We start from the raw sequence: 144,179 nt of genomic DNA on the forward strand, positions 1-144,179 counted from the left end.
TATTGCAGAAGGTAGATGACTTATATTTTACGATATCACCTCATGGATCCACCCTAAACGAGGCTCTCAACCATACTTGGAAATCTCGTTGTATATCCCTGAATATATCCCTCTCTCATTTCTCATAGTGCTTATGCAAACCTTTTAAAATTTCACCTGGTTTGTCTCATCTCCCATCAATCCTATCCCTCTAATAGTTCACGTGTTTTTGTGAGAATTATATGTAAAAAATGTAGCATGATGCTTAACACAGAGAGAATATCTAATAAAGGATAATGATTATTTTATTAAATAACCAGAAAATTCAGAAAATAAGTAACAGAAAATCCCACCACCTACAGATATTTACTGTTCAGCAGTTTTTTACAGAAACAATATTTAGCTAAAAATTATTATCTCAAAATATAAATATTGATTTATCAATAATTTCTCTAAACAGAAATATTTTTTAAAACATTAAGCAGAATTACTAATATATTTTAATATCATGTATCTTAATAAGGTTAAGTTTTATACCTGTTTGTAAACTATTATCATAAAAACTGAGGAATGAAAAAGATATTTTCCAATTTTTATTATAAAAAGGTAAACATAGACAAAAATCAAAAGAATAGTTTAATGAACACCAACATACCCATCAAGTAGATTCAAAAATTAATTTTTTTTTTTGAGATGGAGTCTCACTCTGTCGCCCAGGCTGGAGTGCAGTGGCGTGGCATAATCTCTGCTCACTGCAAGCTCCCCGTCCTGGGTTCATGCCGTTCTCCTGCCTCAGCCTCCCGAGTAGCTGGGACTACAGGTGCCCGCCACCACGCCTGGATAATTTTTTGTATTTTTTGGTAGAGACAGGGTTTCACCGTGTTAGCCAGGATGGTCTCAATCTCCTGACCTCGTGTTCTGCCTGCCTCAGCCTCCCAAAGTGCTGGGATTACAGGCCTGAGCCACTGCGCCCGGCTAAGAATTAATATTTTATAGTTGCTTTAGCTCTCTTTGTGTTTGTGTGTTTGCTGAACTTTTTTTGTTTTTGTTTTTTGAGAGATGGGGTCTTGGGTCTCCCTCTGTCACCCAGGCTGGAGTGCAGTGGTGCACTCAGCTCACTGCAACCTCAAACTCCTATGTTCAGATGATGCCCTCTCCTTAACCTCCTGAGTAGCTGGGATTACAGGAAAGCACCACCACAGCAGGCTGCAGATATTTTAAAGAAATTTTCAGATATGACACTTCTAAATATTTTAGCACATATCTCTAGAAATAAGTACATTGGTATATATAATCACTATTATCACACCAAGAGAAACGAACAATCCCTGATATCAACTTATATGTAGTTTTTTGTTGTTGGTTTTGTTTGTTTGTTTGTTTGTTTTGAGACAGAATCTCTGTCTCAAAGAGATTTGAGACAGAGACACTCTGTCGCCAGGCTGGAGTGCAGTGGTGCAATCTCGGCTCCCTGCAACCTCCGCCTCATGGGTTCAAGTGATTCTCCTGCTTCAGCCTCCTGAGCAGCTGGGACTACAGGTGTGTGCCACCATCCCCATCTAATTTTTTTTTTTTTTTTAGTAGAGATGGGGTTTCACCATGTTGGCCAGGATGGTCTTGATCTCTTGACCTCGTGATCCACCTGTTTCTGCCTCCCAAAGTGCTGAGATTACAATTGTGAGCCACTGCACTCAGCCAACTAATATATAGTTTTATAGTCTTTATTCAATTTCCTCTAATATTTCCAAACATGTTTTCTAAAGCTACTTTTATTTGAATGAGATCCCTTTAAGGTCTACATATTGCATTTTGTTTCTATATCTGTTCGGTTACTTTTATTCTATAATGGCCCTCCCATTTTTTTTTTAACCTACGACATTGACTTGAAAGATGCAGGGGTGGTGATTCCCACAACATCACTGTTCAACTCTCCCATTTGGCCTGTGCAGAAGACAGACGGACCTTGGAGAATGACAGTGGATTATTGTAAGCTTAACCAAGTGGTGACTCCAATTGTAGCTGCTGTACCAGATGTGGTTTCACTGCTTGAGCAAATTAACACATCTCCTGGTACCTGGTATGCAGCCACTGACTTGGCAAATGCCTTTTTCTCCATTCTTGTCCATAAGGCCCACCAGAAGCAATTTGCCTTCAGCTGGCAAGGCCAGCAATATGCCTTTACTGTCCTACCTCAGGGGCATATCAACTCTCCAGCTTTGTGTCATAATCTTATTTGGAGAGACCCTGATTGCTTTTTGCTTCCAGAAGATATCACACTGGTCCCTTACATTGATGACATTATGCTGATTGGATCCAGTGAGCAAGAAGTAGCAAACACACTGGACTTATTGGTGAGACATGCATGCCAGAGGATGGGAAATAAATTCAACTAAGATTCAGGGATCTTCTACTTCAGTAGAATTTCTAGCGGTCCAGTGATGTAGGGCTGTCAAGATATTCTGTCTAAGGTGAAGGATAAGTTGCTGCATTTGACCTCTCCTACAACCAAGAAAGAGCCACAATGCCTAGTAGGCCTATTTGGATTTTGGAGGCAACACATTCCTCATTTGGGTGTGTTACTCCAGTCCATTTATTGAGTGATCCAAAAGGCTGCCAGTTTTGAGTGGGGCTCAGAACAGGAGAAGGCTGTGCAATAGGTCCAGGCTGCTGTGCAGGCTGCTCTGCCACTTGGGCCATATGACCCAGTAGATTCAATTGTGCTTGAGGTGTCAGTGGCAGATAGGGATGCTGTTTGGAGCCTTTGGCAGGCCCCCATAGGTGAATCACAGTGGAGGCCTCTAGGATTTTGGAGCAAGGCCCTGACATCTTCTGTAGATAACTACTCTCCTTTGGAGAGATAACCCTTGGCCTGTTGATGGGCTTTGGTGGAAACTGAACATTTGACTCTAGGTCATCAAGTCACCATGCAACTTGAACTGCCTATTATGAACTAGCTGCTTTCTAACCCATTAGGCAAAAGTGAGTCGTGCACAGCAGCATTCCATCATCAAATGGCAGTGGTATATATATGATATACAACAGCAGGTCCTGAAGGCACAAGTAAGTTACATGAGGAAGTGGCTTACATGCCCATGGTCTCCACTCCTGCCACCCTGCCTCCTCTCCCCCATCAGGCATCAATGGCCTCATCGAGAGTTCCCTATGATCAGTTGACAGAGGAAGAGAAAGCTAGATTCACAGATGGTTCTGCACGATATGCAGGCACCAGCCAAAAGTGGACAGCTGCAGCACTGCAGCCCCTTTCTAGGATATCCCTGAAGGACAGCAGTGAAGGTAAATTTTCCCAGTGGGCAGTGCACCTGGTTGTGCACTTTACATAGAAGAAGAAATAGCCAGATGTGCAATTACATACTGATTCACTGGCTGTAGCCAATGGTTTGGCTGGATGGTCAGGGACTTGGAAGAAGCATGATTGGAAAATTGGTGACAAAGAAATTTGGAGAAGAGGTATGTGGATGGACCTCTCTGAGTGGTCAAGATTATGAAGATATTTGTATCCCACGTGAGTGCTCACCAATGGGTGACCTCAGCAGAGGAGGATTTTAATAATCAAGTGGATAGGATGACTCATTCTGTGGACACCGTTCAGCCTCTTTCCCCAGCCACTCCTGTCATCACCCAATGGGCCTATGAACAAAGTGGCCATGGTGGCAGGGATGGAGGTTATGCATGGGTTCAGCAACATGGACTTCTTCTCACCAAAGCTGACCTGACTATGGCCACTGCTGAGTGCCCAATTTGCCAGTAGCAGAGACCAACACTGAGCCCTCAATATGGCACCATTCCTTGGGGTGATCAGCCAGCTATCTGGTGGCAGGTTGATTATATTGGACCTTTTCCATCATGGAAAGAGCAGAGGTTTGTCCTCACTGGAATAGACACTTACTCTAGATTTGGGTTTTCCTATTCTGCAGGCAATGCTTCTGCCAAGACTACCGTCTGTGGACTCACAGAATGCCTTATCCACTGTCATGGTATTCCATACAGCATATTCTCTGACCAAGGCACTCACTTTATGGCTAAAAAAGTGCATCCATGGGCTCATGCTCGTGGAATTCACTGGTATTACCATATTCCCCATTATCCTGAAGCAGCTGGATAGATATAATGAAGAAATGGCCTTTTGAAGCCACAATTACAATGCCAGCTAGGTGACAATACTTTGCAAGCTGCGGCAGAGTTCTCTAGAAGGCCGAGTATGCTCTGAATCAGTATCCAATATATGGCACTGTTTCTCCCATAGCCAGGATTCATGGGTCCAGGAATCAAGGAGTGGAAGTGGCACCACTCGTCATCACCCCTAGTGAGCCACTAGCAAAATTTTTGCTTCCTGTTCTCATGACATTACATTCTGCTGTCCTAGAGGTCTTAGTTACAGAGGGAAGAATGCTGCTACCAAGAGACACAACAATAATTCCATTAAACTGGAAGTTAAGATTGCCACCTGGACACTTTGAGCTCCTCCTACCTTTAAGTCAACAGGCTAAGAAGGGAACTACAGTTTTGGCTGTGGTGATTGACCCAGACTATCAAGATGAAATCAGTCTACTACTCCATAATGGAGGTAAGGAAGAGTATGCAAGAAATGCAGGAGATCCGTTAGGATGTCTCTTAGTATTACCATACCCTGTGATTAAGGTAAATGGGAAACTATAACAGCCCAATCCAGGCAGGACTACAAATGGTCCAGACCCCTCAGGAATGAAGGTTTTGGTCACTCTAACAGGAAAAAATCCACGACTTGCTGAGATGCTTGCTGAAGGCAATGGGAATGCAGAATGGATAGTAGAAGAAGGTAGTCATCAATACCAGCTACCACTATGTGACCAGGTGCAGAGATAAGGACTGTAATTGTCATGAGTATTTCCTCCTTCTTTTGTTAAAAACATGCTTGTGCATGTATACATTTATACTAAGAAAATATGTTCATTTAATTTTATTTTCCTTTATCATGTGACATAAGATGTGTTGACTTCATATCGGCATTTAAGTATTGTTAACTTTATGTAATAGTATTTGGGTAGGGGATTGGCGCATTTCCAGTTGTACAAAGGATGGCTGTATTATGTTAGGTGTGATTATGACCTTATTATTTTCTTTATTTGAAGATTAATTTTGATCTCAGGAGATGTGTATGCATTCAAATTGACAAGGGTGGGCTTGTGGTGGTTAATACTGAATATCAACTTGAGTGGATTGAAGGATGCAAAGTGTTGATCCTGGGTGTGTCTGTGAGAGTGTTGCCAAAGGAGATTCACATTTGAGTCAGTGCACTGTGGAAGGCAGACCCACCCTTAATCTGGTGGGCACCAACTAATCAGCTTCCAGAGAATATAAAGCCAGTAGAAAAACGTTAAAAAGTGAGAACAGTCTAGCATCCCAGCCTACATTTTTCTCCCGTGCCAGATGCTTCCTGCCCTCAAATATCAGACTCCAAGTTCTTCAGTTTTGAGACTCGGACTGACTCTCCTTGCTCCTCAAGCTTGTAGACAGCCAGTATTGTGGGATCTTGTGATTGTGTAAGTTAATACTTAACAAACTTATATACATATATATATATAATATTTATATATGTATACTATTAGATATATCCAATTAGGTTCTGTCCCTCTAGAAAGCCCTGACTTATACAGTTACTTTTTTATTTACTAATTCTGATTCCCTTCATTCCTTCTTGTGAATTCCATTTACCATCTAGTGTCATGTCTTACTTCAACACAGCTTTCCACCCACTTCCAATACAGTTTCCATTCAACTCTTTTATCCTATTATTGTCAAATGTATGCATTTCTGCTAGCAACAAGTTGTCTCAGTATTTTTTTTTTTTGAGCTGGAGTCTTGCTTTCTTGCCCAGGCTGGAGTGCAGTGGCACGATCTTGGCTCACTGCAACATCTGCCTCCCAGGTTCAAGTGATTCTCCTGCCTCAGCCTCCCGAGTAGCTGGGATTACAGGTGCTTGCCTCCATGCCCAGCTAACTTTTGTATTTTTAGTAGAGACAGGGTTTCACCATGTTGATCAGGCTGGTCTCAAACTCCTGACCTCATGATCTGCCTGCCTCAGCCTCCCAAAGTGCTGGGATTACAGGTGTGAGCCACCGCACCCGGCCCTCGGTATTGTTTTAATCTTGGAATGTTCTTACTTTGACCTTTATTTTTGATAGGTATTTTTCCTAGTTATAAGATTGCTAGTTGATGTTTTCTTTTCCTTTTAGTACTTTGAATATGTCATCCCACTGCCTTCTACCTTCCATTATATCTGATGAGAATTCAGCTGTTAATGTTATTTGGTTTCCTTTGTGTATGATGAGTCATTTTTCTTACTGTTTTCAAGATTTTCTCTTTATCTTTTGGCTTTTAACATTTTGGCTACAATGTGTCTAGATGTAGATCTTTTTGTGTTTGTCATACTTGGAGTTCCTTGAGCTTCTTAGATGTATTGAGTAAGGTTTTCTTCAAATTTGGGAAATTTTCAGGCATTATATCTTTAATTTTTTTCTGTCTTTTTCTCTCTCCTCCTTCTAGTGTAGGTGTTGGTGTACTTAATGGCATCTCACATTTATTTGAGGGTCTATGCCTTTTTCTTCATTGCATTTTTCCCTCTGTTCTTCTAATTGCGTAATCTCTATCCATCTTCAATTCACTGATTATTTTTTCTGCCAGCTCAGGTCTATTTTGAGCTTCATTAAATAATTTTTCATATTGCTCATACTTTTCAATTCCAGAATTATTATTTCTGTTTTTATATTTCTATCTTATCAATATTCTTTGTTTAGATATTGTCATTATACATTTATTTAATTTTTGAGATGTGATTTACTTAGTTCTTTGAACATATTTATAATAGCTTCTTTGATGTGTTTGTCTGCTAACTCCAACGTTGAAAGCCCTTCAAAATCATTTTCCGGGTCCTGTGTTTGTTCCCTGGGTATGGGTCACACTTTTCTGTTCCCTTTCATGTCTTATAATTTTTTTTGGTTGACGATTGGACATTTGCAATAATATATTGTAGCTACTCTGGATACCGATTCCCTTGGGGTGCTGGTGTTTTTGTTGTTTGCTTTTTCATTTATTTATCAGTTATCTGGCTGAACTTAGTCTCTGAAGTCTATTTCCCTCATTGTGTATAGTCTCTGTGTCCCTGCACATTTTTTTTCTTGTTTGTATCTTTTAGAATCATGACCTAGCAGTAACCTCTGGATCAGCATAAGCCATTAATAAATGGTCAAAGACTACTTAAACCAACATGGCCAGACAGATACTTATAATTTATTATTGAATATGTATATATTTCCAAGGTTGCTATCACAGTTCAAGGAGTTTATGTGTTTGGTCCACTAGTTCTACCAGGGAATAGTAGCTTGCATTTTTTGTCTTTGATTATTAGAGTGTGAAGCCTTGGACATGCACACATTATTCCATACCAGCAGGAATGTGTGATTTTCTTTTTATGTCTAGCTTCATAGGATTTGTCACTTGGTCAGAGTAGCTTATTGTTCAGCCAGTGTTCGGTCATAGGTTGTGCTTCAGACTCTAGTATTAATGAGGCTTCTGCCCTTTTCAATGAATCTGTGTGCAGCTTGGGAAGTTTTCAATACTGCTTCACATACTGTTGTAATTGTTTCTGAGTGGAGACAGCCTAGCAGAAGCATACAGACTTCTCATCCTCCAGGGTTGACTGTGATCCCGTGGGGGCTCTTCTTAGCTGTCTTTGTAACCTGGCTCTCTCTGTTAAACTGGCTGCTGTTCCATTTTTTGCTTGTTGCCACCAGTATCGTGGAATTACGAGAGCTTCTTAATTTTTTCCAGCCAAGAACACCGTTGTTTTTGACAATGCCTTTAGGCATCGGATTCTCTTAAGTTCTATTCCAAATAAATTTAGTTTTTTCAGGTAAAGCTGAAGAACTCTTCTCTTTAATGCCTGCCTCTCCTTCCTTACAAGATTTTCCATCAGTGCACTGGATCTGTGGGTGAGGGCAGTGTCCTGCTTTTTTCCAGAATGACACTTGTTCTATAAGGTAGAGAGATGGGGGTGTGGTAGTCCCTGGTAGTCTTGGCTTGCCCTTACCATCAACAGTCTTACGAAGAAGCTGAGGAGGGCATGAAAAGGGTCCAGTATGCTCAGTTGTCTGTACCTGGATTAGAGCTTTCATCCTATTAGTAGAGGTTGAAGTGAAGAGAACACTGATTATTTTGGCCACACACGCTAGCCAGAGAACCTCTCCAACATGAGAGTGGGGCAGAGGAAAAAGAACAGATTACTTTTCCTGGGATGAAATTGTAGCTCTAGACTAGGAGCTGGGGGGGAAAAAAACACTCATCTTCTTGGCCACATCTGCTCAGAATAGAGCATCTGGAGTCATTTCTGTAAGATGCAGCTTGAAGTGGCTGGGAGGAGTGGATAGTGGCTCTCATACTACCCTCTTGCTGTTCTTGTTGAAATTTAGTAGAATTTCCTTAATATTAAATGTGTCTCCATTTGTTGTATGCTCTTAGGACAATTTCCAAATTAAAAATTTAATTAAAATTTAATTTAAAATCCAATTTAAACAATTGAGGTTTAAAAATAATTTTCTGTAGTTAAAGAGTTGTTTTATTGTGCTCCTTTTCTGCTATTCTGGAAGTGGATTAGCTCTTCACTCTTGATTTTTATAGGTTCCTTAAATATTAAGATTATTGAATCCTCAGACTTTGGGAGGCCAAGGCGGGTGGATCACCTGAGATCAGGAGTTTGAGACCAGCCTGGCCAATATGGAGAAACCCTGTCTCTACTAAAAAATGCAAAAATTTGCTGGGCGTGGTGGTGTGGGCCTGTAATCCCTGCTACTCAGGAGGCTGAGGCAGGAGAATCACTTGAACCCGGGAGGTGGAGGTTGCAGTGTGCCCTGAGATCGCCCCACTGCACTCCAGCCTGGGTGACAGAGGGAGACTCTAACAAAAACAAACAAACAAACAAACAAAAAGATTATTAGATCATGAATGTTAACGTGACATGCATTTCAAATATTTTCTTCTGATCTGTCTTTCTCATTCTCTTGATTATTATTATTTTTTGGCCGGGAAGAAGTTTCTGGTTTCTGTTTAGTTATTAAGCAATAAAATATATCAATACTTCATTGTTTCTGGAGTTTGAGTCATGGTGAAAACAAACTTTTGCCACTCTGAAGTTTTAAAGAAATTGGCCCAAGTTTTCCTCTAATACTTATATGAACTCAATCTTTTTCTTAAGTGTTAGATCCATTTCAAATTTATTATAAAGTATATTGGGAGACATGCATTGTGATTTTTTTTTGTTATATACTTTAAGTTCTAGGATACATGTGCAGAACGTGCAGGTTTGTTACATAAGTATACATGTGCCATGGTGGTTTGCTTCACCCATCAACCCGTCATCTACATTAGGTATTTCTCCTAACGCTATCCCTCCCCTAGTCTCCGAGCCCCCAACAAGCCATGGTGTGTGATGTTCCCCTCCCTGTGTCCATGTTTTCTCATTGTTCAACTCCCGCTTATGAGTGAGAACATTCAGTGTTTAGTCTTCTGTTCCTGTGTCAGTTTGCTGAGAATGATGGTTTCCAGCTTCATCCATGTCCCTGCAAAAGACATGAATTCATCCTTTTTTATGGCTGCATAGTATTCCATGGTGTATATGTGCCACATTTCTTTATCCAGTCTATCATTGATGGGCATTTGAATTGGTTTGAAGTCTTTGCTATTGTGAACAGTGCTGCAATAAACATACATGTGCATGTGTGTTTATAGTAGAATGATTTATAATCCTTTGGGTATATACCAAGTAATGGGATTGCTGGGTCAAATGGTATTTCTGGTTCTAATTCCTTGAGGAATCGCCACACTGATTTATCTTTTTCCCAGTGATTATTGAGTTGTTCTAATACCACCTATTTATTTAACATGCCATTGTTAGCATATACCCAGTTTGCTTATATCCTTGCATCAATTTCTGGGCTTCATATCCTTTTCTACTAACTTACTCTCCATTCAAGAGCCAATAATATACTATGTTAATTATAGATACTTCTTAGTATATTTTAATATAAGGCTGGATACAATAATAGGGCTGGATACTTTAATACGTTTTACTCTCTTTTTTTGGTTGGTTAGTTTGTTTGTTGCTATTCTCGTTTATTTTCTATATAAAATTTATAATGAATTTGCCTATCTCTGGAGGAAAAGTAGTCTTCATATATTTATTGAAATAATGTTAAATTTATATATTAATGCAAGAATAATTTATATCTGTATGATGTTGAGAGATTCTATTTCTAATAACATAAAATGTCTTCTCATTTACTGAAGTTCACTTTTTTTGACTATGAATTGTATCAAAGTTTTCATTGTATGAGTTTTGCATATTTCTGGTTAGGTTTATGAAGTTTATTATTTGGTAGTTAATTTTATTTTTCTGATATTACAAATCAGATTTTCTCCTCCATTATGTCTTCTAACAAAATATTCTTTGTATATATGAAGGCTGTTGGCTTTTGTATGTTAACTTCTTTTTTTCTTTTTTCTTTTTTTTTGAGACAGAGTCTGTCTCTGTCACCCAGCCTGGAGTGCAAAGGCGTCTTGGCTCACTGCAATCTCCACCTCCTACATTTAAGCAATTCTCGTGCCTCATCATCCTGAGTAGCTGGGACTACAGGCACCTGCCACCATCTTTTGAAATTTTTAGTAGTGCCGAAGTTTCGCCATGTTGGCCAGGCTGGTCTTGAACTCCTGGGCTCGAATAAGTGCTGGGATTACAGGCATGGGCCATGGCACCCAGCCTTCTATGTTAATTTTGTATCCTTTTTTTCTGGATTTTTTCATTTGTTTGTATTACATTTATTATTGATTATCTTGGGTTTTCCAGGCATATAATTACAGGCACATCTGCAATTAGAAATGACTTTACCCTTTTCTCCTTTTAAGACTTATGCTTCTAATACTATTTTAAAAGACTGAGTCTACTTCATAACATCTTTAATACATAGTTAAATAGTAGTAAAAATTGTGAGCAACATTTCCTTAGAAAAGCCTACAGTTTTTTTCCATTAGGTAAAATTCTGGATTTTAATCTGAGTTATGTACATTTTTATCACGTTAAGGAAGAGCCATTGATTTATATTTTATTTGTTTTAATCAGAAATAAGTGTTGATTTTTTCAGACTTTTTCAATAGCTTAATAGACAATTATATAATTTTTCTCAGAGATATTACATTACTATGGTCATGGAGGTTTTTAAAAATATGTATACTGTGTTTTATTTCCAAATTTTGTGCATATAACTATGACAGAAAATTACCCTTTAGGTTTTTTTTAATTGTGCAAGCTTTATTGAATTTAAATAGAAGTGTTTTACTGGCTTCCTAATAAAAATTTGAATATATTCTTTCTAATAGTTAAGGTAGCATTGAAATCATTTAGTCTTAGAAACTATTGTGAAATTTTTTCTTGAAAACTTCTGGATCTAGTGTTTTAGGGTTTTTTTTGAGGTTTTTTTTTTTTGCTTTTTTTTCTCTTCCTTTTTTCTTTCTCTTTCTGTTAATGGGGGCATATTTCTTTGGCAAATTTCTCAAATTCTTGTAAAGAAACTAAGATTTTTAATTTTCTATTTCAAGTATAATTTGGTAGGTAAAAATTTCCTGAGAATTTTTTATTTTATCTAGGTTTTCAAATTTATGTTCATAATATTTTTCAAATTCGTCTCATGATAGTTTAATAATATTTCTTATGTTTTAATGAAGTACTGAATTCATTGAAATGTGATATTTTTCTATCACTTTTTTTGTTTATTTGGTACATTTGTCCTTTCTCCCTTATTTCTTTTTATTATTTATTTATTTATGTATGTATTTTTGAGATGGAGTCTTGCTCTGTTGCCCAGGCTGGAGTGCAGTGGCGCAATCTCGGCTCACTACAGGCTCCTAGGTTCACGCCATTCTCCTGCCTCAGCCTCCCGTAGCTGGGACTACAGGCACCCGCCAACACCCCCAGCCAATTTTTTTGTATTTTTAGTAGAGACGGGGTTTCACCATGTTAGCCAGGATGGTCTCAATCTCCTGATCTCGTGATCCGCCTGCCTTGGCCTCTCAAAGTGCTGGGATTACATCTCCCTTATTTCTTAATTAAGTTAGCTGGTAGTTTTTCTATCTTGTTAAGTTTTCAAAAACATGCTCTAAAATATACTTGTTATTTTTACATATTAATTCATACTTTCATCTCCTCTTGCTATTTCCTTAACTTTACTTTCTCTCTTTTTTTTTTAAGTTAACTTTAGCTTTTTTGAATATCATGGTGAGATGTAGGGACAAGAGAACAAGATTCATCAAAAAGAGCTAAGGTTTTGGCCAGAAGTCTATCTAATTTTGATCTATCAAGTCAAATAGAAACATACGTATTAAAAGCTAAGGAAAGTATCTTTAAGTACTTGAAAAAAATTCTGTGCTCCCCAGGGAAATAGGAGTAGTACCCTCTCTTCTGCTAGATATGGCCAAAAAAGAGTGGCAAAAAAGAGTCCAACATAGAGTTTTCCAAGCAAACCTATGACTTTCTCTCAACTCCATCCTTTCCTAAGTTAGGAGCATATTTGTAGTTTTACAATTAGAGGAGAGATAAGATAGGAGGAACCTCAAATTGGCCTGCTGTTCCATCCTTCTGTATCCAGTCTCCACTAACCTCCTTGCATTGAAACTTTGCAATGTTGTAAGTTAATGGATAGATTCTTTTCTAGTTTCCGTAATTGATTTTGATAATGCGTGTATTACTCATTTCAATGAGAGCTGAGGGAAAAGCCACAGTGCCATCTTGTTTGGATACCCAACACGTATTTTTTCCATTGTGTTAGTCTCTGCCCTATAAATAATAATCCCTTTAGCAGAGGGACTGTGCTGTATGCATCCTTGTTTCCCATGTTTGATGCAGTGAATCGCTTACATTAAATGCTAAGAAATATTTTGAAAAACACAGACAGAAAAAATAAAGGAAAGACAAGTTGGGGAAGGGGGAAGAAAGAAAGAAAAGGTTTTAAAAAAGTACAAAAAAAGGTAAAGGAAAGTTGTAACTCTAAATCAAGGTTATGTATATTAAGGAAACTGCATTTGCAAAGAAACTTGAAGCTTTGGTAACCTGTGCCCATAATTGATTAGGCAAGAGTGAATTTTAAGATGCTGAAGTGAAAGGAAAATATAATAGTTCATGCCATTGCTAAAAGCATGAAAAACAGAGTTATGCATAAGAAAGATTGGTAGTTTATGATTGTTATTTAATGCCTAGAGATAGATCAAAGCCAGAGAATGAGTCAGAACTAGAAATGTACATTGATAATTTCAAATGGGTGGTCCTACTTGGGATCTAAGGCAAGATTTTTAATTGGCCTCATGCAGCTGCATCGTATTTGTTTTCAAGTATATTTATTTCCTCAGACCAAAATTAAGTTCTAATCTGAGAGGGAGGACAAAGGTATGCTGATGAAAAAAAAAATGCAATCGATACAATACAATTGTTTAGAGATAGAACATTCAGGATATGGCTATACTGTCCTATATTTCTCTCTAGTATAAATGCTACATGCATTAGGCCATTTAGATAATAATTGTAGCACCAAAGATAGAGCTTTTGTATTCTAGTGCAAGCTAAGCAGTTTCTTTTTCTTCTCTTCCACTTTAGAAGTTTGAATATCGTGGTGAGATGTAGGGTCAAGGGAACAAGATTCATCAAAAAGAACCAAGGTTTTGGCCAGAAGCTATGTAGCAGGTCCTGTAGCTGTGTCCTGTCCACAATAGGTAATAAAAGTCGAGTGGAGTAGATATTATCTTCACCGATGCCATGGAACAAGATAGAGTCACACTAACAGCCTTAACATGAGAATTACAAACCTAAAGCAGAGCACAGTCTAAAAAGTGGAGGCCAGGGAGAGTGTGGGGTCCTCAGTGAAGCGTAGCTTGGGTAGACTAGGAGAAAAGACAAGAAGCAGCCAGCTTTCTATATTAAATCTGTGAAAGGAAAACCTAAGCCTACCTAAAGATGGAGAACCCAAAAAACTAATCAGGGGGACAATATACTATGAAGTTCAGCAGAACTGTGATCTTATGCAACAGATTGTCAGCATTTCTCCTAAAAAGCATGGTGTCTTGACTAGGGCATCTGCAGATGGTGTCCAGAGTCCAGAAAGTCAAGTCATTCCAAGAGCTGCCAGAATGGGGACTTCTTGTGAACTCTGTCACTTATCAGCTGAATAGCCTTAAACAAATTATTCAACTTCTGTATGCTATAGGGCTAGTGAAAGAGCCTATTTCATAGAGTTATGCAAAGATAAACTGAAATAATATACTCAAATAACCTAGCATAATGCTTGACTTATTAAAAGTGCTTAATGAATAGAATACTATCATTATCATCACAATTATGGTTAAATTTTTGAACAAGTATGCCACTCCATGTCAGCACGTTTTAAATGCTGAGAATACTTCAGTAAATGAAATATACAAAAACACCAACATGGCAAAACTGCAATTATTTTTAATGGCAAAAATCACAATTACTTTTGCACCAGCCTAATACAAAATGTTTGCCCCCATGAAACTTACGTTCTAGTGAGGGAAAAGAAAAAAAAATAAGAAAAACAATGAAAAGTGATAACAAGAATTACTGAGAAAATGAGAGCTGGATAGTTGTCCACAGTCTGGGTGTGGTCAGTGAGTAGAGGCACCCCTTCTTTCCCATGGATCTATATGAGTATTAACATCAAGAAATGAGAGATGATGTTAAAAGGGATAAAATTCATAATGATTATTATCCTAATGGCATTGAGGTAAGCAGTGCTGGTGAGAGTCAAGGTGTTGTGGGGTGGGGAAGAGAAGATATAGGACTTTCCAGCAGTGCCCTGAGTGCAGAGGTCCTCTCTTCACTCCTCACAGTGCTACTGTGGCAGATGAGGAAAGTTCTTATTATTATAAGCCTTGGCACCGGTTACTCCTTGAACCATTTTTTAAGATTTTTGTTTCTAATTTTATTTTTGACCTTTTAAAAATTAGCCTGTATTAATCAGAGTTATCCATAGAAACAGAGTTAATAGGAGAGGTGGGGTGAGGGAGAGAGAGAGAGAAAGGAGAGAGAGAGAGAAAGAGAGATTTTTATTATAAGTAATTGGCTTATGCAATAATTATGGAAGCTGTAAGTCCCATGTTCTTCTGTCTGCAAGCTGAAGACCAAGGAAAGCTTGCGCTGTAGTTCCAGTCTGAGTCTGAAGGTCTGAGAACCAGGAAACCTGATAGTGTAAATCTAGTGCAAGTCTGAAGGTGTGAAAAACGAGGAGTGCTGATGGTATAAGTCTCATTTTGAAGGCAGGAAAGATTGATATCTTAGGTCAAAGACAGTCTGACAGAGAGAGTAAGTTATCTCTTCCTGTGACTTTTTGTTCTGTTCAGGCCCTCAACAGATTGAGCAATGTCCACCCACATCAGGGAGGGCCGTCTGCTTCACTCAGTCCACCGATTCAAATGCTCATCTCCTCTAGAAGCACTCACATATATACACCCAGAAATAATGTTGACCTAAATATCTGGATACGTGCTGACTCAGTCAAGTTGACACAAAATTAACCATCACATTCTTGGCCTACAGGCAAAATAATAGCAAAATGAAGAATCAAATGCAATACATAAATTTTGCTTTAGATACAGGAAAAAATGGGAGTATAGTTTATACTGAAAAGTCTACCTGATTCCTTCTAGATAAAGCCTTATAGTACTGTAAAATCTCACAATGTGTTCTAAATTATGAAAAATTTTGACCATCAGGTAACTGGTGAGGTTATTGGGGCCACAAAACTGTGATTGGGGAAACACCATTATATTGGCAGCAAATGAGAAGGAAGGAAGAAGAAGGGGGTGTCTCTGCCAAGTGATATAGAGTGACCTGAAGGTCTATGCTTACTGTGGGCCTCCATCTAGCCACCCCATCAGTCTTAGCTCCTTCAGAATGTCCCTCAGACTTCCATCTGATGACCCTTTTTACAATGTCAGTCTTCTGTTGATATTCAATATAATCTGAATTTCCTAGGATATCAGTATTGGCTGCAAATCTTGTTTGGATTGGAAACCTCTACGGTACCCCTCTTCCTGTTGGAACTGAGAGAAGGAAGTGTCAACAAAAGTTAAGTCAGAGGTGAGCAGAAGGGGTGAGGGTCAGACATCTGAACGTGCCAACCAGCGTGGAGTAGACATGAATGGATCAAGGTTTGATGTACTGGGAGAAAGTCCATGTAGTCAGACAATTGCTCTACCCAGTGGCTCTGGGGACAGTTAGGAGACCTAGACACTGGGAGGACAGTAGCAATCCAGAAAATGAGCTGTCCCTTACTTAGGAAGCAGTTTTTTCATAAATAAGGAGTTTGGGGCAAAGGATATGCAGTGAACATGGTAAAAAAAAAATAGCACCAACAGCTGAGTTCAGGGGCCACTCATAGGACCAAGAATGAGATGTGTTTCAGAATCATTAAAACTGACCAAAGCAAGTCTCCACGTTGTGAGTTTGAGGGATCCAAGTTACTGTTCAGGTAAAAAAGGCAAAAGTAGATGCCAAGGGATATGATTTGGCTCTGTGTCCCCACCCAAATCCCATCTTGAATTGTAATCCCCATGTGTCGAGGGCAGGACCTGTAATACCCATGTGTACAGGGAGGGAGTTGACTGGATCATGGAGGCAGCTTCCCCCATGCTGTTCTTATGATACTGAGTGAGTTCTCATGAGATCTGATGGTTTTGTAAGTGTTTGACAGTTCCTTCTTCACACGCTCTTTCTCCTGTCACCTTGTGGAGAAGACGCCTGCTTCTTCTTTGCCTTCTGCCATGATTGTAAGTTTCCTGAGGCCTCCCCAGCCATGGAGAACTGTGAATTAATTAAACCTCTTTCCTTTATAAATTAGCCAGTCTCGGATATTTCTTTAGAGCAGTGTGAAAATGGACTAACACACAAAGTCTACTTCAAGATGAGGATATGATCACAAAGCAGGAGACCAGTTACAAAAAAAGAGCTTACTACAAAAGTACCCCCAGACAGGAAGAGGTGGTGTTTCTCACTTGACTTATGAACATTCATCAAAGTCCCGCTGGCCATGGGCAGTCTGGGTTTGGGGCAGAGCTGAACCCAAATTTGGGTATTGAGTGAAAGCAGTGGAGGGAGGGTTCATGGAACCAGAAAGCAAACAAATCATATATTATACTCACCAGAGCCTCCTAATCATAAATGGTAGTCAAGAGTCTTTGCACTCTAAAGCTAAAGGATACAATGTCATTAAAACAATAACAGCAATAATAACCATAATGATAACAGAAACAACAAATATAAAACATGATGTTTTCTACATGTACCAATCTTATTTAATCCTTAAAACAACTCTGTAATAATTTTAATCCTTAAAATTATTCTTGATGAGAGACCTCTGCTTTAAAAACTTAACCGAGGTAATAGCAGTACCGAAAGCCACATTAAGTTACTTGCTTCAAATCTGCTTTGACCTCAATCTAAAATCTGTTTTCTTTCCATAAAGCTGCTATGACTCTCTGATTGTATATGCTTATGCCTGCCCTACTTACCATCCCTGAGGTTTGTAGTTTCTATGTGTGCAGGAGTTCAAAGCACATGGCTTGCACAGAGTAGATCTCAAAAAGTCTATATCATTGAATTTGCATATTTGAGCAGGAAGAAGATTGGTGTGAAGATCAGAAGGCTTTGGCTAACTTGTTAGCATATTGCTAATTCAGAATGTGTCCTTGGACAAGTCTTTTTAAAAATATTCTGTACCTCTGTTCCATTTGTTATTAGGTGGTGAAAATGCCTTCCACTTCTTATCTCACTGGAATACTACTATAAGAATAAATGAAATAAAGTGATAAGTGAATCCAATGGAATGGCCGGATTCTCTAGCCAGAGACTGAGGGAAAAATGTCAATTTAAATCATTTTACTTTTCCTTTTTCTCCATAGGAAGATATTGTAGGGATAAGTGCGTGAGCTGATATTTTAAGCATACTTAAAAATGGCTACAGTAATATAAGTAAAACAACTTAAGCATCTGGAAAGAAAAGTGCTATGTACACCTGGGGGTGATAATGAGGCTTGCAGTGATGAGGAAGAATTTTAATAACAATAAATCTGAGTGAATTTCACTCAACCTGCTTGCAGGAAATAGCAGCTCAAGGACATAAAGTTCTCCCAAAGGTTCGTATCCAGTTTTGTATCCAGTTTTGCAAATAGATTGCTCATAGCTTTCTTGATCCCATATTCTAGACAAAATGTAGATGTACCAACCCCATATCTTGCTTCTGACTCAAGAAAATGTTCATTCCAATTGTAAGAATCAAAAGAAACTTAAACTAATTCTTATGAAAGCATGTTTGCTTTTGGGAAAACTCTATCTTCTAGGTACATATATGTTCACTTTCTCTTTCTTAGCAGAATGTGAATAGTGTAGCTTTAACGCATTGAAAAAAAGTCACACTGGATTTTATCTTTTTTCTTACAGTCATGCTTGATTGCATTCCACCTAAATAAGTGCAATCCAGGCAGATGCTATAAAACCATAGTCCTGCAGTGTAGTAGATTTTATTCATGAACATACAAGTACTAAAGTCTTTGAGTATTTCTTAATAGAGTTACTAAGCAAAACTAAGGCTGGTCAAGAGCAGGATTATGGAAGCCTGACATTATGGAAACCTCAGGAAAGGGCAATCAGTGCACTGACCCAAATCTGTGGGCAGTAGAACAGAAAGGATGAGGCTTCATCTTCTATCTTATCTGGAGTCTCCATAGGAATTATTTGCTAATGAGTCTTATTTGCTGATATTGAGGTTTGCTAGCCTTTTCCAGAAGACCTGGCTTTCCTCAATGGCTATTAGTAGAAATCAATATCATCACAAAGTTATCCATGAGTTGTGGGATGCATGGTTTATCAAAAAGAAAAGCAGCTCCTTCTTCTTGAGAAAGAGTTTCCTTATCTCTGAACAAGAGCTACTGTGAGTAGTATTCTACCTCCTTGAATAGAGCTTTCGTCTGATGCACTAGCAAATGGGTAGTAATGCATATGGACTTTTGTTGTTGTTTTTTGGTTTTTGGTTTTTTTCTGTGCGTGTGTGTGTGTTTTTTTCTCGAGACGGAGGCTCGCTCTATTGCCCAGGCTGGAGTGCAGTGGCGCAATCATGGCTCACTGTAACTTCCGCCTCACGGGTTCCAGCAATTCTCCTGCCTCAGTCCCCTGAGTAGCTGGGATTACTGGTGCGTGCCACCACGCCGGGCTAATTTTTGTATTTTTAGTACAGACGAGGTTTCACCATGTTGGTCAGGCTGGTCTTGAACTACTGACCTCATGATCTACCCTCCTCGGCCTCCCAAAGTCCTGGGATTAAAGGCTTGAGCCACCGTGCCCAGCCGCATGCGGAATTTTATGCTGACTTTTTGCTGGAGCCAGGCTGGGAAAGGGGATAGAGCTAAGGAGAATAATTTTTAAACTTTACCTGGGGAATTTGTAATTTAATATAGCCTTTGTTGCTCCATCTGAAATGTGCTACTCTTTTAGGAATGTGAATGCCCAAGTATCACCTGAAAACAACTCTTAAAAGGTCTTCACCTTTCCCTGAGCTCATGTCTCTCCCTTTGTTTATCCAAATGTGCATGACCCGCAAAATATGGCACCACTGTTTCCTAACTCCTCTATTTTGATATTTGTTTCTGGAAAAGGCATGTGGTTTGCTCCAGTGATGACTAACAAGGACTTTCTTTGGTTCAAAGCACAGTGTTTTTTTTTTTCCTGCTGGTCAGAGGGAAGTGGAAATCTCATCAGTGGTCTCTAAACTCTTTTGATGATATACTCAATCAATAAAATATTTCAATCATGTATCCCTAATTGTACTATCTTATTATAAATTATATATATTTACTACTGAACCTCAGAAAGTCTACTACAAATATAACATTCAAGAAGATGCAGTAAAAAATGAAAGACAAGTATTTAAACAAAATTTTGTCCAGTTTTAACTCGTAAAACAAAATGCACAGTGTACTCATGGATTTATTATCAATGATTTATTTTAGACTTGGAGAAATCTGATTAAATATGGTAGGTGTTACTAAGCCATTTTTGTCTTTAATTTTTAATATGGATGATGAAAAGCTCCTTTTAAGGGTAAAAGTGCTAATTCTTTTATTTTGATACTTTTGTGTTGCATTTGTGGTTTATGTTTTCTGTGTATCATTTGCAGGAATTTTACTAAACAAGTTGAGATGATTAATTCCTGTGGAGTCTCCATAGGAATTATTTGCTAATGAGACTTATTTGCTGATATTGAGGTTTGCTAGCCTTTTCCAGAAGACCTGGCTTTCCTCAATAGCTATTAGTAGAAATCATAGTTTTTCTATGATTAGTAGAAATCATAGTTAAATCTAGATAATGCAATCAATAGATCAACTTATTCACCTCTGTATAAACTATGATAGCAACAACAGATAAAAACAAAGGAACTAGTTGCCACTTTTAATCCTGTCACGCTCTCTCATTAACACCTGGCCCTCTGTGTTTTAGACATGACTGAAGGGTGTGGGTTTCAACTCATACACATTCTAGAGAGTAATTTTTTTCATATTTTTAGGTAAAATAGATGTATAAATAGAAGTTTTAATTCTATTAAGTTTTCTTTCAGTACTCCAAATGATCGTCTTATGCACCTAGGCTTCCTATACCCTGCTTTAGAAATCCTTATTTAACAGAGCACATAATTATCTCTTTCTACAAGACCTGTTTGTGAAAAATTGAGCTAATTCGGTTTTTGTCAATAGGATCAATTAAAATTCTGTAAGGATGCTTATTAGCTAAAATGCCTCTGTGTCAATCCCTGACAAAACTGAAGATTCATTTTACCTGTTTAGCAAATACGTATTTTCTCAGGGCTGATTCCAATTCACTTTATTCTGTCCACGAAGCCTCGTGGGGGTCCTAGAATCAACTGTGACATTCTTCTCTCTTTTTTCTCTTGACATCACCCAGGTCAACCTGAATTCCCTATTTTGAACTCTGTGGGTAAAAGCAGATAAGAATAATAAATTTGGATGAGAGTGTATAGGACGCTATAGTGAAGGAGGAGAAGTTTCAGCAATCCCCTAAGGGAGTAAAAGACAGGATGAATCATTTTCTTCAACCTATGGCATAAAGACCTCTTCCCGCTACAGCCACAGTGCTTAAAGGAAACAGCTAAGCCATTTGATGCCTTTTATGCTTCTTCTTTTTTTAAAAAAAATACAACTTTGAATGAGCCTAGTCAGTAAAGAAAGGTCAAGTGAAACTGCTACGGCACATTTTGTTCCAGAGTCTTTTTCTCCCCCTCCATACTGAGCAAGATAAAGGACCCAGTTGTGACTGCCACACAGTGGTTCCTTAATTGAGTCTTCCATCTTCACAGAACCAGATGAGAGAGTCACTTAAAAGGAAGTAAATTCAAAACCATGTGCGGTTTCAGAACAAATTGTCCAAGCCACCTAAAAGTGGAATTCTTTGAAATCCTGCTGCTGTTTCTGCCACATCAGGTCCTTTCTAATTTCAGCCAAAGAAGTCCTGTGTTTAAAGTGAAGATCCCTGTAATGAAGTGACATTTGACTGTTCACAGTGAATTATATAGTTGCTCACATGAGGGGAGCATTCACGATTGCATTTTCTCAACTCTGTTCAAGTGAGAGGACACCGCGTGAGGGGTCTGGCAGCCTTATATATATTTCTGGGAATCACAAGGTGGCACAGAGTTAAATTTAGTCCATCCCAAGATGTCAATCCAGGTCTGATCACTGAAGACAATTAGGGGCAACTATTACAATAGTACCAGGTAATAAAGGAAATGTGGTAAGAATTGGGCCTACTATTGGGTTGGAAGTTGGGTGAACATCGGGTCTTACAGAGAAAGCCAAAGATCAAGGAGGCCTGGTATTGCCAGAGTTTCTACTGTAACAAAGATGGTAATAGGATATTTAAGGACAGGAGCTAAAAATTTAGAGCAGAATGACCTATTACACAGTAATATCTTAAGATAAAGTCATATTAAATATACACCAGGCAACAGGAAGTAACCAAGGTGATGAAGAATGAGAATCTAAATGTAATGGCTTCCACTAAGTGCTTGGAATAACTTGCTTACACTAACACATTATCATGTGATTCAAATTACCTATGCAAGTAATGAAATGGAAAGTTAAGATCTGCATATACAATCACTATGTAAGGGTAGAATGGCTATTTGGAAGGTGTAAAAGATAACTGGTATGACTGTCATAAACCTTGTATTGCAGTCCTGGCTTTATCAGGAAATAATTGAGTGACTCCAGGTAAATTTGAGCCATGATTTATTCATCACTAAAATGTGAAAGTTGATAAAGTTATATCTCCTTTCATTATAATAGTAATATGGAAGTATGGTAAAGGACTCAAACTGTAAAAAAAAAAAAGACTTAAAAGTGCATTTATATCCTTTCTCTCCTTGTCTCCATAAACTCTCAGTCCAATTTTTCAGAGAAAAAAATGTTATTAATACTTTCTTTGAAGTCTAATAAAAAATGTATGTAAATACATATTTATAAATGCTCTAAAGGCAAGTAAATCTTATTAAACGTACTATTCATATATTGTTTATTTATTTATTTGTTTATTTATTGAGACAGAGTCTTGCTCCGTCGCCCAGGCTGGAATGCAGTGGCGCCATCTTGTCTCACTGCAAACTCGCCTTCCGGAATCAAATAATTCTCCTGCCTCAGCCTCCTGAGTAGCTGGGATTACAGATGTGCACCACCATGCCCAGCTAATTTTTGTATTTTTATGTAGAGATGGGGTTTCACCATGTTGGCCAGGCTGGACTCAAACTCTTGGCCTCAAGTGATCTGCCCACCTAGGCCACCCAAAGTGCTGGGATCACAGGCATGAGCCACTGTGCCCAAGCCATATTGTCTTATTTACATTAAAATATATATTATGGGCTGAATTGTGTTTTCCCTCAAAAAATGCATATGTCAAAGTCCTAATACCCAGTATCCCAGGATGTGACTGTATTTAGAGATAGGGCCTTTAAAGAGGTAATCAAGATAAAATGATGTCATATGGTGAGCCCTATCCCGATATGACCACCTTTGCAAAGATTATGACAGTGAGAGAAACCTAACATGGCTGACTGCATCTTGCTTCTAGCCTCACAGGCTGGCTATCTTCACCAGTTACTGAGTATAAGCCAAGCTAACCACAAGGGGAATTTAGTTTGTAGATTAACTTGAAAGCAAGGATGATAATAGTCCTTCCCTAAAACAAACCCCCTCCTTGCTCAGGAATGAAAAACTAATGAAAGGCCACAAGATTAGAATGAAAAGCCACAAGATTAGGATTATGGGAGGGGCCTGAATTCTGCTAGAAGGTAAACATAGTTTCTATAATCTCTTACTGCTCAGGAGTCATGTGGCCAGAGGTCACAAGATTTGTGACTTCCTCAATTGCTTCTATAGATAGCATCACTATTGTAGAACCTAAAATTGGTCTTTTGAGACCTTTTACAGATTTTTGCATTCTGATAACCAACTGACTGCACCTGGACCCATGACTCATGACTCAGCCAGTCCCGTGGTCCCACTCAGAGGTGGACTCCCTGCACAAGGACTGTTTTCCACACCCCTATGCCTTTTTTTTTTTTTTTTGAGACTGTGTCTCACTCTGTGGCCAAGGCTGGAGTGCAGTGGCACAATCTAGGCTCACCTCCACCTCCCAGATTCAAGCTGTTCTCTTGCCTCAGCCTCCCGAGTAGCTGGGATTACAGGTGTGCACCACCACAACTGGCTAATTTTTATATTTTTAGTACAGATGAGATTTCATCATGTTGGTCAAGCTGGTCTCAAACTCCTGGCCTCAAGTGATCTGCCTGCCTCAGCCTCCCAAAATGCTGGGATTACAGGCATGAGCCACCGCTCCCAGACCCACACCCCTATGATTTCATCTCCAATCAGTCAGCAGTACCCATTCCCTAGCTCCCTGCCCATCAAATTATTCACAAAATTTCTAACCTCTGAGTTTTCAGGAAGACTGTTTTAAGTGATAACTCCAATTCTCCCACATGGCCAGCCTTGTGTTAAACTCCTTCTTTACTGCAATACCACAGTCTCAGTGAATTGGTTTTGTCTGTGCAGCAGACAGGAAGAACCTGTTGGGCTATTACATGACGTCATTGTAAGAAGAGGAGATTAGAACACTGGCTGGCACAGACAGAAGACCACATGAGACACTAGAAGAGGGCAGCCATTAAAAAGCCAAAGAGAGAGGCCATTAGAAGAAAGTAATCCTGCCAACACTTTGATCTTAGATAGCTAGTCTCCAGAGTTTGGAGAAAATAAATTTTTCTTGTTTAGCTCCCACCTAGTCTGTGGTACTTTGTTATCGCAGGCCTATCAAACTAATACAATATGTCATAGATATCTCTACAGATCAGCTCATATAGATCTACATTATATTATGACAGTTGTATAATACTCTAATTTACAGATACGATACCATTGGTTTTACACTAATCTATTAGTGAAAATTTAGGTTGTAATTTGCCTCTCATAACCAGAAGTCAAATTCTCTCTGGAGGAAGAAAACGTCACCCAGAACCTCAGCATTTTTTTAATAGATCATACAAATAAAAAGATAACAAGCATGGAAAGAGACAAGACTAAATGCCTGAAAACAAAGGTAAAAATACAGACAATAGATTACTCTTCCTGCTTGTGAAGGGGTAATTCCCACAGTATAGTCTCTCTTGTCTTAAACCACTTGAAAGTTGGAAAACAAAAGGAAAAATTTTTCAGAGACTAGATAAAAGCAAAACAAGCCAGAGTTGAAAAACAATGAAAACAACAATAAACCTTTTGATTGCCCCATTTTCTGACTGATAGCAATCTCTTGTCTGTGGTGAAGACAGAAAAACTCAGACAGAGCTAAGTGGCCTCTTTGAATAGATAAAACAGGTACTGAATTTCAAGAGGTGAAAGGGGCTAGAACTGCAGTTCAGGGTGCCAGAGAGGAAAAAGATAAGGAGAGAAAGAACTCCTGAAATCTGTAAAAGAGGCCAATTGAGTCTTTTGTTGAATGTCAGTCTTTACTTTTGGAGGTGAAAACTCCATGATGCTGTCTAATGAAAACAACAGGGAAAGAAGATTACTGGACCTTACAAACTAAACATCTTCCAAAGCTCATGCGAACTTGAGGATCTCCTGAAAGACTTCCAGTCATAGTGAAAAAAAAAACCTCTGCTGGATACATGAGGCATTCAGCAAAGACTTTAGATTGCTGACACATAAGTCACTAGACTAAGCCAAATTTAGAGGCAAGGTTTCCTTAAACCTGCCCTAAAAGAATTAAAACCAAGTCTTAAAGGATCAAGCTTATGTGTAAGTAATTTCATTGCTTACTGATTGAAGGTCAGTACTCTTTAGGAATACAAAATTCAGTAGTCAACAATGTAAAATTCGGCTGGGTGCTGTGACTCATGCCTGTAATCCCCATGCTTTGGGAGGCTGAGGTGGGTAGATCACTTGAGCCCAGGAGTTCAAGACCAGCCCAGGCAACATGGCAAAACTCATCGCTGCAAAAAAATATAAAAGATTAGCCAGGCGTGTTGGCAAGCACCTGTAGTCCCAGCTACCCAGGAGGCTGAGGTAGGGGGATCACCTGAGCCCAGGAGGTCAAGGCTACAATGGACTATGATTGTACGACTACCCTCCAGCCATAAAAAAGGTTAATAGACTTGTGAAGTAACAGATAAATTTGATTCAGGATTAGGATAAAAATTGGTCAATAGAAGAGAACAGAAGTCAAACAGAAGACAAAATTAACACATTATTGGGTCCTCCAAGAAGCAGATGCGACAATGGGATTAAAGGTAAAAAGGATTTCAACAGGGTTAAGGCTGGTGAAAGGAAATAGAGAGTGATCTGGGGAAAGCTGATAATGCAACCAAACCAGAATTCAACTCTGACCCAAGTGAAGAGAAAAGGAAGAGAAGATTGGGTGGAAAAATCCTACACTCCATGCAGTGTAAGTAAGATTTGACAAAATCACTGTTCTGTCCTTGAACCAAAGTCTCCCAACTAAGGAGTCCTTTGTCTCCCTGAAGTGGACCAGCGTTAGCAGTTCCATCACACTCAGCAATTGACAGAAAGAAGCCTATGGGAGATATGACTTTAGTGCAAATACAGTGAGAGATTTCAAAGTGCAGCAGCTTGAGTCCTCAGTCTATGATCCTCCGTGTTGGTTTCTGAGGCAGTCTCATGGCTGCAAGAGCAGACAAGGACTTTAAGACAGTCATTATAAATATACTCAAGGGTTTAAAAGAAAACAAAAATAATTAGAGGAGATATGGAAGATGCATTAAGGCACTAATGGAACTCCTAGAGCATAAAATTCAATATAGGGAAAAAATCAATGTAATGAATGTGATTAAAGGAAATTAGACACTGCCAAAGAAAATATCAGTAAACTTGAAGGTATGGCAATAGCTATCCAATATGAAACACAAAGGCAAAATAGGTAAATAAGCAGAGTCTCAGTGAACACTAGGAGCACAGAATGCAGTCAAACACATGGGGAGTTGGAGTCCCAGAAGTGAAGGGAACAGAAAAAAATTGGAAGAAATAATGGCTAAGATTTCTTTTAAGTTGTTAATATCTATACAGATTCAAAAATTCCAGTATATCGCAAGCAGGATAAACACAATCACTTCAAGAGAAACCATATTCAAATTACTGAAACTAAGAGATAAGCAGAAATTTTAAAATCAGCCCAAGAGAAAGCCTATGTTACCCACAGTGGAATAATGACGGATGAGTTGACAGAAGCTATGCAAACCAGGTAACAATGGATGATTTCTTTAAAGTGCTGAAATTAAATACTCTCAATACACAACTCTATACCTAGTGAAAGTGTATTTTAAAAATGAAGGTGAAATGAAGACTTTGATAGACAATAAGAGCTGAGGTTATTCCATGCCAGTTGGCCTGCACTACAGACCTTCTATATATAGTGTAGAAACTTGAATTTATACTAGAGTGTCTCAAACTCGGGACCGTTGGCACAAATACCAGAGCATAGAGAGTGTAGAGAAACAAATAATTCTTTGTGGAGGGGCTGTCATGTTCACTATAGGGTGCTATCACCATTTCTGGCCCCTACCCACTACATGCCAGTGGCAATTGCTCCCCCACCCTAGCCTAGCTGCAGCTACTAAAAATATCTACAGATATTCCCAAATCACCTGGGAGTCAAACTCCCACCCTTCATCATGGTAACCACTGATTTACCCATATTAATGAAGGCCAAAAGTGGTAATCTTGAAAGAGAATATGCAATATAATTTTTGCTTTCATTTAAAAATTTCACTAAAAGGTAACTAACTGTCTAAAATAAAAATATTAGTAATGTATTATAGGATATTTAATGTATATAGATGTACAATGTTTGACAACAGTACAAAGGACAGTAGAAGTATATTCTTGTAAGATTTTTACATTTTATATGAAGAGGCATGATAGTGTTTGAAGGTAAACCAAGATGTAATAAACAAACGTTTTGTAAAACTTAGAGCAAACACAGACATATTACAAAAAATATAAATAACATTACATATATGTAACATGTAAATAACAAGCCACAACTCCAAAAATAGACAATAGGAACAAGCCCACAAGTGATTTCAATATTGTATTTATCAAACATGGATTTAAAAACAACTCATGCATATATTTAAGAAAATACTTTACACGACAATGCTTTCACAAGTAAACAGGAGTATTCTATTTTTATTTTATTTTATTTTATTTTTTGAGACGGGGTCTCACTCTGCCACCCAGGCTGGAGTGCGGTGGTGCCATGACAGTTCACTGCAGCCTTGACCTCCCAGGCTCAGTCGATTCTCCCACCTCAGCCTCCTGAGTAGCTGGGACCACAGGCATGTGCCACCAAACCCAGCTAATTTTTGTATTTTGGGTAGAGATGGGGTTTAGCCATGTTGCCCAGGCTAGTCTCAAACTCTTGAGCTCAAACGATCCACCTGTCTCAGCTTCCCAAAGTGCTGGGATTATAGGCACGAGCCACTGCGCCCGGCCTCGAACTGGAGTTTTTTAAAACTGATATGTAATAGCTGAAATTTTAAAAATGCATATTGGAAAAAAGGTAGAGTGAAACGTAGACCAATATAAAATAACCAGACTGAAGCAAGAATAAAAAATATATAGAAAATATAGAATGAGCTTAAACAACATAGACATTATGCCACAAATGGAAGTAATATTATGAATACCAAGATGAATTTGAAAATTTAGATACATTGGAAAAATCCCTACAAAATGAAAACTTAACAAATGCTACAAAATAACAAAGAACATCAAAAATATCTGAACTCGATGAAAAACACTGCAGTCTCCCACATGGAAAACTTCAGGCCTAGACAGCTTCACTCCTGAATTCTTGGAAATGTTTGAAATAGTATATCTTTTAAAACTACTTAGAGATGAATATAATAAAAATGTGTGGCCGGGCACAGTGGCTTATGCCTGTAATTGCAGCACTTTGGGAGGCCAAGATGGGCAGATCACTTGAGGTCAGGAATTTGAAACCAGCCTGGCCAACATGATGAAACCCTGTCTCTACCAAAAACACACAAAAAAATAGCCAGGCATGGTGGTGGATGCCTGTAATCCCAGCTGCTTGGGAGGCTGAGGGAGGAGAATTTCTTGAACCCAAGAGGTGGAGGTTGCGTTGAGCTGAGATTGCGCCACTGCACTCCAGCCTGGGTGACAAAGTGAGACTCCATCTCAAAAAAAAAAAAAAAGTTCCACACCCTTAATATAAACATGACATAAAAATTATGCAGCAGAAAGGAAAAGACATTTAGTTATCGGAAGTCCATAAGTAGCCTCCAATGCATATAGGAAGATAATATGTGATAACAATGATATTTCAAAATATGGGAAAACAGGATAAAATTGTTTAAAAATAGCGTTGGAACAGCAGTTTAACAATAAGATAAAATAAAGCTAGATATTTAAGTTATTCATTATATAACAGTTAGTTTCATAAACGTGGGCCTTGTGCTTGACAATGTTCAAGGAAGTAGGATATTCATAATCAGGACATGCAACCTAAGCATCATACAGGGTGAAATTAATAAATCTAATGACATAATGAGTTACCATAAAACCATAAATCGTGAAGCAGATTAAAAAGAAAACAACTTTACACTGAAGTAATCCAGGTATACTTTAGGTGTTACTTTTGCATTCTCAGGTAGGATATGGATATGTCTCTGTATTTACTTTTAAGTAGGAGATTTTATGATTTATGTATTTTTAGGAAAACCTTTAAAAGTAGTAAAATATTTTGAAATTTTGCCAAAATTTAGCTGCCTATAAATGAATTTTTGTATTTTTCTTTGTTTGTTTGTTTTTGAGATGGAATCTCACTCTGCCACCCAAGCTGGAGTGCAGTGGTGTGATCTCAGCTCACTGCAACCTCAGCCTCCTAGATTCAAGCAATTCTTCTGCCTCAGCCTCCCTAGTAGCTGAGATTACAGGCACACGCCACCACACCCAGCTAATTTTTGTATTTTTAGTAGAGATGGGGTTTCCCTGTGTTGTCCAGGCTGGTCTGCAAGTGCTGACCTCAAGCGATTCACCTGCCTCGGCCTCCCAAAGTGCTGGGATTACCAGCGTGAGCCACCACGCTTGGCCCCCTATAAATGAGTTTTAAAAGTTTCCAAGTATATATCCTAATTTCTCCATTAGTAATCTAATCTCAAGGAACCTTATGCTTATTTGAAGTCATTTTGAGTTTAGGTACATACACATAGGTATGTGAATGGCTTTGTGGTCATAATGATATGCAACCTCCACTCAATGAAAGCTCAACCCTTCACAGTGCTAATGAGAGAAAGTGAGACAAGGTGTGCGAGATGCTTTTCAATGCACTCAGTAGAAAAATATATAACAAAACATTTTAGTAAAGCTCACCTGCCCTTTCTATTGAATCAAGAATGAACAAACATAAATCAAGGCTGACAAGGTTGAGTCTCTCTCCTCAGAGCTTTGAAAATAATAATATATCATCCTGTAACAATATAACATCCATTCTCCCCCATATTCTCTCTCATCTTGTTGGCAAAAGGTCCCTTTATTCAAAAACAAATCTTCATTATAACAGTTGAAAGTAATTCTCATGCCAGGAAAAGATTATCAGATTCATATTAAAGGGAAGATTGTTTTATACAAGGACTTCCCAGAAAAAAACTTAGAAATGAATTATGTTGAAGCTCCCTGTGATCCTTTAATGAAAATTCTAGTATGTAGCCAGATGTTTTATTGGGAAAGGGAATCAAGAGCAATATAGATTGTCCTGCCACTCACTGAATACTGAAGCTGAAATTAGAGTGATTCACAAATGCACATAATTGCCTGGAATATTTATCTTAAAAAAAAAAAAAAGAGGAGAAAACTCCCCCTCCTTTGCATTTTCTTTTTTCTACTATAACATAGAAACCAGACTTTTTCTTGTGAGAATTTGGGATACCTTGTTCCGGTGGCAGAAACAGCTAATGCTAGCAGTACTACTGATATCTGTTTTCCTCTTGTTCCCTACTAACTTTTTTTTTTTTTGGAGACAGAGTCTTGCTCTGTCGCCCAGACTGCAGTGGCGCGATCTCAGCTCACTGCAAGCTCCGCCTCCTGGGTTCACACCATTCTCCTGCCTCAGCCTCCCGAGTAGCTGGGACTACAGGCACCCGCCACCATGCCTGGTTAATTTTTTGTATTTTTAATAGAGACGGGGTTTCACCATGTGAGCCAAGATGATCTCCATCTCCTGACCTTGTGATCTGCCCGTCTCTTATTTACGATGGCAGTGTGTCAGCTTACAAACAAAGAAAAAATCAACATGCATACAAACAAAAAGCTAGTCTCCCTTGAAACAAGAAGTGCTCAAGTGACAAGATCATGACCTGTGAGATGTACATGGAAGTCATTCAGAGGTACTGCTACTGAAGCTCTTTACAGGAGACTAACTCAGTTGGCATGAACTCCTTTTGCACTCTCTCCCCCTCTCTCTTTGCCTGCCTTCCTTCTTTCCCTTCCTTCTTTGCTTCTTTTGTTTCCTCCCTCCCTCCGTCTTTCCTCCCTCCCTCCCTCTCTCCCTCCCTTCCTTCCTTCCTCTCTCCTACCTCCCTCCCTCTCCATTTGTCTAGGAAGGATGAATAGGATTCTAAGAGTGGATTAGCGATCTCGTGATGATGTAACAACAAGTAAAACCTAAGGATAGCAGACTAAGTGAAGGCAGATGGTTCTGGCAATGCTGAATTTCTTCTATAGACTGACAAAATTACCTACCTCTAGACTGTTTGTACATTTAGAAAAAGGTTTAAAGAATAATGTTGTAAAGAGAATAAATGTATCACTTTTAGTCAAATGCAGTTGTTAACTCTGTCATATGACTTATATATTTATCCCATTTTATCCTCACACGATTACTCTTACTCTTGTGTGGTATTGCAATGTCGTATTCATTTACCAATGTATGGAAGACTGACTTGGACTGGAGGGTTACACACTTCCCTAAGGTTTTAAGCTTCAGTGTATTGCAGAGGTAGAATTCCAGCAGACTGATCTCATTACATTGACCATGAAAGTTATTCTGTCATGTAGTCTCTGATGTCTTGTCCAACATTATGAGACGCAGAGTTTGGAACTGATCAAGTGCTGTGACTTGAGGGACTTCTGATAGCTCTCCCTCTTCCTATGATGGTATCTGCATTGAACAATTAGACATAAAGATCTCAGCCTAATAGGGTAGTGTTCTTTAGGTACCCTTTCAATACACTATTTATCCTTACGTATTTATATTTTTAATCATCCTGAACTAACAATGTCGGGAGCGTTCAAAATCTCATGGATCAAAACCCTTCTGGAATAGAAGCCAGCATACTAACCCCGTAGGTACTGATTTGTTCAGTTCAGCAACTACTATACAAGTATTTGTAATGTACATGGTTCTCTTTTCAATAAGCCATTTGTAATAGAAGCCATAGACATGTAAAAATCAATTTCAATGCAAAGTAGTAAGCTCCAGAGTGGAAGCAGGCATGGGTGCTGTGGGAGCCGAAGATTGGACTCCTAGTCTGTCAGGGCTTTTCTAGGAAAGGCCTCTGTGAAAGAGATGACTCTTATTGTTGGTGACGTACTTTGCTGTGGGATTTATGTTTTCCAAACTCCATTCTCTCATTTCCCTTCTTAAAAGTTATTTTTGTCTTGAACTGGCCTGCATAGAGATGTCCCTTCAGCCAAAGGAAACTAACTTTTCTGGAAACAAAAATTACTTGCTTTATAACCTCAAAGTGTTTTAATGAAGTCTCACTGATCCAAAATCTGAAAAAACATAACTAATGTAACTTTTTTTTTTACATTTGCTTAGATGTTAGAAGAATAAATCAATTATTTCACTATTTGGGACTTTTTTGGAAGAATTGCCTTAGACCTGGTGCAGTAAAAGCTTCCCTGCCAGTGCCAATGACAAAGGTCCAATGTGCCCCCAAAGGAAGATGTGGTCTTGGATGTCTCAGGCAGTGTGGTACAGCAATGAAACATACCAAGGCTGGCACATATAATTGGGAGAAGCACTCCACACCTGAGCTAATGAAGGAAGAAGCAGAGGAAAGAATCTGCCTATTTTGAGATGCATGAACCAATAGAATATTTTTTTTCTCATCTCTGCAACAACCCCGTGAGATAGGAACCGGTTGATAAGGAAACCTGATTAAAAGAGAAGGATGTAGGAGATTAAAAGTGTTGCAATTTTATCACATATTGATTATAAGAAATATATTTATTATTCATAGAGGAAAATGTATCACATGGTTACATGTGCTTGGAACTGTTCTGTATATTTGGTTACTAAATAGGAAATACTGTATTAGATTATTTGAAATAGTATGCCTTGGTTAATAAGTTAAATGAAAATACAGGTGAGTTACAGTGAGGGGCCTGCTTGCTCTTTTATTTGTAACAACGATAAAAGTGAAATAAAAAAAAATGGCTCAATTCCTATCCAAATCTGTAGGAAAAAAATTACAGTAAATATGATGAGGGGTTTGTGACAGATGTACAAAGTACTTTAGGAGACTAGGGAAGGCAGAGGATGATTGGAGAAGAATCAGAGAGATAATTTAACTGAAGTCTTACAGGATGTGTGGAATGTTCCTGAAGATAAGGCAATAGACATTGCAGAGAGAGAATAACATGTTTATAAAGCTAGTTTATTAGTCAGAGTTCTCCAGAGAGTTAGATAGGTAGGTAGGTAGAAGACAGATAGATGGATGAATGGATGGATGGATGGATGGATGGATAGTGATAGATGGATGCACGGATGCATGGATGGATGCATGGATGGATGGATAGATAGATACATAGATATATAGACAGTGATAGATGAACAGATGGATGGATGGATACATGGATGGATAGATAGATAGTGATAGATGGATGCATGCATGCATGGATGGATAGATAGTGATGGATGGATGGATGGATGGATGGATGGATGGATGGATGGATGGGTGGATGGGTGGATGCATGGATAGATAGTGAGGGATGGATAGATGGATAGATGGATGGATGCATGGATAGATGGATAGATAGATAGATAGATAGATAGATAGATAGATAGATAGATATAGATGGCACAGGGATGGATGGATGGATGGATGGTTGAATGGATGGATGCATGGATGGATAGATAGATAGCAATAGATGGATAGATGGATGGATGGATGGACACATGAGTGGATGGATGGAGAGATGAAGAGAGATGTTTAGATAGATAAAAGGAGATTTATTAGGGGAATTGACTCACGTGATTCTAGAGGCTGAGAAGTTCTGCGACAGGCTATCTGCAAGCTGAACATCCTGAAATACTGGTAGCATGGCTCAGTTCAGGTCCAGACGCCTTAGAACCAGAAAAGCTGGTGGTGTAATTCTCAGTCCCAGGCCAAAGGCCTTAGAACATAGGCATGCTACTGGTGTAAGTCCTGGAATCCCAAGGCTGGAGATGTGTAATTTGATGTCTAAGCACAAGATGAGGAGTAAGGACTCCAGGACAGAGAGACACCAATTTGCCTTTTGTCTGTATTTGTTCTATCTATGGCCTCCAGCTGATTAGATGGGGCCTGCCACCATTGAGAGCAGATCTTCCCTAGTTCATCCACCCAGATTCATACGCCAGTCTCCTCTGGAAACACATGCACAGACACGCCCAAAACTAATGCTTTTACAGTTCTCTAGTTATTCCTTAATTCAGTCAAATTGACATCTAAAATTGGCTGGGCATGGTGGCTCACATCTGTAATCCCAGCACTTTGGGAGGCTGAAGCGGGTGGATCACCTGAGGTCAGGAGTTTGAGACCAGCCTGGCCAATATGGTGAAACCCCATCTCTACTAAAAATACAAAAATTAGCTGGATGTGGTGGCTGACATCTGTAATCCCAGCTACACATGAGGCTGAGGCAGGAGAGTTGCTTGAACCTGGGAGGTGAACATTGCAGTGAGCTGAGATGGCACCACTGCCCTCCAGCCTGGGTGACAAGAGTGAAACTCCATCTCAAAATAATAAATAAAATAGAATAGAATAGAATAGAATAGAATAGAATAGAATAGAATAGAATAGAATAGAATAGAATAGAATAGAATAAAATAAAATAAAATAAAATATACCATTGCAACTAATGAGTGGCAGTTTTTTAATAGACAGAAGTGGGAGTATTTTTCTTGTTTGTTTTGTTCCCCCGTTTTAAAGCAGGGGAGCAGTTTAACCCGTTTATGTTTTACAAAGAAAACAATAGAGGTATTATAGAGAATAGACTGGGCTGGAAGGAGATTGCTACAAGATGGCTAGTTTTACTCTTTCTTTAAAAAAAAAATGTTATTTTTTCTTTCCACCCTCCCTTTCTTCCTCCTTTTTCAACTACCATTTGTTGAGGACTTACTATATTCTGGGAGTTGTGCTTTATTTTCTTTAAATCTCAGTGCAACCCTGTGAAGTAGATACTATTGTTTCCTCCGCTTTAGTCTTAGGAACATCGAAAATTAAGCTGAGGTTTTAGTCTCAGGAACATCGAAAATTAAGTTAAGGAAAAACACTACTAATACTCACATAGCCAGCAAATGGCTCAGATGTTTTAAATCCAAAGCAATGAAATTCTTGGCCACTACCGTTTATGACTGTCCTGACTTAATACTTAATTGCTTATTCTTTCTGCATGTATGTGTTCTCCAAATTCAATTCACTACATATACAAAATTTCTGTAATATTAATTAAAATGTGATCAATAGATAACAGTGAAGGTTGTTACATATACACGTAATAGTATTTTCAACATCATAATTATTTCAATTATTTTTAGAATTATCTGAGAGTTTAACCACTTTCCACTAAAATTAGTAGCAAATTGTTTTAATTACACCAACTGACTTCATTAGAAAAATCACTCATTCAAGACCAGGTGCAGTGGCTCATTCCTATAATCCCAGCACTTTGGGAGGCTGAGGCAGGAGGATGCTTGAGGCCAGGAGTTCAAGACGAACCTGGGCAACACAGAGAGACTCCATCTTTACAAAAAAATAAAAAATAAAAAATGAGCTGGGCGAGGGGTGCATGCTTGTAGTCCTAGCTATTTGGGAGGCTGAGGTGAGAGTATCACTCGAGCTCAGGAGTTTGAGGTTGCAGTGAGCTATGATCGTGTCACTATACTACACCTTGCGTGACAGAGTGAAATCCTGTCTAACAAAAAAAAAAAAAAAAAAAGAAAGAAAGAAAGAAAAGAAAAAGAAAAAGATTTTTTGGAAAAAATGAGGATTAGGTAGAATAATTTAAAATATGAAAATAACCTACCAGCTGTTCACTATTCAGACATATTATAAACCTATAGTGATATTAAAAATCAAGTTATTTATCCCTGCTTTAGGACATACTTAGGTAATGAGTGCGGTATCATTATGAAGGGGATTAATGCTATTATAAGATCAGCAAATGCTCTCTCTCTCTCTCTCTTTCTCTCTCTCTCTCTCTCTTCTCTCTGCCATGTGAGGACACAAGGAGAATATGGCCACCTGCAAATCAGGAAGAGAACCCTCACCAGATACCAGATCTCCTCTAGCCTATATCTTGGATTTATTAACTCCCAGAACTATGAGAAAAAAATGTTTCTAATTTAAGCCTATGGTATCATGTTATAGCAGCCTAAACTAAGACACCTTACGCCCCTCTATCGCCTGGCAACCACTAATTCTTTTACTGTTTCCATGGATTTGCCTTTTCTACAATGTCATATAGTTGAAATCATACAGTATATAGCCCTTTGGGATTGGCTTTTTTCACATAGTAATATGCATTTAAGATATCTCTATGTCTTTTCGTGGCTTGATAACTCATTTCTTTTTGGCACTGAATAACATTCCACTGTCTGGATGTACCACAGTTTATTTGTTCATTCATCTAGGGAAGAACATGTTAGTTTCTTCCAAGCTTGGGCAATTATAAATAATACTGCTATAAATATTCCTGTGCAGATTATTTTGTGTAGACATAAGTTTTCTACTCATCTGAGTGAATAGCAAAAAGTGCAATTACAGGATCATAAGAGTATGTTTACTTATATGAGAAAGTGCCAAACTCTCTTCCAAACTGACTGCAACATTGTGCACTTCCACCAGCAATGAATGAGAGTTCCTGTGGCTCCACATCCTTGTCAGCATTTGGTGTCATCAATGTTTTTGGTTTTAGCCATTCTAATAGGTGTGCGGTTTTAATTTGGAATTTTCTAGTGACATGATGTTGAACATCTTTTCATTGCTTATTTTCCATCTGTATATCTTCTTTGGTGAGGTGTCTATTCAGGTTTTTTCACATTTTTTTAATTTTTAAATTTTAGATTCGGGATACATGTGCAGGTTTGTTACATAGGTATATTGCATGATGCTGAGCTTCTGTTGATCCTATCACCCAAATAGTGAACATACCCAACAGGTCATTTTTTAAGCCTTCCCCACTCCCCCTTCCCTGCTCTTGGAGTCTCCAGTGTCTATTGTTCCCATCTTTACATTCATGTGAATACAGTGCTTAGCTCCCACTTGTACGTGAGAACATGCAGTATTTTATTTTCTGATTCTGTGTTAATTCACTTAGAATAATGGCCTCCAGCTGCCTCCATGTTGCTGCAAAGAACATGATTTCATTCTTTCATATGGCTGCATAGTATTCGACAGCGTATATGTACCATATTTTCTTTATCCATTCTACACTGATGAGCACCTAAGTTGATTCCGTGCCTTTCCCATCATGAATAGCTTTTGCAGATTCTTAAATTGTGTTCTTGTTTTCTTCTTGTTGAGTTTTAATAGGTTTTTGGGTATTTTGAATAACAGTCTTTTATCAGATATATCTTTTGTGAATATTTTCTTCTAGTCTTCGGCTTCTCTTCTCATCTTTTAGCAGTATCTTTCATAGAACAGAAGGTTTTATTTTCAATAAAGTCTAGCTTTTCAATCCTTTTTTTAAAATGAATTATGCCTTTGGCATTGTATCTAAAAAGTCATCACCATACCCAAGTCAATTGGGTTTTGTCTTTAGTTATCTTCCGTAAGTTTATAGTTTGTGTTTCACATTTAGACCTATGATGCCATTTGAGTTATTTGTGAAGAGTGTAAGGTCTGTGTCTAGATTCTATTTTTATTTTTTGCATGTAGATGTCTAGTTGTTCTAGCACCATTTGCTGAAGTGACTATCTTTTTTCCATTGTATTGCCCTTGTTCCTTTCTCAAAGATCATTTGACTGTATTTATGTGGGTCTACGTTGGGATCTCTATTCTGTTCTATTGATCTTTTTGTCTATTCTTTTGCCAATAGCATGCTGTCTTGATTACTATGTTTTTATGATAATTCTTAAAATTGAATAGTGTCAGTCTTCTAACTTTGTTCTTCTTCAATATTGTGTTGGCTATTCTGGGTCTTTTGCCTCTCTATACAAACTTCGTAATCAGTATGTAAATAACTACAAAATAATTTGCTGGGACTTTAATTGGGACTGTGTTGGCTCTCTAAACCAAATTGGGAAGAACTGATGTCTTAGCCATATTGAGTCTTCCTATCAATGAACATGAAATATCTATTTAGTTCTTATTCAGTTGCTTTCACCACAGCTTCATAGTTTCACTTATGGAGATTTTGTACATACTTTGTTAGGTTTATACCCTTTGACTGTTTGTCTCTTATGAAATTCATGTTGAAACTTAATCTCCAATGTTGCAGTATTGAAAGGTGGGGCCTTTAAGAGGTGATTGAGTGATGAGGGCTCTGCCCTCATAAATGGATTAGTGAGTTAATGGAATCATAGGTTGTCATGGGAGAGAGACTAGTGGCTGCATAAGAAGAGAGATCTCAGCTAGCACACTCATCCCCTCACTGTGGGATGACCACCTCAGTATTCTGCAGAGAGTCCCCACCAGCAAGAAGGTCCTCACCAGATGTGCCCCCTTGACAATGGATTTCCCAGTCTCCAGAACTGTGAAAATTAAATTTCATCTTATAAATTTCCCAGTTTCAGGTATTCTGTTTAAGCAATGAAAAATGGAATAAAACAGCACAGAAGTATTTCATTTTGGGGTGTGCTTATATAAGTAATACCATGTTTTAATTTCAAATTTCTTTTGTTCATTACTGGTATAGGGAAATGCAACTGACTTTTGTATATTAACCTTGTATTCTGTACTCTTTCTATTACTGCTTATTAATTGTAGGAGTTTCTTGTGTGTTCTGTTGGATTTTCTACATAGACAATCATGTCATCTGTAAACAAAGACAGTTTTATTTCTTCTTTGCATTTTGGTGGTGACTTTTAATTGTGATCCAAGTGGGAAAACAGGTGTTGAGGACTGTATCTAACAGCCAAATCTGCCTCTTAATTTGGGCAAATTATTTTTACTCTGGGGCATCCATTCTTGATCTGTGAAATGAAAAGATTAGACCACATAGACTGTAAGCCACTTTCAGCTTTAATATTCTGTATTCTATTTGTGATTCCACTGTCTTGATTTTCAGTTGTATTTCTTGAAAGTGACTTGTCCTTTGACACAGTCCTGGGAACTCCTCCTCTGTTTCTGGAGTGAGCTCCTACAGGCTTTTTGTTCTCTGAACTGTCTTGACAAGCACTTCTCCTCAGAGGGGACTGGCACACTAAGTCACCAGCTGCTATCAGAGTGATAACAGCTTGTTCTGAAGCTTGTGATTTCCAAGGCTTGTGGATTATGAAGCATCCGGTTTGAGAATACAAGGAATGGAAAGGGAGGCATTCATATGGAAATGTTCTAAACTGTATTCGATTTCCTGAAATTTTGAGTGCAGACGTGTACATGAAAAATTGACAAAAAAAAAAGGTGGTGGGGGTAATGGAGTGTGGTGACCAAGCTCTGGTTTACCCTGCTATTTGAAGATGAGCAATCCACTTAACCTATATTTCCCTGTATATAAAATGGAAACTTGTAGTAGCAGGTCATCTCATTATTTTCTAAGTAGTGAAAGGACATACTAGATAAAACATGGCTGCCCTGGGAGCAGAGATTTTCAATGTGATATATAATGGGTCTTTCTTTCAAATGTGTTTCGTTCCAGCCTAGTCTTTGAGATATCCCGGATGTGAGTTTCAGAAGGGAAATGATGTCTGTGCTACTGTGTTCAGTTCCCTCTGTCCCTAGCCTGGTCCTGTATGTGTAGCCCTGGTGGTCAAATTAGCCAAATGTGAAGAGGATGCTGGAGCTTTAAACATGTAAATATGCAATGCACATACACACATACACATACACACACACACAAACACATACATGTACTTACTCTTTAATATCAAAAAATATTAGAATTACCAAATTATTCTTAGATGTCTTTTTGAAAGTAACAAACATGGTTGGGTGGGTTTTTGGTAGTATGTATCAGGTTATTCAAAACTCTGGAGATTTAGTAGTAATGAAATCATCGTCACTGCTGTTATACAGCTTACATTCTAGTTGGGGGAGACCGACAACAAATAAATATAATGTAAATAATTTGTTGTATTATTGCATATAGCACAAGAAAAGTAGGTTAAAAATCAGGGAAAAATTAATTTTCTTTGTTTCTAAGAAATTCACTTCTTCCATTTGGAGACGTTTTCGTCCTTTGTGTTGACAACCTCTTTGCAAAAATTAAATTATTATTTTTTCATTGTTAGTTCCTCAAATATAGTAAGAAAAGAGAAAAAAGAAAAAATTCAATTAGCAACTTTAGCTTTCATAAAAATGCTTAAATAAGAATAAAAAAGTAGAGAATGAGGGAGTAATATTTTAGACACCATGATCATAGAAATCTTTCTGGTCAGGGGACATTTGAGCAGAGACATCACTGAAAGGAGGAAGTGATCTGTATGGATATAGATAGCTGAAGGGAAACCATAGGAAAATAGAACAGAAAGTGAAAAAACAGACATATTCAAGAAACTACAAAAATTCCTGTGTGACTGGGACAAAGAGAGTGAGATTGTGTGGCAGATAATGAAGTTAAAATATAGTGAAGAGCCAGATGTTAGAGGGCGATGTCGACTGCGGTAAGAGGGTTAGATGTTATGCTGAGTTAAATGGGAGTCATCAGAAACCATAACGTATTATCCATTATTGTGCAATGAAATAATAGATATTCTAATTAGAAGTAAACAATGTGTCTTATTTTCAAACACTCTTCTGTTACCTAATCTACAACATTCCTCCTAAGAGTCATCAAATGCCAAAGAAATCACCCCTCTGAGATATCCCATCCAAATCTTGTCAGTTAAAACATATATATTTTTGTCTAAATATTTTTTCCCCATCTGGAAAGAGAATCTGTGGTCCTGCATTTTTTGCCATTATGTTCTAATTGTATTCACAGGACAAGGTTTCTTCCAAATGAAAGCCATTTGTATATTTTGCCTCTGATTTATCTCTAAAATAATTCATCCTGTCTTAATCTGATACAGAATTGAATTTTTCTGGTAATTTTTCTCAGGTCCATCTTTAGAGGCTTAACCCTCTACAAATTTTAGCCCTCTATAAATCTGATGACCAGTACTAAGTACATTATTTATTTATCTTCATCTCTGTTAATTGCTATGATTCACATTAGTTCAGGCAGTTAATTTTCCTACATTTGGAATAGTTTCACATGTTCTCCTTAAGTAACCTATTTTCCTTGTAGATTTTCTTCAACTTGAGGGCCCAGAGGGGAAACTAGGCGAATTGTCATAGGGCGCATCTGCTTTAACTCAGCTGTGTGCTACACATGAGCCAGAGTCCGGCAGAATAGGAGGCAATTCCTGAGAAAACCCTACAATTTCCCAGCATAGGTAACTCTTTGTATTCTTTTTTTCCTCTTTTTATTCTTTTCCTTTTCCCTTTTCTTATTCTAATTGTTTCCTTCCCCCCTTTTTTTCCCTTTTCTTTTCTTTTATTTACTTCTCACGGTGGAACAGTTAGTAATGTTCAGTAATTCCCACAACCATTTGTTAACCTTATTATTGACTAGAACCAAGTTTTACATATATAGGAAAAAAAATGAGTTAATTAGAGAACACAGTTTCCCGGGTCCTGAGAAGGAATTATAATAGCTGATATTTCCTTTTTAGACATTCTTCTTTTGGCCCGAATATTTGAGGTAACACAATGGTCCTATTGTCAGACCAAAAAGAATCATAGATTTTTACCCAATATCAAACTTTACTAATTCCCAGGGTACAGGTAATCAAGAGATACAGGCAAAGCAAAGACGTGTCTGTGACTCTCACAACAGCTCCCTGGTCTTCCCTTGCTGCATTTGGATGCACCTTATTTTTGGCAAGATCCAAGAGATTCCTGGTCCAGATAAACACATGAGGCCCCTAGTGATGTGAGTGGAACACCACTCACACAAAGGTAGCTGTTTCAGACATGCAAGCTTTCCACTTTGGTCTCAGAAAATTATAGAATTGATGTTTTCTAGAGTGTCATTCCCCATACATTCATAGATTCCAGGCTTATTTACCATAAACAATCCTAGCAGACCAGGGATATCCTGTTAAGGACAGCCCATGGATAAAGATATTTCTTAAGTAGATACTATCAGCAAGTCAAATTAGCATGTTGATAACATTTGACCAAGTTATTTCTCTCTGTTTCTTGTTTTCTCTTTCCCCAGGAGTCTCCAGGATAGGAAGGGTGGATTTTAGACTAACCGATAACTTTTTTTTTCTTTCCAGAAAAATTCAAACCCCTATTGCCGGCTTTGAAAATGGAAGAAGAATGCCCTGATTCAAGGAACGTAGTGGCCTCTAGCATTTTGCAAGGTAAGGAAATATCTTCTCCCTTAGAGCCTCCAAAAAAACTTATGCCTGCTGCATCTTGATAGTCCACTGAGACCCATTTCAGATTTCTGGACTATAGAAATTTAAGACAGTAAACTGCTGTTGTTTTACACCACTAAGTTTGTGGTAATTTTTAGAGCAGTAATAGGAAACTAATTCAAGCGTGTTCAACTGGCATTCATTCAGAGGTCACGCATGAGACTAAAACCAAGTCATATGAAGAAGAGTAGGAAAAACTGAAGGAAAACATATTTGGGGTATGAAAAGAAACAATATTTCTAAAGCCTTCATGTAGAAGAGAGAAATATTACAAGGTTCTGCTGAATTATATGGTACAGATAATAACAAAGTGTATAATATTCTGAAATGGTCAATGTAAATGTAAAAGAAATTAAATGTAGCGATACCACTGTTGGTTTCACTGGTATAGCTACACCCAGGATGAATCTTCATGACCCTTACTTCCTTTTTGTTACTTACAATCATAAGGGAAAATTCAAGATTGGCAAATAACTAGAATATCTCCTTTTGGCTGCTTTATTCTACTGTCTTACCCATGGAGTTCTGGAAACAGCCTTACTAGCACTTTATTTGAGATGTTGGTTGCTAGGATCAGTTCCCTCTAAGCAAGTCAGTTCTACGTGTTGTATACTGCACATTAATTTTTTCATGTATCAAAACCTATGTTAGCTGTTTTGGAGAATAGATGAGTTCACAGATGAGTTGAGGGTAAATTTGTGGCATGAAGACCTTGCAGTCTCACCATAGCTCACATATGCTCTGCTTCTGTCTTAATTTGTGCTGCATTCACTCCAACTTACCATATGTCTAATTCCCTGGGAGGAGTGGAAAAAAGAGGAAAAGAGCGTGGCTAAATGAGGCTTCTGTAAAATCAAAGCTCCGGGGCATTAACTGGAGACTCACATTTAGAGATATAACTATTATTTATATTGTTGCATGTATCACAAAAGAAGTGGATGGAAAAATCAAGAGAAAATAGTGTTGTTGTTTTTTTAAGAAATTGACTTCTTAAATTTGGAGACTCTTTCACCCTTTGTACTGACAGACTCCTTGCAAAAATGAAATGATTCTTTTCTTTTTCATTGTTAGTTCCTCAAATGCAATAAGGAAGAAAAGGAAAAACAAATAAAAATTTCAATTAGTAACTTTGAATTCTCAAAAGTTTGTGTGTTTTTCCCTTTTGATATATGGATACTGAAATTAAAATTGGACCTGATGAGCACCTTGATGTTAAGCAAATGTCAAGCCTGCTTATTCAGCAAAATGAAACCCCTGTCATTTTTGATTCTGAGTTCCTATAGTTGGGCTATTCTCCCAATCACTGTCTCCCATACATATTCAGGTATAGTAGAGAGACTTTTTGGCCAATTAGCATCCCGATGGTTTTGAACACTAATGACAGTGCAAATCCCTAATAATGACGAGGACTTAATCTAAGAGTATTTAAGCAACTTGCTAGAGAGAGAGCTGAGATTTCAATGTAGCGCATGTGTTTTTAATACTTGCTATTCTATATTGCCATCCTTTTTTTTGGAATAATAATTTCACATTGATATAGTTAACCTGTAAGCATTTTATATGCAGGATGCTTATTTGGCATTGAATGTGTGTGTCATGCCATGACATGGAAACAGGAAAAAAGGGCTGACTAGGAGAAGTCAGGCTCAGAAGTCTCTCAGACGGCACGCGCCACACAGGGAGTCAGTAATGATAAGAATTAGACAGCTATGGCAGGCTACTCGGGTGAGATACTGAGTCTGGGGGGTAGATGAGGTCAGGAGTTTGATGAGGGATAAGCAGGCAAGAAATTCATTCATTTAAGGGAGCAATTTGAAACAAAAGAGAAATGAAAAGGATAAAAAAAGCCAGCAGATTTCAATTGTCTAGTCAAGTGTGCTGATGGAAAGCCCAAAAGTCAGGTCACCAAGGAACCTTGAATCCTTGGGCAGGAGCTGTTCACTCCCCTTTGAGGCTTATTCGTATGAAGAACTTGAAAGTCTCTATTTGTGGTCCAAAGGAAAAACTTTATCTGATAAGTGTATATACTCCTGTATAACACAAAGGCAAATTTCATGTCCTTGTAGGGGTTTCCTGCACCAAAGAATGAGCACAAAGAGAAGCTTCAACCATAAGCCAGTCAGGATCTTTCAATGGCTACATTGCCTTCAGGGTAACTAAAATGACCATTTATTCTTATATTATTTATTCATTCATTTAATCATTCAGCAGTTATTTATTGATTTAGCCCCTTATATGCCAGGCACTGTTCCAAGTGCTGAGGATATAGCAGTAAACAACATACATACATTTCCTCTCCTGTTAGAGCTTATATTCCAGGGGTTGGGTGGAGAGATATGTAATAAAGAAAGAAATAAACATATAATATTTTAGATGGAGAGAGGCATTACTGAAGTGAATGGAGCCAGCAAATGCTTAGAGAGAAGGCTTCTTATTTTATATAAGGCAAATAGGAAAAGTTTCGCTGATAAGGTGACATTGGAGTGGAGACCCAGAGTTCATCAGAGATGAGCTCAGAAGACTTTTAAAGCATGCCAGCAGGGCAGGGAAAGATAGCTCATGTGTGTAATTCCAAAGCTTTAGGAGGCCTGGCATGGTGGCTTGTGCCTGTAGTCCCAGCTACTCTGGTAGCTGAGGTAGATCACTTGAGCTAAGGAGTTCAAGACTACAGTGAGCTATGATTGGGCCACTGCACTCTAGCCTGGGTGACAGAGTAAGGCCCTGTCGCTAAATAAATAAATGAATCAATAAATCATGTTTAGAAAGCCAACAAATTTCTTGATACTCCTTCCTTAAAGAAGTGGAGCTTAATTTCTCTCTCTTGAGCACAGGCTGGACTCAGTGGTTCACAGGATGCAGCATGTCATTTGGGGAGGTCCTGATGCCTCCTGCCTACATCTGGCAGCAGACCCCTCAGCTTGAGGCATGTCGGCTGCAACTCTGGCCAATATCTTCCTGGCAACCTCACAAGAGACCCTGAGGCTGATCCCTGCTTCCTAGAGTCTATGCTACTCCCAGATTCTTGACCTTATGAAACTGAGTGAGATAATAAATATGAGTTGTATTAAGCTGCTAATTTGGGGTAATAGATCACTAATTCGTGAGCCATGAGGATATCTGGAGTAAGAGTAATTCAGGAAGAAAAATTCCAAGTACAAACATCTCATGGAGGGAGCGTGGGGGTGTTTGAGGAACTCAGGAAATCTTTCAGAGTTGAAACAGAGGGACCTCAGGGGGAACCCAGCAGAGGGAGTTGGTGTCTAAAAGGTAGCAATGGATCAGAACAGTTAGAATTTTAGAAACCATTGTGAGTTGAGTTAAGAAAGGCAGTAAGCTGGAAAGACAGGAGGTAGTGGTCAAAGAATAAATGATTGAAACTAAAATTGTGGAGGTGTCTAGTTATTAGTCAAGGGTGCTTATGAGAGAGGGTTGGAGACAAGATCATTGGTGAGAGGTAAAAAGACAGAAAATAGAAATCAAATTTTCGGCTGTTTTTCTGAAGATTTCCATTTGTTTTCTCTCTACACATCTGCTTACATACATGCTATGTTAGCTACAGTGAGAACCAGGCAAAATATTAAAATGGGTCATCTCAATTCTAACACTACCACTTTTAACAAAGCAATACAGTGTGCCTTATTTTATTACGAAACAGAAAGAACTTGGATTTCAGAAATGATTGAATCTAGTAAATTTCCTACCTCTTAAAGAAGGAAATTGCACAATAAGAACTCCCCAATTAATACCTCCAGTTCGCTATCGCTGTCATCTATTTTATTCAGTATAAACTGATTTTATTATCATTTCTCTGTTCCAAACAAATCTATCAAATTTAAGCTCTCAAAATTTGGTAATCTCTCAGTCAAGTGTCTTTATACATACTTCTCATGTAAAGTGTGGCTGATTTTGTTAGCTGTAAATTGGAATTAATTTCTTCAAGCAATATTTGAGCAAAACACTGAGTTCCTCACTCTACATCTACAGGAGGAGCACTCCTCCGTTTTCTCCTTTTTCTTCACTGAATTCAGTACAAAGAGATTTTTCAGTTATAAATACAAGACATTCAACTTTGAATCCAGACAATAATGAGAAACAACGATCACAGATGAAAAAAGCTAACCTCAGAAAGAATGTGTATATGTAAGGCCATAATAAACATGTTTGGTTCTGTCACCTTGGTCTTTTCAGTGAGGCCTGTTTTCTGTCTTCTAAGCTCATTCCTATCTATTGATTAGTTAACTATGACTTTGCAGCCAAAGATTAAACAGCAAATACGGATTTGACTATTCCATGACATCCATATTATTTTATAGAGCTCTGGTGTATTAGTCTGCTATCACACTGCTAATAAAGACATACCCGAGACTGGGTAATTATAAAGGAAAGAGGTTTAATGGACTCACAGTTCCACATGGCTGGGGAGGTCTCACAATCACGGTGGAAAGGAAAAAAGAAGCAAAGGCATGTCTTACATGGCGACAGACAAGAGATAATGAGAGCCAAGCAAAAAAGGAAACCCCTTATAAAACCATCAGATCTCTTGAAACATATTCACCACCATGAGAACAGTATGGGGGAAACCACCCCCATGATTCAATTATCTCCCAGCAGGACTCTCCTATGACAAATGGGAATTATGGAAGCTACAATTCAAGATGAGATTTGTGTGGGGACACAGCCAAACCATATCATATGGTGAACACAGTAATCTCAGATGGTAGGAAAATTTTATTTTTATTTTATTTTTTTAAAAATATAGTTATCCTTTTTTTTTTTTTCAGAGGCAGGGTCTCACCATGTTGTCCAGGCTGGTCTCAAACTCCTATGCTCAAGCAATCCCAAAGTGCTGGGATTATAGGCATGAACCACCACACTTGGCAGACAAACCTTTAAAATTATTTAATTTTGTAAGGCTGCTATAGCTTGTCAGACATTTGGGAGTCATTTTGTAATCATTTTATTTTCAATCTTTCTTAATTTATATGTATTTTTTCATGAACAATTATTGCCTCCTCTTCCTCCTCCAGTGCTCAGTAAAGCATATAAGTAGAGCATTTAAATATTTGAGTTTTAGAGATGCTATGACTCAAAATTGTGCACTTAAAATTTTTTTTATAAAAGTAGGACCAATTAACAGAATTTCAATACTTTTTTTTGTAAATAGTTGTTTTTGGCAGATGTCTTAGAACAACAGTGAACTGAAATCATGTAGGATTTTAATTACCTGGGAATATAAAATTAGCTAGAAAACAGACTTTATCCAAATTGATGTGTGTGTGAGCATATACTGTATGTTTTAGAGCAAAAAATGTTTGGGAAAAATAACTGTATTTTCTTAAGAAGACAATTTGCCACATAAGGAATATTGATAATATAACCAGAAGTTCAAAGTTCACATTCTATCCAAGAGCATTAGATCCAAATAAGCCCTTGTTTGTGTGTGGCAAATTAAGCAAATGGCAAAGAGTAATTTTCCCTGAAATAAGGGACTATTAACAACCAGAATATGCCATCTGCATTAAGGCTCCAGAAACACTATTTAAAGTAATTTACAGGTTGGCCAATGATTACATTTTTTTTCTTTCTCATTTGTACTGAAGGGGATTATTTTTAATTAAAATAATACACAGAGTCCAATTTAGCTTGACACACAGTAGATGCAAATAAAAGTTTGCTCATTTGCTTATATTTGCTTGTTTGGGTTGGGATTTTTGCCGTTTCTTTTTTGCTTTTGCATAAAATCTCAACTACAGAAAATTTACTGTGTTAACAGTGTGAAGGAGAGAAATGAGAAGATGATTTCGTCTGAGTTTTTATACCCTTGAAGGTATAAAATTTATGTCAATTTATGTCACATAAATTGACATAAGAGGGACAAATCCTGTGACTTGTGCTTAATACTAGCTTGAGTGCTTTTATTTTTTCTGGAAAATGAAGCTAAATGCTCCCTATGTTGCTGTGAAATGATTTATTTATTCATCCAATATTTACTGAGCACCTACTGTATATTAGCCAATCTTCTTGGCATTGGGGATACATTTATGGATAAAATGGACAAAAATCCCTGCCCTACTGTAGGTTACCTTCTGGTTGAAGAAGACAAATGATAAACAGATTGTTAATGTACAAAATGTTAGAAGGTCACATGTGCTCCAGATAACATAAAAAAAGGAAGGAGAAAGAACATGGGCAGGGAGAAATGCAATTTGATAGGGTTCTTAGCCTCTTGAAGATATAATTGCATTGTCTCCTGGCTCCTGTCTAACTGTTGTCAGATTGGACCAAAATTTGTTTACAACTGATTTTGGGGGGATAAATTATACTCCATGATAACATGTGGGGCTATAAAAAGCCTCAATAATATTAAAAAACAAATTTTTCTTGTAGCCAGAAATTTACTATTCTCAATTTCCATGACTGAAACTTTCTTGAATCTCAAAGACTCTAGAACACAGGATCTTATTTTGGGCTTCCCTGGCCTCTGTTCCACAACAGTCACCATGAATATACACAGTTTCTAATGCAGTAGTTGCTTACAGACATTTGGCATAATAGCTGCTGTGTTAGTCTTTCTTCTTGTGTGATCTATGAACCATTCCACTGTGAAGAGCTTTTTAGTGCTGTGAGGATGAGCAGTAATGACCTTTCTGCTCTTGGGATCTGCCTCAAACCCAGAGCATTTCTTCATGGCTTGCTTTTTTGTTTCCTCTAATTTCTGCAACTTCTCCTTAATCCTTTTACCTCTCAGTGGTTCCTATCCAATGTACACTCAAAAAAAAAACCCTCAAGATTGACTTACACTTTCTAGAAGTAATGGCACGGAAGGAGATGTCGACCCTTGTCAGCTATATTCCTTCTTCTCTCCCTCAACTCATGCTTTTACAGTCTTACATAACAGAACACAAGTATTTTCTGATAAATTGGCTTTATATGGATTAATCTAAATAGAAGATCTTAGCAGCCCTGCAGTCAGGCATTGTGATTATTATTACGCCTGGCTATTTTTTCTAATTTTTGTAGAGACAGGGTCTTGCTATGTTGTCCAGGCTGGTCTCAAACTCCTGACTCCAAGTGACTCTCCTCCCGTGGCCTCCCAGAGTGCTGAGATTAAAGATGTGAGCCACCACACCTGGCCTAAACTCTTGATAGTACACCACAGTAATGCCTCCCTTGCTCCACAGAACTTCCCCACATACCCCAGCACTCCTTCCCCTATTACCCTTATTTTTCCACATGAGATGCCTCTTTGTATGGAAAAGTTGTATTTTGAATCCTCCAAGAGGAGACGGATTAACTATATTCCCTGACACCATTGTTTCCCAAACTGTGATCTCTGGACATCTGTGTTCTTTAAGAAAATAGGTTCTTTGATAAGGTGTGGTTAAAAATATTTGGTTAAAAAATTTTTCATCAGGTGCTCTTATTATAAGGCTTCTCAGAGTGTTCCCTATGTTAATATTCATATATTTCCCTAAGAGGGTAAAAGTACATGCAGAATTTTCCCAACATTTTGTTAATAGGACACGTTATGTATTTTTTATTTTTTGGCGGAATACCAATTAATATTGTGAAAGGCACTAACATTCAAAGAATATAGTTTGGGAGATGCCATCCTGTACCCATCAGTAAGGCTTCCCCTGGTCCTTACCCTCAAGTCCTCACTTGATAGCATTCTTAGCCTCTTGAAGATATTGTCTCCTGGCTCCTAACTGTTGTCAGATTGGATCAAAATTTGTTTACAACTGCTTTTGGGGGGATAAATTATACTCCACAATAGCTTAATGCTGGGTAGCAGTATTTTACACATATTATGATGTAGTATCAATCAAATGATATCATATCCCCTTTAAGTACTAAATGAGGAAATTTAAGTTTAGAGACTTAATCTAATGACAAAATCTAGCAGCATCTAGTATGACAGATTACATTTTCTGAGAAAAACTGCCTCCTTAAAAAAATGAAACTTATGGATAAATGAAATTTACAACATATTGTTCAGTTGGCACAAAATAAGAAATCCATAGAATGCTTAAGGGTTCTATGAATACCTCTATATGAGGTAAGCCAGTGACAATGTGGGCTTTTGATACGAATGCTTCTATCAAAACCCTAGAGATCGTAAAGCTTCCTTTGATGACTTCATTGGTCTCAATGAGGGTTGGGAAGTCAATAGGAAATCCATGAATAAAACTAGAAAAGCCAAGAGCTCTACTATCAAATTAAGCATAAAAGAAAAATAAGCCTCCTATGCAGAAGGCTAGAGCAAGGTCAACTGGCTGTTTGGACTCTGATGCTGGATATATATATAGGGAGGAATAAAAAGCCCTGAGAATTCATATTTATATGCTGGGCCTCATGCAGGATTATAGTCTAAATTTATGTTACCATTGTGGTTTGAAAAACTTAAAATGCAGAATTTAGTTTAAAGTGGTCTCAGGTTGGTAGTAACTATATGTTTGGTAGAAGCAATTGCAAATCCTCTCTGAAGGAATTCAAGTTTAATTCAGGCTTCAAAGAATTCCACAGATAAAGTTCCCAGTAAAAGGACATTTTACAGTCAAAAATCATGAAACAGCTCAGGGCAAAAGACAGCATGATGGGAACCAGCAGAAATAAGGGAGAGTAGAGACAGAATGACAAATAGTTCAGATGTTAGCTTTAGACACAAAATTCAAAATAACTGTATTTAATATCTTTAAAGGGAGCTTGAATAGCAAAGGAGCTTGAAATTCGAGAACAAGCAGATGTGAAAAAATAGAACTGCTATAATTGGAAAATATAATTGTACCTTAAACCTAAGTGGATAGTTTAAACAGCAGATTTGATGCAGCTGAAGACAAAATGTCCTGTAAAAAACATCTGAGGTAGTTATTCAGAACACAATCAATAGATTGAAAATATAAAAGGAGGGTGAAAGACAAGGAGAAAGCATCAGAACATCTAAAATACACTTCATCATAATTTACAGGAGGATAATAGAATGGAGAAGAAGAAATATTCAAAGACAAAGGGGCTGAAATTTTCCAGATATGTTGAAAGACACCAGCACTTAGATCTAGGAAGTCCTATATATCCCAAACAAGATGAATAAAAAGAAATTCATACCTTAACACATCAAAGTGAAACTGTAGAACACCAAAGAAGAATAGATAGCCTTAAAAAACAGCCAGAGAGAAAAAGCCAATCATCTACAAATAACTGACAATTCATTCTTAGCCTGAATTTTTACTAACAAGAAAGGATGCTGGAAAACAGTCCAAGAGTATCTTCAATGTGTTGAAAGATATGCAAGTTAACTTTGAAATTTTTACCAAGTAAAACATCTTTCAAGAGTAAGCATGAAATAATAGATTAAAACATACGAAAATATTGTTACCAAAGACATTTTTTATAAACAATTTGAAGGGTATACTTTAAACAGATGAACCCAGAGGGAAGGTCATACTGAATAACTGAATGATGGGCAAAGGTAATGACAAACATTTAGACACAACTTAACAAATATGGATTGCACAATAACAGCAATGTGTATTTTGTGGGAGGAAAAGTGGCTATAAATATAAGACAGGACAGTAATCGCCTGTATGTTAAATATGAACATTAAAATAGGGAAAACATTAAATAATTGATATAGAGTGACTAGAAATGAAGAGAAAATTGAATGAGAAGGAGAAAAGAAATCCAAAAGACAATAAAATAGGGAAAGAAGTATAGAAGACAGGAGAAATAGAAACTGCTTAACAAGATTAGTAGTAATAAATTGAAATATATCAGAAATTATGGTATTGATGCCCATCTGTCAAAGACCACCAGGGACACACCAATAGTCAAAGAATGTTGGGTTTATTGGCTCATTGTCACACGGAAGACATCATACCAGGAAGCCATAGGACATCTCAGAAAGTAGATTTTAGAAGGAACTTATATTAATATAAAGCTTAGTCATGTTGAGATGTGAGAGAAGACTTAAATATTGGTTTGCTTCAGATGGCACATGGTTAGGACACAGGAGAAATTCTATAAATAAGTATTTTAATGAATTTTATTTAAGAGGTAGGAGAAATAAAGCAGAGCTAAATCCATAATTAGTACAGAAGCAACAGTTACTAGTTTAATCAGACAAGAGGACTTTTTGACCATTTTTTTGTTTGGACAATGTTTTTGTTCCTGCTGAGATACACTTATGGAAAATTCTTGTTTGTGTCATGCTCACAGAGAGGCCTTGTCTGATGTTAATGCCCTGCGAAATGGTTCATGTTCAACAGGATAACACCACAACCCAGTTTTCAGTGCCTAGACAGCTCCTAGAAACATCCAGGCTTAGCTCTTATTGCCAGGTCACCTTGTGAGTATGAGGGACTGCTTTTCTCTTTGTTTCAACAATAATTGTAAATGGATTAAATTTGAAAGATAAAAGATGAAGATTATTTAACCATCTGAAAGTAATACAATTCTGTGTTGTTTATAAGAGAATTAAAACATATAGACACAGAAGAATTAAGTCAAATGATGGAAAAGAAATACCAGAAAAATTCTGGCCAAAAAAAAAGTGTTGTGAAATTACATTAATGTTTGATAAAATAAACTTCAAGCCCAAAACCATTACTAGAGAAAAGCAAGTCATAATATAATAAAAGGCTCAATTCATCATAAGGACATTACAGATCTAAATTTGTATGTATTTAATACCATAGCTTCAAAATACATAAAACAAAAATTGATTAAAAAGTAGACAAATTCACAAGCATAGTGGGAAATTTTAAAATAATGTTTCATTGTGGAAATGTTTTAATATTTCCAAAACTGAACAGAATAGTATTATAAACCACTATGTGCCTATCTCCAAACTTTCTGTTGAGGTTTACAGACTGTGTTTCTTTCTGGTGAATTATCTGTCTGTATCCTTTGTCAATTATCTCATTTGTTTTTATGGTCTCCACAATACCCAGTAAAACACCTATTCAAGGTGATTAGCATAAGCCAATTAGGGTAGTCCCATCCTCCTTCCTACAGTAATTAGTCCAAGTAACACAGATTTAAACCAATGACTACCTGTCAGTGTCCTATACACAGGAATAATTGATTCATGGATGTCCCAGTCAGTGCAAAGTTCAGAAGATTTATGTGATGAGATGTTAATAAGGATTCATGTAATGCCAGGTAATCTTGGCAAATCATTTGAACCCACGAAGAAAGCAAACTTGAGTGTTGGAAATTGCAGGAAATGAAAGTAATAATAGCCAGAGTACAATAAAAGTATATTGGAAGTCAATGTATGTTGAACTTCTTATGTTTAAGCCAGTTTGGGTAAGGTTTCCCTGTTGTTGTTGTTGTTGTTTTCCTGCCTATGATGATAAAAGTTAAGAAATAATTTTTAAATCGAATCATTTGGAGGGTTTTTTAAAAATCTGCTTGTTTTGTTTTTATAAATTAGTCTGGATACTTTGATACTAAACCTGCTGTGCATGTGCAAATATGTTTTCAAAGTTTACCATTTGTCTTTTAACCTAGTTTATAGAATAATTTTTTTGCCACATAGAAGGTTAGAACCAGGATTTGTAAGAGCATAAATGTTATGCAATTTCCAGGGCCGTCTTTAGGAAAAAATACATAACTATAAAAGGAATTTTAGATAAAATGTAAAATTTTTAATGAGGAAAAAACTAAAAATATAAAATAGATTATAAATAAAAAATATAAAATCATTGATTTTTTCATATATCAAATATTTTATAACATTTTGTAGCAAGAAGATAGAAAGATAATTTAGTCTTTTCTATAGCTTTATTAGTTAAAATTTGTATTATATTACAGAAAGTTGACATTCATAAAACCAGAGATTTTAGTCACAAACTCACTGTTTAGAGAACTGTTATGAACTTGGACTCTATAAGCATAGGAATCCTGATCAATTTCATTTTATCCAATTCCTAAGAAGGGAAAAAAAGCACAGTGAGTTTATAATTGTATGTGCTGCGTTAATAAGTATATTTCCAACAGGAGAGAACTTCTATTTTGACTAGGCTTTGGTACATTGGTGAAAACCAAATCCTCTGTAAATTTTATGTCTCTGATACATGCAATAATTTTCCATAAGCTAGCTCTGGCTCTGTAATTTCCATAATGCTTTGTTTCCATGCACACAAGTTATTGCAAATCCTCTAAATAAATGCCGATTAACTCTAACCTAACTCCTAACTACATCCTCCTCTCAACACTACTTTAGCCAAACCCCAAAAAGTGTTCTGGCCAATCCAGTACCTCCTGATAGGGAAGCAAATATGACAAAAGGAAAGTTTGAGTGGAAGGAGAGGGGATGTAAATGAGGGGTTCGCAAACATTTTCTGTAAAGGGCCAGATAGTAAGTATTTTAAATTTGGGGAAACTAAGTCCTTTGTAAGAGCTATTCAACTCTGTCATTGTAGCACCAAAGCATCACAGATAATATGAAAATGAATAAGTGTGTTGTGTTCTAATAAAACTTTATTTAGAAAAACAGTGGACTGGATTTGCCCAGTGTTGATTGTAACCATCTCACATAAATATCTGACTCCTGGGCAACATTTAAGGACCTAGTGGCCCCTGAAGGGCGTTGTTAAATCTTAAACATCATCAGCCCTAAAGTAAATCCTCCTCCAGGCAGAGGAGCCAAGATGGCCAAATATGAACAGCTCCAATCTAAAACTCCCAGCGTGAGCGATGCAGAAGAGGGCTGATTTCTGCATTTCCAAGTGAGGTACCAGGTTCATCTCACTGGGGAGTGCCAGACAGTAGGTGCAGGACAGTGGGTGCAGTGCACGGTGCGTGAGCCGAAGCAGGGCGAGGCATCGCCTCACCCGGGAAGCGCAAGGGGTCAGGGAATTCCCTTTCCTAGTCAAAGAAAGTGGGGACAGACAGCACCTGGAAAATCGGGTCACTCCCACCCTATACTGCGCTTTTCCAACGGGCTTAAAAAATGGCACACCAGGAGATTATATCCTGCACATGGCTCCGAGGGTCCTACGCCCACGGAGTCTTGCTCATTGCAAGCACAGCAGTCCGAGATCAAACTGCAAGGCGGCAGCGAGGCTGGGGGAGGGGCGCCCACCATTGCCAAGTTAGTTGTTTGATTAGGCAAACAAAGCGGCCGGGAAGCTCCAACTGGGTGGAGCCCACCACAGCTCAAGGAGGCCTGCCTGCCTCTATAGGCTCCACCTCTGGGGGCAGGGCACAAATAAAAAGACAGCAGTAACCTCTGCAGACTTAAATGTCCCTCTCTGACAGCTTTGAAGAGAGCAGTGGTTCTCCCAGCACGCAGCTTGAGATCTGAGATCGGGCAGACTGCCTCCTCAAGTGGGTCCCTGAACCCCAAGTAGCCTAACTGGGAGGCATCCCCCAGTAGGGGCGGACTGACACCTCACATGGCCGGGTACTCCTCTGAGACAAAACTTCCAGAGGAACTATCAGGCAGCAGCATCTGCTGTTCACCAATATCCACTGTTCTGCAGCCACTGCTGCAGATACCTGGGCAAACAGAGTCTGGAGTGGACCTCTAGCAAACTCCAACAGACCTGCAGCTGAGGGTCCTGTCTCTTAGAAGGAAAACTAACAAACAGAAAGGACATCCACACCAATAACCCATCTGTACGTCACCATCATCAAAGACCAAAGGTAGATAAAACGACAAAGATGGGAAAAATACAGAGCAGAAAACTGGAAACTCTAAAAATCAGAGCACCTCTCCTCCTCCAAAGGAACACAGCTCCTCACCAGCAACAGAACAAAGCTGGACGGAGAGTGACTTTGATGAGTTGAGAGAAGAAGGCTTCAGATGATCAAACTACTCCGAGCTACAGGAGGAAATTCAAACCAATGGCAAAGAAGTTAAAAGCTTTGAAAAAAAATTAGAAGAATGGATAACTAGAATAACCAATGCAGAGAAGTCCTTAAAGGACCTGATGGAGCTGAAAACCAAGGCACGAGAACTACGTGACAAATGCAGAAGCCACAGTAGCCGATGTGATCAACTGGAAGAAAGGGTATCAGTGATGGAAGATGAAATGAATGAAACGAAGCATGAAGAGAAGTTTAGAGAAAAAAGTATAAAAAGAAACAATCAAAGCCTCCAAGAAATATGGGACTATGTGAAAAGGCCAATTTACGTCTGATTGGTGTACCTGAAAGTGACAGGGAGAATGGAACCAAGTCGGAAAACACCCTGCAGGATATTATCCAGGAGAACTTCCCCAATCTAGCAAGGCAGGCCAACATTCAAATTCAGGAAATACAGAGAACGCCACAAAGATACTCCTCGAGAACAGCAACTCCAAGACACATAATTGTCAGATTCACCAAAGTTGAAATGAGGGAAAAAGTGTTAAGGGCAGCCAGAGAGAAAGGTCGGGTTACCCTCAAAGGGAAGCCCATCAGACTAACATCAGATCTCTTGGCAGAAACTCTACAAGCCGGAAGAGAGTGGGGACCAATATTCAACATTCTTAAAGAACAGAATTTTCAACCCAGAATTTCATATCCAGCCAAACTCAGCTTCATAAGTGAAGGAGAAATAAAATACTTTACAGACAAGCCAATGCTGAGAGATTTTGTCACCACCAGGCCTGCCCTAAAAGAGCTCCTGAAGGAAGCACTAAACATGGAAAGGAACAACCGGTACCAGCCACTGCAAAATCATGCCAAATTGTAAAGACCATCAAGGCTAGGAAGAAACTGCATCAACTAACGAGCAAAATAACCAGCTAACATCATAATGACAGGATCAAATTCACACATAACAATGTTAACTTTAAATGTAAATGGACTAAATACTCCAATTAAAAGACACAGACTGGCAAATTGGATAAAGAGTCAAGACCCATCTGTGTGCTGTATTCAGGAAACCCATCTCACGTGCAGAGACACACATAGGCTCAAAATAAAGGGATGGAGGAAGATCTACCAAGCCAATGGAAAACAAAAAAAGGCAGGGGTTGCAATCCTAGTCTCTGATAAAACAGACTTTAAACCAACAAAGATCAAAAGAGACAAAGAAGGCCATTACATAATGGTAAAGGGATCAATTCAACAAGAAGAGCTAACTATCCTAAATATATATGCACCCAATAGAGGAGCACCCAGATTCCTAAAGCAAGTCCTTAGTGACCTACAAAGAGACTTAGACTCCCACACAATAATAATGGGAGACTTTAACACCCCACTGTCAACATTAGACAGAACAACGAGACAGAAAGTTAACAAGGATACCCAGGAATTGAACTCAGCTCTGCACCAAGCAGACCTAATAGACATCTACAGAACTCTCCACTCCAAATCAACAGCATATACATTCTTTTCAGCACCACACCACACCTACTCCAAAATTGACCACATAGTTGGAAGTAAAGCACTCCTCAGCAAATGTAAAAGACCAGAAATTATAACAAACTGTCTCTCAGACCACAGTGCAATCAAACTAGAGCTCAAGATTAAGAAACTCACTCAAAACCACTCAACTACATGGAAACTGAACAACCTGCTCCTGAATGACTACTGGGTAAACAATGAAATGAAGGAAGAAATAAAGATGTTCTTTGAAACCAACAAGAACAAAGACACATCATACCAGAATCTCTGGGACACATTCAAAGCAGTGTGTATAGGGAAATTTATAGCACTAAATTTCCACAGGAGAAAGCAGGAAAGATCTAAAATTGACACCCTAACATCACAATTAAAAGAACTAGAAAAGCAAGAGCAAACACATTCAAAAGCTGGCAGAAGGCAAGAAATAACTGAGATCAGAGCAGAACTGAAGGAAATAGAGACACAAAAAAACCTTCAAAAAATTAATGAATCCAGGAGCTGTTTTTTTGAAAAGATCAACAAAATTGATAGACAGCTAGCAAGACTAATAAAGAAGAAACGAGAGAAGAATCAAATAGACGCAATAAAAAATGATAAAGGGGATATCACCACCGATCCCACAGAAATACAAACTACCATCAGAGAATACTATAAACACCTTTACGCAAATAAACTAGAAAATCTAGAAGAAATGGATGAATTCCTCGACACATACATCCTCCCAAGACTAAACCAGGAAGAATCTGAATCTCTGAATAGACCAATAACAGGCTCTGAAATTGTGGCAATAATCAGTAGTTTACCAACCAAAAAAAGTCCACGACCAGATGGATTCACAGCCGAATTCTACCAGAGGTACAAAGAGGAGCTGGTACCATTCCTTCTGAAACTATTCCAATCAATAGAAAAAGAGGGAATCCTCCCTAACTCATTTTATGAGGCCAGCATCATCCTGATACCAAAGCCGGGCAGAGACACAACCAAAAAAGAGAATTTTAGACCAATATACTTGATGAACATCAATGCAAAAATCCTAAATAAAATACTGGCAAACCAAATCCAGCAGCACATCAAAATCTTATCCACCATGATCAAGTGGGCTTCATCCCTGGGATGCAAGGCTGGTTCAACATACGCAAATCAATAAATGTAATCCAACATATAAACAGAACCAAAGACAAAAACCACATGATTATCTCAATAGATGCAGAAAAGGCCTTTGACAAAATTCAACAACACTTCATGCTAAAAACTCTCAATAAATTAGGTATTGATGGGACATATCTCAAAATAATAAGAGCTATCTATGAGAAACCCACAGCCAATATCATACTGAATGGGCAAAAACTGGAAGCATTCCCTTTGAAAACTGGCACAAGACAGGGATGCCCTCTCTCACCACTCCTATTCAACATAGTGTTGGAAGTTCTGGCCAGGGCAATCAGGCAGGAGAAGGAAATAAAGGGTATAAAATTAGGAAAAGAGGAAGTCAAATTGTCCCTGTTTGCAGATGACGTGATTCTATATCTAGAAAACCCCATTGTCTCAGCCCAAAATCTCCTCAAGCTGATAAGCAACTTCAGCAAAGTCTCACGATGCAAAATCAATCTGCAAAAATCACAAGCATTCTTATACACCAATAACAGACAAACAGAGAGCCAAATCTTGAGTGAACTCCCATTCGCAATTGCTTCAAAGAGAATAAAATACCTTGGAATCCAATTTACAAGGGATGTGAAGGACCTCTTCAAGGAGAACTACAAACCACTGCTCAAGGAAATAAAAGAGGATACAAACAAATGGAAGAACATTCCATGCTCATGGGTAGGAAGAATCAATATCGTGAAAATGGCCATACTGCCCAAGGTAATTTATAGATTCAATGCCATCCCCATCAAGCTACCAATGACTTTCTTCACAGAATTGGAAAAAACTACTTTAAAATTCATATGGAACCAAAAAAGAGCCCTCAGCGCCAAGTCAATCCTAAGCCAAAAGAGCAAAGCTGGAGGCATCACACTACCTGACTTCAAACTATACTACAAGGCTACAGTAACCAAAACAGCATGGTACTGGTACCAAAACAGAGATATAGACCAATGGAACAGAACAGAGCCCTCAGAAATAATGCCGCATATCTACAACTATCTGATCTTTGACAAATCTGACAAAAACAAGCAATGGGGAAAGGATTCCCTATTGAATAAATGGTGCTGGGAAAACTGGCTAGCCATATGTAGAAAGCTGAAACTGGATCCCTTCCTTACACCTTATGAAAAATTAATTCAAGATGGATTAAAGACTTAAACGTTAGACCTAAAACCATAAAAACCCTAGAAGAAAACCTAGGCAATACCATTCAGGACATAGGCATGGGCAAGGACTTCATGTCTAAAACACCAAAAGCAATGGCAACAAGACCCAAAATAGACAAATGGGATCTAATTAAACTAAAGAGCTTCTGCACAGCAAAAGAAACTACCATCAGAGTGAACAGGCAACCTACAGAATGGGAGAAAATTTTGCAACCTACTCATCTGACAAAGGGCTAATATCCAGAATCTACAATGAACTCAAACAAATTTACATTAAAAAATAAACCCATCAAACAGTGGGCAAAGGATATGAACAGACACTTCTCAAAAGACGACATTTATGCAGCCAAAAGACACATGAAAAAATGCTCATCATCACTGTCCATCAGAGAAATGCAAATCAAAACCACAATGAGATACCATCTCACACCAGTTAGAATGGTGATCATTAAAAAGACAGGAAACAACAGGTGCTGGAGAGGATGTGGAGAAATAGGAACACTTTTACACTGTTGTTGGGACTGTAAACTAGTTCAACCATTGTAGAAGTCAGTGTGGCAATTCCTCAGGGATCTAGAACTAGAAATACCATTTGACCCAGCCATCCCATTACTGGGTATATACCCAAAGGACTATAAATCATGCTGCTATAAAGACACATGCACGCGTATGTTTATTGCGGCACTATTCACAACAGCAAAGACTTGGAACCAACCGAAGTGCCCAACGATAGACTGGATTAAGAAAATGTGGCACATATGCACCATGGAATACTATGCAGCTATAAAAAATGATGAGTTCATGTCCTTTGTAGGGACATGGATGAAATTGGAAACCATCATTCTCAGCAAACTATCGCAAAGACATAAAACCAAACACCACATGTTCTCACTCATAGGTAGGAATTGAACAATGAGAACACATGCACCCAGGAAGGGGAACATTACACACCGCGGACTGTTGTGGGGTGGGGGGAGGGGGGAGGGATAGCATTAGGAGTTATACCTACTGTTAAATGACGAGTTAATGGGTGCAGCACACCAACATGGCACATGTATACATGTGTAGCAAACCTGCACGTTGTGCACATGTACCCTAAAACTTAAAGTATAATAATAAGAAAATAAAATAAAAAAGTAAATCCTCCTCGGAATAAAAATATTACCATTTTTTATTTTTTATGTTTCTTGCTTTCTATGACTTGTTTTTAATATTTTCTTTCAGAAAGTTTAAAGGATTTGTTTTGTGTGTGTGTGTTTGTGTCTTTATTCCCTGTGGAATTTATTGTTTTGAAGGGTGTGATGTGAGGATCTACTTTTTATAAGATTTTACATTTTCCTAGGAACATTTATTGAATAATTTGTCTCCCCACTAATTTGAAGTGCTGCTTCTATCATAATATTGAATATTGAACTCTGACTTTTTTCCTTTTATTAAGATCTCTTAATTCCTTCAATAAATTTAATATTGTCTCCATAAGGAATAAAGGCCTAATACATTTTTGTTAAGTTAATTTCAAGATATTTTGACATTTTTGTAGCTTCAGTAAATAGAATCTTTTTTTTTTTCCTTGCTACAATTTTGAGTGTGTTCTTTCAGGAGTATGCAAAGGTAATGGCTTTTATGTACTGATTATGCATCAGGCCATGTCTTAGTTCCAATATAGTTTTTTTTTCAATTGATTCTGTTGAAGTTTCAAGGCAGATGATTATGTTGTCTGCAACACATTTTAAGCTATTTTGTCCTATATTTTAATTTTTATTTTTGTTTCCATATCAAGGTTATGCTAGCTTGTAAAGTGAGTTGGGTAGCAATTTATCTTTTTATACATCTTTTTAAATTTTCTAGAAGAACTGTAAAAATATTGAATTATCTATTCCTTCTTTTCTGATGTCATTTTACAGAATTCATCTATAAGTTATGAGTGGTGTGTTTCGAGTGGTAAATCTTTGAGTATCACATACATTCATCTTAAAGAAATGATCCAAGGAGAATAAAAAGATTGATTATACCATTAAAAATAAATAGAGATAAGGCCTTGCTGTGTTGCCCAGGCTGTTCTCAAAATCCTGGCCTTAAGCGATCCTCCTGCCTTGGCCTCCCAAAGTGCTGAGATTACAGGCATGAGTCACTGTGCCCAGCCTGCTGTCTCTTCTTAAATCACATTTCCATTTTTGCTACTGTTTACATGTGCTTTTATTTTTGTTTTCCTTCAGCATACTTCTCAAGAATTTATTAATCTTTTAAAAAGTTGATTCCGTTTATATACTCTTATTTTATGTCCATTTGCTTAATTTTTAGTTTTTCTTTATAATTTTCTTCTTTTAGTTTATTTTAATATATTTTTTAAATTAAAAGATTATCATTTATTTTCCCGTTATTTAAAAACTGATTTAATATGGCACAGTTTTTCCTGAGTATTGCATTGTTTGTATTCTATAAATTTAATGTATATTACACCCCTTGTTTACTTTTCTAGGTATTTGTTAATTTTCATCTTTGTTTCTATTCTACATATTTTATGTGTATTATATCCCTTGTTCACTTTTCTAAGTATTTAACGTTCATCTTCACTTTACTCTTCAATTTTTTAACTATACAAAACAGTGTTTTAAAATATATTTTTAAGCTATCTTTTGTGGGGTGATTTCTAATTATATTTCATCAGACATGTCTGGTGTTTGGTTTATATGATATCAATAGTTTGGAATTTGTTGAGGTTCTTTTTCTTCATGCTATGTGCTCAAATTTCTCAAATGTTTCATGTGTATTTGAAAATATGTATTCTGTGCTTGTTGAGTTTGGTGAGCAATGCATTGGTATTGATATTCTCATCAATATTTCCAAGTCTCCACTCCTTGACACACTAGAAGATTTTATTTCCCTACCCCCTTAAACTCAGCCATAACCAAGTTACTTGCTTGTGAGAATAAAATGTGAGTGGAAGTGACATGTGTTCCTCTTCGTGGTAACAAAATGGCTAGTGCCCAATTCTCTGTGCTGTCTTCCGCTGTTTCTGTGGTCCCTGGGGCTCCACTTTGAGACTGTAGCATCCAAAGATGGTGGAGGGCAAGGTGTGGTGATCATGCCTGTAATCCCAGCAATTTGGGAAACCAAAGCAGGAGGATCACTTGAGCCCAGGAGTTCATGATAGCAGTGAGCTATGATCACATCACTGCCCTCCAGCCTGGGACACAAAGTGAGACACTATCTCTTAAAATAACAACAACAACAACAACAACTAAATGGTGGAGCCTCTCTCAGCCTGATTCCCCAGGTATTAACTGTGCAGAGCAGAGCTCCCTGCTGAGACATTGGAACACATAGCATGAATGAGAAAAAAAATCATTTTTTAAGCTCTGAAATTTGGGGATTATTTGCTAGTGCAATGTATCATCAATTACCTTGGTATGATAATATCAATGTATGCCATTATAACAAGTAGCCCCAAAATTGTGGTGGTCTTTAGCAGCAATGGCTCATCTCTTACTTATGTGGGTTAGCCTATGGATTTGGCCTTGGATTTTCATCTTGGACCCAGGAGGAAGGAGCAGTCCCTCTGAGACATTGCTGATCCCATGGCATAGGGAAAAACAGAGCTGGTGGTATGCACAATGGCTCTTAAAACTTGCGCCCAGAAGCAGCAGCACGTGCCACATCCACTCTGTTGCTTTGGCCAAAGAGCACATCAAATAGCCAAGCTTGGTGTCAATGGGATAGAAGGATTATAGTTCTATTAGGATGGGCCTAGTAGGAAAGAACTGGTAAGGAAGGCAGCAGATATTTTGAGAGTAATGAACTCTAACATATGCAATATAGCCTAGTCTATATCCACTTCAGAATACCTCATTTTCTATTTCTATCTGATACCTCAGTTTTTAAAAGAAATGTATTAAACTCTTACATATTGATTGTGGGACTGACTATTCCCTTTGAGGTTGTATTAGTTTGTCTTTGTACATTTTAAAGCAATACTGCAATATGCATACTTGCTTCATGATTTATATCTTACTAGTGAATTACGTTTATAACTGAAAAAATATTTTCCTTTGTCCTTTATTGAGGTTTTTGCCTTAAATTTTATCTTCTGTGATAATATTACTGTATAAGCTTATTTTTTACCATTTTTACCAATTTATGTCATAAATAAATTAAAGACAAGATTCTAAAGCCAAACTAACTTGGTTCTAATCCTGGCTCTCCTACTTACTACCTGTGTGAGTTAGAGCAAGGTGACTAACCTCTCTGTGCTCCAGTTACCTTGTCTATAACAGAAATAATAATGTCTACTTTCTGGAATTGTACCTGGCATGTGGTGAGAACTATATGAGTATTTACATGGTTTTTTTAATTATTTGAACAATGTCTTTTGTAAACAGAAAGTGGCAAAATTTGGTTTGCTTTATTACTCCGAAAATTTTAGTAGATTCATTTATCCTAGTCACAGTTATTATAATTACTAATATTTTTGGACTCATTCTTTTTTTTCTTAGTCTTTTCATTTACCATGCCTTCTCTATCTTTGTCCATTTTTCTGCCTTTGCTTAGATGTATTAAATTTCTTTTATTCTATTCTTCTATATTGGTTTAAACATTGCTTGATTTCTATTCTTGCAAGCATTTTAACGTTGCACTTGTACTGAAGTTAATATTTTACAATAAAATTTGTTTTAATCAATATCGCTATACTTCTATCTTAGTCTCCACCTCCCCACCCATGTTCACACAATAATATTTTTTTGTCTTAGATGGCAAGAAGAAATCCTTTTTCTAAACAAGTAATGCTTTATTAAGTTGGTAAAATGTACTAATCTGTATTTTTACTACCACTTTCTATATATCTCTCTATCCACTTGGAATAATTTTTCTTTTTATTAGATTACACTACTGTCAGCTTTTAAAAATGAAACTCCTGAAAGACACCCTCATGCTTATGAATTGCCATTTCTTCTTCAATCCAGTCCCATCGCTATTTAATCACCCAGGGCCAGGGCTATCTCACAGCTTCTTTTGCCCTGAAATTTTCCCTTCTATTTCTGAGCATGATTATGTATTTCCTTAACATTTTTTACCATAATTTGAAATATTTGACAGGAGGGACAACTGTTTTATGTTTTTTTCTGATCCATTTTGAAATCATAATTATATCTAAGATGATTTTAAGAGTATTTGGTGATAAATGATGAAAAGATTTCAAGGCTATTGATCAGTGTCTAGAAAATCCTAATTATAAATATATGTCTTCTAGTTCATGAGCTACCAAATCTATTTCAAAAATTTTACTACTGTGTTTTCTGAATGCTAATGGTTCTATCATATTAGAAACATAAAACACTATATTTTATGACTACTTAAGAATTCACCAAGTCATAGAAATGGCTATAGTCAAATTTATTTTAATTTCTTATTAGCAAATGCCTAATACTTAATATTCATTTATTTTCCTTATTATGAGCAATCTAGGAAGATGTGAAACTATATGGGAACAAGAGAAACACTGATGGTGATAAATTCTAGTGTCAATGAAATGACATTTGTAAAAACATTTCTCAGTTAAGCTCCTTGTATTTCCATCTCATCTAACAGAATTACACCATAGCCAGAATCATCTTTCTCAGGTGCAGATCATATGGTGCCAAAGCTTTCCATTGGTTCCCATGTGTAGTCTGAATTTATCTCATGTCACTCACCATAATAATCAACATTATGGTCCCAACTTATTTTCCAGGTGACGTTCAAATTGATCTAAATGCTTCCCCTGAACTTGTCCACACATTCTTGTATTTATGCCTTAGCTAATACTATTAAGAATTACAGTCCTGTGTTTTTCCAAAATTTCTGATGATTCAAATATTACAAATGATTTAGGACTTCATCACAGTAATAAATACTCCATGAAGTCTTTTGGATTTCCTCAATTGTTTATAAATTTTCTGGTTTATCCATTTCAAGAGAGCCTGTTTCTTTGATGACATTTATTCATCTCTATCTAATAACATTATTTTGTATAACTATATTTTCTACACCTCTCTCACACACATACAACCTTCACATTATATATTTCTTAGGAGCCTAAAGAATGTCTACCTCAGCCTCAGCAGTCCCTACAGACATTAGGATAACATCTTTCTTTTTTAGAAATTTCTGAATACATTTATGAATTGAACTGAATTGTATGTTATGTCTTACCTGTACATCTTCATATATGTGCATATTTGACAACTAGATTAGGTATGGATGGGACATTGCTTTTTTAATTTCAAATGAAAAAATTGGATTTTAACAGTTTTAACCTGTGCTAGTCTACCTTTAGCCAAATTTCTTACAGCTGCCTCCATGGGAATTTGAGTCACCATATTATAAATAATGACCTCAACATCAACCCCCTGAAATTAACTTCTAAGTTGAAAAACACATAATGAATACAAAGTATCAGAAAAATCTCAATGCAAGAATATATCTTTGGTAAAGGTGCTGAGAGAGAGATCCCACAGAAATGTTTTAATTTGTTGATGAGTGCTAAATACAATTTGTAATCTCTGAACATTTGGTAAAACCCGTTTATTTTGCTGATTAGATATTTCAATGAGTATTTGGGGAAAAGAAAGTCTCAGTTCAATTCTAAAGTTGTGTTCAAATGTGGGCTTGCTTTGCCAGGATGAATCTAAGCTAAACTGTCAAGTCTTCTCTCTTGCTGTTTGTGATGTCTCAGTCCTCCCACGGGTGGTGCAGATATGAGGATAATGCATTTATACCTGGGTAGAACTGCATAAATGGAGAATGTCATATCTAGAAGGAATTTAGAGACTGACAATCCTATTTTCTGAGCTTCGCTTTTGTCATTTCTAAAATGGGAATTTTAAATATAAATATTATAAAAAACATTTATTAAAAAACTTCAAATATCAAAAAAGAAAAAAAAATTCCAACAGGAGATTATCTTAACTTTTGTTAATGATATAAGAAATAAATCTTGATTGAAAATAATTGTACAACCTGGATTTTCTTAGGTCTTATATTTTGATAGCTCTAGGCTTTGCCTGCCAAAGCAGGACATCCAGTCCTCTTCTAAATTTCATTGTCATTCCTGGAAGTTCTTCAGAATAGATCACATGTGTTCTTAAATAGTCCATTCTAAAAACATGCAGTGTGGATTTTGCTCTGCTCTGTGATCCCTTGTTGATATCTCCTCCATTGAAGCCTCTTAAAAGTGCCTCACATTCCTGCTTATTCGTTGTGCATCAGGACTGAGCTATATTAGCCCTAAGAGTGCTGTTTCTCAAGCTCACAAATCCAAAATCTGTTGAAGTGCCACCCACAGGACTCCAAACACTGAAGTAACACTGTATTCCCCAAGAGGTGTGGAGCATCTCCTCTTCACTCTGTTTACATGTATCACTAAAAATAAAACAGTACTGGGCCAGGTGCGGTGGCTCACGCCTGTAATCCCAGCATGTTGGGAGGCAGAGGCAGGTGGATCACGAGATCAGGAGTTCAGGAGCAGCCTGGCCAACATGGTGAAACCGTGTCTCTCCTAAAAATACATAAATTAGCTAGATGTGGTGGTGGGTGCCTGTAATCCCAACTACTCGGGAGGCTGAGGCAGGAGAATCGCTTGAACCCAGGAGGAAGAGGTTGCAGTGAGCTGAGATCGCACCACTGCACTCCAGCCTGGAGACAGAGCGAGACTCTGTCTTAAATAAATAAATAAATAAATAAATAAATAAATAAATAAACAGTACTCTTCATCAGCTGAAGTAGCAGAAAAATCACCTAATAATAAGTAATGCAGACATTTAATACATTCCTTAGCAGGAAGCCTGGCTCATCCCATCCTTTCGTTTTTCTTTAGCCAGTAGGCAATGTCACCTATTTTGGTCACATAGTAACTGCAGGAGCACAGCACTTCACATTATCACACGACAACCTCTATCAAGGATAATTATAAACTTTGAAATAAGCAAAAAAGAATACTGCACTTCCTGTCTACTGTACCCTTTTAGCTTTCATTGTCTTTCAGCTACTTTATAATTTTGTAAATTATAAAACACTGAAAATATTACACATTTTTGTCCACAGAAATGCAAATGAATTGTGTCCAGTGGAATGCACTTATCAACTTTTATATATAATGGTTTTGCAACAATTTGTAAATTTATTTTAACATTTCTGAGGTGTGCTTTTTAAATTTTCCATTGAATCATTTGCAACATTGTATTTGTTTCCTATTAATGATATTTGTGTTCTTTTTATATTTGTATGACAGTTATGATTTTACCTTTTTATTTTTTTATTATATTCTAACACATCTCAGGAAGCAAGGAAGAAGTGCAGGGCTAGCTATTCTTAGAAGACATTTCTGCCTTTAAAAAAAATTATTAGTATTATATTGACTAATAATATATTTTCACTTCCATTGGCCAATATATTTTCTGATTTTCTTAATGCAACAAACTTTCCTCTAGCCTCCTTTTTAACTTTTGATTTTTTAGTTTTCATTTAATAGAAGCATAATAGTTGTACACATGTATGAGGTACATGTGATATTTTGATACAAGAATACAATGTATAATGATAAAATCTGGGTAATTGAAATATCCATCACCTCAAACATTTATCATTTCTTTGTGTTGAGAACATTCCAGATCTTCTCTTCTAGCTATTTCCAAGTACACAATAAATCATTGTTAACTGTAGTCACCCTATGGTGCTATCAAACTCTAGATCTTATTTCTTCTACCTAACAATGTATTTGTGCCCATTAACCAACTCCTATTCATCCACCCCTTCCCACAACACTTCCCAGCAATCAAAGCAAAAACTGACAAATGGGAAGACATCAAGTTAAAATGCTTCTACACAGCAAACAATCAACAAAGTAAAGAGACAAACTATGGAGTGGGAGAAAATACTTGAAAACTATTCACCCAACAAGGGATTAATGACCAGAATATATATAAGGAACTCAAGCAACTTAATAGAAAAAAGAAAACCTCCAAATACTGTGAATTTAAAAATAGGCAGAAAGTCTGAAAAGACATTTCTCTTTTTATGAAGGAATATTGGTCAGACCTGGCTCACATGGCCATCACTAACTTTAGGGGAGAGTGCCAAATTATTTGTCATTTTCAAACTCTGTGGTAGGAGCCTAGGAAGCAGAATGGATGGGTATGAATGTGTGTGGCTTGGGATCGCCCAGCTCATAGAGTTGTGTAGAAGAGTTCCTTGAGCTTCTGCCTGAAATCCTTCTCTCCAGAAGTTGCAGACTAAGTTTTGGAGCCTAATTTCTTAAGGAAAAAAAAAAAGTCTTAGACATAACTTATGCAGCTCTCTAAATAGTCTTCCCTCTTAGATACGTGTGCATTCTTCTAATCTTCCCAAATTTCCCCAACCCCATAAGTAGGCTTTTGGTAAGTTTGCCACCTGAGCTCATCAAGCATGTTTGGTCTTGCCTCAAAAGTGGTGGTAAATACAGCTTGCACTCAAGGTTGGAGTTCTGATGCCCTGGTAAGAAAAACAGCACCATCTTCTTCCTGGAGGTAGCTCACCAGGTGGTGGGAATAGTAGCAAGGAGGAATGGAAACGCGAAATTTGCTTCCAACACTAGTAGAGTAATAACGACTGGCACAAAAAGAAGAATTCTGAAAAAACAAAGAAGATACCAGATTTATACTGTCAAGATGACTCAACCAAAATTTAATCTCTATGGTCTCAGTTTTGTCATCTGTAAAATAAGTGTTGAGTTAGATAAAACCTGTGAACTTGCAGTGAAATATGACATGATTTTACACAATTTAATTCTTTCTGGTACCATTCTTTAAAACATAGAGGAATAAAGCTGACCATTAAACTAAGCAAGAGGTATAGAGAAGCTGCCAAATGTAAGATTATTATATTTTTCTCAGCAAATGTTTCCCAATCAATCCAAACTAAAGTTGTGAGATACCAAGTCATGTTAGAGAGAATGTCGGGCAGGGCCATTGCCTCTAACAACTGTGTGACATTAGTAAACTTACCTTGTCTTAGCCCCAAGTCCAGAGGGCTTAGACTTAATACCTAATGTCTCTTCTGGCTCTGAAATATTATGCTGTAGGATGTGCTTCTTTCTAGCTCTCATGTTTTCACTAGAGTCTCAACAAAGAATTAATGTTCAAAGTAACACTTCTCTCCACTGCCTTTTAAAGAGGAAAACAAAGTCTGATGATAAAAGACAAACCATAAGAAGATCAAAAAGCATGCATTTCAGTTTATTGTATCAGCCTTTATCAGGCAAGTGCATTCTTGAAGATCTAGAACAAGTTTGTTCAACCCATAGCCTGTGGGCCACATGTGGCCCAGGACAGCTTTGAATGTGGCCAACACAAATTCGTAAACTTTCTTAAATATTATGGGATTTTTTTGTGTGATTTTTTTTTTTTTTTTAGTTCATCAGTTATCATTAGTGTTAGTGTATTTTATGTATGGCCCAAAACAATTCTTCTTTTTCCAATGTGGCCCAGGGAAGTCAAAAGTTTGGACACCCCTAATCTAGGTAATTGATCATAAAACCCTGAATTAGCAGCTTACTATTTCTTGTGTATCAGTTCAAGTAATTGCTATATATATGTGTGTGTGTGTGTATATATATATATATATTTTTTTTTTTTTTTGAGATGGAGTCTCTCTCTGACACCCAGGCTGGAGTGACATGGCGCAATCTCAGCTCACTGCAACCTCTGCCTCCTGGGTTCAAGCGATTCTCCTGTCTCAGCCTCCCGAGTAACTGGGATTACAGGCACAAGCTGCTGTGCTCAGCTAATTTTTTTATATTTTAGTAAAGATGGGGTTTCACCACGTTGCCCAGGCTGGTCTCAAACTCCTGAACTCAGGCAATCCACCTGCCTCAGCCTCCCAAAGTGCTAGGATTACAGGCATGAGCCACGGTGCCCGGCCTTGTTGCAATATATTTTTAAAAACCTTGAATTTTAAACATTAGTCATATTGAAATTGTAGTCACATATAATATTTTTATATACAGGAAAATACATACTACAAACAAATGGAAATCTGCTAACTGTAATGTTGATAGAATAAAGCCAGGCCCCAAAATAGACACGTCATATGATTCCATGGATATAATGTTCAAAAACAGGCAAAAGTAATATGCAGTGTTAGAAGTCAGGGTAGTGGGGAGGGTGTAATGACTGGAAGGGGACAAAAGAGGAGGCATGTATGATGCTGGTGATGTTTTACTTCTTAATCTGGATGCTGGATATACTAGTATGTTCATTTCATTGAAATGCATTAAGCTGTACACCTGTGATTTGTGCATTTTTCTAGGTTTTTATTATGCTTCAATAAAAAATATTTTAAATGGGTAAGTACTATGTTGATCTATTGAGATTCAGAGAGTGAATAAGAGTGTTCATTTTTATCATTTTAGACATGATTTAGTCAGGAATGATTTAATTATCTTTTATCATTAATCAAGAGGGAATATATGATTAATATTTCCTAATTTTTTAATACTAAGATAAGTTACATACAAATATTTAAAGTGGTTTTCTGAGTAGTTGGATTGTGGCTAGTTTTTATTTTCATCTTTCTAATTTTTTATAGTTTCTAAATTCTCTACCTCAGACATGCGTTAATTCTATATCCATAAAATCTATATTTATACAAAACTTACTTTTACTTAAAAGAAAATAAATTAACACAAAATAATTGTTAGAGGAGAGGCTTTCTTTTGTTAGAAAGTCTTCACATATGGTGGACAGATGGTCAGAAGCTACTGAGACCGATTTATTTTTCAAGGTGAAAACTACATATTGTTGATGCTGCCTTTTCTTTGTGTGACTGAAGAATTTTAACAACATATATGGCACCAAAATATAAGAAAGACCATGTAGTTTTCTGGCGATCACTATTTTTGTCCAACTTCAGAGGCTTACCCAAAGAACTTTTGTAGCTTCATAAAAACAATTTATGACTCTAATGCATTTGGTGAGGAATCTACACTCATGGTGTAGTTGGTACAGTTTGCTCATTTCAATAGCACCTAATACTCCTTTCCTTTTATGTGCTGGGCTCTCTTGCTAGAGAATTAGAGATGTCTTATTCTCATGCTAATGACACTTAGAGAGAATTACGTTGGGCCACTCGTGGTTGATATTAAATATTTACTGTGTGACTGTTTAAATCTCTAAATGTAGACTGAGCATATAAATTATTTATTTAAAAAAACTGCTATAGATGCTCAGCATTAGCCTTTGTTATTCCTTCTCACTTTTCTCTTCCTTCCAACTTTTCTGCTCTGTATTCTATTATTACCACACCCCCTCCCCAAGCTCTGCATATTGCTCATAAATTACAAGTCTGTGATGAATCAACCCCTTGGTCAACATGAACAAGAGTCAAGGGTGGTAACTAACGTTACCCCCAGGGAAAGTTTGTGTGGAAACAAACCACAAATAAGAGTACTAATTAGAATAATTATGACCATTATGATTTTAAGTAACAGCATGGTATTGCAGTTGTGCTAGTATCCAGAGCTGTCACATTTGCAAACAGCATAATTACTTAGGTTAAGATTTAGAAGTATTACCAACTATGGAAAATGGGCCGTTTCTTTAAACCCAGGATATATATACATCCATATACATCCAGAATATTATGGTGTCACAGAAGTCTGACTAATACACAAAGTTTAAGGATGCTGCCAAGAAAAAAAGATTGAAATTTTCAGACTGGGCACCGTGGCTCATGCCTGTAATCCCAGCACTGTAGGAGGCCAAGGAGGGTGGATCACCTGAGGTCGGGAGTTCAAGACCAGCCTGGCCAACATGGAGAAACCCTTTCTCTACTAAAAATACAAAAATTAGCCAGGCACGGTGGCATGCACCTGTAATCCCAGCTACTTGGGAGGCTGAGGCAGGAGAATTGCTTGAACCCGGGAGGTGGAGGTTACAGTGAACTGAGATTGTGCCACCCCACTCCAGCCTGGGTGACAGAGCAAGACTCCGTCTCAAAAAAAAAAAAAGAAAAGAAATTTTTAGTTAAAAATTTTTTATTATTCACTTACAATCTCAAGAAGGTATTTCTTTGTGTACAGACTGACTGACTTCTCTGATGATAAGAAATAGTCGTGATAATTATATTAATAATAATAATGCAATACTCTTCTGATTATTTGCAAATAGCAAGTAATTTAATCCCCTAAAACTTATATGCATGAGTGACTACTACTACTCTCATTTCGCAGCTTAAAATACTAAAACACATAGAGATTAAGTAATTTGCCCAAGGTCACACATAGTCAGTAGCAGGGCTAGGATGTGAACCCAAGCAGTCTGGATTTGAAGCCTGTGCTGTTAGATATCAGGCAACATATCATAAATTAGCACTCTTCTATTTGTGCTGTGAATCCACTCAAGTTTTGTAGGAAGGAAGAGTCTTTACAGCATATTCGGAGAAAAGTCTTTGTCGTTATTCATCTATTGCTTCAGAGGGCTTCCCTGTTCATGTTTATGACACACGAATGGCTCATACATAGAATTTGGCCTTATGTAACTACAAGGTAAACGTCAATTTGTCAATAGAAACACCTCCTTCACAAGCTGAAGGTCACAGAAAAATACCAGCCTGGGCTGGGAAGCAAGGCTGTCTGAAGCACTGAGGAATTCAGGTGGTGAGTGTAGAGGAAATTAAGCTGCGTAGTGCTGTGCCTCTTGGCAGAATACGCTCTCTTACAGTTGGAGCTGCAGTAGTTTGAATTCACTCTCTTTCCTGGTTGATGCTAGGTGTCTGAGTGCCTATTCTGAGCCCTGTCTGACTTCTGGTTGTTTTTTGAGAATAATAAATATTCTAACATAAATATGTTGGATACTGAACATGAATATGGAACTGTTTCAGGAGGAAAGAATGGAAAACTGGCATCTGCAAATAACTGTGAAAACACTTAGAACAAATCTCCTTCAATGTGCCTATGAACAACCTGGGAATCTTGCTACTATGCAGAGATTCTGATTTAGTAGGTGTGGCTGATTGTAAACTTGGCCACAGTTCTGCATCTCTCCTTATGCCCATGTCCTTCACAATATGACTCTGCAGCCCCTACCAGCAAGGGATAGAAGCTCTTTGCCTTCTATCTGAATCTACTTTGGCCTGTGGCTTGCTTTAACCAACAGAATATGACGAAAGTTACATTATGCTACCTCTAGGCAATTTCCTTTCTTAGAATGTTACAACTACCACGGAATAAGCCCAAGCTAACCTGCTGGAGAATGAGAGGCCACATGAAAGAAAACCAAGGTACCCCAGATGATAGTCAAATATCTAGAAGCAGAGCCATCTGGCTCACCTGCTGGTTACTGTAGTAGATGCATGAGGGAACCTAACCAGGATGATAAGAACCTCCTGGCCAATCCATATACTCATGAACAATTATAAATGACTGTTGTTTTGAGCCACTGTGTTTTGTGGTAATTTACTGCACAGTGATATTTTACTGATATAGTAGGTCTAGACTGGGGTTTGATATCCTACATTTCAAACAAGATCCAAGATGTTACTGATGCTGCTGATTCGTGAACCACACTGAGTAGCAAGGCTCCGGGACAGGAAGTGGAAAACTATGTACGTTATGCCCCAAATTCAGCCTACAGCTTGTTTTTGTATGACCAGTGATCTAAGTAAGAATAGTTTTTATATTCTGAAAGAATGAAGAAGGAGAAGGAGGAAGAAGAAGGAGAAGGAGAAGAACAAGAAGGAGAAGAAGAAGAAGAGGAGGAAGAAGAAGAGGAAGAGGAGGGAGAATGAGAAGGAGGAAGAAGAGGAAGAAGAAGAAGAGGAAAGAAGAAGAAGAAGGAGGAGGAGGAGAAGGGGAGGGAAAGGAGCAGGAGGGGGAGGAGAAGGAGAAGGAGGAGAAGAGCAGGAGGGGGAAGGGGAAGAGGAGGAGGAGGAAGGGGAAGAGGAGGAAGAGGAAGAGGAGGAAGGGGAAGAGGAGGAGGAGGGGAAGATGGGAGGAAGAAGGAGAAGAGAGGAAGAAGAGTCATAGAATATGTAGCCCACAAATCCTAAAATATTTACTAATATTTACTATCTGACACTTTAGAGAAAAAGTTTATCCACTCTATTCTAAGATATACTAAGAATCCTTTACCTTGCAAAATATAAATAGACTTTAAATCTTTACATGGGTTCTGGGTTGTGCATTCAGCTTTATATGCCCTGGACATCTAGACATATAGAAGTTCCACACATGTTTGGAGTGTTGATGAATAATATAATGAATGAATGAATGCACCAGTTTTCCTGGACTGACATTCCAGGCAGCCATCCTTATCATCACCCTCCTGTAATGATAGAAAAACATAGCAAATCTTTGCCTGGAACATTTACAACAAAGCTTCTCTTTCAATGACACCTCCATGGCAATGTTCCACCCTCCCTTTATGTCTCACAATACAGGAATTCAAAAGAATTTTGCTTAAGTGGCCAAGTCTTTGCTAAAGTTGCCCTCTTAATAGATTTTAGCACCTCCTTGAAATTCTCTGGGCAGTACCCCTCTCCTATTATCAAAGTGGTGGCTAAGACATTAAAGTGAGAGAAGAGGTAAAGTCTAGGTCTAAAGTCAAGTCAGAAGTGAGGTAAAGCCAGGCACAGTGCCACATGCATGTGATCTCAATGCTTTGAGAGGTCGAGGTGGCAGTCTTACTTGAGCTCAGGAACGTGAACCAGCCTGGGCAACATAGTGAGACAACATCCCTAATTTTTTTTTTTTAATTAGCCAAGCATGGTTGTGCACACCTGTAGTGCTAGATACTAGGGAGGCTGATGCAGAAGGATCATTTGAGTCCAGGAATTTGAGGCTGCAGTGAGCTAGGATCACACAACTACTCTCTAGATTGGACAACAGAGCAAGACCCTACCTCTTAGCACTTTGGGAGGCCAAGTGACTAGCCTGGCCAACATGGTGAAAGCTCATCTCTACTAAAAATACAAAAATTAGCCGCATGGTGGTGGGCGCCTGTAATCCTAGCTACTTGGGAGGCTGAGGCAGGAGAATCGCTTGAACCCAGGAGGCGGAAGTTGCGGTGAGCCGAGATTGCACCACTGCACTCCAGCCTAGGCGACAGAGTGAGACTCCGTCTCAAAAAAACAAACAAACAAAAAAGAAGTGAAGTGAGGTGGAGGGAGGGTTAGTTATATTAACAGAGAAAATAGTAAAGGGATGAGGTACAATGTGCTGCTGATGAATTTTGCATTTTAGTGAACTATGTATGAGTATGTTTATGTGTATATATACACATGCACACATACATTTTGCATGAATTTCAGTTTTCTGGAAATCATACTATACATGAATCCATGTAAGGTTTGCAAATCTAAATTCAGTATTGATAACAGCTTTAAATCCTGTCCTTTCAACTTCCTCTGTATAATTATACCAAATAAAAACTCAACAGCCACACAGATGTGTTAGGATTGGGAGCCTGTAGCTCTGACTCAAGGTTCAGGGAATATTGTTATAAAAATGAAGAGATTGAAATTATCATTGCAGGAGAAGAGAAGAATCGATTTAGAAAAAGGAATTTGATCCTCAAGTGTTCTCACCTACAAAAAGGAATCATCATGGCTCCTACCTCAGAGGCTGGGGTGAGATTTACATGTGTGTCTCCTCTCAGAAGAGTTTCTGATTCACAGAGCATGTCCAATCAACTCCAGCTGCACTGCTGCTCACTCATCTCCTCCTCCTAGGGGTGGCCCTGTACCTACTGAATTCTGCCTGAGCCTTGAGAACGTGCATTTTTAGTAGCATTAATAGCCATTGCTTTGGCCATAGAAAATCTCTAATTACTAACTACTATGAATTCTGACTGTCTTGAGTGTCGTCAGCCTTGACTAAGGATGTGCAAAGACTGGGCTCCTTCCTGAGCTGTTTAGGGAGGGTTGAGCTGTTGTGTGTGTAGCAACTGCCAACTCTCGCCCAAGCTCTCCTCATTAACAAATGAATGCATCAAAATGCTAGAGGAAATTGTAGCTATATTCCCCAGTTTAATTGGCTCAGGTGATCTGTGACTCTGTAATATCCCTGCATTCGAGAAAAGTGGGGAAGCTCCAGTAGTTCTTTCTGTGGAGATATATTACCTTGTTCAGGAAAAGTACCCAGGGTGACATTCATTAGTAGCCTGTGTGTCTGGGGAGAAGGATGGAGGAAAAGTGGCCGGAGGAAGGGCACTCTAGTTCCCACGGAAACAAACATAACAACCTGACCAGCTGATTCGACTCTATAATTTTAAGGAATTTCCTTCTTAACTGGGCTCCAAAATTCCCTGGGAGGGAAGTCTAGAACTAATTTATGTACATTATGGGCTTTTCTATTTCCCCGAAGATCAAAGCTAGCCGAGTAGAGCTGAAGTAAAGATTAAGTATTTGGTGAAGCATTGGGGGAAAAGTATGAATCTATCGTTCTGTTGGGAGCAATAATTTCTTACTGTATAAAAAGCCAGAGTGAAAAGTGGAGTGAGTTAGTGAACTTTAAAAATCCTATTGTCTGCCTGCTTCTTCACTCTCCCATGCTGGTTAACTTCACTCCACTTTCCTCCCAACATTACAGAGTTAATGAGCATCATAGCCCTTAATAGCAGACATACACTCAGATACACACACACACAGGTATACCTTTTAAAACACAATTCCACTCCCTCAAAGCTATTAATGTCAATAATTTCTCTTTTAACTATTTTTAGTACTATCCAATCTATGAATTTTGTTAGTTCTATGGTTATTTGCTTTTAAAATGTGTAATCTATTCAGTAAGTATAATAATATCTGTATGTATAAATATATACTATTAATCAAGTAGTGTGATTGAACTAATAGAAAATTACATGTAATCCTTGGCCATTAAACTTTACCATTCATTAAGAGGAAAATCGTTTAAGGGTAAAAGACCAAATGGATCCTCTTTCAATTTCTGCTGAAGGTCATTCATTTATACTGGAAGAGGCAGGACTGCAGAGTGGTTAAGAGTATATAGCTCTGGAGCTGGCCAGACCCTGGCTCCAACACCAGCTCAGAGAACATGGTGGGGACATGTAAGCTTTCTGCACCTTACATAGGGAAAATATCAGTACCTATCTTGTTGATTTATTTTGAAATTAGATGTTTGCTGTCATGACTAATCACTGCTTCTGATTATCACAGCTTCTTGTCATTTATCACAGCTTCTTGTGTCCTATGTCATCTTCTTTCTTGAAATTTTTTACGTTTAGTTTCCATATTCCTAAGTATTTTGTTTATGCAGTCATTTAATACTAGTGTCTGAGTCTATATATTATCCACTGAGTTCCTTGTATGGAAACAACAGGTGCTGGAGAGAATGTGGAGAAATAGGAACACTTTTACACTGTTGGTGGGACTGTAAACTAGTTCAACCATGGTGGAAGTCAGTGTGGCGATTCCTCAGGGATCTAGAACTAGAAATACCATTTGACCCAGCCATCCCATTACTGGGTATATACCCAAAGGACTATAAGTCATGCTGCTATAAAGACACATGCACACGTATGTTTATTGCGGCACTATTCACAATAGCAAAGACTTGGAACCAACCCAAATGTCCAACAATGATAGACTGGATTAAGAAAATGTGGCACATATACACCATGGAATACTATGCAGCCATAAAAAATGATGAGTTCATGTCCTTTGTAGGGACATGGATGAAATTGGAAATCATCATTCTCAGTAAACTATCACAAGAACAAAAAACCAAATACCACATATTCTCACTCATAGGTGGGAATTGAACAATGAGAACACATGGACACAGGAAGGGGAACATCACACACCGGGGCCTGTTGTGGGGTGGGGAAAGGGGGGAGGGATAGCATTAGGAGATACACCTAATGCTAAATGACGAGTTAATGGGTGCAGCACACCAGCATGGCACATGTATACATATGTAACTAACCTATGCATTGTGCACATGTACCCTAAAACTTAAAGTATAATAATAATAAAATAAAATAATAAAAAAGGTGCAGACTTCAAAAAAAAAAGAAAGAAATTTTTGCTCTTACAATTTCCCCTTACAGTAGAAATACATAGACACAATGTTTCCATGCTTCCTATGTAGAGACATCACCAATTACTAACTCTACATTTAGTACTTTTATTTATATGAACAATTTAGTATCAACAGCTAAGCTGTGTCATGTTCTATGATTATGTTTCCTTTATTGTTTAACTCCCTTCCCTCCTCTCATTCTTCCCTCATCTTTTGGCTTATGTACATACCTACCACCAATTCAGGCTCAAACCCCTTGAAGGAATTGTAAATCTTCTGGCAAGTTAAGCAAACACACCGTAATATCCAGCAACTTTGTTACCTCCTCTACCCATTCACTCCCTCACTTCTCATAGGGTCATCCTGGTCTGCCTGGTCAAACGAAGATATGTATACAGGTGGCTGCAGAGCTGTCCTCCCAAGATCTCCTCTTACCCGTTTTCTAGAACACTTTCTCTCTGTCCTTTACTAGCATTTATGTTTCCTAGATTCCATGTCTTTTTTCTTGGTTTGCTTTTGTGTTTTAGTGCAAGACAATATCTAGTCATTCCTAAGAAAGGGTACACGAGAGGTAGATTTTTTAAATGCTTAAAATATTTATTTTTCCATCACATTTAAATCACTTTCACTTACTGGGTATCATTTCCCTCAGAATTCTGAATATAATAATTTTTTTTTTTTTTTTTTTGAGACGGAGTCTCGCTCTGTCGCCCAGGCTGGAGTGCAGTGGCACGATCTCAGCTCACTGCAAGCTCCGCCTCCCGGGTTCACACCATTCTCCCGCCTCAGCCTCCGGAGTAGCTGGGACTACAAGAGCCTGCCACCACGCCCGGCTAATTTTTTGTATTTTTAGTAGAGACGGGGTTTCACCATGTTAGCCAGGATGGTCTCGATCTCCTGACCTCGTGATCCGCCCACCTCGGCCTCCCAGAGTGCTGGGATTACAGGCGTGAGCCACCGTGCCAAGCCCTGAACATAATTCTTTACTGTCTTTCAGCCTCTAATGTTGCTGGGGAGAAGTCTAATATCATTTGGATTCTGACTTCAAGAAGAATAAAGCTGTTTATTCTCAGTGTGTGTGTGTGTGTGTATAAAAGTGTGTGTAAGTGTGTGTTTGGAAGTTTCTATTTTGTGTGTCTTTCCATTTTCAGATATACTATTGGAATTTTTTCTTTAATAATTTCTTCTCTTTTTTTTTTCTCCATGGAACGCTTACTATTTGACTGTGGACTTCCTGGATTGAAACTCTAATTTTGTTTGTGTGTTTTATTTTCTATGTTTGGGAGATTTCAATGGCTTTAGTTTTCAGTGTTTCTATTGCACTTTTTATTTCTGCTGTTAAACTTCTAATTTCAAGAAGTTTTGTCCTTATGTCCTTTTTAACATGTGCTATTTTTGTTTCATGAATGCGTTTTCTTTTCAGATTTTTCACAGAATATTAATGGTTTGTACCTATATTGATGGCTATTGCTCCCACTGACAGCACTAATAGTAATACCATTTTATCCTGCTTAGGCCCCCACTGCCAGACAAAGTCTCAGCTCCATCCTGCCTTCTGTGTCAGTTACACTCACCCTCTGCTTCTCCTGTTTTTTCTTCAGCATCTTCTTGAGTTCTTTAACCATTTATTGTCATGCTAGGGGGTTCCAGGAGGAAGTAGAGATAACATGTTTTCAATTTTTAACTTAAAGACAGAACCCATGATACCTTGTAATTTTACTCCTGTAATATGTCTATGCATAAATAAGCTCCATTACACTTGGTGGAGGTGGGTGGATGGGAAGGGACTTTTGGGGTGTGTGTGTCTGTGTGTTGAGACGGGATTTCACTCTGGTCACCTAGGCTGGAGTGCAGTAGCATGGTCTCAGCTCCCTTCAACTTCCACCTCCCAGGCTCTGGTGATCCTCTCATCTCAGCCTTCTGAGTAGGGTAGCTGTGATTACAGGCTCGTGCCCCGATGCTGGCTAATTTTTAAATTTTTTTTTTGAGGTGAAGTCTCACTCTGTGGCCCAGGTTGGAGTGCAGGGACTCCATCTTGGCTCACTGCAACCTCCACCTCCCGAGTTCAAGCGATCACCATGTCTCGGCCTCCCGAGTAGCTGGGATTACAGGCTTGGACCACTACACCCAGCTAATTTTGTATTTTTTTAAGTAGAGACTGTGTTTCAACATGTTGGGCAGGCTGGTCTGGAACTCCTGACCTCAGGTGACCTGCCCACCTCAGCCTTCCAAAGTGTTGGTATTACAGGCGTGAGCCACTGCTTCGGGCCTGAACTTTCTTTTTATTCATCAGCTTGAAAGAAAAGGACTTGCATTTTCATTGCTTTGTTTTTTTGTTTTTGTTTTGTTTTGTTTCCATTTCCATTGTATCTCCCCTCTCCTGTAGTTAGCTCATTCTATGAATGTTTAGCATCCTGGTTACACAGTATCTTGCATATTTTGTTTACACTTCTCTCCTATTTTCTATTTTTTTCCTTTACCTCAAAAGATTTCCCTGAATTCATCTTTCATATTATTACCTTTATATTTAATTATACCCATTTTATTATGGACTGATGTTTGTATTTCTCATTGGACTTTTGTACCTATATTAAATTATTTTGATATTTAAAGAAATATGCTTCCACTGTGAAGAAATCGGAGAACATACTAAAAACTGTATACATTAAATCTATAATCACACTCTGGAGACAATAATCTGTAACTCACATTCTAGAGTTAACATTTTGATAACAATTTGTATTACTTTAAGCACTCATGCATTTTATTTACTCATTTTTTACAAAACAGAATATGCAAACTAGTCTTTTTAACCTTATTTTTTCACTTAACAATGTAATATTGTCATTCATTCTCATAAACACATTATTTACATTGCAATTTTTAATAGCTATATAGCCTATCTTTGCTTAGATATACCATAATTCATTTTCCATTTCCTGTTAATAGGTATTAAGACAGTTATCATTTTTTCTTTATCATCAATGAATGTACTCACAAATAATTTTTCAGGGCTTTCCAAATACTCTCCCTAAAAATCTTTTTATATATTGCCAGATTGCCCTCTGGAAAGGTTAGACCAATTTACATGCTTATCTATAGCGCCTTTTTCTCCATACCTGCTTTGATTTCTCCAATCAGTTAGAGGTGGAAGAAAGGCAGTTCATTCTTGTTTCAATTTGAATTTTTATAACTATGAGGATTAACATTCTTTTCAAATATTTATAAGTCATCTATATTTATTCTACTGTGAATTATTTCTTCATGCTATTTGCTCTTTTTTTATCAAATTTTCTTTATTAAATTTTTTAATTACTAAACCTAGCTGCCGCCTTTGCCACTAATGAAACAATGTATATGCAAATATATATAAGTTATAAAAAATGTTCTCCTCTCATCTGCACACTCCCTTCCCAACCCAGGGTATTAATGATCTGATGTTCGTCCTTCCACAGCCTCCTCTGTGCTGACATGCACATAACATTTGCATAAGGATGTTTGTTCTTCCCAAAATGGGTTTCTACTATACACATGATTATGCAATTTGTTTTATTTTTAATTATGAAAAATGTCAAGCATACAGGAGTCCAGAGTAGTAAAATAAACTCCAAGTAAGCAGCATCTTCTGTGATTTAAAAACATTAACATTTTGCCATATTTTCTTGTGTTTTAAAGAAATCATGTTAAAGATATAGCTGATATCTAACCCAGTCCTATTACCCAGACAGCTGCTGTCACAGATCTGGCATGAATGTTTCCTGATTAAGTTCTTAAACTTATACATCTATGTCAAGACCTAATTTAAACACACAAAAACACATATCATGTATATATATATATATATATATATATATAGAGAGAGAGAGAGAGAGAGAGAGAGAGAGAGAGAGAGAGGTAGATTTGTAAAAATGTATTGGATTGTTTTGTGCTTTTTCTAAACACATTATGTACTAAATTGTATCTTTACTCAACATTTTATTTTTGAGATCTACCCACACACACACTCACTTTAACTTACTTTAATAACTCTAGGTAGCATTCATAGGTTATACGAATGTACCAAAATGTATTCATTCATTTATTGATGGAAGTTTAGTTTGCCAGAGGATTTCACTACTATCAACAAAGCAGCAATGTACATTTTTGTACCTGCCCTTCTGCGTATATATATATATATATGCAAATATTTTATAGAATATGTTTCTAGAGGTAAAATCACTGGGCATAAGATATAGGTATCTATTACTTTACTAGATAACACAAAATTAACCTTATAAACAGTTTCTTTTTTTTTCTGAATAGTAGAGCATCAGTTTTCTCATTCTTGCAAAATTGTGTTGTTGTCATACTTATTTTATTTCTATTTGCTGGACATAAAGTTATACTAATTATATTCATTTGCCTTGTCTAGTTGCAAAGAAGTTTAATAGCTATTCATGTTTAGTGAAGCACCTTGCTTTTATCATTTCATTTAAATAGCTATTGTAGGATTTATTTAATAAAATTTAGAATAATTCCAACATCCATTCTCAAAGCGCTTTACCCCGTGTCCTTGTGAGAGTTAGATATTAGATCTTGTCTTAACAGTTGCAAATATGGTGGTTGAAACAATGTGAGATTTCAATGGTTTCTTTATTGTGCATTTCTTTCCCTATCAGTGAGGCTGAATGTATTTTCACATATTTATTGACCATTTAAATTCTTGAATTGCTTACTTTTGTGCTTTTTCTACTTTTCTGTGGTTGCTTGCCTTTCTTTTTGATAAATTTATAAGGAACTCTTTTTATTATTAAATCTTAGCCACTTGAGGTATTGAAAATGGTTTGTTTGGCCGGGCACAGTGGCTCACGCCTGTAATTCCAGAACTTTGGGATGCTGAGGCAGGTGGATCACCTGAGGTCAGGAGTTTGAGAGCAGCCTGGCCAACATGGTGAAACCTCATCTCTACTAAAAATGCAAAAATTAGCTGAGTGTGGTGGTGCATGCCTGTAATCTCAGCTACTTGGGAGGCTGAGGCTGGAGAATCACTTGAACCCTGGAGGCAGAGGTTGCAGTGAGCCAAGATCGAGTCACTGTACTCCGGCTTGGGGGACAGAGCGAGGTTCTGTCAGAAAGAAAGAAAGAGAGAAAGAGAGAAAGAAAGAAAGGAAAGAAAGAAAGAAAGAAAGAAAGAAAGAAAGAAAGAAAGAAAGAAAGAAAGAAAGAAAGAAAGAAAAAGAAAGAAAAAGAAAAGAAAATGGTTTGTTCATGTCTTTCTTCTGTTTACTCTGAATATGTGCCTTTCTTTGTTCCAAAACTATAAGGGGCATTAATACATCTCTATTTTGTTTGTTTGTGAGGTCTGGGTCTCTATGTTCCATAGAAAAGTGTTTTCCATCTTTCTACAGGAAGAAGGGAAGGAACACACCCTCACAGGCTCTTCCCTAGCTGCATTCACGCACTGTGTCCCGCTTCTCAGTGGAACCAGCTATCAGCACCATTCACGCACTGTGTCCCGTTTCTCAGTGGAACCAGCTATCAGCACCATGGACAGAACCCGGGAGACTGGGTCCTCAGAGCAAGTAAAATGATTCAGGAGTATCTGGCCAAGGCACTGACTACAGAGATTTTTATTTCATGTGAATAAACAGTTTTCTGTTTGACTTCAAGGCCAGGATCCCGTTTTCCTTTTGCAGTTCTTCTGAGGAAGTTAATGTTAATGAGCACAAGATGAAACTTAGCTTCAACATGATCTGTACTTTACACATCAAAATAAAGAAGATTACCAACACAGTCACAGACACAGGTATAACAAACTTTTCAAAATGCTTTAATATTTAACAACAAACAGTCTACTTTCTTTCCTATCTTTTAAAAAAAGGTCGGTTTTTTCAAAGACATAAAAATACCTTGAGCAATTTGTATTAATATTGTATCATGCCTTGTGCCTTATAGAATGTTGATCCATTTAGTTGTCCATGAAAAATTAATTTATGATGAAGTAATGGAAAAATACTGATGCTGAAGATAACAGTATATTTTAGACCATTTAATGAGTGCTGAGTTACAAAGGATATTTACTGTAATTCTGCAATAGACCAGGCCTACCTAAACAACAACCAGTTTTTAAATTTTTCAACTGCTAAGGTGAAACGTGGGACAAACCTAGAAAATACCTGACAGATTGCAAAGGAGGCTACAAAGACCAGTGGTATGTTTTTCAAGAAACCAAAAAGGGCATGAAATCTTCAAAACTATGTCCAAAACAATTTACCAAGCTTAGCCCTCAAAAAAATCCAAAATATTGCTTTGCAAATAAGGAAAGATGGGTTGTTTACCATATTCACGTCTAAGGAATCATCTTCTCTAGAAGAATGATGGTCTAAAGACCAGGTGGTTCACACCTATAATGCCAGCTCTTTGGATGGCCAAGGTGTGAAGATTGGTTGAGGTCAGGAGCTTGAGGTGAGCCCAGGCAATGTAAGAGTGATAGCATAGCTGAGTTTGTCTCAAAGATAGCCGTTTTTTAAATGACATTGAAAGCATTAAACCCAGAGTAGTGCTGAGTATTAAAACATAAACATGGTTTTTGCAGAAAAGTGACACTATTTATAGGAAGAGTACAAGTCTGTGGAGAATAAGGTTCTAACACCATGAGATGGCTCTGATCCTAAAATTTGCACCACTTAAGTGATCACTTGGGCTAAGCTTTAGCAGATAAATAGTGACTCTTATTAAAATACAATTGTGTTGGGGGCCGAGCGTTGTGGCTCATGTCTATAATCCCAGCACTTTGAGAGGGTGAGGCAGGTGAATCACTTGAGGTCAGGAGTTTGAGACCAGCCTGGCCAACATGGCAAAACCCTGTCTCTACTAAAAAAAAATTAGCCAGGCATGATGGCACACACCTGTGGTCCCAGCTACTTGGGAGGCTGAGGCAAGAGAATTGCTTGAACCCGACAGGCAGAGGTTGCAGTGAGCCAAGATTGTGCCACTACGCTGGCCTGGGTGACAGAGCAAGACTCCATTTCAAAAAATAAATAAATACAATACAAATGTGTTATTTTGGAATTTCCACACATGGTCATATTAAGCCACAAAGAATAATGGAAGCCATGGCAGAAGCCACTCTGATGGGAGCAGGAGGGAAAATCTAGCGGCAGAAGTACCAGCCAGAAAGAGTGGATACAGACAGTGCTTTAATGTGTGTGTTTCTGGACAGAAACAGATGTTATAAAGACACTAAGAAGTTCAGGTTGGCACTTAACCTGGAGAAAAGGAATCTAAGAGTGACAGACAGTGCTCAGTATAGCTTCAACATTAAGACTATAGGTTTTAAAGGCAGTTAGCCTGGGCTCACATCCTAGTTTTTACACCCACTCATTTAATTAAAACTCCTTTAGCTTCAATGTTCTGACCCTAACATAAGTGCGTTAATATTTTCCTCTCAAGATCATTGTAAAAATAAATAAGATATTAAATAAGTACTTAGCACAGCACATGTCATGTGACAAGCACTTGCTGTGCCATGATGAATAATTCACAGTTTTGTCTGTGACTAATCCTCAGCTGTCCCTTCATGGATGTCCACTGGTTGCTGCTGCCAATGGTAACAGTTTTTTCTTCCACTGTGGCAGACCTTCCTCTGTGTTCTAGATTTCAAGTGAGCTGTCCAGGCTGGGATGGCCAAGCTCATCTCCAGAGAAGGAAATATGTCATATACAAGGGACACAATGTCTGTTTGAACAGACCTGGGGTTCAGGAATGCACAATTGCAAAGGAAAAATATAAATATGAATTTCATTATAGAAAAAGTAAAGGAGATGAGTAGGGAGGCTTATAATATCATACTATATGCTTGGTACTACACTAGGTAATTTCACTTACATTATTTGCACTATATGCTTGTAAAATTATTTACATTTATTTACAAAGGAAATTTATTTACATTTCATTTGATGTTCATCACAATCTTGTAACAGAGGCACAAGTTTCATCTATGGGTTAGAAAATTAAGGCCCTGAGGTTCTACAGCGTATAAGAGGCAGATCCAGAAAAATAACTAAAATAATGTACATCAAATAAACAAATGCAAAATGGAGCAGAGTTTTAAAAGAAAGCATTCAGAGATGCCCCAAAATCTTCCTGAGATTTTCTCTGTATAAGCAATTCTGAGTCCTTTGGAGTTTACAGCAAAAGTAACATGGGGTTGTTGCAAGATTCCCAAGTTGCTAGAGTTTGAGCACAGCATGGTCGTCAGTTCTGCACTGCAAGAAGCTGTGCACTTGCCTACAAAGTTGCAAGTGTCATTGATCCCCCTGGTGATTCTGACATGAACATCTTGATGTTCATATGCCCTATGAGGATCAGGGCAGGAGCGAGCAATTGGAGCAATTGCCAATTACATTTTTTTCTTTTTCTTTTTTTTTTTTTTTTTGAGATGGAGCCTCGCTCTGTCGCCCAGGCTGGAGTGCAGTGGCGTGATCTCACTGCAAGCTCCACCTCCCGGGTTCATGCTATTCTCCTGCCTCAGCCTCCCGAGTAGCTGGGACTACAGGCGCCCGCCACCACGCCTGGCTAATTTTTTTGTATTTTTAGTAGAGACGGGGTTTCACCGTGTTAGCCAGGATGGTCTCCATCTCCTGACCTCGTGATCCACCCGCCTCAGCCTCCCAACGTGTTGGGATTACAGGCGTGAGCCACCACGCCCGGCCTACATTTTTCATGATGCATAGGGCAAGAAAAGTTGAACACTTGTAACCTAACATGTGGGATATCTCACCATTGGTCAAACTCTTGGGCAACAGCAAAAGGAAATATCAGGAGGAAACTAGAATTTTATATATTAAGACTTGTTATTGTCATTCTCTCCTAAAAGTTATTGAATATATTTCCTGAGAAATCTAGGTAGTACTCTATGGTCTAAGTAATTCTACTGCAAAAAGTTTTAAGGAAATGATACCGAGAGAATAAAATCAGGCTGCCCTGCTGCTGAAGGGCCTGGTGATTTTTTTCTTATACGTAGGGAGACTGATATCTGAGAAACTAGGTGACCCAATGAGAACTACCTACAGAAGTTTAGCAATGTTGGGTGTCATTGGGGATCTGTCACTGCTGCTGACAGAAAAAGCTGAGGTTTCTACTATTATTGGAATTTCTACCCATTAGAGAAAGCTTTGAGCAACCCACTTATGAATACATTAAATATAATTCAAATGCATTTATTTATTCAGTTACAAATACCAAGTATTCTTTATATGTTAGGCACTGTGCTAGCTAGGAGCTGAGCCTACTGGGAAGAGGAGATAGATATTGTTTCTGCCTTAAAATAGCTTGAAATTAAAAGAGGGTAAGATGACAAAATTAGGAATATAAACTGTCATAAATTTTAAGGTAAGTCAAGCAAGTGCTAGGAGAGCAAATAGCAATACAGTGTTAAGAAAAATTATTAAAAACTTGGCACTAAGACAGCGTGGGCGGGGGGGGGGGACGTGTCTGTTCAAAGAGGATTATGTAATTATTTATGGAATGGTACCTGTGTTTGACTTTGCTGTTTACTACTGAGGGCTCAGACTCCATAAATTTACATGCTAACTTGTAGATTTCTGTCTGGAAGAGATGTTAATCCCAAAGTTTACAGTGTTATTGCCCTGTAGAACTTTAACCAATTTTGTCTCTAGCTCAGCAAACTTATTTTAAAATACCTTACCTGGTGGACTATAAATACCTTATTCCTCAAAATGCTCTTTGAACTAGCTTTACCAATCTATCAGTTTCCATGTTAATGAAGAAGCTGAATAAAATATTTTATGCATGTTTAGTCTTTATTCATATGAGAGTCATGTTTTAATTTTTTTAAACTAATTATTTGACAGCAGTAGGAACCATTTCTGGGAGGATGGCCGCGTCAGTCAGCTTGGGCTGCTACACGAAGTACCGTAGACTGGGAGGCTTAAACAACATGCATATATTTTGCACAGTTTTGGAGCCTGGAAAGTCCAAGGTCAAGATTTTAGCAGATTTGGTTCTTGGTGAGGGCCTTCTCCTGACTTGTAGACAACTGCTTTCTCACTGTGTCTTCACATGGCCAAGAGAGAGTGAGCTCTGATCTCTCTTCCTCTTCTTAGAAGGACACAGATCTCACCATGAGGGCTCAATTCTGATGACCTTATCTAATTACCTCCCAAAGACCCCAACTCCAAATGCCAACACATTGGGGATTAGGGATTCAACATATGAATTTGAGGGGTGCAGAGAGACGCAAACAATCAGCCATACCAATGGGGTTTGGAGTTATGAGACAAGGCTTGCAGGATAAGGTTGTGGAGGATGCAGCAATTGATGGAAACTGATGTGGTATGAAGATGGCATAATGCTGTTTAAAGAGCTCTGGTGTCAGGCAGATCTGAATTCAAATTCTGCATTCAAGACTTAATAGCTTTTAATAGAACCACTCAGGGCCTCAGTTTCCTCCACAGTGAAATGGAGCTGGTAATAATGACAATATCAGAGGGATGTTGTGATAATTACAAAATAACATGTGAAACATATAGTATGCTCTCTGGTATACAATGCTTAGTGAACCAAAGTAATTTCCTTTCCTAGCCATTCATTGGCATTAATCTGGGAATTTCCAAAGGATTAAAAACTGGAAACTCAGTTCCACAGTCTCACTTACCAGGTCTCTCCTTCTTGACATTCCTGTTATAATGGGAATGAATTAATTATCTCTTCTATACAAATTCTATAAAAATTTCCACCAAGACATTTAGTAGACATAGTAGCCCAGAAACTCTTTGAATTTAAGCAGCTATATAGACCCTAAATTTCATCTCAGGTTTCAAATTTTCAGGACCTAGTGGAGCCTAAGAAAAATAATTACACAAATAGGTTTTATCTCATCAATGCAAGCTTGATTCAATATTTATGAAAATTGGATAAAGATCAGCTTTCTGTTACTTACCTTTGCTCAGCTAAACCTACTTTAAAGATTAACAATGTGGAGAAAATTTTAGAAGGAATTTTTAATGTAGTTAACAAATCAAACACTATTTCCATGTGTACATTAATTGCACTTAAAATATACATCAAATGATATGTAAAAATCAAATGTTCTTATCTGGTCTTTAAAACTGGTCCCCAGTGGCTATTTATCAAGCTACAACTTTATCACTTTCAAATATGTGAAGTAAGTTAAATAAATCTAATGTAAATGAATGTTGCTAAAAGGTATTCTATAGTTTAGATTTTTCACTAATTTAAATCAAACTGCCATATTAGTTCAAATTGGCTTTTAGAATAAATCCAGTTTTATACCATCTTACAATATACATAAACACTCACTCCATGGCACAGTCTGAGGTTAAATTAGTGATTTGCTGAAAATTACAATATGCGGTGTTGATTTTTTTAAGACTCTTTAAAGGGAGCTGGGCATGGTGGCTCATGCCTGTAATCAGAGCAATTTGGGAGGCTGGAGTGGGAGGAATGCTTCAGCCCATGAGTTCAAGACTGCAGTGAGCTATGATTGTACCACGGCACTCTAGTCTGGGCAGTGAAGCAAAAGGCCTCTAAAATCGTTAATTTTTTTAAAAGACTCTTGAAAGGAATGGGATAGAGACACAGATGATTACAAGTGGTTTTTAATGTCCTCTAGGTTCTTAATACATTTGCTTTTAAAAATTCTGATTTTTTGTTCTCATTTTACTTTCTCTCTCATCTACACATTTTTACATCTCATGAAAGTAAATAATGACATCACTTATTGCCAACCCTTATTTTTTAGCCTTATTCTTCCCATAATATGCTTCTAGATGTTAACAATACTGTGTCTGGCTAGGGAAAAAATGTATTTCCTAATTTTTTGAAATTTGGATGAATATTTAAAGTAATTAAGATTTATCAAACATTTAGAACATGTCAGGCATTGATTAAATAACTTGATATGAATTAACTAATTTAATCTTCACAGTAACTCTATGAATTTGTCATTATTATTATACCAACTTCACAGATAAAGTGATGGAGAATTTAAATAAGTCAGCTCAAGGGCCAATTGATAGTAACAATGGAGACAGGCTTCGAACTCAGGCAGTATAGCTTAGGAGGCTGTGCTCTTATCTACTACTTCCAGGTTTCTCCCAAACATCAAACATCTGTATTGCCTAAATGTCAGTCTGTTATAACCAGTTATAACTATGACACTTTTCCTTAGGAAAGGAATCCTAGCAGTTAATTTTATATGTCAACTTGACTGGGCCACAGGGTGTCCAGATATTTGGTTAAACATTGTTCTGGGTATGTCCGTGAGGGAGTTTCTGGGTGAGATTAGCATTTTGGTTGTTAGACTGAGTAAAGCAGATGGCCCTCCCCAATACAGTGGGACCTCATCCAATATGTTGAAGGTCTGAATAGAAGAAAAGGCTAAGCAAGAAATAACTCACTCTCTCTGCTTGGCTGTCTTTAAGTAAAGCCATTGGTCTTCTGCCTTTAAACTTGGACTGGAACTTACATCATCAGGTCTCCTAGTTCTCAGGGCTTCAGACAACAGATCTTGGACTTCTTGGTCTCTCTTATTGTGTGAACCAATTCCTTATAACAAATTCCTTTGTGCATGTGCATGTGTGTGTGTATGTATGTGTGTGTGTGTATATATATATATATTATATATAGAGAGATCTATGTATGTGATATATATTACATATATAAAACTATAAGACATCTATACATAAGATCTATATGTAAGATTTATATATAATATATATAAGATGTATAGATATACATGAAGATATCGCTCTGTATCTATCTATGTATCTGTATCTGTATCTATATCTATATCCATGTATCTGTATCTGTATCTGTAACCTTATCTTTTCTCCTGGTTCTGTTTCTCTGGAGAACCCTGACCAATACAGGGACACATGAGGTTTTCCCTAATGAGCGTACACTTTTCTTGGTATTATGTATTAAGATATGGAATATTTTACTGATATTAAGCATATTTATACATATAAATAATTTGTAAATTACTCCTATTCCTTTTGATTCCAAAATGAATATAAGCTATGAAATATCTCTATATATAGTATCTATATACTGAACCAATGGTTCCATTGGTTAGTATCTCTACACTTGGACCACTCCAAATACCACCCCAGCTAATGCCGCTGGCCCCTCCACCCCAGGACAGCTTAGCATTTGATCCTCAGTTTTCTTCCATGCTTCAGTTCAGCTTATTCCCTTTCCTTGTTTCCTTCAAAGGTGATAGAAGTAACCTTGGTTCACAGTCCTAATATTGTAGTATTTATCATGCCTGTGGAATTTTCTTGAGAATATGTCTGTCTTTTTTCCCGTACACTAATTAAATAGAGCTGTTCTTCCCCTATGATCTGTAGGGTTTCATGAATATTAATCTAGGCTAGGGTTTTGTTGTATTAAGTCTTTTGTAGATTTGTGAAGAGACATAAAACTATAATCTCTTCGTGAATCTCAAGACTTGTGGCTAAGTAACTAAAGCAAGCCAGCACACCTTTAAGGAGCCCACAAACTACTATTTAGAAGAAAGTTCAGGAGTGGAGGCTGGCTTCTGCTTTTAAGAACTCTTAGCAGGTGACAAATAATTGTCTTTGAGCATATCTGTAAATAGATCTGCAAATGAGTAAAATTGCAAATTTGAAAAGATAGTTTACTTTTCAATAAAGTTTACGGCAGATTAGTTAACAGTGTCAGGTTCTCATTACTTCAGAGGCAGGGGAGAAAGAGAATTGTAAGCTACAACTGTAGAGAATTATCAGGATGTTATCATCAAGCCCAGCAGGAATTTCACTGTTGGACAAAGCTCAAGCTATATGGTGAAACTTCATAAACCCTGAGGTCCAATTCAATGACTTTTATTCCCAATCACTCTTTGTTTAACATTAAAACTCAGTCACTGGAATTTGCTTTTGCGGTTTGTGGCTTTCTGGACCTTTAAATTAAATATATGTTAGAAACTACACACATTCAGCAAAGAATGTAAGCTCAGGGATGAACCTAAGAGACCACCCATTTCTCTCACCAAAAAGTGGGGAAAGGTGGGTCTGGAGAGGTGCAGCAATTGGTCAAATGCTAGTTTTAGGTCAGAGCTGGAAAAAAAAAATCCATGTGAACTGGTGCCCGGTCCAGAGGTCCTCCCAGAGCTCACTACGCACACTATATGATACATTGTGAAATGTGTCCTCCTGTTTTGTCTGTAAAATGCCCTTCCTTTAAATTCCATAGCTGAAAAAGACACAATGGACCAAACTGTGGCCGAGAAGCAGAAACAGAGAAACAGTGAGTGGTTTCGACTCCCCTAGAATAGATTCCAGAGGGCACCTCCAGCATTCTCTAAAGAACATTCAGCCAGAGCCCCAGGGGGGGCATCTTTACAAATTAGCATGCTGCTTCCTCCACAAATTAAAGGTTACATGTTTGAACTTCATATATCACTTCTACGTCAAACCCCAAGGTGCTGTACTTCAGGGAAAGAAAAGGTACGCCCTGTGATTCATAGGTGAAAAGGGAACAAACCATTTGACTTTCGAAAATGAGTTAATGAGGGAACAATGTAAGGTGCCCTTAAGGGAGACGGTCGCCTGAATTTGGGATCTGTTGAACTGAATTTCACACACAGAGATAAACATGTTTCAAGCAGATGTTTGGTGCTAGCTCTTGTGCTACCTGCAGAGATATAAAGGGAAAAAAATACCAACTCTGCTTTGAAGGACTTACAGTCTAATGGGAATAAAAGGCATCTAAAACTATATCACTGTATAATAAGGAAAGTAAAATCTAGAGATGCAAGTAGAGCATAAAAGAAGTGCACATCATGGCTTAGGATTTGGTGGGGGGTGGTGTGGGTGGCTCTTGAAGGGGATGCTCTCTGAACTGAGTCTTGAAAGCCAGGTGAGGAAAGGTAGAAAGGCCACTCTAGACAGACGATATAAGCAAAGACATAGAGGTGACATATGACAGAGGGTAAGAATTTTGAGTTTTGAAAGACTCACATCTTGTGTAGAAGGCTTGAAGTCATTGCAATGGAGATGAAAAGCCTCTTCCAGGCCCTCTGATTGAAGATCTTGAAGGCCAAGCTAAGGCTCTAGCTTTTATTTTGAAGGATGTAGGGTGGCAGCGAAAAAATATGTGTGGTGTATGTGGATTATTCTGCAGAGAGTATAGAGATCCCACAAAAGAAAGAACAAAAAAGGCAGGAGGAGCATTTGAAAACCCTTGCAATAGCCCATGTAAAAGCTGGTACAAACCGAAAAGGCAGTCATGGTCAAGACAGAGTGGAGGGGAAATGGTACTAAAAAGTGAGATTTAGGGATTAATTGGGACAGAGGGATAAAAGGTTAAGAGGAAATTAAAATGACTTTAATTAGTTCATGAACAGATTTTGTTTCCCATTTTTGGAAAGAGAGTGAGCAAGTCTTCGTCTTACAGAGGGTAGCTACAACCAATTAGGCAAAAGTGAAAATTTATGATTGCTATCATCTGGAAGTTCAAGAGTGTGTAGAGAAGTATGTGTAAATGCTGAGTGGCCAATCAAGCAGACTATACTGGTATAAGCCACTGTCTCTGGGCTGTAAAGACGTCCTCCTCTGTTCTGCTTCATGGAGCTGGGGCTGGAACTCTGCAAGCATTCTTTCTGCTTTGTCAGTTGCCTCCCTTTAAGCAGGACCAGAGTGAAATAAAAGGCAGGTAGAGAGGGTTAAGAGCCCTGTCCCTTCCTGAATTGCTTGTTGTCCCTTTAAGAGACACTTCAGCAATTGGCCCTTTTCCTGGCAGTAGCATTGGCTCCAATCTCCAGTTTTTTTGTGTGTGTTTGTTTGTTTTTGAGATAGGGTCACACTCTGTCACCCAAGCCGTAGTGCAGTGGCGTTAACATGGCTCACTGCAACCTCAACTTCCTAGGCTCAAGCAATCTTCCTGCCTCAGCCTCCCAAGTAGCTGGAACCACAGGTGCGTAACCGCACCTGGCTAATTTTTTTAAATTTTTGTAGAGATAAGAGTCTCATCATGGTGCCCAGGCTGGTCTCAAACTCCTGGGCTCAAGCAATCCTTGCACCTGGGCCTTCCAAAGTACTGGGATTACAGGTGTGAGCCACCATATCCAGCCTAGTGTTTTTTTGTTTTGCTTTGTTTTGTTTTAAGGCGCATCCAGAAGTAGCCTCATTTCACCTCCTGAAAGATAAGAACACCACTTAGACAGCACTTCCTGCCTCCTCAGAGAATCCTAGCTCTGCTAGACCCCAGCTCTGGGATGCTGAGGCGTTGTAATAAGTCAGCAATGTCTCCTCTTCAAAAAGCCTGAGGTCTAGCTCTGCAAGGCTTCTCCCCCCAAAGCTGGAAGGTTCTGAGAACCCCTGGCTTTCCCTCATGCCCCAGCCCTAGGTGGTAATAGGTGGCCTTAGATATTTGTGTGAAACTCCTAATACATTGGTAGTAGTTAATATTTTAGAGAATATGTGAGATTACTCAAAAATCCAGGAGAGGAGTCTTCCTCATGAATTCCTCACTCACTTGTATCTGTGTGTGTGTGTGTGTGTATGTGTGTGTGTGTGTATGTGTGTGTGTGTGTGTTTCCACTGATACCTTTCTCTGTGTGTAGCAAAAGAAATACTTAATTTTTTTTTTGGAGACAGAATCTAGCTGTGTTGTCAGACTGGAGTACAGTGATGCGATCTCGGCTCACTGCAACCTCCTCCTCTTCCCAGGTTCGAGCAAATCTCCTGCCTCAGCCTCCAGAGTAGCTGGGATTACAGGCATGCGCTGCCATGCCTAGCTAATTTTTGCATTTTTAGTAGAGACGGGGTTTCATTATGTTGGCCAAGATGGTCTCGATCTCCTGACCTCTTGATCTGCCCACCACAGCCTCCCAAAGTGCTGGAATTGCAGGTATGAGCCACCACGCCTGGACAATGCTTAATATTTTTTGAGTGAATGGAAGAAAGTATAGAAAAAAGGGGGGAAAGAAAGAAAGCTAAATAAGATAATCTTCAGGTTGGAGGTGTGATAGAGGCTGCTAGTTGATTACTCAATATCTATTCTGCCTTTATTATTAAGATTTTATTTGAGCTATTAATGAGTCTATTTCTGAGATCTTTGCACTTAGGGTAATAACAAGTGACAGCAGATGACAGAAATGTTGATTATGACTTCCAAGAAGGATCCTTAAAGAGAACTGACTCTTCCAGGATTACACTTCTTTTTTTTTTGGTCTTTTCTCCTTCCCCCTTTTTGCCATGCAAGGGCAGGAGCTCCAGCAATCATAATGGGCTATGAGGTAACTTTGAAGATTGTGGATTAGAAAGAGAGAAGGAGCCTTGGTTTCTAATGGCTAAAGCTGCTATACACACCCCAAGCTGGCTGCTTATCTGTAAGACTTGTTTAAATGAAAGAGAAATAAGCTTCTCTCATGTTAAACCAATGTTTTATTATATATAGTACAATATATTATAGTTCAAAATGATATAAATGGGTCTTAAAATGATCTACAAGAGGTATTTGAAAGTCTTATTGGAATTTTATATCCATTGTTCACCCCATAAATGCTGGCAGGAAGTTTTTGTTAAAGGAAAGAATGGATTTATACTCATTGTTCCTGGATCTAATTAATGAGCATCATCAAAATTATCCATTTCTTCTTCACTGGGAAAGCATTTGGTTTCTAAGAATAGTGATCACACTCCTCACATCTCCAGCTCCTTCCTTCTTTTTTCCAATTAGACACAGTTTAAAATTCCCATCTTAATCCCCAGATGATGACCAAAAGCAGGGATTCCTGTATGGTGTTTACCAACAGTTTTCTCATAAGACTGTCACTGCTGTCCATCCTGTGACCACAGGAATGTTAGTAAAATCTAACATTTGGTACTGCTGCCTGCAAATGTGCTTTTGCTGCACTGGGGAGCCCAGTTGAACAGCTAAGGAAGGAAGATGGAGCCCCTCAGATGCTCCACTTTCCTGATGAACATCCTCATTAAGAATGCTTACATATATCAATTAAAGATTTCATATTCTTTTTTTAAGAGCCATATTATCTAATGAGAGTGTAGCACATGGTTAACAGTGCATTCTATAGCCAGGTGGCATAGGGTCAAAGCCCAGCTCTGCTTGTCACTCGGTCTTGCCATAAATCAGGATCCTCATCTGTAAGAGACCTTGAGAGTATCACCTCCATGCAATGATTGTGAGGATGAAACGTGCATGGATATCCCTATGTAAAGACTTAGAATTGCTGGCACGTGTATCTCATCAAAGTTTCAGAAAATCAGAATAGGTGTTACTTTATAAATGTCTGCTATTTCTATTCCTACCTAGTGGTGGCATTGGGTATGTTGACTACATTCATATTCTATGTTGTTCTGAGAATCCTAACAGGTTCTTAGATTCACTTTCTAAATCTGAGAATAACTTACAGATTTCCTTCTTCCTGGAATGGATGTCCCCTTTTCTTCTTGGTAAAGTCTTATGAATACTTTCTGATTCAACTAAAGCATCCCACATTTCTTGTTAAATGTCTTCTTCCCTGAAACAGCAAGCTTCTCAAGGGCAAAGACGGCATTCTATTCACATTTGACTTTCCTAATGTGTAATATAATATCTGGCTTCCTATAGGTGATTACTACACATTTGTTGAATGATAATGAGTTATTGAACCATGAAAATAAGTGCTGTGAATAAAAATAATTATTTCATTATATCTCCTCCTTCTTTGCTTTTTTTTAAGAGCAAGGCCTTATTTTTTTTTCTTTTTTTTTAAAAAAGTAACTAACTTTTTTTTTTTTCAGGGTAACTATCACTACCTACCAGACTCTGGGCTAAATGTTTTACACTATTTAAATTGTTTCACTCAATTTTCACAAAAATCCTGTGAGACAGATATTATTAGTCCCATTTTATAAATGAAGAAACCAAGGCTTTAAAGAATGTTAGCAACTTCCCTAAGTTTACATGGCTAATAATATGTGGATTGGATATTCAAACTCAGTTCTCTCTGATCCCAAGGCTGTACTTTAATCAGAATGCTCCACAAGGGCTTTTTGCAACTCAATGTGAATGTAACAAATCACTGGGGATCTTGTTAAAATGCAGATTCTGATTTCGGTAGCTCTAAGCTGAGACCAGAGATTCTACATTCCTAATGCACCCTGAAAGGGTGCTGATGCTGTGTAGACCACCCGCTGAGGAGATGCAGTTGCTTAGGTGTACCTCTGCTGCTCCAATCTACGCATTCTGCTGGACTCAGTGTTTGGATTGGCTCTGGATCAGCAGCAAGCACACGACAGAGTTCCCTTCCTTGATGGCAGTGGTCTTGGCCGCAGTCTCTTCCCATTCTCCTCCTCACCACCGCCCTCTCTCTTTGACCGGTCTTGTTTTGGTGCTTCCTGCTTTATGACCCCACTGCCCACTTTCTCATTCCTTACACTGCCTTGACATCAGTGCTTTCCTTGCCTGGCACTCACAGCGCCATTGGAAACATTAACATATAGATCTTCTTTAGCTTTTGGCTTTTTATTTTTATATCTTTAGAAAAAACATCTCACTATCATCCAGGCTGGAGTGCAGTAGTGTGATCACAGCTCACTGCAGCCTCCAACTCTTCCCACCTCAGCCTCCAGATCAGCTGGGACTCTAAGTGTCCACCATGATCCCTGGCTAATTTTTTAAATTGCATCTTTTCTTTTTTTTTTTTTTTTTTTGGTAGAGATGTGATCTCACTAGCTTGCCAAGGCTGGTCTCAAACTCATGGCTTCAAGCAATACTCCAGCCTTGGCCTCTTAACATGCTGGGATTACAGGAGTAAGCCACCATGCCTGGCCTCGCTCTTGGCTTTTAAATTTAGAGTTGCTAAGAAATATAGTCAGCAACATGGCTGAATAATAAAACTAACACTGACTAAATAAACTAAATAAAAAATAGTAAAACTAACACGGACACTCTTTTATCTTGAAACATATAGTAATCCTGAATTTTTTTTGAAAAGCATCAGAAATATACACAGTCAAGTTTGAAAGATGGTAATCTAACTTTCTTTCACAAAAACAAAAGAGAAAATTCATAACCAAGGCAGTTATTTTACAGGCTGACTCAGTAGCAGTCCAGAGGGTAAAAGCAATATATAGGCCTGAGCCCTTTGAGAGGTTGTGATTTAACATCCATCCAGGAATAGTAGCTGTATTCTTGAAGACTGTGTGAGACGGAAAGCCACGACTAAGAGCTATGCACCAAGTGACGTCTCTGAAGGACTCTTTTTTTCAGGGGAAAAAAAAAATGAGTTTGAAAACCTCCACTCACTGCCATGAACAGCAACAAGAAAACATAACATCTTCCAGTATCTTTCACAGAGAAGAAAAATATTTTATGCAAATCAAACCCCAAAACTTTACCATAGACAGATGTGAAACCTTTATTCATACCAACACATGCTCTAGGTGTCCCAATTTGATAAATTAGCATATAAACTGAATTTTAAACAGTAAATTACCCAAGACCTTCATTAGAAGCACATGCTATACTGCTCTATTTGTAGATTTCCAGAGGACATCTTGCACAAATCTCCCCCAATCTCCACCACACACATAAACACCCACATCCGCAAACTCCGACTCATTATGAGATAAGCTCATGATAAGGCTTTGCAAATCTCACAACTTCACTATGAACAGATGTGATTCTTGAATTCAGCTCACGTGTGCTATAAGTATCCCAGGACAGTAAATTGTCATATAAACTGAACTCAGGGTAGTAATCTCCCAGGACCCTAAGTAGAAGCTCATGCATGCCTTGACACTCTATTTTGAAACTCTCAAAATCCACAGGGCACAAGTATCTCCTGTGTGTGCACATACATGCACAAAGAAACAAACCAACAAAAGAGCTTGTACTGAAGATGACCTCATAATAAGACATTACAAATCTCAAGACTAATGTGAGACTTACAGTGAACGAACATAGGAACCGAGGAGCAATTTCTCCAATGATCCGCAGTAGCACTTGATGCCATAACATTCAATTTGGAAATTTCCAAAACCCAAGGTGCACAGATCTCCCACAGAAAAATCATATTCCACTGAATATGAGCTCATTATAAGATGTTCAGGCTTTTAAATGCATAAGCATTTTCCCTTGCATATGACTTGGACTTCAAGACCAGCCTGGGCAACACAGCGAAACCCTATCTCTACAAAAAATACACAAATTAGCCTGGCATGGTGGTGTGTGCCTGTGGTCCCAGTTACTTGGGAGGCTTAAGCAGGAGAATCACTTGAACCTGGGCAGTGGAGGTTGTAGTGAGCCGAGATCGCTCCATTGCACTCCAGCCTGGTGACAAGAGCAAGACTCCATCTCAATAAATAATAAATAAATAAATAAATAAATAAAATCACAATAAAAAAAGGATACTATGAAAAATAGGAAGACATTTAAAGAAACAAATCAAACTAATGATAAAAATAATTATAATAGTAATAACTCAATGAATGGGTTAAAAAATTTAACAAAAACTTAGAAAGACAAAAATTTAGAAGAAAAAAGGTTGAAATTACTGAGTGTTCAGCCTAGAGGCAAAAATAAATGAACACTATAAAAGTGAGATTAAGAGACCTAAAAGGTAGTATAAGAAGGTTGAACATATGCATTATTAAGTTTAGAAATAAAGAAAAATGGAAATGAGAGAAGTGCAATATTTAAAGAGACAAAAACTGAATTATTTTTCTAGAATGGAAGATGCATGGATTCTCAGATTGACGAAGCCCACCAAACTCTGAGTTCCTAGACAAAAATGCTGTAGAACAACAAAGAAAAAGACAAAGTCATACAAGCATCCATAAGGGAAGGACTGATTATCACAAAATAAACACAAATTAGACTGTAAGAAGACCTCTCTGCAGCACAGTAGAGAGGAGAAGGTAATAAAATGATCACTTCACATGTCGAATGAAATAATTGTCCACCTAGACTTTTTCATCTAGCTCAAGTATCATTTAAAGGCAAAATTCAAACTTTTTTTCCCAATAAAAGGAGTAAGAGAATTGTTCTCTGTAGATTCTCTCTGAACGATCTCTTAAAGAATGTACTTCAGTAAGAAAATTAGATAAAAACAATAATAAGTAAATAAACTGGTAAAATTGGTAAATGTAAGGATATAGGTAAATTATTGTTAATTTTAAAGAAAAGATAAAATGATATCTAAATTTTAACAATGAATGTGGAAAGTTAACTATAAGGAAATGCAAAGTACTGAATAATAATGGCATGTAATTTGACATGGCAGGGGAAAATTAAGTTGTTCTGAATTTTCTCAATTGTTCCGTAAAAATATAGAGATGTTGATTGGATTTACATACTGCTAAGTCAAATATACATGTTAAAGGTAAAAGAACAGAAAGGAAATTATTTCCAATGCAGAGGAAGGAAATACAGGTTTATTACTTTTCTTTATTTCACTTTTTTAAAATTTTAATCTTATGTTCTGGGGTACATGTGCAGGATGTGCAGGTTTGTTACATGGATAAACATGTGCCATGGTGGTTTGGTGCACCTATCAACCCATCACCTAGGTATTAAGCCCCACATGCATTAGCTATTTTTCCTAATGCTCTCCCCCACCCCATCCTACCCCCTGGACAGGCCCCAGTGTGTGTTGTTCCCCTCCCTGTGTTCATGTGTTCATATTGCTCAGCTCCCACTTACAAGTGAGAAATGCGGTGTTATTACTTTCCTATGGATACTGCAACTAATACAAACTGGATGGATGAAAACAACAGAAATGTATTCTCTAACAGTCCTGGAGACAGATGCTCTGCATGCCTCCCTGGGCTGAGTCAGTTTCACGGACCCACACTTCCTCTGCTGGCTCCAGGGGAGAATCTGCTCCTTGTTTCTTCCGGCTCTGGTGACTGCTGGGGAGAATCTGCTCCTTGTCTCTTCAGGCTCTGGTGACTGCCAGCCTCTTCAGGCTCTGGTGACTGCCAGCCAGCATCCCTTGGTTTGTGGCAGCATCTTTCCAATTTCTGACTCCATTGTCACATCACTTTCTCTTCTGTGTGTGTCTAATTCATAAGCATGCTTGTGGGGGAATTTAGGATCTATCCAAATTATTCAGGGTCTCAAGATCCTCATCCTTATCTCTAAGATCCTTTACTTAATCACATCTGCAAAAGCTCTTTTCCAAATAAAATATTATTTACAGGTCCTAAGGACTAGTACATGGATATATCTTTGGGGCTACCATTCTGCCCACAATAACAGGAATAACAAAAACACAACCTATCAAAATAACAATAATAATAACAAAAACAAACTAAAAACCCAACAGAAAAAGAGGGGATACTAACAGCAATATGGCAAATTTTCTGTTCACTTTGAATACTTCTAGCTTGTTTTCTTTCCTCCGCTTCACCTTCAACTCTGAACCTAGATTGGAGGAAGGCAGAACCTTCAGTGAGGAGTCAGCCAACTATGGCCTGTGGACAAAACCCAACTTCCCACCTCTATTTGTAAATAAAGTTTCACTGGGACACAGTCATGTTCATTCTTTACATATTTACATATTTTTACGGCTATTTTTGTGCTTTAACAGCAGAGTTGAGTAGTTGCAACAAGCAGTGTATGACCTACAAAGCCAAAAGTATCTGCTCCTTTGCAGAAAACATTTGCCATGCCTTGAATTCTTGAATTAGATTATTGACTCCACGTGGAAATAAGGAGGAAGAAAATTCAATGGATTAATTGATTGTGCCTCTGTGTGTGTAGGTGTGATGCATATTTTGAATCAAAGTCACCACTTTCAGTGGAACTGAAGTTCTCTCAGTCCTTTTTTTTTTTTTTTTTTTTTTTGAGACAAAGTCTCACACTGTCTCCCATGCCGGAGTGCAGTGGCATGATCTGGGCTCACTGCAACCTCCGCCTCCCGAGTTCAAGCGAGTCTCCTGTCTCAGCCTACCAAGTAACTGGGATTACAGGCGCCCGCCACCACGCCCAGTTAATTTTTGTATTTTTAGTAGAGACGGGGTTTCACTGTGTTGGCCAGGCTGGTCTGGAACTCTTGACCTTGTGATCCGCCTGCCTCAGCCTCCCAAAGTGCTGGGATTACAAGCGTCAGCAATCGCGCCTGGCCAGTTCTTTCCCTTCATTTGTCAAATTGACAAATAAAGGAAAAATGTTTTGGTTTTCTGGATTTGGGAATTTGGATTCAAGATTTCCTTCAACTCTGCAGGATGTGTATGTAAGAAAGAGTTGCAGTTAGATGCTAAGGACATTGGACGGGAGGAATAAGGAGCAGTAATATTGCCGAAATTTTTATGAAAACTGTAGGCAACCTGTGTTTTATTCCTATTAGAAGGCACATTTTGGCGTCATTTATTTTCACTTCTATTGTAAGCTGCCTCAAATCACTTCGATGGAAGTAGATGTGGTATAAATAAATAAGCATACGTGGACAGCACAAAAGAAAGAGAAAATGTGGAGCAGAAAAAAGTAAATCTCATAAGTAGCTGTATTTTAAGTGGAAGGTCAGGCTTTGGATTAGGCAATGTTTATGAGATATTTGTGGAATGCCTTAAAATGCCATGGAAATGTCAACGATGGTCACAGCTCTTGAAAACAATAATGTCAGAATGAGCTGATTTAGTTATTCCACAGCTTGACTTTCACTGCTTTCACTGCTTTATACCTGATGTGAATGCCTGTTCCTCCAGGCTCCATGTCGGGCTCACATAGCACAGTGCTCTGTGACAGCCTTCACTGATGCCAGCTCAATGGGAGGGATGCACTTGGCCTCTCTGAATTCCCAGTAGGCATGACTAAGCATGACTAGGGAATTGGACTTTTTTCTCCTGCCAATTATAGAAAAATTAAGATAAAAATGTCTATTTAAAAAAATAACTTTACATTATTTAAATTAGTACTTCACTGAGCTGTCTTGAAAATCAACTGGAGGGATTATCACGCTTTCTGGGTCGAGACAGACTTTTTTCTTCATAAAGAGAGATGAAAGAGATTAGGATCATACCACCTCTCACGCTGACTTCAGTTAATTTTCTTTGGTCTTTCATTTCTCCTGCCTGTCTTGGAGATTCTCAGCAGAGCAAAGAAGTCTCCCTAAACGGTGTCAGTAAGCAGCATATGGAAGTGAAGAGGATGATCAGGAAAGAGTCAACTCTGGGCTCTCCAAAGAACACCAGAAAACACTTTGATGAAGCAAACCTAGGTTTACTGGGCACGTCGCAGTAGAGAAAGATACAATGCTGGCAGGGCCTTAGTAGTAGCTCAGAAGGAGGATGTCAGGGAAAGATATTTAAAGGATTTTGAAGACTGGGATCAAGGAGTATAAGGCAGGTGTTTCAAGGCTAGGAGCTGAGTAGATTTGGATGAATTATTTTTATTTAATCCTTCAAGATGGGTGAGGTGATGGTCTTAAAGCCAATCTTGCTATGGAAATTTTTTGTTTGATAAATGAGTTGTTTGTCCAGGGGAAAAATTTATTTCTCCACGTAGGAGAGCTATTTACCTAGGTTGAGAAAACTGTTCCCATAAATTAATTTGCAAAAACTTCATGAAGCAAACAATGAAATTATTTGTTGGTTTACAGCCTGATCTTTCTGGACAAGAGTGAAATCAGTTTGACACTGATGGTTTCTGTTTAGTTTTGTAGTTATGTGGATTCAGAGGGGTCTCCATTCTCAAAGGTTTTAACATAAAGCAAGACATAGATACAGGATAAGGTCATTCCTGTTCCTCAACTCTTGAGAGTTCAAACTTGTTCATCTCCAAATATATTCTCCTGAATGAAAATGTCTAAAGCTTGCCATTACTTTGGAAACACTGTACTAGGAAAAACTCCCTACTCCTGTCTGGTCACATTCAGGTGTATACTTAAGTTCTTTTTACTTTTTGCTCTTGTTCAGCCTTCAATAGAACTGAAGTTCTCTTAAGAGTTGACAATTGAAGTAAAAATACTTTGCTTCTTAGGAAATGGAAATATGAACTCAGGATTTCTTTTAAGTCTGCACCCTGCTTTCGTCGATGAAAGATTTGTAGTTGGATGCTAAGCACCCTGGATTGGAGGGAGAACGGGGAAGTAAAAGCTGGCAAAGACATGCCTATCAGTCTGCTTCCTTTACTCAACTTCTCCATTAGGTGCCCAGTTTTAAAACTGGGAGAGCAAATCAGCTACATGAGCAGTTGAGCATGTTTTGAAACTTGTTTCTGCTCATGGAAGCCAGATGTTTCATGTGGCTTTGTCTTGCCCCCATAAGGACTGGCTCATCTCTGCAATGCAAGTATTGGACTTTATATATTATCGAATCCATCTAGAAACAAATCCCTTAACCAGACCAGAATGATTGTGCTGCCACTCTCCAGAAACTTCTGGCCATAAAATTAGACTTCTTGATATCAATAACAGTAAAAATCAGGCCTGAGTTTGCCATGATTAACTTGTCCTCTCATTAGAAATGGATGGTACTCTGGCTTTAACCCATGCTGCTGGGTTTTTTTGTTTGTTTGTTTGTTTGTTTTTCTTTACATGCTGCTGTAGATCCTAAATTATTTTCTTTACTTCATCAGCCTACAATAAAGTCCTAGCATGGCTCTTGGGCCTGGGTCCATAATAACTGGGGCAGGGTCTATAACGACCTTCCCCAGGCTGTGAGGAAGACTGCCATGTCCCCATGCCCTGCTGGTGCATTGACCTGAGACTGTCTTAATGTTTGAAACCAAATCATTCGATCTGAACTGAATGAGAAGCTGACTGGAGAGCTACCCTGCTGCTTTCCATTCCCCCAGTCTATTTGAACCTTATTCTCCAACTCATTCAGCTTCTTATCTTGATTCTAATCTTTGATCAATCTGTTTAGGTTTGTGACCCTTCTCTTTCCTTCCTTCCTTCCTTCCTTCCTTCATTCCTTCCTTCCTTCCCTCCCTCCCTCCATCTTTCTTTCCCTTCCTTCCTCCCTTCCTTCCTTCCTTCCCTCCCTCCCTCCTTCCCTTCTTTCTTTCTGTCTTTCTCCTTCCCCCTCCCCTCCCCTCCCCTCCCTTTCCTTTCCCTTTCTTTCTCTCTTTCTTTCTTTGTTCTGTCTTGCTTGCTTGCTTTCTTCCTTCCTTGCTTCCTTTCTCTCCTTCCTTCCTTCTTTTCTTTTCTTTCTCTTTCTTTCTTTCCTTCCTTCCTTCTTTCCTTCCTCCCTTCCCTTCCCTTTCTTTCCTTCCTTCCTTCCCTTCCTCCTTCCCTTTTGTCTCTCTTTCTCTCTCTCTTTTCCCCCCTTCCCTTCCCTTCCTTTCCTTTATCCTTCTCCTTCTTTCTTTCCCTTCCTTCCTTCCTTCCTGTGTTCCTGCCTTCCTGCCTTCCTTCTTTTCTTTCAGATTTCATAATGCCAACAATAGCACTGACCTGGTACATGTACAGAAACCACTTCTAGCAATTGTCACCAAGATCTATGTCCCATATTGATGCAAAGAAGATTGCCTGTGTCTACATCATGCCCGAGTGTTTCAGCTTCCACCCGTACAGGCTTAAAGTACCCAGCTTCATGGAGAGAAATCCAAAATCCACCAAGGAGGTCTATGTAGACCTAGTTAACATGGAAGTCTGAAGAAAAGAGATTACAATCTGAGTTTTAAGTTTCTCACCTAAACCTTTCTCCTTCAATGAACATTTTTTAGGGGGACTCACTCAGCACCTCTTATCATTTCCTGAGGTGCTAAGTTCTGGCACCTGCCCTTTCACTATAGAAGCTAAGGCAGTTATTGCAGGTTCCATAGCCGAACTCTCTCTCTCAATGCCCCTTTACCTAAGACGTGGCTCACCGGACTTTTATTTGAGACTGTGATTTCTCAGCAGCAAGACACAAGCTGCAGAGCTTGTTTCAGCTAGTAGGGGAAATTGTGGAGCTGTTCCTGCTACTAGCACCATCTAGAGCTGCCTTGTTTCTGTGACTCAGGCTTGATTCTGCCACCCTCTTTCAACCTCATGAATTCCCCATGCCTTTCCTATAGATTCCCTTTGTTTGTTTGTTTGTTTGTTTATCTTAGCCAGAGCCTGTCTCTATTGCCTGCAAGTAAGGTACTGTCCCAACTTTTGTTGCTTTCAACAGGCTGTGTATTACAAAGTTGTGTTTTGGTGCAGCCAGTTGAGGCTGACTTCTTGATGACGCCCAGGCTAGCCTGTGCCCTGTTCTGCCTAATTGTACTAGAAAACACATATCCTGTCAGTCACAGTCAGCTCCCAAAACAAGCTGTACAGCAAGGGACATTCTTACAGAAAAAAATATTTTCTCTAAAATTGTATACTGAATCTGGCTTACCTCTGACCTAAGAGACAACTACCTCCTCCACTGATCCGATAAGCCAAGTCTGCGATGAGACCATTTCAGATAGCAGTGTCTCACTATCAATTTTGGCTTAAAGCTGGCAGTCCAGAAACACAGCTCCTTTCTGAAGTTTAATTTTATCTTCCTGGCTCTGTGCATGTGACAGAAAGAGAAAGAGGGGGAGCAAGTAAGAAAGAGAGAGAGAGAGAGACCCTAAATGGAAGCACAGAGCTCAGTTGAACAAACCAGCAGTTGTTGTTCAGTTCATTACATCCTTTCCTAAGGGAATGCAGCTTTGTTTTACATTTATTTGCTTCCAACCTGGTTTTAAATCTGCAGGCTTTATTATCTAGTCATTCTTTTGTAGTAATAATCAAATGGCAATCCGCATGGCACCAAGGTTAAAATTTCCCAAGAGTCTTGCATTGTACAGTTTTCCATGCGAAGGGCAATGGCCTTTGTGGCTGGGACAAGTCCTTGTGTGTCCACTGGCCCACTTCCTGGATTTTTAACCAGGTGAAGTCCTGTTAACGTGAACAGAAGATGGTATTTGAAAGAGAAATCACTGAAGGCCAATAGTGACTTTAACAGGTTTCCATGTGCCCTTTGTCATGACAATGGCAACAATAAAACAGTAGATGTGGACTAATGATTAATCAATAATCTTTTCTTTTCTTTTCTTTTCTTTTCTTTTCTTTTCTTTTCTTTTCTTTTCTTTTCTTTTCTGAGGCGGAGTCTCACTCTGTCGCCCAAGCTGGAGTGCAGTGGCATGATCTCGGCTCACTGTAACCTCTACCTACTGAGTTCAAGCAATTCTCCTGCCTCAGCCTCTTGAGTAGCTGAGATTACAGGCATGCCCCACCACCCTCGGCTAATTTTTTTGTATTTTTAGTGGAGATGGGGTTTCACCATGTTGATCAGGCTGGTCTCGAACTCCTGACCTCTGGTGATCCACCTGTTTCGGCCTCCCAAAGTGCTGGGATTACAGGCGTGAGCCACCACACCCGGCCTCATCAATAATATTTTCATGAAGCCTTCCAGCACATGCTGTAAACATGGACATATATATGTAAAATAAACATATAATTATTCACCTTATGTCTCACAACATCTTTGTGAGATAGGCATTTATATTATTGATATTACTAACCCCAATTTATAATAAATAAATAAACCTGATGTTCCAACAGGGTAAGTGATTTTCTTCAGTCACAAATTACTATATCATGGAGGTCGGTCTCTAGAACTTGCCAGCTAAAGGATGTCTGTAAACCGGCAGCATCATTATCACCTGGGAACTGGAAGAAATGCAGACTCTTGGGCCCCAAACCTGAATCAGACTCTATATTGTAACAAGATCCCCAGGTAATTATTTTGCACAAGGTTTCCACAGCACTAGATTGTCTCTGTTACAATGTCATGGAAGCTTTAGTAATTTTTGTCACTAGCGGCCTCCTTCTCCCTCAAAGCATCTCACCAGGATTTTTTTTTTCCCCACTCTCACCCAGGCAGGAGTTCAGTGGCGTGATCTCAGGTCACTGCAACCTCTGCCTCCCGGGTTCAAGCGATTCTCCGGCCTCAGCCTCCGGAGTGGCTGGGACTACAGGTGTGTACCACCACACTATCGGGAATCTGCCCTGATATTCACGTAGGTTCTTTTCTATTTTCCTTAAGTGTCAGCCAGCTTGAGAAATAAAGGGACAGAGTACAAAAGAGAGAAATTTTAAAGCTGGGTGCTCAGGGGAGACATTACGTCGGTAGGTTCCATGATGCCCCACAAGTCACAAAAATCAGCAAGTTTTTATTAGGGAGTTTCAAAAGGGGAGGGAGTGTGCAATTAGGTGTGGGTCACAGACATCAAGTACTTTATAAGGTAATAGAATATCACAAGGCAAAAGGAGGCAGTGCAAGATCACAGGACCACAGGACTGGGACGAAATTAAAATTGCTAATGAAGTTTTGGGCACCATTGTCATTGATAACATCTTATCAGGAGACAGGGTTTTGAGATCAACTGGTCTGACCAAAATTTATTAGGTGGGAATTTCCTCTTCCTAATAAGCCTGGGAGCGCTATGGGAGACTGGGGTCTATTTCACCCCTGCAGTCTCAACCATAAGAGACGGCCACCCCCAGGGGGGCCAGTTCAGAGACCCACCCCCAGGTGTGCATTCTCTTTCTCAGGGATGTTCGTTGCTGAGAAAAAGAATTCAGCGATATTTCTCCCATTTGCTTTTGAAAGAAGAGAAATATGGCTCTGCTCCACCCGGCTCACCGGTGGTCAGAGTTTAAGGTTATCTCTCTTGTTTCCTAAACATTGCTGTTATCCTGTTCTTTTTTCAAGGTGCCCAAATTTCATATTGCTCAAACACACATGCTGTACAATTTGTGCAGTTAATGCAATTATTACAGGGTCCTGAGGTGATATACATCCTCCTCAGCTGACAGGATTAAGATATTAAAGTAAAGACAGGCACAGGAAATCACAAGGGTATTGATTGGGGAAGTGATAAGTGTCCATGAAATCTTTACAATTTATGTTTAGAGATTGCAGTAAAGACAGGCACAAGAAATTATAAAAGTAGTAATTTGGGGAACTAATAAATGTCCATGAAATCTTCACAATCCATGTTCTTCTGCCATGGCTTCAGCCAGTCCCTCCATTTGGGGTCCCTGACTTCCCACAACACCACACCCAGCTAATTTTTGTATTTTCAGTAGAGACAGGGTTTCACCATGTTGGTGAACTACTGACCTCAAGTGATCTGCCCACCTCAGTCTCCCAAATTGCTGGGATTACAGGCATGAGCCACCGCACCCAGCCCTCACCAGGATCATCTTCTAGAAATCTGGCTAATAAAGTGAGAAATCACAAAGTTTGGGGCTGCTGTTTATTCTTGGCTTTTTTTTTAAGTCCAAGAAGTCATTTTATCCTTTTCCAATATTACCATTAATAAAAACAAAAGTAAGCATAGTTACAAAAGGACTGAATGTAAGAAAAAAAAAAAGCATACTCAGTAGATTATTCCCTCCCCTTCTTTTTTCTTTTTTTGGATTTGAAGAGCTGCCCCCAAATGCACACACCATTATGACAAATTATGAGGAGACTGAGGAGAGCTACAAATTTAGTCATTTTGCAGCCTGTTGTTAATGTCATCTACCAGGTAAAGAGACATGATTTTCCTTCATTTGTCTCGGGGCTATAGTACACTCTGTCTGTTGTGAAATTTTCACAATGGAAACCAGTATGGATTAAGGATGTGCAAAGTGATATCTCTCGCTAGGAGATCCAGGCTAGCAGTACGCTATGGTAATTAGTCCAGGCTCCTACAAAGATGTAAAGGAGCAAAGACCATTGGCCTGGAACCTGGAGGCTGAATTGACAATGTGTCAATTGTTCTTGCTCTGATCACACATAAGGTTTGGAACTAATTCATGTCTTACCCTTGATCTGATTGCTGAAGCTCAGGATGCTGCAATGGTTTTAAAGATTGACAGCCTACCCATTTCCACCCAAATTAATTAATATCTGCCTACTAAGTCTTTTGGAGTCTCCAAATTTTACTTGATTTATAAATATTTCATTATTCCAATAGCTTCTTCTTGCCTGATACACATTTTTAATTTAAAATTTTTTTTTGTAAAATAGACATTCTCTTTTTTATTATTTATTCATTTTTATTTCAATAGCTGCAACAGCTTTAGGAGTACAAGTGGCTTTTGGTTACACAGATGAATTGCATAGTGAAGTCAAGGCTTTTAGTGTGCCTGTCACCCAAATACTGTACATTACCCCTCCCCACACTTCTGAATCTCCAGTGTTCATTATGCCGCTCCCTATGACCCTGCATACCCACAGCTTAGCTACCACTTACCAGTGAGAACATGTAGTATTTTGTTTTTCATTCTTGAGTTACTTCCCTTGGAATAATGGCCTCCAGTTCTTTGGACATTATTGCATCCAAAGAACGTAATAATGTGCAAAAGACGTTATTACATTCTTTCACATTTTTAATGTTAAATTTAAAGGAGTTTTAGTGGTGGTGGTGTTTTTCTTTCTTTTGTTTTTACTGTTTATTTGTTTATTTTTCTCAGAGAGTCAAAAGCCATTGTGCTCAAATAACATATGAAGGAACTGAGTAGTGAAAAATTGGGTCAAGGGCTCGCGTTTCTTAAGCAGACATCTGAAAACCTCCTTCCCAAATGGAAATAAAATCTAACTAATGAATACAGAAATTTTCAAGTTTGTGGTCACCTTATATGAAATATTAAATCTAGATGCTGTGGAGGACACATAGAATTTGAACATTATCTCCACTGAAAATATGGACCTAACAACCTAGAGGCCACAAGGGAGAAAGACTCTATCCCTGGATGGAGTGATGAAGTCAAATGCACACCTTCAAATTGAGGGAGAGCTCATCTTTACAGACTTGCTTTCCCTTGTCTATTTCTCAGTGCTACGTTGTCATGATGGGGTATTATTCTATCCAGCTGTATTTACTGATGCCTCTAATGTGCCAGAGACTCTGGGAGCCACTTGGTAAAGAGAAAACAAGGCAGAAAAGGTTTCTGCTCTCTTGGCTCTTACATTCCAGTGACTGTTGGTTATTATGGTGACAGAAAATGGACGTGATCTGGGAGAGCCACGATGTTGTCAGATGGAAAGTGTTATGGGTTATACTAATATTTGTGAATATATTCATGGGATATGGACTTGAGCAGTCAGCTTCCCTACTCTCAAGATGCCAGGATGTATCACAATGCCAGTAAGCTTTAGAAGATGCTGAAAACCAGAGAGTCTCTGCTTCACTTTTTCCCCGTAGAGATCACATGAATGTCACAACTACTGAAGGGGCCTCAGGTCCAGAAACAGGTTTCATCTAATTATTAAAACCAAAGGTCTTGGCTGGGCACAGTGGCTCATGCCTGTAATCCCAGCACTTTGGGAGGCCAAGGCGGCAGATCACTTGAGGTCAGAAGTTCAAGACCAACCTGGCCAACGTGGTAAAACCCTGTCTCTACTAAAAATACAAAAAGTAGCCGGGAGTGGTGATGGGTGCCTGTAATCTCAGCTGCTTGGGAGGCTGAGGTAGGAGAATCACTTGAACCTGGGAGGTGGAGGTTGCAGTGAGCCAAGATCATGCCACTGCACTCCAGCCTGGGAGACAAGAACAAAACTCCATCTCAGAAAATAAGAAGAAGAAATAAAAAATAAAACCAAAAGTCTTGAAAACAAAACAAAAGGGAGCACTGAATTACCCCACTCCTAGAGCTCATGTTTTCGCCACCTAATTGATACTCCTTGGTATCCACTTTAAGTGGAGTGGATTCTCACATCTACCCTGCCTTCCATGGAATAAACTGTATCATCAGGTAACCACAATGGCTGTTATCAGGTAACCACAATGGCTGTTATCTGTCAGCAGATACTACCTATCATTAAAGCTCAAGGAATGTTAATGAAAAATATTCCAGCATGCTTTGTAGAATTCACAAACCATTTGAGTAATACTCACTGCAAAACTGAACGTAAAGGTTTGCCTAATCACAAAAAATTTACCTCTCATTTATTCTCCACACCCTCTCTTCACAGATACCCAGCTCCTATCCAACTTGCAGCAAGAAAGGCTACATTCAATTACTTAATAAAGAATTCAGACACATTTTACCAGAGGTTATTCTGCAAGACTCTTTTGTGTTTTGTCTTCCCACATTCTGAAAAGAGTGTGTGTTGAAGGTTGCCGACCATTCTCCCTGAGCCGGCAGCTTTGTGTGCACTCAGAAGCTTCGCTGTACTCTCTGACGCAGCTGTGGCGAAGCTAAAACAGTGCTCTTCGATAAATAGGCTTTGTCTGCCTGTGCTGGCAGCAACTGCTCCAGAAAATGTACACAGGCAATATGCTCCGGTGTATTCCCCATAGGCACTTAACGCTTCTGCACACAGCTTCCAAATCTGTCATCTTTCCATTCTCTTCTCGCCAGATTCCTATTCTCCCTGGCCAGGAGCATAAAACAATACATTTATTTTCCAGTTTCTGAGCCCCTGTGCTCATCCTAGCTTTGTGAATGTTCATTTTCCAGAGGGGAAGATACTATGGGACTAATTCCCCACGGCTTAAGAAGTGAAATGCATCTCAGTGTCCACAAATGCATGTGCTAGTCAATGGTTCTAAATGCAAAGATGAAAGATCTTCAGTAAAACCTTGATATGGTTTGGATGTTTGTCTCCTCCAAATTTTATGTTGAAATGTGGTTCCCAATGTTGGAGGTGGGACCTGGTGGGAGGTGATCAGATTATTGGGGCGGATCCCTCATGAATGGTTTAGCACCATCCCCTTGGTGGTAAGTGAGTTTTCAGTCAGTTCACCTGAGATCTGGTTGTTTAAAAGTCTAGGACCTCATTCCCTCACCCTCTTCCTCCCACTGTCACTATGTGATGTGTCTACTCCTGCTTCACCTTCCACCATAATTGTGAGCTTCTTAAGGCCCACAACAGAAGCAGATGCTTGCACTACACTTCCATGAGCCAATTAAACCTCTTTTCTTTATAAATTAACCAGTCTCTGATATTTCTTTATAGTAATACAAGCAGACTAATACAGACTCGTAATCTATAATCAATAAGTTGTAGCCTCTGAGGTCTTTCTGAGCTCTTGGTCATCTTAGTTTCTACCCACTGTGACTGTCCTCAGATTGATAAGAACAATCACCTTATTGAGATCTCAGCTGAGATGGTGTGAGGTTAGGTGGCCTGCCTTGGACACAGTTAGTATCCAAGCTAAGATAAGAGCACACATGTCCCGCTCTCTATTTGACTGACTTGATTTGAGTTTCTAAGGCTTCACAGAAAAGAATTTTGAGCTAAATCTTCGGGTAAATATCTATGTGGTAGAAAAAATAAAATCTGAGGAAAAGTAAAACCGTGTGTGTGGAGGCAGGCATGCACTAAAAGGTGGTGCCCTAAAACTTCAAGGAGCTCATCAATGTAACACACAGAGTGCATGAGAGAGAATAGGTGAAAAAAAGACTGCAGAAGTCTCAGAGGCTAGCAAACAGAGGGACATTCAAGCTCTCAAGTTCCACTGAGGAGTTTGTATTTATCTCAAAGGTCATAGGGAGTTACTAAACTGATATAATTAGATTTCAATTGAAATAGATTATTACATGAATTAGCTCATACGAAACCAATTGTCCTTGATGTTAGAAATTTAAAATATCCAAAGTAGAGAGTAGTCCTAGCTACATTCCAAGATATTAAGAGAAGAATTTGCTGGAGAAATTAGAAACTTTCCAGAAGTAACAGGCTAGCTGGAAATATGAAGAAATATGAGAATAATTCTTATAGAAGTGTGGATTCAGATATTGCCATGGGATTTGGCATTTAGAACAAGCATTGTTTTAATGTCTAGGAGAGGTTAAGTTTAAAGTACGTTGGAACAGATTTTTTTTAAGAAGAAGACGAATTTTGACTGGGTTCTGATGGATATGAGTGGTAGGAATTGGAGGGGAAGGTAGATATTAGAAAAAAATTATTTGTGGGCTACATAGAGCTAAATTATTTGGTTAAAAGTAGAGACATTAGTGAAAAACGACTATGGGAACAATTCTGGGGGTGAAAACCAGTTGACTGGGGACACTGGGCCAGGCCAAGGGCCTCACAGCTTGAGGAAGTTGCCCCAACACAAGGTTCAGGGAGTCCAGCTGTCGGATGGTGTGAGTGCAAATTTTCATTTCAGCCAGTTATTTCTCGTAGACAACCAAAATGGATGCTGGCTGATTTAAACAGAAAAGAAATATCTTGAAATGATGTCAAGATTCTCATGGATTTTATAGAAATTATGAAGAAGTGAGTACTGAAAATGAGCAGGAATAAATGAGAATAATTGGCCAGCCTGGATGACACCCCTACCATTGCTCTCAGGAAGGATGTCTTCTTGTCCAGCTGTTTTATGATCCTGGATCCTGACTCAAAACCAAGACCAACTGACCCTGATATGCTGAGTCTAGGTCATGGGCTCAAACATAGATAAGGATTGAGATACAAATTAATACACAAAAGATCATATCCACCACACTTTGTTGCTGTTATTGTCATCATTATTGCTGTTGTGGCACATGTTCATGCATTTTTAGTATTGATTTTATAAGAAATACTAATGTGATCTGTGCAAATGTTCTAAGTTGCCTAAATCATCTTCCAAGTAACTTAATTTTAGTCTTTGTAACAGCACTGAAAATACTACATGACCCTTCAAGATTCTTTTTTTTTTTTTTTTTTTTTGAGACGGAGTCTCGCTCTGTCGCCCAGGCTGGAGTGCAGTGGCGCGATCTCGGCTCACTGCAAGCTCCGCCTCCTGGGTTCACGCCATTCTCCTGCCTCAGCCTCCCAAGTAGCTGGGACTACAGGCGCCCGCCACCACGCCCGGCTAATTTTTTGTAGTTTTAGTAGATATGGGGTTTCACCGTGTTAGCCAGGATGGTCTCGATCTCCTGACCTCGTGATCCACCCGCCTCGGCCTCCCAAAGTGCTGGGATTACAGGCGTGAGCCACCGCGCCCGGCCCAAGATTCTTATTTCTCCTTAACCAAAACACTCAGAGGAGGCCAGAGTTTTGTTTTTTCTTCTGCTTTTTTTAAATAGAAATAACATTTCCATAACATAAAACGTACCACTTTAGTGTACGTTTTAAAGTACACTTTTAAAGTATATAATTGTATATACTTTTAAAGTATATAATTTTAAAGTATATAATTGTATTAGTTAGGGTTCTCCAGAAAGACAGAACCAGTAAGATAGATAGACAGGTAGACAGACAGACAGACAGACAGACAGATAGATAGATAGATTAGAAGCGATTTATTAGGTGAATTGCCTCATGTGATTACAGAAACTGAGAGGTCCCATGACAGACAGTCTGCAAGCTGGAAATCCAGAAATGCTGACTCAGTCCAAGTCTGAAAGTCTCAGGATCAAGGAAGCTGATGATGTATTAATAACTCTTAATCCAATGCGGTTGGTCTGAGAATTCGGGGAGCCACTGATGCATTCTGGAGTCTGAAGGCCAGAGAACCTGGAGTTCTAACATCCAAGGGCAGGAGAAGAAAGGTGTTCCGCTACAGGAGAGTGAATTCATGTTTCTTCTGCCATTTTGTTCTGTTCAGGCCCCTACTCAACTGGACAATGCCTGCCCACAGTGAGGGTGGATCTTCACTCAGTCCACAGACTCTCACACCAATCTCCTCTGGAAACACCCTCACAGACACATCTAGAAGTAATGCCTCACCAGCTCTCCAGAGCTCTCTAGGTATCCCTTAATCCAGTCAAGTTGACTTCTAAAATTAACCATCACGATAATTCAGTGGCTTTTAGTACATTCACAGGGTTGTGAAACCATCATGACTACATCATTCCAGAACATTCCAATCACCTCCCAAGAGAAACTCTACCTATTAATGGGCACTCTCCATTATCTCTCCCTCCAAGCCCTGGCAACCATGTATCTACTTTCTGTGTCTGTTGATTTTCCTATTCCGAATATTTTATACGAATGGGATTATATAATATGTGACTTTTTATGTCTGGTTTCTCTCACTTAATGTTTTCAAGGTTCATGCATGTTGGAGCATATATCAGTACTTCATTCCTTTAATAGTTCATTATATGTACATATTACATACTGTTTATTCATTCTCTTGATGGACACTTGGGTCATTTCTATTCTGGGGACTATTCTGAATAATGCTGCTATGAATATTAATACACAGTATCTGTTTGAGTCCCTGTTTTAAATTCTTTTGGATATATACCTGAGAGTGGAATTGCTGGATCATATGGCAATTCTATGTTTAACATTTTGGGAGACCAACAAACTGCTTTCTACAGCTGTACCATTTTACATTCCTACCAGCAATGTGCAGAGATTCTAAATTTGTCACAATATTTCCAACATATATTATTATTATTATTATTGCTATTCTAATGGGTGTGAAGTTGTATTTCATTATGGTTTGAATTTTTGTAATGATTAGTGATGCCAAATATCCTTTCATGTGTTTATTGACCATTTGTGAACCTTCTTTAAAGAGATGTCTATTCAAGTTCTTTGTGTATTTTTTAACTGGGCTGTCTTTTTGTTGTAAGAGTTTAAAAAATTCCTTAATATTCTGCATAATAAACCCTTATTAAATATATGATTTGCAAATATATTTTCCAATTCTATGGATTGTTACTTCATTTTCTTGATAATGCCTTTTAATGCACAAAAGGTTTTCATTTTAATGAAGCCCACTTTTTTTTTAATCCTGTGTTTTTGTTGTCATACTGCTTAATCTAAGATCATGAGAATTTATCCATTTCCTCCTAAGAGTTTTATAGTTTTGACTTGATATGGTTTGGTTCTGTGTCCCCACCCAAATCTCACCTTGAATTGTAATCCCATAATCCCCACATGTCATGGGAGGGACCACATGAGAGGTAATTGAATCATGGCAGCCATTACCGCCATTGGGAGCAATTACCCCCATGCTATTCTCATGATAGTGAGTTAGTTCTCATGAGATCTAATGGTTTATAAGGGGCTTTTCGCACTTTGCTTGGCACTTGTCTTCATGCTGCCATGTGAAGAAGAACATGTCTGCTTCTGCCATGATTGTAAGTTTCCTGGGGTCTCCCCAGCTCTGGAGAACTGTGAGTCAATTAAACCTTTTTTCTTTATAAATTACCCAGGCTTGGGTATTTCTTCATAGCAGCATGAGAATGGGCTAATACATGGATCTTATATCTAGGTCTTTGAACCATTTTTAGTTCAATTTTGTATATGTTGTAAGGTAGAAGTTCAATTTCATTGTTTGTGTGTGAATATCCAGTTGCCTCAGAACAATTTGTTGAAGACATTATTCTTACCACATCTAATGGTCATGACATCTTTAGCAAAAATTAATTTACCATAGGTGTATTTGTTTATTTCTGGACTCTCAATTATTATTCACTGATCAAAATGTGTCTCCTTATGCTAGTACTACAATGTTTTGATAATTGTAGCTTTTAGTAAGTTTTGAAATCAGGAAATGTGAGTTCTCCAACTTTCTTACTTTTAAGAATGTTTTGACTATTTGGGGTCCCTTGAAATTCCATATGAATTTTAGGATCATTGTCCTAATTTATGCAAAAAAAAGGTCTGTTGAAATTTTGATAGAGATTACATTGAATCTATAGATTAATTTGAGGGAGTATTGCCATCTTACCAGTATTAAGTTTTCCTTCTCATGAATACAGGATCTCTTTCCATTTATTTAGGTCTTTAATTTCTTTCAACATTGTTTTATGTGTTTCAAAAACGACTTGTGGTACACAAGTCTTACACTTCTTTGGATACATTTATTCCTAAGTGCTTTATTTTTTGTTGCTGTTGTAAATGGAATTTTTTTCTTAATTTTCTTCCAGATGGGTCATTCCTATTGGATAGAAATACAGCTTATTTTTGCATATTAATCTTGTATCCTACAACTCTGCTAAACCCATTTATTAGCTCTAATAATTTTGTGAGTGGAAGGGTTTCCTTAAGATTTTCTATATATAAGATGATGCCATCTACAAATATATGTCATTTACTTCTTCCTTTCAAATCTGCATGCATTTTGTCTAATTGTCATGGCTAGAACTTCTAGTACAATGTAGATAAGTGATGGCAAGAATGAACATCCTTGTTTTATTTCTGATCCAGGAGGAATGTTTTCAGTCTTTCACCATTAAGTATGATGTTAAATCTCTGGATTTTTGACAGATGCCCTTTATTATGCTGAGAAATTTTCTGTGTCGGGGATTGCCAAGACCACTGGCAGGCTCAGTGAGAAGGACTCAAAGACTCATAAGCTATTACATTCAGAGCTGTGATTTATTAAAGCCAAAGGAAACAGATTAAAACTAATTAAAGAAAAAATGCGTGGGCAATGTCCAGAAGAAACCAGATGCAAGCTTCCAGTTGTCTTTTCCTAGTAGTATCATATGAACATGCTTAATTCTCCCAGCAATAATTTATGCCAGCATGTGCAGAGTGTCACCAACAAGGGAAGCTCAACCAAGCCTTGCTGCCTAAGATTTCTAATGAAGTGTCATTCTTGTTGGCATGTAGCAACTACATAACAAAGTCTCGGCTACTCAAGCTCCAGCCCCTCAGAGAAAAAGAGAAATTCACCGTAAATCACATTTGTTAACATAAACTATCTCATCAAACTGGTACTGCACGGCCCAAGGCCACAGACATACAGAAACAGGTGTTCAATATGAAGCACATTTGTTAGCCAAGGACCAATCCTGAAGACAGCTTCTTCTTGGGAATGTGCAGTATTTGACTCAGTTTATCCCTTCCCACACGGTTCCTCTCACTCTGGCTCTTGGCATGGGTTCTCTTACAGCAAAGTAATCAGATTTGGGGAGCATCTGCACTTGATAGAGCATTTATATGCCTGATATAGCAATTGCATCAGCATGAATATGCCTAATATTTGAAGGAGTCAGTTTGGAGTAGAGACAGACTTAAGGAAATAATCCATTCTCTAAAGGTATTACATACATTTACTTATTTTCATACTAATTTGATTATGCACTGTTCTCTTGATATACCATTATTGTACCTTGTGATAAGCTTGTACAGGATGATTTATTAAATAAATTACTTTTGCACCAACTTCTATTTGTAATAGAATACAAATTAGTTGATGGTAGTTAAATCCCATTCTTCCTTGTGTCATTCACTTTCCATTGTGTTACATCCTGAGGAGGCTTTACTTCAATCTCTCAATGTATTTGACCATTAATATTGATATTATCATATAACTTATGTACACATGATAGTTGAATCTAACCCAAAATGTCAGTGTTGCACGATATCACAATATAGTTACAGTACAATTCAGTTTTGATACAGAACAAATCAGTACAGTTTTAATACAGAATAAATCAGTAAAAATTACAGAGGTATTTCCCTTAACAGAATCATCCCTTGATCATATGCCAGATATTATGATGGATAATTGTTACTGCAATTAGCCCATGATTCAATTATTTCTGGGTTCCAAGGCAGTTAGGGATAAAGCCAATCACTTTGTCTCAGTTAACAGACTTGTGCCAAGACTGGTGTCAATTGTATGTTATTGTGTGATGGGGCCCTTTTGCCTCCTATGAGGAGGAAAATAGTGTTATTAAGAATTGTTCTTATTCTTGGTAACTGTACTACAGAATATATCTTATTCTGATGTACTGTTGGAGTGAGTGCAGTCAGAGTGCATCAGTGTAAATTGCCAGTGCCCTCAGAGGTTTTCCATGAATACAGAGGTCCGTAAGATTCCCATAGATGTGCCCTTTGTAGCCAGAAAGGGAAGCCATTGCACAGTGACTATTTTGTCTTCCACCTTTATTAACATAGTCAAGAGGTCCTGCTGGGTCAGGGTACTTTCCCTTTCCCAACACTGGGTCCTAACTTTATACAACATTATCTGTGGAGCCTACGTGACCCACTTCACTAAATCCCCGTCCTCTTTTCATGCTTATTGCAATCCTTTGCTTATTCCAATCCTTTGCTTTTAATCAGCCTAATCTAGTTAAGAACTCTTCCTCTAAATGCCACTCCTCATTAAAAGCAAATTCAGCTTGGTGGGGTGCAGTGGCTCACGCCTGTAATCACAGCACTTTGGGAGGCCGAGGCAGGCAGATTATTTGGGGTCAGGAGTTCAAGACCAGCCTGGCCAACATGGTGAAACCCCGTCTCTGTTAAAAATTCCAAAAAATTAGCCAGGCATGGTGGCAAATGACTGTAGTCCCAGCTACTCAGGAGGCTGAGGCATGAGAATTGTTTGAACCCAGGAGCCAGAGGTTGCAGTGAGCTGAGATCACATCACTGCATTCCAGCCTGGGCGACAGAGTGAAACTGTCTCAAAAAAAAAAAAGCAAATTCAGCTTATCCCATGATGCTTAGTCTGCCACTTAGCTCTCCTAAAGCCCCTTTTCTGTTGATTAATCCATTATGAATGTTGTTGATATTGTGTACTGGTGGTCTCAATACAGTTAGAATACATGTTCTGGACCAAAAAAATGTTGGGTCTTCCATATTAGCATCAGTCTCTCTCTCTCTCTCTCTCCCTCTCTCTCTGTCTCTCCCTTTCTCTTTTTCTCTACACTCACATAGAGAAAAGACCATTTGAGAATATGGCAAGAAAGTGGCTGTCTGCAAGCCGGGGAGAAAGGCCTTACGAGAAACCAATACTGCTAGCACCTTGATCTTGGACTTTTAGCCTCCAGACTGTGATAAAATAAACATCTGTAGTTTTAGCCATCCAGTCTGTGTATGTTGATATGGTAGCCCAAGCAGACTAATACAACTCACATCTATCACTAAGTATGCAAAGCCCAGTCAAAATCAAATGTCTATCCACTGTCAGGACCAATTTATAGTCTCCCAGGGTTACCGGTAGAGATCCAGTGATTTCTATGTGCCGGATATATGCAGGGCCTTCCGCCCGGAGGTCTGTCTCACAGCCATCTACAATTTCTATCTCTTAGGATGGTACTTTGCTTTTAGAAGGCATGAGAGGAATATGTCGATAATCACTCGTCTCAGGATTACTGCAGAAACCTCATGTACACTCATTTCTTGATCCAGGTGGCCACCTAAAGGGAGTGCACCAGGGTATCCTGGTTCTAACTGGTTCTAGTGCCTTTTCAATTAAGTAAGAAGATTATTTTGATAGAGCATTTGATATATGCCTGATATAGCAATTGCATCCGCATGAATATGCCTAACATTTGAAGGAGTCAGTTTGGAGTAGAGACAGCCTTAAGGAAAGATTATTTTGATGGGTATCTATATGTCCTACTTTAATGTGTCCCTTAAATTCCCATAGAGTGATTTACATCAGGACTGTGCTCTATTCAGGTGTCCCTTTAATAAGTCAGTTTTCCATTTCCCTTTTGCCTGCTCATATGGCCAGGCCATTGGCCACCACTCATGAGTCAATATACACCCAAACGTTGGAACTTTCATTGTTGTTAAATTCCTCCATCACTGCAAGGAAAACAGCATGCAATTTAGCCAGAGATGGCTTGTTCTTATCTTCTTCAATCAGAGTTTTCTATCAGTCAGTTGTAATGTGATGGCCTTCCAAACAGGATGCTGTCCATCCACCTTGGAAATGCAATTCATAAACCAAACAACTTCTTGTTGGTCAATGAAGAGTTATTAATAGGATACCACCCATGTGATCATAAAATCTGGAAGCTCCTCAGGTGGTTACAAAGTCAGTCCAGAAGGAAAAGGGGCACCTTATCATGCATACTATGAGTATTATCTTGCATTCTTCCAGTACTATCTTCCTGTATAGACCGTTTTCATTTTATTGCGGAACTCTTCTTGGCACTGTTCTCCTTGTTAGAGCGTTTCTCTGACATTACGAGTATTTAAGGTTTCAAGAATGTTATATGGCCTTCAGTCATATGAGAAGTTTAAATTAAGGCCCAATAATAAGCCAATAATTATTTTTCAAATGGTATGCACCATACCACCATGTGTGAAAATATTGCTCCAAAATCCCAGTGGTCACTGTTGGACAGCACTCATGGGCTTTTGTCATAAACTTTAATTGACATAAGTAGGAGTTACAGATACTTCTAAAATAATTTGAGTCTAGATCATAAAGGCCCAGAAGAATGGATTGAGCCACCACTTTTTGCAATTTTGATATAGCCTGCTGTTATTCAGTTCCCCATTCAAATATGGCCTTCAGGTGCTCTGCTTAATTCCAGGGGTAGGCAATGACAATAGTTTATTCTTCGTTTTCTTTAGAATTTCTGTCACTACTGGTCCTGTCCAAGTAATTCTAAGAGCTTCATCATTTGGGCAAACCCTTGGATTTTTGCTTGATTTATCAAGCAGCCTCTGTTAATCATATGTCTCATTGCTTTATCTAAGCCAGTTCTCACTTGCTCCTCACTTACTGTCATGATATTATCAAAATATAGTATATTATTACACTGGGGACCTGCATTGAGTTCAAATTCTTTCTAACCAAATTATGGCAGAAGCTGGTGAATTTAAACAACCCTGTGGGTAATACAGGAAATGTAAATTGGGATTGTTGCCACATTAAGACAAACTGTAGTAGACTCTTTTCTGAGACGAAGAGTGAGAAAATAGCATCTACAAAACCACTCACTGAGCACAAGTCTCCTTCAGTTTTTTGTTTTTGCAGTTTTTGGCACTGCTGAAACCATGCCATGAACCTGCTGCTATACTCAGTACTATTTTATTCAATCCTTAATAATCTACTCTTAGTCTCCATAAGCGATTTGCCTTTTTTATGGGCTACACAGTGCGAGTGTACAAAAAAGTTGCTGTTGCTACCACTACAACTTCAAACTGCCATTAATTAAAGTGGTCATCTTTTTTTTCCACCAGTTATGCAATAGTGTTTCAAATTAACAACCTGTATGGGATCAGGCAATTCTATAGATCCACATTTAGTATTTCAAATTAATAATGGCCAAAGTGTTACATGCCTTTTATTTTGCAATGCTAGATAGTGGAGGTGTTTCTCAGTCAGACATAACGTCTATTCCAATAAAACATTCAAGTAAAGGAAATACAATCACTTCACATAAATTTGTTCAAACATTCCAATTTTCACCTAAACTTCTACTTTAATTTCATCACTCATTGAATTCCCATAGTGTCCCTATCTAATTGTAACCCAATTAGTGCACTGGGTTCCTGTGTCAAGGATTCCAAAAAAAGTTTTTTCTCCACTCTTTGGTCACTTTACCCGCACATGTGCATATAACCTTGGGTCCCCATGCCAGGGGTTATGACAAGAGATTCTAAGGTCCCTTCATCAAATTTTTATTCTTATTAATTTGCCAACTGACCATGGTAATTCAAGGTTTGGTTTCTCATTGCCATTTTGCCTTCCGACTGTACATTCTTCCAAACTAGGATAAATAAAGTGGGTTTGTTCATGGCCCTTCAAGATTGGGAGACCATCAGGACCTACCATCAGTCCACTCAACCCCTGGTAGTGTTGCTTTAAGACCTTTGTGTTGCACCGTCACTGTCCACATTACAAATACCATTCTGTAATAACAACTTAAAGATTTCCGCCCCATCAGGGCAGGTATGTTGAAAATCCATTTTGTTTTCCTCCCATTTTTTGTGAATCACTTTAATTCTCTTAGCCTCTATGATACCCGTAAAGGGTAGCTAAGACAACATTTTAGCAAAGGTTCTTCAGGAAGCTAATAATGCCAATCTACAAAATGAGACAACATCTTCACACTATACGCCCTGGTTTTTGTGGTTCCTTGATTCAGTCTTTCTACTTCTTATAGATTAATTCATATATTTTATTTTCTCTTGAGTCAATATTGGTAGTTTGTGTTTTCTGGGAATTTGTTCTTTTTTTTTCTAGGTTGCCTAATTTGTTGGAACACAAGTGTTCATAATATTTTTTAAAAATCATTTTTATTTATTTAGGGTTAATAGCAATAGTTCTACTTTTCATCCTTATTTTAGTAGTTTGAGTAATTGTTGGTACTACCACTCCAACTTCAAATGTGTCATTAATTAAAATGGTCTTCTTTTTCCTTTGGTCATTCTAGCTAAAAATGTGTCAGTTTTATTGATTTTCTCAAAGAACCAATTTTGGTTTTGCTGAATCACCTGATTTTTTATTCTTTTTTTGTTATTTCCATTCTAAATCTTTATTAGTTCCTCTCTTTCTTTTGCACTGAGTTTAGTTCTTCTTTTTCTAATTTCTTATGGTAGAAGTTGAGCTATATGTTTGTAATCTATATTTCTTTTTAATGTAGGAATTCATAGCCATAAATTCCTTCTGAGCACTGATTTTTCTGCATCCCCATACATTTTGGTATGTTATGTTTTCATTTTTATTTATCTCAAAGAATTTTCTAATTTTTTATGTGGTTTCTTCTTTGATACATTGGTTATTTGAGTTGATTAGTTTTCACATATTTGTACATTTTCCAGATTTCCTTTGACTACTGACTTCTAATTTTATTCCACTATGATTAGGGAAGACACCTTTATGATTTCCATCTTTTTGATTTATTGAGGTTGTTTAGTGACCACATACATGGTCCATGCTGAGTAATGCTTCATTTTCACTTGAGAAGAATGTGTATCTGTTGTTGAGTGGATTGTTCTGTGCATGTCTGTCAGGTCTAGCTGATTTATGTGTTACTCTAATCTTCTTTTTGCTTGATGTTCATATATTTGGTTGTTCTTTTCGTTACTGAAACAGGAGTATTGTTGTCTCTACCTATTTCTCCCATCAATTCTGTTGTTATTCAATTGATATATTTTGATGCTCTGTTATTAGGGGCATAAATGCAACTAATTGTTACAACATCTTAGGTGACTGACACTTTTATCCTTATATAATATCCTTGTCTCTTTAAAAAAGTTTTTGTATTTGAGTCTATTTTGTTTGGTATTAGTATAGCCCCTACTGTTCTCTTTTGATTACTATTTGCCTGAAATATCTTTTTCCATCCTTTTACCTTCAACTTATGTGTGTCTTTACATCTAAAATGAGTGTTTTGTAGAAAGCCTGTACTTGGATCATTTTTTGATCCAATCTGCAAGTCTCTACCATTTAATTGGAAAGTTTATTAAATTTACATTTAATGTAATTACTGATAAAAAAGTATTTATTTCTGCCATTTTTCATTGATTTTTGTATGTTATATCTTTTTTGTTCTTCAATTTCTACGTTACTGTCTTCTTTTGTGTTAAATAAATATTTTCTAATGAATCACAATTTCCTTTTTTTCTTTTACTAAATATGTTTTAGTTATTTTCTTAGTGGTTGTTCTGCTGATTACAATTTACATCTTAATTTATGATAATTTAGTTCAGATTATTACCAATTTGTTTTTGTTAGTATATACATGATATTGCTGTCTTCTGTTTATGTTATTATTGTCACAAATTGTATCTTTTTATACCGTGCTGCCATGAGCATCAACTTATAATTATTGAATTATGCGGTTTTCTTCATTATATAAGAAAAAGAGTTAAAAACCAAAAGTATATTCATTTCAGCCTGAACAATTATCATTAACATTTATTGTAGGGCAGGTCTATTAGTAACAAACTCGATTTTTGTTTGAATGGAAATGTTTTAGTTTTTCTTCAGTTTTGAAGGATAGTTTTACCAAATATAGAATTCTGGGGGGTGGGATTGGGGTAAGTTAAAATGCCACAAAGCTCTCTTATTGATGTTCAGTTGGTTTTTTTGTTTATTAAGCATTTTTCTGTTTGTTACAAGCATTTGGTTATATCTGGTTAGTTTCCAGAGTTCTATGAAAGTTGATTCTGACAGTTTTGCCAGTTTATTTGTTGTTTTTGTGTAGGAATAAACTTTTGGAATTCTCTAATATGTCATTTTTGCTGATGTCAACCTTTTCTTTCTGCCTTGAGACACATTTCTTCAAAGGGTGAGTGATTTTCTGAATTTCATTTGAAAACCTACCTACAACCTGTGTCACCACAGAAAATTGTTAGAACTGAGCTAAGTGGAGTATGGCCAACACAGGGATTGTAGGCCCCCAAAGTAAGCTGAAACCTTGTGTGCAGTTGGGACATCTATCCACAGAGCCCCAGTCAGGCAAAGGCAGTAAATTCAGCAGCCCACACAGCACTGTGTCGAAGATCACACTAACCTCATATGTGATTCATTCGAATGTGGGTCCCAGGGATTGCAATATGGAAGGCATGCCAAGGCAGTGAGAAATTCCAGATGATGGATAATAAGACTGATCTGGGTTACTTGGAAGTTATATACAGGAAACCAAACAATGATGTCAGAAGCTCAGAGGATGTGAAGCAAAATAAGATTTAGAGTGAAAAATGATCAAGAAGTTTAGAACTAGGCTATGAAAAAATGAGTGATAATGATTTATTTTTAATTTTTTAGTGTGTTCTAGCTCTTTATTTGCTTGGTCGCTCCTTCCTATATAATACTTTCTTAGACCATACTTCTAGTGATAAATTTTAATTCAAATGTTGGCTCCTTTATGATTTTTTAATTATTATTTTTATTTTTAGAAGTCTTCCTGTTTTTAGAGCAGTTCTATATTAACAGGAAAACTGAGAGAAAAGTATGGATATATCCCAAATATATTCTGCCTGCACACATGCATAGCCTCTCCCACTATCAACATCCCTCATCAGAGTGGTACATTTGCTACAACTGATGAACCTGCATTGACATTAGCGCATCATTATCACCCAAAGTTCATAGTTTAAATTAGAGTTCGCTCTTGGTATTATACATTCTATAGGTTTGGATGAAAGTATAATAATATGTATCCACCATTATCATGTCACACCAAGTATTTTCACTGCCCTAAATATCCTATGTGTTCTATTCATCCCTCTGTCCCCCCAACCACTAGCAATTACTGATATTTTACTGTCTCCATAGTTTTGCCTTTTTCAGAATGTCAGTGGAATGAGACAGTAAGTAGCCTTTTCAGATTGGCTTCTTTCACTTAATAATGTAAACTTAAATTTCCTCCACATCTTTTCAGTGCTTTATAACTTTTTCCTTCTTAGCACTGAATAATATTCCACTGTCTGAATGTACCATAGTTTATTGATCCATTGACCTACTGAAGGATATTTTGGTTGCATCCAAGTTTTGGCAATTATAATCAAAGCTGCTGTAAAGATCAGTGTGCAGAGGCTGGGCATGGTGGCTCACACCTGTAATTCCAGCACTTTGGGAGGCCGAGGCGGGCGGATCACAAGGTCAGGAGATCGAGACCATCCTGGCTAACACGGTGAAACCCCATATCTACTAAAACTACAAAAAATTAGCCGGGCGTGGTGGTGGGTGCCTGTAGTCCCAGCTACTCAGGAGGCTGAGGCAGGAGGATGGCGTGAACCCGGGAGGTGGAGCTTGCAGTGAGCCAAGATCGCGCCACTGCACTCCAGCCTGGGGGACAGAGCGAGACTCTATCTCAAAAAAAAAAAAAAAAAAAAAAATCAGTGTGCAGGTTTTTGTATGGATATGTTTCAACTCCACTGCCTAAATACTGAGAAACTTCGTTGCTACATTGTACGGTAAGAGTAGTTCAGTGTGGTAAGAAACCACCAAACTGTCTTCCAATGTGGCTGTAACACTTTGCATTTCTGGCAGCAATGAATGAAAGTTCCTGTTGCTCCACATCCTAAGCAGCATTTGGTGTTGTCAGTATTCTGGATTTTGGCCATTCTAACAGATGTGTGGTGGTATCTTATTGTTTAATTTGCATTTGCCTAATGACACATGATGTAGATAATTTTTCATATGTTAATTTGGTATATATCCTGTTTGATGAGATGACTGTTAAGGTCTTTGACCCATTTTTGTAATCAGGTTGTTTGTTCCCTTATTGTTAAGTTTTAATAGGTATTTGTATATTTTGGATAACAATCCTTTATTAGATGTGTTTTTTGAAAACATTTTCTTCTAGACTGTGGCTTTGCTTTTCATTCTCTTGATAGTGTCCTTCACAGAGCAGAAATTTTTAATTTTAATGAAGTCCTGCTTATCATTTCTTTTATGGATCATGCCATTGGTGTTGTATCTAAAAAATCATAATTGGCGGAGCATAGTGGCTCATACCCAGCATATTGGGAGGTTGAGACAGGAGGATTGCTTGAACCCAAGAGTTCAAGACCAGCCTGGGCAACATAACAAGACTACGTCCCTACAAAACATTTTAAAAATAAGCTGGGCATGGTGGCATGCACCTGTTGTCCCAGCTACTCAGGAGGCTGAGGCAGGAGAATCACTTGAGCTCAGGAGTTCGAGCCTCTAGTCAGCTATGATCGTGCCACTGCACTTCACCCTGGGTGACACAGAGAGACAGTATCTGTTTCTAAAAATAAAAATAAAAAGCCATTATCATAACCAAGGTCATTTAGATTTTCTCCTGTTATATTCTAGAGTTTTATAAAACTCATATTACATTAGGCCTGTGATCAGTTTTGAGCTAATTTTTGTAAAGGGTATAAATCTGTGTTTAGATTCTTTTTTTTAATGTGGATGTCCAGTTGTTCCAGAATAATTTGTTGAAAAGACTATCTTTTCTCCATTGTATTGTCTCTGCTTCTTTGTTAAAAATCACTTGACTATATGTATGTGGGTCTATTTCTGGGTTCTTTATTATTTTTCATTAATCTATTCCTCTATCCTTTTGCCAATACCACATTATCTTTATTACTATACTTTTGTTATAATTTTTCTAATTTAAATACTGCTAGCCCTCCAATTTTGTTCTTCTTCAATATTGTGTTGGCTATTCTCGCTCTTTTGCCTCTGCATATATACTTTAGAATTTGTTGATATCCACAAAATAACTTGCTGAGATTTTTACTGGGATTGCATTGAGTTTCCTAGATCAAGTTGAGAAGAACTGACATCTTGACAATTTGAGTCTTCCTATCAATAACCATGCAATCTCTCCATTAATTCCTCTTTGATTTCTTTTATCAGAGTTTTATAGTTATTCTCATCTACATCTTTTACATATTTTGTTAAATTTGTGCCTATATATTTCATTTTGAGTGGTGCTAATGTAAATGGTATTGTGTTTTAAATGTCAAATTTCATTTTTTTATTGCTGATATGTAGGAAAGTGGTTGACTTTTATATATTAACCTTGCATCCTGCATTCTTGCTATAATCTCCTACTGGTTCCAAGAGTTTGCTTGTTAATTGGTTTGGATTTACTACATAGGCAGTCTTTGTGAATGTTTCATGTGAACTTGAGAAGAATGTACTCTACTGTTGTTGGAAAAAGTAGTCTAAAGATGTCAATTATATTCAGTTAATTGGTGCTGTTGTTGAGCTCACCTATGTCCTTACTGATTATCTACATGCTGTATCTGCCTATTTTTGATAGAGAGTTGTTGAAGTCTGCAAACTATAATAGTTTCTCCTTGCAGTTATATCAGTTACATCTATTTCTCTTTGCAGTCATATCAGTTTTATATCCAGTATTTTGATGCTCTGCTGTTAAGGACAGACATGTTAAGAATTGTTATGTTTTCTTGGACAATTGACCCCTTTATCAGTATTTAGTGCCCCTGTTTATTCCTGATAAATTTCTTGCTTTGAAGTCTCCTTTATCTAAAATTAATATAGATGCTCTCACTTTTCTTTTATCAGTGTTAGCACGGTATAACTTTCTCCATTCATTTACTTGTAAGCTATACATATCTTTATATTTAAAGTGGGTTTCTTGTAGATAACATATGTCGGGCCTTGTGTTTTGATCCATACCACCAATCTCTATCTTTTAATTGATGCATTTAATTATTGATGCTCAAAGTAATTATTGATATGTTAGATTAATATCTACCACATTTCCTATTCTTTTCAATTTGTTACCCTTCTTTATTTCTGTTTTTGTCTTCCACTTTTTTTCTGCCTACCGTTGTTTTAATTGAGCATTTTATAAGACTGCATTGTTTCCTCCTTTCTTAGCATATCGGTTATATATTTTTTTTACCTAGAGTTTGCAATAAATATTTATGACTAATTCAGGATTACTTACTTACTTACTTTTTTTAAAAGACAGCAGTGATGCAACATGCACTCAGGATGGGCCCTTCCATCTGCCGTTCAAGGTAACTTTCAAATAACATGATACTGCTTCACAGGTACTGTGAGTACCTTATGATAACAAAATAATTCTAATTCTTCTCTCCCATCTTTTGTATCATTGCTGCCATTCATTTCACTTATACATGAGCATATATATATACATAAAGTATATACATAAGCATACCTAATTAAATACATTGCTGCTATTATTATTTCAAACAAACTTTTATCTGTTAGATCAAATGAGAGTTAAAAAATAGGCTAGGCATGGTGGCTCACTACTATAAACCCAGCACTTTGGGAGGCCAAGGCAAGTAGATTGCTTGAGCCCAGGAGTTTAAGACCAGCCTAGGCAATATGGAGAAACCTCATCTCTACAAAAAACTTTTAAAAAGATTAGCTACATGCATGATGGTGCATGCATGTAGTCCCAGCTACTAGGGAGGCTGAGGTGGGAGGATCACTTGAGTCTAGGAGATGTAGGCTGCAGCGAACTGTGATGGCATCACTCCACTCCAGCCTGGGCAACAGAGAGAGACAGGTCTTGGGGAGAAAAAAGAGAATTAGAAAGTAAGCTTTTATTTTACCTTCACTTGTTTCTTTTCTATGCCCTTCCTTTCTGTATGTAGTTGCAAGTTTCTGACCTGTATTACTTTTTTCTCTATAAAGAATATTTTTAAACATTTCTGACAAGACAGGTCTACTGGCAACAAATTCCCTCAAGTTTCTATTTGTCTGAGAAAACCTTTATTTTTTCTTCAGTTATCAAAAATAACTTTGTAGAATACAGACTTCTAGATTGGTGTGCTTTTTAAAAATCTCTCAACACTTTAAATATTTCACTCCACTCTCTTCTGCTTTGCATGGTTTCCAAGAAGTCATATTTAATTCTCATCTTTGCTCCTCTATAGGTAAGCTGTGTTTCCCCCTCTGGTTTCTTTCAGAATTTTTTTCGTTTGATTTTCTGTAGTTTGAAAATGATATGCCTAGTTGTGATGTTTTTAGCACTTATTCTGCTTGTGTTCTCTGAGCTTTCTGGATCTGTGATTTGGAGTCTGACAATAATTTGAGGGAACTCTCTGTCTTTATATTTTAAATATTTCTTCTCTTCCTTCCTTTCTTCTTCTAATATTCCCACTACACATCTCTCTAACTTTGGTAGTTTTCCCACAGTTCTTGAAAATTCTGTTCTTTTCTAAATTCTTTCTTCCCTTGGTTTTCCAATGTTGGAGGTTTCTATTGATATATCCTCAAGTTCAGAGGCTTTTTCTTCAGCTGAGTCCACTCTGCTAATAAGCCCTATGAAGGCATTCTTCATTTCTCTTATGGTGTTTTTGATCTCTAGCACTTCCCTTTGGTTGTTTCTTAGGATTTCCATGTCTCTGCATACATTGCCCATTTGTTCTTGCATGCTATCTACTTTACCCTTTAGAGGCCTTAGCATACTAATCATAGTTGTTTTAAATTTCTAGTATGATATTTCCAACACCCCTGTCATGTCTCGTCCTGATGCATGCTCTGTCTCTTCAAACTGTATTTTTTCCTTTTAGTATGCATTGTAAATTTGTCTTGATAGCTGAACAGGATGTACTAAGAGATATTGCTATAAATAGTCCTTTAGTAATGAGGTGGTCAGAGCATTCTATAGTGCTATGATTAACTCTCAGTCTTTTAGTGAGCCTATGCCTCTGAACTGTGAGTTTCATAACTGTTTGTCTGTGCTTTTTCTCCCGTCCTTAGGCAGAACAGCATGGCTAGAGTGGGCCGGAATTTGTTAATTTTTTTCTCACACATTTGGTAATTTTTTTCTCACTCTAGCATGGCTAGAGTGGGCCGGAAGGCTAAAGTGGATTGGAGTTGGATATTTCCCTACCACAGGTCAGAATGGCTCTTTCCCAATAGGTTAGGCTCTGGTTAACTAGCTTCTGCTGAGAACAGACCTTGTTAAGAAGAACAAAGCTTTCTGGCATATTTCTAAGTGGTCTCCTTTTCTTTTCCCCTGCTAGAAGCTAGGGGAGATTTTTCTTCCATATTTACTGTGAGAACCTGGTCAAAGTCCTGGAGGTAAGACACACAGGTTTGACCTGGGTCCTCACTTATTAATCTAAGGAGAGTGGTTGATTTTTCAATTTTTTAACTTTTTACCTATTGGGACAGATTGGTGGCTGTCAACCTCCCTACATATGGGAATGGAAACAGAGGTTATGGTTTATTTTTTATTCATTTACTCTTCATTCAGTCATCATTCATCAATTAATCGAATAAGAAATATTTACCATGCATTTGCTAGATCTTATCCTAGGGACTGTGGATATTGTAAGAAACACAATAGTCAGAACCATATGTTAATGAAACTTTCAGTCTGACAGAACAGCGTATTTCAAACAACTATAAAAATATAAAATTTTATAAGTTATAATAAGAATGATTATTGTATACTGTGTAAAAAAAGATAAAAAGTCACAAAGAAGAAAAATAAAATTATCTGTAAATCTTTCCTCCATTTATGTTTCCATTCAAGGTTTCCTAAAATAGTAGACACTTGTTATTCCTTCTGTATTTCCAAAACTATTTCTTGGTTATTATTTGGTAAATGTCTATGAGGTTCTCAGTCTATGAAGATTCAAAGGGAAATATTTCTCTTTTTTTCTAATTTTCTTTCTGGTATTTCCAGATCTTGAAATTGACTTCAATGACTCTAATCTAGTTCACGAGCCATTCTAAAAGGGCTTACCATGGTAAAGGGAAGAAGAGTCATTTTGAGGAGATCTAATTATTGGAATAGGCAGCCAAAATTCTAACTCACTACTCATGAAAGCCTCTGAACTAAACTGTGAAGTTTACAAAAGTTGTCCTTTGAGCACTTTAACGTTGGTGTGCCTCTCCTAATGCGGCACCAACCCCTTGCTAGAATCTGGTCTTTTATGCCATCTGCTCAAGGTGAGAATACCACACTGCTAACTGTGGTATAGATCTTTCCTTACCACCTCAGCTCTGCCAAAATGTGTATGTCCCCTGATCCAGTTCTTTGCACACTTTAAGTGAAATGTGTAGGCATTTATCAAACATAAAAGGCAAATATGTTGAATGTTTATTTTTGTGTTTATTTGATGACTTCATCAGATGTCATAATGATCTAACTCAATAATTTGTTCGTGTCTTAAGAAGCTCCCTACGCATGCACACACACACACACAGACACACACATTCTAATGTGGAAAATTTTTATATGAAAATTTCTTATCAATGACATTTATAGAGGATGGATTTTTGTCACATGCCTTGAGACAAGTAATTTTTTTTTAAGCATGGCACATTTTTAAATCTGCTCTTAAATGTCACTCTATTATCAAGAGCAGCATTTCATGTAGATTGAGAACAGTTGTGCTCGCTCAAACCAGAGTTTTCAAGAGGGCACATTTTATTCTTTTTAAGTTCACTAATATCACCTAGAGGATAAATGGTCTGTATGATTCTTCTTTTACCCCTATTCTTTCTATTACTCCTTCTCCACAGACTTTAAGTAAATATTTGCTGATTTAATTGGATCTGGTTGATGGGATGGATAGATGGGGTCTATCTATCCCACCCCTGGAAAATAACCCCATTTGCTCTATGTAATAAACTCCCACTGACTCCTCACTTAGATAGGGCAACAGTAGGTGTTCAGGAACATGGGGGCTCCAGGAATGCCCCTGCTTACAAAGATTTTTATCCTACTCATTTTCAAGAGCCAGTGGATAAGCCATTTATCTTCTGTCACTGGACTAGGTTAAGCAAGATTCATGACTTTCCAGGATTGAGGGGCAAATAGGTAGGGCCAGGTTCCACCTATACCATACAACCAGATCCAATTAAATCATCAAATATTTACTTAAAGTCTATGGAGAAGGAGTAATAGAAAGAATGGGGGTAAAAGAAGAATCATCCAGACCGTTTATCCTCTAGATGATATTAGTCAACTTATAAAGGCATGATATAAATAGCAGAAAACGTTAAATAAAAACACAAGAATCTCATTTATAAAGGCAAAGTGCTAAGAGATGTTATAAGCTAAAACATGAATAAAAGGCTTGGTTTTGAGCCAAAAAAGAATTTTCAGACTAAACCTTTAATTTGTTTGTTAAAACTATCATTCATCTTAATTAGAAGAAATTATAAATTGATTATCAAAATGATTTGGGCTGATGTTACTGGGCAAGTCACCATGTATTTTGTAGCATTTTTTAAAAGTCAGACCACTTGGAATGCCTGTAACAACTCTTCCTAAATCTTCTTTTCACTCACAATGACTGTTATCCAGAGTATTTATGAGTATAAGAAGTCCAGGTGAGGACTTCTTACCTGTCAGTCCATCCCCAGGGCTGACTACAGCCAGGTGTCACTAACGATTTGGCATGGATCTTCCCCACTAGGCTTCTACTACATGGCTCACTTTGGTTGTGTCTCCATGACAACACTTCGGTCTAGGGGAAATTATATCCATTATCTAGTTGCTATGTTTCCATAATGTCCAGTAGCTTATGTGAGTGATCCCCCTACCTGCTTAATTACAATGCCCCTGCTCCCCAGCCTTTTTATTTTATTTTATTTTATTTTTTTTGAGACGGAGTTTCACTCTTGTTGCCCAGGCTGGAGTGGAATGGTACAATCTCGGCTCACTGCAACTTCTGCCTCCTAGGTTCAGGCGATTCTCCTGCCTCAGCCTCCCGAGTAGCTGGGATTATAGGTGCCCACCACCACGCCCAGCAAGTTTCTTTGTATTTTTAGTAGAGATACGGTTTCACTATGTTGGCCAGGCTAGTCTCAAACACCTGACCTCAGGCGATCCACCCGCCTCGGCCTCCCAAAGTGCTGGGATTACAGGCATGAGCCACCGCGCCCGGACAACGGCCCCTTTTAAGCTTAGATATAAGTTTCTGAGGTTATTTCTGAGGTCAGTGGATTTGCACTATATTATTTCAATGAACTAGTTTGGACTACTTTTGTTCACCAGTAAATTAACTGCATTGGCCATGAACATACCATTTTCATGAGAATGAAATGGCTGTAGTTCAATAAATAGGGTCTTCTTTTTAACTTTCACTTTTCCCTTATTTTCTCAAGTCTTTAAAGAGAAATTGAGTTAACAGCCATATAACTACTTGTTAATGTGTCAAGTTCTCATTTATATAACTAAATTTTAATAAACACGCATGAGTAATGAATATAGAGGAAGCACCTAATTTCCTTCCCATTTTACCCTCCATAGATAGTTACAATAAAATATCCTGTGTTGTGAACATTGTATTTTAATGAATTTTAATATGCAGAATCCTTTTGGAGAGTTTTAAAAATCATTCTTTAATTACCGAGATCAGCTTGAAGCAAAGGAGTTGAAAAGCATTGCCAAAGAGAAAAAAATAGTATTCTAGAAAAAGCCAAAGTAAAGCGTTTTGACTATTTTTCTTCTGTTAAACTCATGCATGGCAATACTATGTTAGCAATTACCATCTTTTAAGTCAAAACTTTAAGAATCACTAAATATCAGCTATTCAGCAGCATTGTGCAATTTGCTGAGAAAGATTTAAAGCCCAAGCAAAGAGAAAAAATATTCAAGCAGCTCTGATAAGCTCCCAAAGATCAGTCCTTATCTGAAAATTTGATAGAATCAGAGTAGAATGGAATGTCATAATTAACCAGAGCTATTTTTTAATCTAAACCATTTTTTCTGCTATTGAACTTGAATGAAATTAATTCAGTTTGAAGAGGTCACTTTCTGATTTCTTCAATAAGATACTTTACATGTCTACATGAGACTATCTGCCTTGGAATCAAAACTAGAAGAGTTTGAACTTCCTAATACTGAATTCAGGGTCAGAAAAAAACATTTTTTCAAGTGTGTCATCTAGTTAATAGTCAGACAATGGTTTCCTTGATTTATTAGACTGTAACATGCTTTTAACGGACATACATTCATTCCTTTATGCAAGAATGTGTTTACACTGGGAGTAGTTTATTCACAAGAAATTTTTGTCAATCACTCCTAATGGAGAGCATTCCAAAGATGTGCTATTCACTTTGACCTTGAAGCAAGAAAACAAGTAATAATTTAGAGATTATATGTTTTTACTATTAAGTTTAAGGAAAAATAGTTTGAGTCATACTCTCATTATGTTTATGTAATTTTCTGACTTCCTGACAGTTTCCTAGAAAGGTGAATGCTTAAGGTAATAGACCATCAATTCTCTCTTATTTTGTCTCATTGTGACTAATGTCTACCTTCTCACATCCCTTGCCCTAAATTATAAATTTGGAAGTTATTTTGAGCATTGCTATAATCAAAGTATTCAGCACGTGCTGGGTTGAAAGTGATTTTAGTAATTTGATAATTGTTTCCACTTTTTTCTATTAAATTGACAATTAGCATTAAGAGACTTAGTCATACTCTGCTATTTACTAACAGTGTGGCCTTAGAAAAGTCACTTGATGTTTCTGGACATCATCATCCTCATGTGAACTCCCCAGAGGAGGTTTGGAGCTGTAGATGGTGACGTAGTAGGGAAAACTGTAAGAAAATTTGGGATGGAGGTGAGCAGAAATCAAGAGGCTTTTGGAATGGACAGAAGGAGTAAGGACTTTGATTATCTATCCTATTGGATGTGGTATGAAACCCCACATGCTCTAATCTATGAGGTCCAAGTGCACAGTAGCTCTGTGAGCAAAATCCTAAGGAAGCACGAAGGCAGGGTCCAAGCAGTTTTGAAAAATCCAGGAAAAGCCAGAGACTAAGAGGCAATTCAAAGGAAGGACTTTACTGCTTTTGATGTTACTCCCTGGCCTTTGTCTACAGACTGGAAAGCAGCAGGGATTTGGAAGGAGAATGGGATACCACTGTAGAAACATTACCTGTGGGCCTACCTGAGATATGGAACTCAGTTCTATGACTCATAGCACATAAAACGTCCATAGAGAGGGGGCAGTGGGAGAAAAAAATATTGAGTGCACCATGCAACCCAGAGAAGCAGGCAGGCTTCAAGTCCTTGGGAGTCATGGTTACTGACAGAGTGGGGGAGAGGGCTGAACAAAAGGTATGATTCGAGTGTCAATTCCTGCTCATCCTAGTTGCAATGAGCATCCAGCCACCTGCCCAACACTTCTCTGTAACCAGTGGAGACCAGCTTCACAGGATATCCAGGACTATCACTTTGCAAAGTATTGGTGAAAGAAGCAGTTTATTTACTTCTTTAGTTTTGATACACTGTTCTGGGGAACTGAAACTTCAGAATATTAGAAATTTTGCTCTCAGTGTCCACCCACTTGGTTCAGCAGAAGGCATGGGATCTCAGCTGGACAAGTTAGTGTGAACCTTGGAATTTTGCTGAGAATGCTGAGATAAAAAGGCTCTCTTTTCCTCTCGAATGTAAATGAGGTATCCAACCTAGAGCTGCTTGTAGTCATCGTAAAAGCACAGAAGAGCAGCAGAGTGACAATGGAAGTGACTCCAGAGAAGAACATTTGAAAACTGGCAGAAGGAAAGGCATGCCATGTTTAGATCATCCCCTGGAATGGCCAATTACATGAGCCAGCATATTTCTTATCTTCCAAACCTGTCTTTTTCTTAAGGCAATTTATATTGAGCCTTCCATTGCTTGCAATCAAAAACAATTATTATACTCTCTAACCTAAGCTCCAGGCTCTCTGATCTGCCACTAACATGCTGTGGAATCCAAAGCTTATCTCTGAGACACAGCTTTCTTATATATAACACATGGAGATTGGACTAGGATATATTTACAATCATTTTCATATCTAAAAGTCAATGATATCTGTGAACATCGTGTCAAACTCATATCAAAGTCTAGTTAACTAATTCTGGATTCTACCCTGAATGTAAAATTTGATGGGAGAAAAAAGTTATACCTACCTAAAAGCCAAGAAAGAATGAACTAGAACAAAAGGTGTCCAGGATAAACTGCAATGGCTTTAGAGTTTCAGCAATTCATGACCCTGGGCTTTGTCTTACTACTCTACTTAGGAAATACTTCAATAGTTAATGGAAGGTATGTCCACAGTCATATGGAATTATTAATGATGTAAAGGTGTGAGCACAACAATCACTGGGACAATTGGACTGAGATGTAAAACAGAGTCAGTCTCTGGTAGAAGAGTTAAAACAAGTTTGGAAATTAAGGAGCATCGAAACAAAGTCAGTCCTCTTTAAAACTGAGATAGTTTCCTCTATGATTCCATGGTGTCTTATGGAGCTGGCACAGCATTCGAGTCAATGCCTGTGAAAATCAATTCCATGAGAATTATTTTCAGTGAATGTCACATTGCTTGCTTATCTCCTTTGCCTAAGCAACCCACTCAGCAATATTCTTGGAAATATCTAAACTCCATCGCAGATAATCCAACTGTATTGTTATTTCAATGTACATTTGTAACATGATGAAATAACATGTAACTAAAATCACATTGCATTTCACAGAATGCCAAAATGTGTTACTGATTGAAATCAAATATTTGAATGGTACCTCCTGCATATGAATGAAGGTGGAAACCTGTTCTAGCATCATTATCCCACATGGTCTGAGTGGCAGCCAATATCTATCGCCTTTCTCAAAACCCCAAGTGACACTATCTGTGCTGCCATCGTCTCTGTTCCCTGAGTTATCCTTGTCTTCCATGCCTTCTTCATAGCCCTTTATTAAAGAAACAGAAAAAGTTATAGTTGCTTCTCTTTTTGAAAAGTCACCTCTCCTTTCTTCTGCCCATAATTATCATAGTTCACTCCTCCTGCAGTTCTTTCTGGGCTTAACAAATGATTATCACTAATTTTCATTAGTCTTCATTTCCTCAGTTAGTCCTCTAATCTCCACTAGACCTAGAACATCCCCCACATTTAACTATACACTACTGTGTGGTTAAAATAAGACATTGTGATTCTTTGATGGTTTGTTATAAAGCCAGTGGAATTTTACCCTAAAAACTGACAACCTCAATGTGTCTACTGAGGGTTCAGTTGGTTTAATGTATTAATATGCTACAGTTATAACCAAAGTCATAGTTACAGTTGCTTTATGCTTTATTTTCATAAGCCACAGATATTTGATTTAAGCTCATTGCAGCCTTCATGCATTAATCCATTTTTGGAATAAAAATAACTTGATAACATGGCAAATATTGAGAAACACAGCTTTATGAACTATAGTGCAAACTTGATAGATGACCAATACCATTATAATGATGACTAAAATTCAAACATCAAATAATAATCATCAGTCAGTTCATGCAGGCACACACTTATTGGGCATCTCCTGTGTGCAAAGCACAGGGCTGAGAATTGTGAGAGGTACACTGACAAATAAGCTCTGGTCCTTGTCTTTCAGAAGTTTACAAAACAGAGCTGACATCTTCCATCAGCTTACAAATGAAAACACTAACAAGATTCTGGCTTAATAGAACAAAGACCATGACAAAGATATAAGCAATGTGCTTTGGATACACAGAGGCAGGATGGTTAATTCTTTCAGGGGAAATTTTTAAAGGCTTCCCAGGGGCATGAGAAAATAATTAGTAATGAAGAAAGGACATAGCAGTCCTAGGAAATCAAATGAACAATAGCTGTCCACTAGAAATCCATGCTTTCCATTATTGTTTTTGCCTATATTTATGATGATACAATGATAATCATTAGGTTCTACTTCATTACTGAAGTGGCACAGATCATGTCGGTAGAATGAAGCCACACATAAAAATGAATGTCATCTCATCAGTTTGTAAGTTTCAACTTGTCAAGCAAATTGCTTTCAACGCATGTGAATGGGGATTTCTGGGAGCTATGAACTGGATTACTCCTTCCCACATAGCCCAAGTCAAGTCAGTGAAGTACCTTAGTAGAGCTTAATGTGGTACACAAACCTCCCTATCTCAACCATTTCCTCTCCAGCCAATTCCCTGTACAAATATTCTTATCCAAATTTACATGCTGTTGACCTCCATAGTGAAGTTTTACCTGACTCTGCCTTTGACGGTGTTGTTCTGTCTTAGAGGAATACCTGCTACTTTCCCTCCGCCTTCCACGTGGCTATTTGTCATTGTCCCTTTAGGAAGCTTTTAGTGACACTCCCTTGTGTGATTAGCATGCCAAGAGTATCTGCTCAGATTATTCAGGTACTAGAAAGTATGATAGCTTTTATAATACTTAGTTGGCTGTTTGTTTGTTTGTTTGGAAATAAGGTCTTGCTTTGTCACCCAGGCTGAAGTGTAGTGGGATGATCATAGCTCATTGCAGCCTGGACCCCCCAGGCTCAAGGATCAAGTGATCCTCCCACCTCTGCCTCCCAAGTAGCTGGAACTACAGGTGTGCACCACCATGCCTGGCTAACACACACACGCACACACACGCACACTTTTTTTTGTAGAGATGGAGTCTCACTATGTTGCCCTGGCTAGTCTTGAACTCCTGTCCACTGCGCCCAGACAGTTTATTGGTGTTTATTGCCTGCTAGGTCATGTGGTCCTTGAAGATCAGATATGTGTATTATTGTGTATATTATTTTTATTTATTTGTACTTGTCTATTGGTGCTTACTGAGAAATAGTAAATGCATGGCATATTTGGCCCCATTCTCTCTTTTCTCACTCACAACAGAGAGCAATATCCATCACCACATTATTTCTTGCTGAGCCCTTTCTCAAAATCGTTCTCATCCCAATTCTCCAGGCAGATGTTGTCAATCACTCAGAGTTACACACAAATCCACAGGCTACCATTGCCTTTAGCAGGCTGTAAATCCTCATATGAATAATTAGTACAGCAAAGAACACCTCCTGTTTTCCTAATACCACTTAGATCATGTATAAGTGCCTACTATGTTCAAGCCATCGTGTTAGGTCATTTCTGTGCCTTACCTGATGTAATTGTCACAATAATATGTTTGTGCTAAGTGTTCATTTCTTGTCCTCCCCTAGAGTAAAAAAACAGATAAAGAAGAGTTAGACACTTGTCTAAGGCCATGCTAGGGAGTCTGGATTAGAAATCACAGCTATTTGACTTCCAAATCTAACGTCTTTTGTTACCTGCAAGAAGTTTGACTTGTTTTGCTGTTTGCTGTAAAGCCCTAGCTTTTAGCCAGTCATACTCAATGAACCCCAAGTCAGGCATCCACTGTTGCTGCCTCTGATCTTGTTACCGACTAATCCTGCGTCCCTATGCAACAGCAAAGAGACACATAGATCTGCTCAGTGTCAGCGAGTTGAGGGAGACAGCAGAGCTGGCCACACAAAGAAGGTGGGAGGAAGCCAGCTAAATACAAACTCTAGGGTTTTCATAATTTTAGGTGGAATTGGTGCTTTCCCTCACCTTTCCCCAATAACGTTTTCTGCACTGTTTCTTTTTCTTTTTTTAACTTCTTGCCTTTTAGTAATATCTTTAAATATAGATATTTCCAATTCTCCAATAAAAAGATGTAGAGTGGCCGAATGTTTTTTCATACATGTTTCACTAGTCCAGACACCCAAGAGTATGTCCTTCTCTTGGGCATAAGAAAATCTAGAGTTATATTTAGGGTATCATAATGTGTGGTGAAGAGTGGACAGAGCTGGCATGCTCACAATGACCAAATTATGTTGGTCATATTTTAATCCAAAACATTGATCCACTATTAACTTGTAAATAAATAATGTACTTGCTTTCTAGACACATTCCAGGAAGACTAGAGAAACTGACTTTTATCTATATGGAATAATCCACTAGTGAATTTCTTTTAGGATGGACCAAAGCTGATCTAGAACATAATCTTTACATACTTGGATCCTTCCCACCAGACAAAGAAGAACATCTGGGCTGAAAGGCACCATTAGGAGAGCAATGTGGGATGGTGCTGTGCTGACAACTGGTAGTCCCTGCCCTACATCTTTGTAGAGGACTGGAGCCCAGATTGGGCCATGGTCAACTTACATGTTGAAGTAAAGACCTCCTTCTAGCTGTGCATGTGCTTATTACAGATATGCCACGGTGCTAAGTACCCCAGGACTACAGGAAAAAATAAGAATACATCCTGTATCCGTGATCAGGAGGCACACAGGCCAGAGTGCCAGCTGTGGAATCGCAGAGCATGGGCTCAAAGCCTGGCTGGGCCATGACTGCCTGAATGACCTGAGGAATGGTCTCAGGCGAATTTGTAAAAAGAAGTGGAGACCCTGCTGCCAGGAGGGGATGTGGTAAAGGGCACCATCCAGTCAGGTCAGGGCACCACGTCCTCTACTTGGAAACCTGCGCAGCCAGGCTGGTGGCCCTCAAGGCCAGGGCGGCCACGGAGAAGGCGGGCCTGGCTCCAGGCAGCACAGAGGCACTGGAGAGGCCCTGGGGGAGCCTGGTGGGATCTGGCTGGTCCTGCGCTCTGCTTCCAGCAGGTTCTGGCCCTGTAACCTGGGGGACAGGGCCAGCCAAGACAGGGCCATGGGGTGCTAGTCAGCGCCTGGGCCAGGCACCAGGCGGGAAGGGCTCTGGCGGATCAGTCCTGCACCCCTCACAGCCCCACAGCCCCACAGCGGGGCCCATCCACGGTCACACACCTGCCCCCAGGAGCAGGACGTCCCTGAGGCTAGAGTCCAGCTGGACCGGTGGAGGGGCCTAGCGGTTTGCCCTTTGACTCCTCTTGTAGGCGCTCCTGCACACTCCTCCACACCCTGGCTCTATCACCAGCCCCACCGTGATGTCCCAGGTGCCCAGTGCGCGCAGGCCACAGAGAAGTGGGTGACTATGGAGTAACCTCTCCGCCTCTGACCCTCAGTTTCTTCCGCACACAACTCGCTCAAAATGGGCAATTCACTAGGCATATTTTGTTCCTGGTTCCGCTGCAGGTCCCGGCCATGCCACAGGTAACGTGCTCTTCTAAGCTTTTTTTTTTTTTTTTTTTTTTTTGTTTTTTTTTGAGACAGAGTCTCGCTCTGTCACCTAGGATGGAGTACAGTGGCGCGATCTCGGCTCA

The 144,179-nt window shown here is 38.2% G+C and overlaps 1 pseudogene; it reads left to right on the top strand.

Annotated features, from left to right (window-relative positions):
- The first annotated feature begins 1,865 nt into the window (after positions 1-1,865).
- Positions 1,866-93,543, top strand: LOC134758972 (uncharacterized; annotated as a pseudogene).
- Positions 93,544-144,179: the final 50,636 nt, after the last annotated feature.

This window comes from Gorilla gorilla, chromosome 7 (genome assembly GCF_029281585.2).
Source record: "Gorilla gorilla gorilla isolate KB3781 chromosome 7, NHGRI_mGorGor1-v2.1_pri, whole genome shotgun sequence".
NCBI classification, from domain to species: Eukaryota; Metazoa; Chordata; class Mammalia; order Primates; family Hominidae; genus Gorilla; species Gorilla gorilla.